General features: G+C 43.2%; 5 protein-coding genes across 5 annotated transcripts; 1 reads left to right on the top strand and 4 right to left on the bottom strand.

Moving 5' to 3' along the window:
* Nucleotides 1-50,296: 50,296 nt before the first annotated feature.
* Nucleotides 50,297-86,909, bottom strand: LOC311187990 (uncharacterized protein; the record flags this gene model as incomplete). Its single annotated transcript, XM_084259320.1, has 11 exons — nucleotides 50,297-50,343; nucleotides 50,848-50,958; nucleotides 51,432-51,713; nucleotides 56,053-56,322; nucleotides 57,403-57,517; nucleotides 75,689-76,054; nucleotides 82,370-82,401; nucleotides 82,832-82,960; nucleotides 83,445-83,726; nucleotides 84,150-84,419; nucleotides 86,819-86,909. The coding sequence occupies 11 exons, from the start codon at nucleotides 86,907-86,909 to the stop codon at nucleotides 50,297-50,299; spliced, it is 1,995 nt and encodes a 664-aa protein (XP_084115446.1).
* A 6,805-nt stretch (nucleotides 86,910-93,714) lies between these two features.
* TAP2 (transporter 2, ATP binding cassette subfamily B member) lies at nucleotides 93,715-104,309 on the bottom strand (the record flags this gene model as incomplete). Its single annotated transcript, XM_084259319.1, has 11 exons — nucleotides 103,447-104,309; nucleotides 103,249-103,363; nucleotides 100,603-100,733; nucleotides 100,126-100,331; nucleotides 98,055-98,252; nucleotides 97,783-97,911; nucleotides 95,425-95,613; nucleotides 95,053-95,226; nucleotides 94,776-94,935; nucleotides 94,274-94,410; nucleotides 93,715-93,903 (listed from the first exon to the last, which is right to left on the bottom strand). The coding sequence occupies exons 1-11, from the start codon at nucleotides 103,937-103,939 to the stop codon at nucleotides 93,715-93,717; spliced, it is 2,121 nt and encodes a 706-aa protein (XP_084115445.1). The 5' UTR covers nucleotides 103,940-104,309.
* Nucleotides 104,310-106,735: 2,426 nt separating this feature from the next.
* Nucleotides 106,736-109,432, bottom strand: PSMB8 (proteasome 20S subunit beta 8). Its single transcript, XM_084228006.1, has 6 exons — nucleotides 109,271-109,432; nucleotides 108,394-108,541; nucleotides 108,153-108,264; nucleotides 107,621-107,750; nucleotides 107,041-107,245; nucleotides 106,736-106,885 (listed from the first exon to the last, which is right to left on the bottom strand). Exons 1-6 carry the CDS (start codon nucleotides 109,415-109,417, stop codon nucleotides 106,800-106,802), a joined length of 828 nt encoding a protein of 275 aa, XP_084084132.1. The 5' UTR covers nucleotides 109,418-109,432; the 3' UTR covers nucleotides 106,736-106,799.
* Nucleotides 109,433-111,026: 1,594 nt separating this feature from the next.
* Nucleotides 111,027-118,414, bottom strand: TAP1 (transporter 1, ATP binding cassette subfamily B member; the record flags this gene model as incomplete). The annotated part of the gene is made up of 11 exons (XM_084228448.1): nucleotides 111,027-111,263; nucleotides 112,035-112,171; nucleotides 112,464-112,626; nucleotides 113,363-113,536; nucleotides 114,082-114,270; nucleotides 114,429-114,557; nucleotides 115,323-115,520; nucleotides 115,940-116,145; nucleotides 116,933-117,063; nucleotides 117,222-117,336; nucleotides 117,823-118,414. The coding sequence occupies 11 exons, from the start codon at nucleotides 118,412-118,414 to the stop codon at nucleotides 111,051-111,053; spliced, it is 2,247 nt and encodes a 748-aa protein (XP_084084574.1). The 3' UTR covers nucleotides 111,027-111,050.
* Nucleotides 118,415-118,948: 534 nt separating this feature from the next.
* On the top strand, nucleotides 118,949-124,138 carry PSMB9 (proteasome 20S subunit beta 9; the record flags this gene model as incomplete). Its single annotated transcript, XM_084228159.1, has 6 exons — nucleotides 118,949-119,008; nucleotides 120,843-120,910; nucleotides 121,597-121,728; nucleotides 122,290-122,419; nucleotides 123,279-123,420; nucleotides 123,943-124,138. The coding sequence occupies 6 exons, from the start codon at nucleotides 118,949-118,951 to the stop codon at nucleotides 124,068-124,070; spliced, it is 660 nt and encodes a 219-aa protein (XP_084084285.1). The 3' UTR covers nucleotides 124,071-124,138.
* Nucleotides 124,139-144,179: the final 20,041 nt, after the last annotated feature.

Here is a 144,179-nt window from a genome sequence, read left to right as displayed (position 1 = left end):
GATACAGATATCCAGAGATGGCCTTAGAGACACAGACTAGCTTGACTGGCAACCTGACCCTTTTGAAATGCAACTTTGTTTAGATAGGAGAGTGGAGTGCTCTCCCCTTTGCCCCCTCACCCCCCATGAATCTTTAAAGGGAAAAAGTTGTGAGTAAGCAAACTTGTTAATTATGCCTCCATTGTAGTGTTCATCGTACCTGGGCTGGAAGGTCTCCTGGGATCTTTATTATATCCTTTTGCTAAATAATACATTTTTTCATCAGTAATAAACAGAGTCAAAGCAATCCCAATAAAGATATCAATGGTATATTTCAAAAAAACTAGGACAAATAATACAAAAAGTCATACAAAATCACAAAAGGCCCTGAAGAGAAAAAGTAATCTTGACAAAGAAGAAAAAGAATGGAGGGATCACACTTCTAGACCTCAATCTATATTATAAAGCCACAATGATCAAAACAACCTGGTATTGGAACAAAAACAGACATACAGAAATATGGAATAGAGTTGAAAGCCCAAATAAAACTCACATTTATATGGACAGTTAATCTATGTCAAAGAAGCCAAAAACATACACTGTAACAAAGATAGTCTCTTCAGTAAATGGTTTTGAGAGAACTGCAAAAGAATGAAACTAAACCATGATCTCATACCATACACCTAAATCAAATCAAAATGGATCAAAGACTTAGATGTAAAGACCTGAAACCATAAAGTACATAGAAGAAAACATAGACAAAGCATTTCATGACATAAGGTTTAGTGATGGCTTTAGGAATTTGTCCCCAACAGCAAGGAAAACAGAACATGAACAGCTGGGACTACACCAAACTAAAAAGCTTCTCTATTTTGAAAGAAACCATAACTAAAACAAAAAGACACCTTACTGAATGGGAGAAAATATTTGCATACCATACATCTGACAAAGGACTAATATCAAATATATACAAAGTACTCTGACACCTAGACTGCGTGGAGCTGAGAAAGGGCTGTCCCCACAACCAGAGGTGAGCTGAAAAAACCCACAAGCCAGGCCCCATCTGGCAGCTCAAGCCCAGAGGGGGATCCAGTCAGTGCCAGGGCAGACCGCGGGTGCATGGAAGTGCCCTCCCAACTTGCCATTTCAGATCAGGGACCTTTTGCATGTTCTAGACTGCGTTGAGCTGGGAGAGGGCTGCCCCCACAGCCAGAAGTGAGCTGAAAAGCCCCCACAAGCCAGGCCCCATCCAGCCATCGGAGCCCAGAGGGGGATCCAGTCACTGCCAGGGCAGACCGGGTGCATGGAAGTGTTCTCCTGACTCGCCATTTTAGATCAGGGACATTTTGCATTTCTGCAACGCACTTAGACTGTGTGGAGCTGGGAAAGAGCTGCCCCCACAGCCAGAGGTGAACTGAAAAGCCCCCACAAGCCAGTGAGCTGAAAACCCACCACAAGCCTGGCCCTGTCTGGCCACCATTCTGAGCCCAGAGGAGGATTCAGCAATTTGGAGGCCAGCAGGTAATCCTGCCACCACAGGGTAGACTGTGGGACCATAAGACCCTCCTTGGAATTAAATAAATACAGAAGGAGGAGATTCTATGTGACAGTGACCGCTAACATATTCATAGTACTACTGCCCTACCGGAATTCAGACATAACAGTTTTTGACTCGATTGGACTACTAGTTTCTGACATCCCAGAAAGAGCAGACCAAAAAGATGCCAGCCAACACTAGCAACACAGTGTCCCAATGCATAGGACAAATTAGAAAACAAGCAGCAGCGAGAATAAAAACTGCAAACAACCAAGAAGTCCTCAGGGAGAAGACACACAACAAAAAGAAAATCACCCACCATAATGCAACAACAGTGACTTGGAAGAAGTTATGAGCCTTCCAGAAAGAGAATTTAAAATTGCCATGATTAAAAAACTGACATAATAATAACTGAAAATAATATGGGAAAGATAATCAACTATCAGAAGAATGAAATTGAGTCCCTGGAGAGGGAAATGAAAGAAATGCAGGAGATCAAAGGAGTAATGGAGGAGCTAAAGAACTCAGGGAAAAGCAGTGAAAACAGAATAGATGAAATGGAAGAACGAATAAGTACTTTTGAAGGCACAGAAATTTAAAAAACCAAAACAGAAAAGGAAAGAGAAGTACAAATGAAAAAGACTGAGGAAAGACTTTGGGAACTATCTAACTCCATGAGGAAAGGAAATATAAGAGTTATAGGAATCTCAGAGAGAGAGGAGAGAGACCTAGGAACAGAGAAAATATTCAAGGAAATAATTGAAGAGAACTTCCCAAACATGAAGAAGGAGCTGAAAATAGACATACAAGAAGCAAGAAGAACACCAAACTTCCATGATGAAAGGAAAAATACAGCAAAACTCATAATAGTGAAGCTTCCAAGAATCCAAGACAAGGAAAAAATAATGAAGCTGACAAGAGGGAAGAAACAGATAACATTCAAAGGAAAACCAATCAGACTGACATCAGATTTCTCCGAAGAAACACTATGGGCAAGGAGAGAATGGAGGGACATAGTCAACAGACTCCAAGACAACAAATGCCAACCAACAATACTCTATCCTGCAAAGCTCTCCTTCCTCTATGAAGAAAGAATAAGGATCTTTGCAGACAAACAGAAACTCTGGAATTTCAACATGACTAAACCTCCACTCCAAAAAAATACTACAAGGAGTCCTAAAGCCAGAACAAACAGAGGGATGAATAACAACAAAACAAAGCCAAAAATAAAAAGAAAAAAAAGTTATTAAAATAATAAATAAATAAAATCAGAGGAAAGACAATCAAAATGGCAAATATAGGCGCTAACATATCAATATTAACTCTAAATGTAAATGGACTAAACTCTTCAATAAAAAGACACAGAGTTGCAGGTTGGATTAAGACAAAACCCAACCTTTTGCTGTCTCCAGGAAACACATTTAACTACAAAAGATGAAATAGACTGAAAGTAAAAGGATGGAAAACAAATGGACCAAAAAAGAAGGCAGGAACAGCTATACTTATATCAGATAAAACAGATTTCAAACTCAAAAAGGTAAAAAGAGACCCCGACAGTCACTACCTTATGATCAAGGGGACAATACTTCAAGAAGAAATAACACTCATTAACATATATTCACCAAATGAAGGAGCACCAAAATATATCAGACAACTATTATCATCTTTGAAAACAGACGTCAAAGAAAACACATATGTAGTAGTATTACGGAGCAACCCTGATATAAAATGTGTTGCCTGGCTGTGGGTCCTCACCCGCATGCTTAAAAGGGACTTATTAATACTCCACTATAGGCACACACAAAAGGGTTAATAAAAGGTTTATTTACAAGGGAAAGGGAAATGAGGAAATGTACAACTCAGGGAGAAAATAGGGAAATAAAGTCTTTAATGTGTCCTGCCGGATCTGTTGACCTGGAAACCCCAAAGGCAATCCAAGAGCTGCCCGAGCTGCAAGCTGGCGGAGAGCCAAAAAGGGAATCCCCTGCAAAGCCCACGTGTCTGGTTTTATACCAAACCTGGCTGCTTAACCCCATCCTCAGGTTCCAGCAACCTTCCTTTTGGTGGTGATGGGATTTGTAGTTCCCAGTGTCTTGATGGCTTTGGTCTGGAGTGGGGATGGAGTCCACAAAGCCTGTATGGAATTAGCTTCAGGACATCCTTTTTCCCCTAACAGTAGGAGATTTCAACAAACCACTATCAACAATGGATAGATCAATGAGACAAAAAATAAGTAAGGACACTAAAAGCTCTCAATAAGGAGCTAGAGCTCATGGGCTTAACAGACATCTATAGAACAATAAATCCAAAAACATTTGAGTACACATTCTTCTCAAGCACACATGGATCATTCTCCAGGATCAATCACATACTGGGACACCAGACAAATATCAACAAATATACCAAGATTGAAATCATACCAACCATATTCTCTGACCATGAGAGCATCAAACCAGAAATAAACCATAAAAAGAAGGCAAGGAACTCTCCTACCTCATGGAGATTGAAACCCACACAACTGGAAGACCACTGGACGAATGAGTAGATAAAAGAAGAAATTTAATAATACTTTGAGTTGAATGACAAGGAGGACACCAATTTCCTAAATGTATGGGTTGCAGCAAAAGCAGTAATAAGAGGAAAATATATAGCAACAGAGGTTCACATCAAGAAACAAGAAAGAACTCAAAGAAACAACCTAATCTCAAAGCTCAAAGAATTAGAAAAATAACAACAAAAAAACCCAAAACCAGTAGAAGAAAAGAAATAATTAAAATCAAAGCAGAAATAAAGGAAATCAAAACTAAAAAACAATCCAAAAGATCAATGAAACCAAAAGTTATTTCTTCGAAAAAATAAATAAAATAGACAAACCCCTAGGCAGGCTCACAAAGGAATAATGGAAGACAGCACAAATAAATAGGATCACAAATGAAAGAGGAGAAATCACAACAGACACAGCAGAAATTAAAAAAATATTCAGAAACTACTATGAACAGTTATATGCAAACAAGTTCCACAATCTAGAAGAGATGGACAAATTCCTACAATTCTACAATCACCCAAAGCTAGATAAAGTAGATATAGAACACCTAAACAGACCAATTACAAGCAGCGAAATTGAAATGGTAATCAAAAACCTCACCAAAAACAAAAGCCCAGGACCAGATGGATTTACAAATGAATTCTACCAAACATTCAGAAACGAATTAGTGCCTATCCTTCACAAACTCTTTCAAAAAATTGAGAAGGAAGGGATAATACCAAACAAGTTCTACACAAGTTCTAAACAAGTTCTATGAAGCCATCATTATACTAATACCAAAACTGAACAAGGACAACACAATCTGGTCCAGCTCAAAATGAATTAAAGAACTAGACATAAGACCTGAAACCATAAAATATATAGAAGGAAATATAGGTGAAACACTACATGACATGAACTTCAAAGACATCTTTACAGACACATCACCCAAAGCAGTCATAGTGAAGGCAAAGATAAACAGCTGGGACTACATCAAATTAAAGAGTTTCTGCACTGCAAAAGAGACAATAACAAAGAAAAACAAAGAGAAACCCCACTGCCTGGGAGAAAATTTTTGCACACAACACTAATGATAAAGGACTGATCACAAAAATCTGCAAAGAGCTGATGAGACTCAACAACAACAAAGAAAATAATCCAGTCAAAAAATGGGCAGAAGAACTAAAAAGAAACTTCTCCAAAGAGGAAATACAAATGGCCAACAGGCATATGAGAAAGTGTTCAACATCACTTTAAATCAGGGAAATGCAAATCAAAACTACAATGAAATGCCATCTTACACCCGTGAGAATGGCACATATTAAAAAATTAGCAACAACAAATGTTGGTGAGGTTCTGGAGAAAAAGGAACTCTCCTGCACTGTTGGTGGGAGTACAAACTGGTCCAACCACTATGGAAAGCTATGTGGAGATTTCTTAACCTACTAAAGATAGAGCGTCTATATGATGCAGCAACTCCACTCCTAGATATTTACCCAAAGGACACAGAAACATTAATTCAAAAGGGCACCTGCACCCCTATGTTTATAGCAGCACTATTTACAATAGCTAAGATTTGGAAACAACGCAAATGCCCAAAAATAGATGACTGGATCAAGAAGATGTGGTATATACACACAATGGAATATTACTCAGCAATTAAAAAAGATAAACTCATGCAATTTGCAGCAACATGGATGGCACTGGATGGGATCATGCTCAGCGAAGTAAGTCAGAAAGAAAAAGAAAAATACCGAACGGTCTCACTCATAGCAGGAATTTAGAAAACCTAAATAAGGGACCAGGAAAAGGACTAATTGTAATAAGGTAAAAATCAAAATCAACCAACAACTGTAGACCAGAGACACACTACATTGTGGGGCGGGGTAGGAGAAAAGGGAATAGGGTCAGAATAAGTGGGGTGGGAATTGTAAGGGGAATATAACTAAAATGAAATTGCATACATTATGCAAAAATGAAAAATGATGCAAGAATTATATAAAATAAAATAATTTATATAAAAATTTTAAAAAAATAAAAAAGTGCTCATAAAGTTCTACAAAACAAAACAAATAATCCAATCAAAAAATGGCAAAAGATAAGATAACATCTCACACCTGGGAGAATGGCACAAATAAAAAAAATAAAAACACCAAGTGCTGGCAAGGCTGTGAAAAATAGGGGAATCCTCCTTTTCTGGTAGGAATGCAATCTGGTCCAGCCCTATGGAAAGCAGAATGGAAGTGTCTCAAAGCATTAAACATGGATCTGCCACTTGACACAATAATTCCACTCATAGGCATCTATACAAAAATTCAAAAACACTAATTCAAAAGGAAATTTGCACTCTCATATTTATTGCAGCAGTATTTACTCTAAACTATAGGAACAACCTAAATTTAACCAAGGAGATGAAATAACTGTACAGTTAAATCTATAGTACATCAATGAAATAAACTGAAGAAAGACAAAAGTAAATAGAAAGGAAATTTGCACTCTCATATTTATTGCAGCAGTATTTACTCTAAACTATAGGAACAACCTATAGTTCATGAATTGGAACAATTAGGATTGCATGTTCATGGATTGGAACAATTAGGATTGCTGAAATAGCCATACTACCCCAAGCAATCTGTAGATTCCTTGCAAGCCTATTAAATCTTATTGGTATTTTTCACAAGTATGAAACAAACATTTGCTTTGGAACCACAAAAGTCCCAATGTAGTCACAGCAAACTTGAGGAAGAAGAAAAATAGAGACTAAAAAGTTCATGATTTCAAAGTATTTCTTCAAAGCTCTAATAATCAAAAGTGTAATGATACTGGCATAAAAGTAGGTACACAGATCAGTGGAACAAAATTGAGAGCCCAGAAATCAACCCATGCATTTATGAGCAATCAATTCATGACAAGCAAGCCAAGAATATACAAAGTATAAAGGACAGTCTCTTCAATAAATCATTGAGAACACTAGGCAGTTACATAGGAAACTGCATCACATTTTTACACCTTACACAAAAATTAATTCAAACTAGGTTAAAGACTTGAATGTAACACCTGAAACCATAAAAATTCCTAAAACAAAACAGAAGCTGTAAGTCGCAGAACATAGGTTTTGTGATTAAATTTCTTGGATCCAGCTCCAATAGCCAAGGAAACAAAAACAAAAACAAACAAACGTGACATCAAAGTAAGTCTCTGTACAGAAAAGGGAATTACTCACAAAAGAAAAAGGTAATCTGTTGAATGGAAGATTGCAATCTATTGAATGGAAGTATATTTCTCTGATGAGGGGTTAATATACAAAATATATAAAAAATATATAAACTCATACAATAGAAAAAAACCTTATTTAAAAATGGGCAGAGGGCCTGAATAACTAATTTTCCACAAAAGACATACACAAGACCTATAGGCACATATAAAGATACTCAAAATCAATAACCATCAGGGGAATGCAAATTAAACTACAATGGGATGTCGGCTCACTTCTATTAAAAAAGATATCATCAAAAAGACCAAAAAATAGCAAGTGTTAGTGAAGATGTTGGAGAAAAATAAAATCATTGTGACTTTTAGTGGGAATGTAAATTCATACAGCAGCTATGATAAAGAGTGTTGAGCTTCCTCAAAAAATTAAAAATAGAACTGCCATCTGATCCAGCAATTCCATTTGTAGGTATTTATCCAAAGGCAATGAAAACACCAAAAGCAAAAGAAACAGGCACCCACCTGTTCATTGATAATTATTTATAATAGCCATGACATGGAAGCAATCTAAGAGTCTGCTGATGAATGAATATATAAAGAAAAAGTATGTGTATGTGTATAAATCATGGTATATTATTCAGCCAAAAAAAGGAAATCTAGTCCTTTGCAAGAATATTAATGGGCCTTAAGTACATTATACAAAGTCAAATGAGTCAGACAGAAAAAGATAAACCATATAGTCTCATTTATGTGGAAACAACAACAAAAAACCCTCAGAAATACAAAGAATAACTTGGTGGTTTCCAGAAATGGGGCTTAGGCGTGTGCAACATGGAGAAATGTGAGCAAAGGCACAAATTTCCAGTGATAAATAAGTCCTGGAGATGTAATGCACACCATGTTGAATATAGTTAATATTATATTGCATATTTAAAATTTGTTGAGAGTAGATATTAAAAGATTTTATCATAAGGAAAAATAATAATGGTGAGTGATAAATGTTAACTAGATTAATTGTGGTGATGATTTCACAGTATATACAAATATAGAATTATGTGTTGGGAAGGGCAATCAAAAGAATGAGACTGCCCACTGACAGGGAGCAGGACCCAAGTTATTAAGGTTATTCTCCACCACCAGCACCCTGGGAATGTGCATTTCACTTGCTTTACTCACTGTCCATGGACACATCCCTCAGGTAAAATGTATTGCTAAGACCATCTGCATGGTGCATGTGATAAAACCCAGTTAAATTCTCTCTGTAATTTTTAAGATATGGGGGAGGAGGTGCAGAAAACTTGCCTTGCAACTTCCCAACACAAATCTTCTCATTTCCTTGGTCATTAAAACTTCTACCCACCAATATGGAATTTTCTGCCCCTTTTCATCAGTCTTTACTTGCCCTATGTATGGGTGCCAGTTTCAGATCACACCTGGGTTTTGTCCCAACAATTATTGAATCATCAAGACACCAATTAATTGTATTTTGGGAAAGGCCTTTGTGGAAGGATCACCTCACTTCCATTAATCTGCTGTGAGGATGGGTGGCCCATCAAGCCTCATAAGTAAGTTCCCTAGCTTTGGGGATGAGGCATCCAAAAGGGAGGAAATCCCAAGTCAGCTATTGACTTCTATTGATATATGGGGAAGGAATGCTATTTTGTCAGAGGCTGATAAATGTGGTGAATCCCTGAAAATGCTGTCTGCTTTGTGTGCCTGAGTATTTTTGCATAGTGCTGTGGCAAAAGAGAGAAGGGAATATTCACTACAGTGTGATGGCCTCTGCTGTAGGTGGTTCATTTGACAGCTGATGTCTTTTTCAAAGCTGAAGCTGGAGTTAAAAAGATGGAAGTAGAGTGTCTCAGATTTATAGTTGCTTGTTGATTTTAATTTTTACTTTATTATAACACACTAGTGTGGGGGCAAGTAGGGTCAAAGCAAGGGGGGGCTCGGAATTGTATGAGGACTATAACCAAGATGAAAATGCATACATTGAGCAGACCGAGCCCAGAAGGGAGCAGGCACCCACCACCGGGGCAGACTGGGCACGCAGGGGAGTGCGTCCCCGCATCCCCATTTTAGAACAGGGACCTTTCTTCAGTAAAGACTGCTTGAAACCGGCAGAAGGCTCCTGGAGGAGCCAGAGGTGAGCTGGGAAGTTCGCCCATGCCAGGCCCCTTCTGGCCAGCAGTCCGAGCCCAGAGGAGAGCAGGCACCCACCACCGGGGCAGACCTGGCACGCAGGAGAGTGCATCTCCACATAGCCACTTTAGAACAGGGACTTTTCTTCAATAAAGACTGCTTGAAACTGGCAGAAGGTTCCCTGTGGAACCAGAGGGTAAAGGTTCCCTGTGCAGTCAGAGGTGAGCTGAAGGCCTCCACAAGCCTGGTCCCGCCTGGCAGGAAGTTGGAAACTAGAGAGGGATCCAGTGATTTGGAACCCAGAGTGCAATCCAGCTGCCCCATCTCCAGGGAACTTTGTGGGATTTCAAAACACCCTTTTGTAATTAAACACAGGAGGAGGAAATATTCTGGGACAGAGACAATTAACTTACTCAAAGTACCACTGCCTCATTAGACTTCTGGCATAATAGTATTTGACTCTATTAGACCACCAGTTCCTGACCCCCACAAAGAGCACACCAAAAAGATGCCGGCCCTTACCAGCAACACACAGTCTCAAGGCATACGGCAAATTAGAAAACAGGCAGTAGGGAGTAGAAAAACTACATGAAACCCAGCAACTCTTCAGGAAAAAGGCACACCACAAAAAGAAAACCACCCACAAGATTGCAATGACAGTAACTTGGAAGAACTTCTGAGCCTTCCAGAAAGAGAATTTAAAATTGCCGTGATTAAAAAACTGACAGAAGTCATAAAGGAAAACAATGATAAGGGAAAAATAATCAATGTTCAGAAGAATGAAATTGAGTCCCTAAAGAGGGAAGTAAAAGAAATGCAGGAGATCAAAGAATTAATGGAGGAGCTAAAGAACTCTGGGAAAAGGAATGAAATCAGAATAGATGAAATGAAAGAACAAATAAGTACTCTTGAAGACACAGAAATAAAAAGAACCAAAACAGAAAAGGAAAGAGAAGTATGAAGGAAAAAGACTGAAGAAAGACTTCGGGAACTATCTGACTCCATGAGGAAAGGAAATATAACAGTTATAGGAATCCCATAAGGAGAGGAGAGATACCTAGGAGCAGAGAATATATTCAAGGAAATAATTAAAGAGAACTTCCCAAATGTGAAGAAGGAGCTGAAAATTGATATACAAGAAGCAAGAACACCATACTTCCACGACAAAAGTAAAAATACAACAAGACACATAATAGTAAAGCTCCCAGGAATCCAGGACAAGGAAAAAATAATGAAGCTGACAAGAAGGAAGAAACAGATAACATTCAAAGGAAAGCCAATCAGACTGACATCAGATTTCTCCGAAGAAACACTGCAAGTAAGGAGAGAGTGGAGGGACATAGTCAACAGACTCCAAGAAAACAAATGCCAACCAAGAATACTCTATCCTGCAAAGCTCTCCTACCCCTATGAAGAAAGAATAAGGACCTTCCCAGACAAACAGAAACTCTGGAATGTCATTACGACTAAACCCCCACTCCAAAAAATACTACAAGGAGTCCTAAAGCCAGAACCTCAGAGATATGAATAACAATGAAAGAAGGCCAAAAAAAAGTTTTTAAAAGAATATATAAATAAAATCAAAGGAAAAACAAACACAATGGCAAATACAGATGCTAACATATCAATATTAACCCTAAATGTAAATGGACTAAACTCTTCAATAAAAAGACACAGAGTCGCAGGCTGGATCAAGAAACAAAACCCAACCTTTTGCTGTCTCCAGGAAACACATTTAGCTACAAAAGATAAAAACAGACTCAAAGTTAAAGGATGGAAAACAATCCTACAAGCAAATGGACCAAAAAGAAAGCAGGAACAGCTATACTTACATCAGATAAAACAGATTTCAAACACAAAAAGGTGAAAAGAGACCCCAATGGTCACTATATTATGATCAAGGGGACAATACTTCAGAAGAAATAACACTCATCAACATCTATGCACCAAATGAAGGAGCACCAAAATATATCAGACAACTATTGTCATCTTTGAAAACAGACATCAGAGAAAACACATACGTAGTGGGAGACTTCAGCACACCACTATCAACAATGGATAACTATCAACAAGACAAAAAATAAGTAAAGACACTAAGGCTTTAAATAAGGACCTAGAGTGCTTGGGCTTAACAGACATCTATAAAACACTAAACCCAAAAAAATCTGAGTACACAATTTTCTCAAGTGCACACGGATCATTCTCCAGGATCGATCACATACTGGGGCACAAGACAAACATCAACAGATACACCAAGATTGAAATCATACCAACCATCTTATCTGACCATGAAGGCATCAAACTAGAAATAAACCATAAAAAGAAGGCAAGAAACTCTCCTACCTCATGGAGATTGAAAACCATACAACTGGAAGACCACTGGACTAACGAGGAGATCAAAGAAGAAATTAAAAAATTCTTTGAATTGAATGACAAGGAGGACACCAATTTCCTAAATGTATGGGATACAGCAAAAGCAGTAATAAGAGGAAAATATATAGTAATAGAGGCTCACATCAAGAAACAAGAAAGAACTCAAAGAATCAACCCAATTTTGAAGCTCAAAGATCTAGAAAAAGAACGACAAAAAAACCCCAAAACCAGTAGAAGAAAAGAAAAAATAAAAACCAAAACAGAAATAAATGAAATCGAAACTAAAAAAACAATCCAAAAGATCAATGAAACCAAGAGCTGGTTCTTCTAAAAAATAAATAAAATAGACAAACCCCTAGCCAGGCTCACAAAGGAAAAAAGGGAGAAAGCACAAATAACAGGATCATAAATGAAAGAGGAGAAATCACAATGGACACAGCAGAAATCAAAAGAATAATCAGTAACTACTATGAACAGTTATATGGAAACAAGTTCAACAATTTAGAGGAGATGGACAAATTCCTACAACTCTACAATCACCCAAAGCTAGAGAAAGAAGAAATAGAACACCTAAACAGACCAATTACAAGCAGCAAAATTGAAATGGTAATCAAAAACCTCCCCAAAAACAAAAGCCCAGGACCTGATGGATTTACAAATGAATTCTACCAAACATTCAGAGACGAATTAGTGCCTATCCTTCACAAACTCTTCCCAAAAATTGAGAAGGAAGGGATAATACTAAACACGTTCTATGAAGCCAACATTACACTAATGCCAAAACCGAACAAGGACAACACAAAAAAAGAAACCTACAGACCAGTCTCCCTAATGAACACTGATGCAAAAATCCTCAATAAAATTTTAGCTATCAGAATCCAACAATGTATCCATAAGATAATTCACCATGACCAAGTAGGATTCATTCCAGGCACACAAGGATGGTTCAACATCCGAAAATCAATCAACGTTATCCAACACATCAACAAAAAGAAATATAAAAACCATATGATAATATCAATAGATGCTGAGAAAACTTTCGACAAAGTGCAACACCCATTCATGATAAAAGCCCTTGATTCTTGGGATACAAGGAACATACCTCAACATCATAAAGGCCATATATGACAAGCCAACAGCCAGTATCATTCTCAATGGCGAAAAGCTGAAAGTATTCCCATTAAGATCTGGAACAAGACAAGGATGTCCACTCTCACCACTGCTTTTCAATATAATACTGGAAGTCCTAGCCAGAGCAATAAGACAAGAGAAAGACATACGAGGAACCCAAATAGGAAAAGAAGAAGTCAAACTATCACTATTTGCAGATAATATGATAATATACATAGAGAACCCCAAAAACTCCACAGAAAAACTAATTCAACTAATCAATCAGTTCAGTAAAGTGGCAGCATACAAAATCAACACGCAAAAGTCAGTAGACTTCCTATACACAAACAACAAATCTAAAGAAGAAGAAATTTTAAAAACCATCCCTTTTATTATCAAAACAAAAAAATCAAATACTTCGGAATAAATCTAACAAAAGAGATAAAGGACCTATACAAAGAAAACCATAAAACACTGTTAAAAGAAATAGAAGAAGACACAAAGAAATGGAAAGACATCCCCTGCTCATGGATTGGAAGAATAAACATTATTAAAATGGCCATCCTACCAAAAGCAATATACAGATTCAATGCTATTCCAATCAAAATTTCAATGTCATTCTTCAAAGAAATAGAACAATTATTGATGAAATTTGTACGGAATCACCAAAAACCCCAAATAGCCAAAGCTCTCCTGAAAAAAAAGAGAAGCGAATGGAGGCATCACATGCCCAGACTTCAAACTATACTACAAAGCCATAATCATCAAAACTGCATGGTATTGGAACAAGAACAGACACACAGACCAATGGAATTGAATAGAAAACCCAGAAATAAACCCACAGATTTATGGTCAACTAATCTTTGACAAAGGAGCAAAGAATATGCATTGGAGCGAAGAAAGTCTGTTCAATAAATGGTGCTGGGAAAACTGGGTTGCTACATGCAAAAGAATGAAGCTTGACTACTACCTAACACCATGCACAAAAACCAACTCAAAATGGATTAAAGAACTAGACATAAGACCTGAAACCATAAAATACATAGAAGGAAATATAGGCGAAACACTACTTGATATGCACATCAAAGACATCTTTAGAGACACATCATCCAAAGCAGTGATAGTGAAGGCAAAGATAAACAGCTGGGACTACATCAAATTAAAGAGCTTCTGCACAGCAAAAGAGACAATAACAAAATCAAAGAGAAACCCCACCAACTGGGAGAACATTTTTGCACACAACACTAATGATAAAGGACTGATCACAAAAATCTACAAAGAGCTGATAAGACTCAACAAAAACAAAGAAAATAATCCTGTCAAAAAATGGGCAGAAGAGCTAAAAAGAAAATCTCCTAAGAGGAAATGAAAATGGCCAACAGGCATATGAAAAAATGGTCAACATCACTTGTAATCAGGGAAATGCAAATCAAAACTACCATGAGATACCATCTTACACCAGTGAGAATGGCACATAAAAAAACTAGCAACAACAAATGTTGGCGAGGTTGTGGAGAAAAAGGAACTCTCCTGCTTTGCTGGTGGGAGTGCAAACTGGTCCAACCACTATGGAGAGCTGTGTGGAGATTTCTGGACCTACTAAACATTGAGCTTCCATATGATCCAGCAATTCCACTACTAGGTATTTACCCATAGGACACAGAAACATCAATTCCAAAGAGCACCTGCACCCCTATGTTTATAGCAGCACTGTTTACAATAGCTAAGCTTTGGAAACAACCCAAATGCCCAAAAATAGATGACTGGATCAAGAAGATGTGGTACATATACACAGTGGAATATTACTCAGCATTCAAAAAAGATAAACACATGCAATTTGCAGCAACATGGATGGCACTGGAAGGGATCATGCTCCTCGAAATAAGCCAGAAAGAAAAAGAAAAATACCCAATGGTCTCACTCATAGCAGGAATCTAGAAAACTTAAATAAGGGACCAGGAAAAGGAATAACTATAAGAAAGAAAATATCAAAATTGACAAACAACTATGAACCACAGACACTTTATGGTGGGGGGGGCGGCGGGGAAAGGAGGGCTTTGTGTCAAAATAGGGGGGTTGTAATTGTATGGGGAATATAAAAAATAAAATTTAAATTAAAAAAAGAAAATGCATACATTGTGCAAAAATGAAAAATGATGTAACAAATATATAAAATTTTTTAAAAATAAACAAAAAAGAAAAAAAAAGAAAGCTGGAAGTAGAGCTACAGTTAGAAATCTTAGGTGTCAATTGTTTCATAAACCCTTGTAATATTTATTTTAGTTTAGTAGTAGCAAATTCCCCACGGTTTTTTTGTGTTAGAAGGTTCTTATTTCTCCTTCATATAGGAAGGGGAATTTTGCAGGTTAAAGTAGTCATGGCTGCCATTTTTTGTCTTGGAGTTTTTTTAATGTCACTCCATTCTTTTCTTGTCTATAGTGTTGCTTCAGAGAAGTCTGATGTTAGCCTAATTGTTGTTCCTTTATAGATTATCTGTTTCTCCTCATCAGCTTCATTTTTTTTTTTTAAGATTTATTTATTTATTATTTATACAAGCACTGGGTACAGTCAGAAGTGCGGGAGGGCGAGAGAATTCACCAGAGCCAGCGCGGGGAGCAGAGCAGGCAGAAGGACCGAAATACACTGCTGAGGGGAGCAGCGGGGCGGCATCACAGGTCTGTGGCGCCATGTGGGACGCTCGCCTGTGGCCGGGGAACAAACAGGCGCTGCAGAGGCTGTGGGCAGCTTCACAACCCAGCGCTCAACCGCTGCGCCACCAGGGGAGGCCCAGCTTCTTTCTTTTTTTTTTTCCTTTGGCTTGGACTCAGGAAAGTTTTGCTACTTTGTATCTTATTGTAGATTTCCCTTTATTTAGGTAATCTGACATCCTTTTAGCCTGTTTTCTGTCTGTTTCTATTCTTCTTCAAGTTTGAGATACTTTCTTTGATTATTTCCTTAAATAGATTTTCAACCCCCTTCTCTCTCTCTTCTTCTGGGATTCCTGTGATTCTTATTATTTCCTTTCCTCATGGTGTCAGATAATTCTCAAAGTGTGTCTTCATTCTTTTTCCTTGTATCTCTCTTTTTCTATCTTGGTTCTTATTGTATCTACATCTTTAAGATTACTGATTCGCTTTTCCATTGTGTTTATTCTATTTCCATAGCTTTTCCGAGAATTTTTTACCTCCTCCATTCATCTTTTTACATCCTGCATTTCCTTTATGTTTAATTTAAAGTTTCCAACTCCATATTCTGTTCAGTGATTATGTTTCTCATAGCATTCCTTACCTTTTCTGTGTCTTCTCACATGCCTCTGGTCTGTTTTTTGAGTTTTGTTTGTGTTGTTCTAGTTCTCTGACTTTCAGTAATTGTGAAAATTTTGAATTCTTCACATCAAGAAAAATATTTCCCTGTCAATATTGTTGGGTTCTGGAGATTGGTTATCTTTCCACAGTGTATTGTTCCCCTCAGGACTTGCTTGACCATTTCTATTTTTCTTTTTCCCCATTGTTTGCTTTTTGTGTTTTCTCTGCTATAGATGGGACTTTTGTTGGGTGTGGGTCTCACTCTTCCACTACTCTGGGTGTTTACTTGGTGGTGGGTACTGTATCTAGAGGCTTCCCCAGAATGGTCAGCCTACAGGCAGGCAGTCAAGGCTGAGGATGACTGGGACCAATGAGCAGGACTTCTGGTGGTTCTCCCTCATCGTGAGTCATTTAAGCAAGTGGCAGGTTGGTGGTTGACTTGAGGGCAGGGGCTGAGCCATGTGAGCAAGCAGCTAGAGGGTCTCACAGGAGGCTGTAAGGTCTCCTGTCACTCTCCCTCATTCCCTGATGCAGTTCTAAAGTCTCGCCAGTCAATGGGGGTAATGATAGTGATACTGTGGGAGGTCACAAGGCCTCCATAGGTCTGGGTCAGCACTAGTGGGGTCCTGCAGAAGGTCATGAGGCCTCCCCCAGTCTTAGCAAGTGTTGACTGGGTCCCACAGAAGGTCCCAAGACCTCTGACAATGTGGGTAGGGGCTGGAGAGTTTCCACGAGGATCTTTGGCTACTCTGCCACACCCCCTAAGATGTGGGTCTGGGGTCTCTATATGTGATTCTTGTTTCCTGAGATAGAACTGTATCCCTAAGACATCCCTCTTAATACTTCTTTTCTGCATCTGATACATTGTGATAAGTTTTTGACTTCACTTTTATTCACCTCCAGTAAATACTTTAAATTTCACCTTTGATTTCCTCATTGACCAAATAGTTATTCAGGAGCATATAACTTATTGCCTACAAATCTATGGTTTGTCCTTCTTTTAGTTGATATCTTGTTTTAGAGCATTATGGTCTGAAGAGATGCTTAATATGATTTAAAACTTCATAAATTTATTGAGACTTGTTTTCTATACCAACAGATTGTTTTTCATGGAAAATGTCCCATGAACACTTTAAAAGATCACATATCTGTTGTTTTGAGGTAGAATGCTCTGTAAATATCTATTAATTTCTTCTCATCTAATTTGTCATTTAAGGCTATTGCTTCCCTGGTTTTCTGTTTGTTTTTCATTTTTGTTGGGTTTTATTGTTGTTGTTTTTTTTGTCTAAATGACCTATCCATTGTGGTGTGTTAAAATCCTCTATTTTGTGTTGTTGTTAATATTTGCTTTATATATTTTGATGCTGCTATGTTTTATGCATATATGTTAGTAATTGTTGTATTTTTGTTGTATTGACCCTTTTACCTTTATAATGTCAATCTTTGTGCTTTGCTGACTATTTTAGCTGGAAGTCTATTTTATGTGATATAAGTATATTAATCCTGTCTTTTTAAATTTTCTATTGGTTTAGAGTACCAGTTTCATCCCTTCACTTTATTTCTATATACATTTTTATAGCTTAAGTGCTTTTCTAGTAAGCAGCATGTAGTTGGGTTTTGTTTTTTAATCCATCCCACTACTCTGTGCCTTTTGATTGCTGAGTTCAGTAAATCCACATTAAGGGTCATTATTGGTATATGAGCATTTGCTATTGTCATTTTTTTGGTTCTACTTTCTTACTCAAATTTTGTGAAATTTTTTTTTCAATTTAGATAAGAAGTCCCTTTCAACATTTCTTATAAGAAAGATCTAGTTTGTAGCATGCCTTCAACTTTTGCTTTTCTAAGAAGGCCTTTATTTCTCCCTCAGATCTGAAAGAGTCTTGTAGCACATAATATTCTTAGCTGGTAGCTTTTATCTTTATGTATTTTGAATATGTCATTCCATTCTTTCCTATAATCTCTTGAAAGCCTATGAGAGTACTTTCATAACATGAACGTTTTTTCCCCCAGCCTCCCTAAATATTTTTCCTTATCATAAACTCTTGATAGTTTTACTAGTATTGATGTAGGTTGATGTATTGTAAAGTATTATGTACTTTATGTGCTTGTATATTTACTTCCTTCCCATGTCTGGTAAGTTTTCAAATATTATTTCTTTGAATAAGTGTCTCATTATGACACATGGTGGTGGGATGAAAATGGATTACTGAGAGTCTATGTCCACAACAATGAGAAGCCTAGAGGGACCACACCAAGAAAGTGCAGTCCGGCTCCAAGGGCAGTCTCATTTTTATTTAGAATCAGACAGAAAGTAAAGAGCTCAAAGAAGCAAGCAGGCAAACAGAGAATGCACAAGTGTGAGGGGGATGTGTAAGCATCTGCACCAGCCAAGCTTGAGAAACAAGGAGAAAGTCAAGGAAAGTCTCAGTGTTTATGCTGCTCTAACCATAACACCTATTGCTGTTTCTGCACATGCTGTTTCATTGTGTATAGACCCTCACGCCAGGACTTTTGCCCTGAGAGGTTCCCTATCTTAAACTTTCCCTGTTTCTGTACATGCTGTTTTCAGCATGTATGGATCCTTATACCAGGACTTTTGCCCTGGGAGGTTCCTTATCTATTTCCCTGTTTCTGCACACTGAGAGGCACAGAACAGTCAAAGAATAATCCAGGCAAAGACAGAAAAGTTGAGGCACGTGATAATACAAGCTCCCACAAATAAGTCTTCTGTTCCCTCTGTCTTTCTTCCCCTTCTCAGATACCCATTATTATGCTGCTTTTCCTAATGGAATTAAATAATTCTCCTAATGTTTCTTCAGTTTTTATGTCTTATCTATCTTCTACCATTTGTGTCATTTGTAGGTTGTTGTCTTTCTGGTGTCTGGTTTATTCCTTCATTTGGTTTATTCTGTCTCCATAACTTCCTATAGCATTCTTGATCTAATTTACTGAGTTATTCACATCCTGAATCTGTTATTCTCTTGTGTAAAACTTCAATTACTACTTTCTGTTAATTTTATTTCTGAGCTAATTTCTTTGGTTTTCTGAGTTTTATTGTATCTCTTTGATAGCCTTTTCTGAAGCCTCCTGTGTCACTTTGACTTAACTTTCTCAGTTTTCTTCTCCTTCTTTAATTTATTTCATAGTCATTTTGAACTCCTTATGTTATAGAGCGATATAATCTTCCATGCCTTGAGGTTGGATTCTGGAAAGTTGTTCTCTTTGTGATAATTCCCTTGAGGTCTCAAATTGCCATGTGTTGTTCCGGTATTTTATTTTTGTTTCTGTTTTTCTTTCTGTCTGCCCATTCTGCTAATTTAAATTCCCTTGGGACTTTTTTAACTCTGGATCAGCAATTGAAAAATTTGAACTATTTAACCTTTTACTTTTCCAGGAGGCAGCATGATTCGTGACTCAATTTTATTTGATTTTTGTTTTGTTCCTGCTGGCTCCTCTAGGTATTTAGACCCATATTAGCAGGGTTGGGAAGAAAGGAAGGAGCATGCAGGGCCAACTGCTGTTAAATATGTGCTGGGAAAGATCTAGTTTGTGTTTGTATCACTACTGATATCCCTCCTCTCTAAAGTCCAACATTTGAGACATGGTAGTCTGTCCGACACAATCTGTAAATTTCATGATGTATGTGAAGGTCTGGAGTGGTGGGATAGGAGTGTATTCCAGAGTACTTTCTCTGCTGTCCTTCTTGCCTGGATCACAGCATGTGTGGAGCTCCCCAGCTGCTCTACTATGGGCATTACCTGCCTGGGCCAAGGTCATGGGCCTACACACAATTTCCATTCTCCCTACTCCAGGGTTACTGACTGGGTCAACAGCACTGCTATCTGTTTCCCTCTCCTTGGACTACCTGCCACATGTTTCTCTCCACCCAACTATGTCTGATGACTCATGCATCTCCTTGTGTTGGTCTCTGAGTACATGGAATGTTTCAGTCTCATCCTGTGCTATGGAATTCTCTTAATAATATGTATTTCTGGAAATGGAAAGACATCCCATGCTCATGGATTAGAAGAATTAACATTATTAAAATGGCCATCTTACCAAAAGCAATTTACAGATTCAATGCTATTCCAATAAAAAGCTCAATGACATTCTTCAAAGAAATAGAACAAATACTGATGAAATTTATATGGAACCACAAAAAAATTCAAATAGCCAAACACTACTGACAACAACAAAGGAGAATGGAGGTATAACATGTCCAAACTTAAAACTATACTACAAAGCCATAATAATTAAAACAGTTTGGTATTGGAACAAAAACACACAGACCAATAGAATCAAATAGAGAGCTCAGAAATAAAACCACACCTACGTGGACAACTAATCTTTGACAAAGGAGTAAAGAATATGCAATGAAACATGGATAGCTTGTCCAATAAATGGTGCTGGGAAAATTGGACCACCACATGCAAAAAAATGAAACTAGACCACTACCTCTCACCGTGCACAAAATCAACTCAAAATGGATAAAGCAACTGGACATAAGACCTGAAACCATAAAATATATAGAAGAAAATATAGGTAAAACACTATAAGACATACATCTCAGTAACATCTTTAAAGGCTCATCACCCAAAGCAAAGAAAGTCAAGGAAAAGATAAATACCTGAGATTACATAAAACTGAAAATCTCTGTACAGCAAAAGAGACAAAACAAAGACACACCCCACTGATTGGGAATCAATTTTTGCATTCCATACAAGTGATAAGAGACTGATCACAAAGATCTACAAAGAACTCACATGACTCAACAAAAACAAAGTAAACAATCCAATCAAGAAATGGTCAGAAGACCTTAAAAGACATTTCTCCAAAGACAAAATGCAAACGGCCAACAGGCATATGAAAAAATGTTCAACATCCCTTATAATCAGGGAAATGCAAATCAAAACCACATTGAGATGCCACCTTAAACAGTAAAAATGACACATATCAAAAAATCTAGCAACAACAAATGTCGGAGAGGATGTGGTGTAAAAGGAGCTCTCCTACATTGCTGGTGAGAATGAAAACTGGTCCAACCATTATGGAAAGCTGTCTGGAGTTTTTCAGTCTACTAAAAATGGAGCTACCATATGACCCAGAAATTCCACTCCTAAGGATCTACTCAAAGGAAACAAAATCATTGATTCAAAATAACACCTGTACCCCTATTGTTACAGGGCAACCCCAATATGAAATGGGTTGCATGACTGTGGGTCCTCATCCATATGCTTAAAAGGGCTTATTAATGCTCAACTGCAGGAACACACAAAAGTTTAATAAAAGGTTTATTTACAAAAGAAGGGGAAATGAAGAAATTAATAACACAGGGAGAAAAAGAGGGAGGTAAATTCCTGAATGTGTCCTACCCATTCTGCTGACCTGGAATCCCAATGACCTGCTGAGAGCTGACGTAAAGCCAAGTGCTGTGAGGCCAAGAGAGTGACCCCAGCCCACATGGCTGGTCTTATACCAAACCTGGCTACTTAACTCCACCCTCAGGCCCCAGCAACCCTCCCTTTGGTGATCATGGGATTTATAGTTCCCAGTATCTTGATGGCTTTGGTCTGGAGTGGGAGAGGACTCCATAAAACCTGTATAGAGTTTGCTCAGGACATCCTTTCTCCCTAACAATTCCCCCCTTTCATTTTTTTGCCACCATTTCTATGGAGATGAAGACCAAATGTATGGGTGCTGGGGTGTAGCCTCAAATAAAAATTTTTCAGGGTTCCAGCTTAAAAGAAAACCAGTCTCTCCAGGTATTGTCCATTGTGGAAAACAAAAGTCCTCCATTCCCAGAAAATAATTCATCAGTTCAATCTAAAAGAAAAAATAAATCTGGAGGAATTTGCCAAAACAAGACAAGTATATCAAAATCACAGGAAGAAAAAAAAATCTTAAAATTGGTTCAACTTTTCTAAAAACAAGTTCTCTCCACCTTGATTCCAATTTTTTCAACAGCATAGCAAAAATTTGCAAACTAAATCTACTTTTAAACCATTTTACCTATTTTTGCATAAAATCACAGAGCAGAATAACTAAACTGCAATTTTAGCTGGCTTTGTTGAAATGCTCCATATAGGTTGAGAGTGAACTTTTGACATGTGGTCCAGGTAGGCTTCAGGAAACAAAGTTGGTCTCGCCAGATTCCACCTGGGCTTTCCTCTTCTCAAAGGTACCAGGACTTTTCTTTTTCTGCATTGCCTAGTCCTGCCAATGGAGGCAAGCTTCCTCCCCTTCTTTGGAGGTCTCTGGATCCCTATAAATAAAGTAGCAGGTCCTCCTCTTCTTGGTTCAGCTCTATTTCAACTTTTTGGAAGAATGCCACTCAAAGCCACACAATGAAACACATCTCCAATTTACAGTTTGAGCAAACGAAATTCCCTATCGAAGTTATACAAAAATAGACTCTGACATGAGTAGTAAAAAATTACTACCACGATTTTCATGCTGTGTTGGTATCAAAGGGAGAGAAGATGCAAATACAAGTTGGCTCTGGTGGAAAAAAATGCAACATTGCTGCAGGTCCTGGTCAATTAAAACAAGAAAACTTTCCTTGAATCAAAACAAAATGCAAAAAAACATACCAGTATTATGTCAAACAAAATTTAGTAAAAATCAGGAGTACCTCCAGGTCTATTCAGTCCTTTGTAGGAAATTTTACCATCAAAAGTTCCATCAATAAGAATCTGTTGAGGCCTTTCCCCCTATTTTTTCAAAAAACAATTTCTGTAGATATCAAACCATTGAAGTATACAATATTACAGGACAACAATCACCACTGACAATTTACATACATATCAGATACTGAAAGGTTTTATACATGTTTCAGAAAACCAATGTTAACATTTCTGTACATGCCAAAGTTTTACTATTTCCCAAGTGGCAATGCTTTCCTTCTAGTTTTATTTTACTAGGCAAGCCAAATAGGACAAATTCATCTAACGCCTTTCCAAGGCGGAAAGGGAGAAATTTTGTAGAGTGTCTCAGGAGCTCTACTGAGGTTCCACAAAATTTCCTTTGATCAGCCAAATGACAGGATACCAAATTTTTACTTGAATTTAGATTTCTGGCAAGCTCTGCCATAAATATTAGAAAACATCAACAATAACAACAATATTCAATCTCTATAAAAGTACCGGCTCAGGCCTCCCTGGTGGCGCAGCGGTTGAGTGCTGGGTTGCGAAGCTGCCCGCGGCCTCGGAGGCGCCGGTTCGATCCCCAGCTGCTCCCCGGCCACCGGAGGAGGTTCCCACATGGCGCGCAGACCTCTCCTGCCGCCCGCTGCTCCCCTCAGCAGTGTACTTCGGTCCTTCTGCCTGCTCTGCTCCCCGCTCTGGCTCTGGTGAATTCAATCACCCTCCCGTGCTTTCGACTGTACCCAGTGCTTGTATGTATAAATAAATACATACATACATACATACATACATACATACATACATACATACTAAAAAAAAAAAAGTACCGGCTCAATTCAGTAGTACAATGTCGACAATCAAACTATAAACTTTAGTTTTTTTCTTCATAACTGGAGACTTTTTTTCCAATGTCTATAGGCACCATGTATAACAATTTTTCAACCTCTAGAGGTCAACCCAAGGACACCAAGAAAGGACACACAGACATAAAACATAGAGACAGAGAGCACTTTAGTTATTTATCATGCATGGGATATCTTATACAACTGCAATTTCACTCGGCCAAAATATCAAAAACAAGCAGAAAAAAAAAAAAACCCTCAAAGTTAAAAAAAACAAAAGTTAAAAGGAAATACCGAAATCAAGATTGAAACCTTTCTGTGTAATAAAAATTTAAATTATTTTTTAAAATACTGCCAGAATATGTATGATGCTATATGTTAGTTCACGTGTCCTAAACTTTGAAAGGAAAGAGATTGATTAGAGCATGTTAGTCATCTCAGGGTTTCTTCAGAAAAGCGAATCCTTGGGTATCCTGCAACAATAGCTGAAAAAGAAGTCAGTAAAATGTAGGATTTTGTCTTTTTCTTAAATAAATATCTCAGGTCCTCGATGGAGTTTCAAGACCAATGGGATTTCGTCTCTGGGTCAGTTCCTTCTGGGGCTTTCTTAACTCTGGAATGATGTACCCAGGGTTTTATGCCTGCAAGTTTTTTGTTTTGTTTTTTTGTTTGTTTGTTTGTTTTTGTCTTTATGACTGTTTTATGTAGTACAGAAACATACAGAGCAATGTACAGATTATTAAAATCCCTATGGGATATAAAGCAATTAAAGTGAACATTTAAATTTTTTTATATCCCCATACAATTGCACCCCCCTTATTTTGACCCCAATCCCGCCTTTCCCCACCCGCGCATAGTGTGTCTCTGGTTCATAGTTGTTTGTTGATTTTGATTTTTTTTTCTTATACTTATTCTTTTTCCTGGTCCCTTATTTAGGTTTTCTAGATTCCTGCTATGAGTGAGACCATCCGGTATTTTTCTTTTTCTTTCTGGCTTATTTCAAGGAGCAGTATCCCTTCCAGCGCCATCCATGTTGCTGCAAATTGCATGTGTTTATCTTTTTTGATTATTGAGTAATATTCCATTGTGTATATGTACCACATCTTCTTGATCCAGTCATCTATTTTTGGGCAATTGGGTTGTTTCCAAAGCTTAGCTATTGTAAACTGTGCTGCTATAAATATAAGGGTGCGGTTGTTCTTTGGAATTAATGTTTCTGTGTCCTTTGGGTAAATATCCAGGAGTGGAATTGTTGGATCATATGGAAGCTCTATGTTTAGTAGGTTGAGCAATCTCCACACAGCTTTCCATAGTGGTTGGACCAGTTTGCACTCCCACCAGCAAAGCAGGAGAGTTCCTTTTTCTCCATATCCTCGCCAACATTTGTTGTTGCTAGTTTTTTTTTATTATGTGCCATTCTCACTGTTGTAAGATGGTATCTCATTGTAGTTTTAATTTGCATTTCCCTGATTACAAGTGATGTTGAACATTTTTTCATATGCCTATTGGCAATTTGCATTTCCTCTTCAGAGAAGTTTCTTTTTTGCTCTTCTGCCCATTTTTTGACTGGATTATTTTTTTTTTATTTTGTTGAGTCTCATCAGCTCTTTGTAGATTTTTGTGATCAGTCCTTTATCATTAATGTTGTGTGCAAAAATTTTCTCCCAGTCAGTGGGGTTTCTCTTTGTTTTTGTTATTGTCTCTTTTGCTGTGCAGAAGCTCTTTAATTTGATGTAGTCCCAGCTCTTTATCTTTGCCTTCACTATCACTGTTTTGGGTGATGTGTCTGTGAAGATGTCTTTGATGTGCATGTCATGTAGTGTTTTGCCTATATTTCCTTCTGTATTTCCTTTTATAGTTTCAGGTCTTATGTCTAGTTCTTTAATCCATTTTGGGTTGGCTTTTGTGCATGATGTGAGGTAGTAGTCACGCTTCATTCTTTTGCATGTAGCAACCCAGTTTTCCCAGCACCATTTATTGAACAAACTTTCTTTGCTCCAGTGCATATTCTTTGCTCCTTTGTCAAAGATTAGTTGACCATAAATCTGTGGGTTTATTTCTGGGTTTTCTATTTGGTCCCATAGGTCTGTGTGTCTGTTCTTGTCCCATTACTATGCAGTTTTTATTATTATGGCTTTGTAGTATAGTAGATTTCCTTTGAAATCTGAGAGAGTGATGCCACCATTCCCTTCTTCTTTTTTCAGGAGGGTTTTGGCTATTCGGGGTTTTTGGTGGCTCCATATGAATTTCATCAATATTTTTTCTATTTCTTTGAAGAATGACATTGAAATCTTAATTGGAATAGCATTGAATCTGTCAATTGCTTTTGGTAGGATGGCCATTTTGATAATGTTTATTCTTCCAATCCATGAGCAGGGGATGTCTTTCCATTTTTTTGTATCTACTTCTATTTTTTTAATAGTGTTTTATAGTTTCTTTGTATAGGTCCTTTACTTCATTTGTTAGGTTTATTCCCAAGTATTTGAATTTTTTGTTTCAATAATAAAAGGAATGGTTTTCCTAATTTCTTCTTCTTCAGATTTATTGTTTGTGTATAGGAAGGCTACTGATTTTTGTGTGTTGATTTTGTATCCTGCCACTTTACTAAACTGATTGATTAGTTTAATTAGTTTTTCTGTGGAGTTTTTGGGGTTCTCTATGTATATTATCATATCGTCTGCAAATAGTGATAGTTTGACTTCTTCCTTGCCTATTTGGATTCCTTGCATGTCTTTCTCTTGTCTTATTGCTCTGGCTAGGAGTTCCTGCTGGAAGCCTGCTCCAGCAAAATGTCATGTCAGTGGTCCCAGAAAGGAGAGGACAGCTTTGGCAAAATCTTGGGGGGGGGTGCTGAGGGGAAGTGGAGTGAGGCAGACACAGACACTCTTATATTGGTGCAAGTATCTCTACTGAGGGTCTCAGCGGGTCTTTATTTATACCGTAGGGCAAGCAGTGAGATTACATCAACATAAGCATCTAAGCAGAACAAAGACAATCAATACATGTTTTCTCATGAACATATAGAGGTTCCCTTGATCTCATAGCAAAAGGGCATTTCTTTGGTTACCTTAATAAGAACATCAGGGACAATTAATTTTCTTGGTGCAACTCGTTTTCCAGCATGATCAATTATTTAAGACAGCACAATATTCAGTAAAAATTAATCATTCTATTAAACTTTCCTAGTTTTGGAGTGGGCGTGAAAATCCTACTCTATATTCTGTTACTAAAATCAACCTATTTCCCTAGCACACAAATAATCTAGCTAATTTATCAATTACTTCAAAGTTGCCTAAAGTAACTCATTAAATCTATGTTAGTTCTACTGAAGTCTAACTCTTAACTAGAAATACCTAACCTCCACACAGCCTGCGAACTATTGACCTTTTGCATACACCAGGAAATGTGCTGTTGCTGCAAACGCATACCCCTGTTTTAGGCTATGGTTTCTAAGCAAAGCTGGTTCAGGGCAGCTTGTTCTCTGTGATTCTCAGGGCCAAAGCATTTCTTTCCTGTCTATACCTTTAGCATTTTTTACTTTCCTGGATAATGATTCAAGCGTAAAAACAATAAATCAATTAGCATCTAGGTCCGAATTAGGTTTTCACAAGCCAATTAATAACTAACTTATTTCTGCATTAACCAAGAACAGGAGAGCATTAGCAGGTGTTGCCATGGAGACTCCCTAGTTCAGATCTTCTGGGAAGTGCAAGAACTCCCCTCTTCTGGGAAGTACAGGAACTCCCCTCTTCTCAGGAGTCTCCCCCAATGCCTGCACCTCATCAAGAGACAGCATGGGTAGCACAGCCTGCTGCAACTTCCAGTATTATGTTGAAAAGCAGTGGTGAAAGTGGACATCCTTGTCTTTTTCCAGATCTTAATGGAATTGCGTTCAGCTTTTCATCATTGAGAATGATAGTGGCTGTGGGCTTGTCATAGATGGCCTTTATGATGTTGAGGTATGTTCCTTGTATCCCAAGAATTTCAAGGGCTTTTATCATGAATACGTGTTGCACTTTGTCAAATGCTTTCTCAGCATCTATGGATATTATCATATGGTTTTTATATTTCTTTTTGTTGATGTGTTGGATTACATTGATTGATTTTCAGATGCTGAACCATCCTGTGTCCCTGGAATAAATTCTACTTGGTCGTGGTGAATTATCTTATGGATGCATTGCTGGATTCTTTTGGCAAGCTTTTTGTTGAGGATTTTTGCATCAGTGTTCATTAGGGAGATTGGCCTGTAATTTTCTTTTTTTGTGCTGTCTTTGTTGGGTTTTGATATAAGTGTAATGTTGGCTTCATAGAATGTATTTGGTATAGTCCTTCTTTTTCAATTTTTTGAAAGAGTTTGTGTAGGATAGGCACTAATTCACTGCTGAACGTTTGGTAGAATTCATTTGTGAAGCCATCTGGGCCTGGGCTTTTGTTTTTGGGAAGTGCTTTGATAACTGCTTCAATTTCACTGCTTATAATTGGTCTGTTTAGTTGTTCTATTTTTTTCTTTGTCCAGCATTAGATGATTATATCGTTCTAGGAATTTGTCCATCTCTTCTAGGTTGTTGAATTTGTTCGTGTATAAGTGTTCATAGTAATCTCTGATTATTCTTTTGATTTCTACTGAATCTGTTGTAATTTCTCCTCTTTCATTTATAATACTATTTATATGTGTTTTCTCCCGTTTTTTTCTTTGTGAGCCTTGCTAGAGGTTTATCTATGTTGTTTATTTTTTCTAAAGAACCAACTTTTGTTTTCATTGATCTTTTGGATTATTTTATTAATTTCCAATTTGTTTATTTCTGCTTTGATTTTTATTATTTCCTTTCCTCTACTGGCTTTAGGGGTTTTTTGTTGTTCTTTTTCTAGTTCCTTGAGATACAAGATTAGGTTGTTTCTTTGAGTTCTTTCTTTTTTGTTGTTGTGAGCCTGTATTGCTATATATTTTCCTCTTATTACTGCTTTTGCTGCAACCCATACATTCTGGAAAGTGGTGTCCTCCTTGTCATTCAACTCAAAGTATTTTTAAATTTCTTCTTTGATCTCCTTATTAGTCCAGTGGTCTTCCAGTAGTGTGGATTTCAAACTCCATGAAGTGGGAGGATTCCTTGTTTTCTTTTTATGATTTATTTCTTGCTTGATGCCTTTGTGATCAGAGAAGAGAGTTGGAATAATTTTGATTTTCATGCATCTGTTGATGTTTGTGGCCCAGTATGTGATCAATTCTGGAGAATGATCCATGCGCACTTGAGAAAAATGTGTACTCGGATTTTTTTGGGTACAGTGTTCTATAGATGTCTGTTAAGTCCATGAGTTCTATGTCTTTATTTAGGACTCTAGTGTCTTTGTTTATTTTTTGTCTCATTGATCTGTCCATTGGTGACAGTGAGGTGTTAAAGTCTCCCACTATATATGTATTTTCTTTAATATCTGTTTTCAGAGCTGATAACAATTGTCTAATATATTTTGGTGCCCCTTCATTTGGTGAGTATATGTTGATGAGTGTTATATCTTCCTGATGTATTGTCACCTTGATCTTAATGTAGTGACCATCTATGTCTCTTTTTACCTTTTTTAATTTGAAGTCTATTTCATCTGATATAAGTATGGCTGTTCCTGCCTTCTTTTTTTGGTCCATTTGCGTGTAGGATTGTTTTCCAACCTTTTACTTTCAGTCTGTGTTTATCTTTTGTGGTTAAATGTGTTTCTGGGAGACAGCAGAAGGTTGGGTTTTGTTTTTTAATCCAGCCTGCTGCTCTGTGTCTTTTTATTGATGAGTTTAATACATTTACATTTAGAGTTAATATTGATATGTTGGCATCTGAGTTTGCCATTGTGTTTGCCTTTTTTGTGACTTTATTCCTAGATTTATTCTGTTCTTCTTGTTCATTCCTCTGTTGGTTTTGGCTTTAGGACTTCTTGTAGAATTTTTTGGAGTGGGGGTTTAGTTGTAATGAATTTCTGGAGTTTCTGTTTGTCTGAGAAGGTCCATATTTTTTCTTCGTACAGGAAGAAGAGCTTTGCAGGGTAAAGTATTCTTGGTTGGCATTTGCTGTCTTGAAGTTTGCTGAATATGTTACTACATTCTTTTCTTGCCCGTATTGTTTCTTCGGAGAAGTCTGAAGTTAATCTGATTGGTTTTCCCTTATAAGTTATCTGTTTCTTCCCCCTTGCCAGTTTCATTATTTTTTCCTTGACTTGGACTCTTGCAAGCTTCACTATTAGGTGTCTTGCTGTAGTTTTCTTTTCATTATGGTAATTGGGAGTTCTTCTTGCTTCTTGTATGTCTATATTCACCTCCTTTTTCATGCTTGGGAAGTTTTCTTCAATTATCTCCTTGAATAATTTCTCAGTTCCTTTGTCTCTCTCCTCACCTTCTGGAATGCCTATAACTCTTACCTTCCCTCTCTTCATGGAGTCTGGTAATTGTCTAAGAGTCTCCTCATACTGCTTCATTTGCACTTCTCTCTCTTTTTCTCTTTTGGCTCTTTTCATTTCTGTATCTTCGATAGTAGTGATCCATTCTTCCATTTCATCGATTCTGTTTTCATTGCTTTTTCCAGAGTTCTTTATGTCCTCTAGTAATCTTTTTTTTTTTTTTTATAGAGGCATGTTTTTATTTATTTATTTATTTTGTTTTGTTTGTTATACATGCACTGGGTACAGTCAGAAGCGCGGGAGGGTGAGAGAATTCACCAGAGCCAGAGCGGGGAGCAGAGCAGACAGAAGGACCAAAGTACACTGCTGAGGGGAGCAGCGGGCGGCAGGAGAGGTCTGCGCGCCATGTGGGACCCTCCTCCGGTGGCCGGGGAGCAGCCAGGGATTGAACCGGCGCCGCAGAGACCGCGGGCAGCTTTGCAACCCAGCGCTCAACCGCTGCGCCACCGGAGAGGCCCTCTAGTAATCTTTTTATCGCCTGCATTTCTTTTCTTTCCTTTCTTAAGGTCTCAATTTCATTGTTCAGTTCAGTGATTATTTGTGTCAAATCAGTTTTTTCCTTTTCATTTTCTTTCAGCTTTTTAATCAGGATAATTATTAATTCTCTATCTGATAGGCTGAGAAGTTATTCCATGTCATTGTTGAGCTCTGGTGACTGTATTTCTTTTTGTGGTGTGTCCTCCTGTGGGCTTGCTTGATTATATTTTTTCTTCTCCCTGTTGTTTGCTCTCTAATTAGTTCTATGCTTTGGGACGTGTGCCACTGGTGTTGGCGGGTATCTCTTTGGAGTGCTACTTTAGGGATGTCTGAAACTGTTTACCCGACTGAGACCAGCACTGGTAGGCCAAAACTCCACCAGGGTGTTGAAGCTGTGTTGCTGGGCACTATCCCTTACAGTTCCCTCCCTCTGTATTTATTCAGTTTCAACAGGGAATCAGCTAATTGGTGATTTTGTTCTGGTCACGAGGTGGCGCCAGAGACCCGTACTTGCCGACCTGTACTTTTTCCCAGTGGTTCTCTGATTAATGGAGGGGAGCACCTCAACACAGGGGTTCTTATTCAAGCTGGGTGCTGTGTCTGCCCTATGTTCACCCAGTGCTGTGCCCACAGCTGTATGGATCCTGCGCCCTGCATTCTACACTCTAGGTCTCAGGTCCAGGGATATCAGATCCAAAACGCTGGCTGTCACCCTGTGCAGTGCCCGCTGCTATGGCATGTCCCACGCCCTGGATCCTGTGCCTGGCTCTCAATTCCAGGAGGCAGTCTTGCTCCACACCTTATTTCCCTCCTTACTCCCATTTGCCCCCCATTTGCGTGGCCCACCTTCTCTCTGAGCCTGATGGTGTTTTGGGGATCCCTGGTTTCCAACTATAGGTGTTGGTGATTTTTGTCTGGTAACTAGGTGGCACCAGAGCTCTTTCCTAGTGTCCTTCCAGAACTGTTTTTTTCCCAGTGGGTGGGGGAAAGAGTGGGAGTGGAATGGAGCACCTCAACGGAGTGGGGGTGCTGTGTCTGCCCTGTGCCACACCGTTGTGGGGACCCCACGCCCTGAATTTTGTGCCCCGTGTCTCAGTTCCAAAGCCCTCAGGTCCAGGATGTGGGCTGTAGGCCAGTTCAGTGTCCACAGAAATGGCACCTTTTGCACCCCGCTCCCATGTCCTGGCACCTGGTTTACAATTACTCAGCGAGGGACATTCACCTCAATGAGGGCTCCTGCATGTCTCCCCACAAGCCTAGGTCGCAGGCACGGGGACCTGGGCAGCCATGATCCACATATGCTTTTTAAGCACGCTGCTTTTCCACACAAGCTTACCTGCTGGTCTTGGGCTATTTGTAGGTCTCCTCGGAGTCTTTGTTTTTCTCTAATAACTCCTGGAGCCATTAGCTCACCTCCACAGTGATTCCTGCACAGTTCTTCACAGTTCCAGTTCACAGCGTGCAGTGCCTGAAATAGTTACTTTCCACTCACAGTCCCGCTTGATGCGTAGTTTGTTCTTGTTGGTTGTTTTAGTTTTGTTCTGTTTTGTTTTTTCCTTCTATTTGTTGGAGAGTGTCGACTTTGTGGGTGTGGGAGGGTAGCAGGGTTCTGAGCTTTCCTCCCTTCTAGCCCTCTTTTATGGCAACTTTCTTCTTTGGGCAGTTTGCCAGAGTCACCCATTTATCTTCCATGTCCCAGTTTTCACAAGGACCTGCCACTTTCCTCCCTATTAACTTTTTTTTTTTTTTAATGGGAGGTCTTACAGCATTTCCTCGCCACCATGTTGATCTGCCTCTTATGCCTGCAAGTTTTAAAGAAGTATGTGTGCTTAGTAAAATGTCCATTTTTACAGACAAGTCCATTTTTCTGACAGCTGGTTTTGGGCATCCCCACTCTGCCAAGTCTTGAGTAAGACCTGATCTCCAGGTCTGAAGTGACATAATGGTTCATCGGGAGGCATAGAGATACTCAAGATTGCAAAGTGGTAGATTACTGCCAGAACCTCCTGGATATGTTTCACATATTGTGTGATCTGACAATCTTTTTCTATTTCCGGAGTGGCTTTCAGAACTGAGGCCCGGAAGGGTCTGCCAAACACAAGTTCATAGGGGCTTAATTGTAGCCCACTTCTAGGTGCCACTCTTATCCAGAGGAGGGCAAGGAATAGTACCTGGTCCCAGCGCAGTTGTGTTTCTTGGCACAGTTTTGCCAAGGTTTTCTTTAAGGTGTGGTTCATTTTTTCAGTTTGTCCTGAAGACTGTGATCTCCATGCAGCATGCAATTTCCAGATGATCTGTAATGCACTGCTTATGTTACAGGGCAGGGCAAGGGACAGCCCAAATCCCGCAAACCTGCCTGCTCTAAATAGGGTCTGCCATCCACCGCATCAACACAAAACATATGACACTTTAATGGGAAGGAACTTTAATACAACTAGGAAACAATACAGGAAAGGCAAAGAATCTAGTTTCTAAATCAAGCACCCAAAGTTACCCGTCCCCTCATGGGTAAAAGTCCATCCAAATGGGATTGGCCCAGAGCAAGGCCCCAAAACCTGCCACAAGTCTAAGACATCTTCCAGTGGGGACCCACAGAAAAGGGTCAGAAACAACCAGACAAGCCCAGAAGGAAAAAAGCAAAATTAAAATCAAGATAAAAGCTGCCATTATCACCTCCCCACGGGTCTCTCACCCACATCTGTGTCACCCAGTCCACAACCAAAAGGCAAGTGCACATTCTTCACGTGTCTCTCAGCCCCATGTGCCTCCTCCAGGTCTCCTTCTGGATCTCCATCCTGCTTCCTTCCTTTCTCAGTCTCCTCTTCAGCTTCTTCTCTCCCTGCTCAGCTCCACCCTCCATTTGGGTGGGGCAGGGAACCTGGAACCTCCCCCTTTCCTGGGGACCACCCTGTTACAATCCCCCCTTTTAATTTTTATTCCACCATATCTATGGTGGCTCAATCTCAGGGTGTAGTCTTAGGAGACAGTATTTTTTCAGGGTTACAATGTATGTAAGAGAAGCAACAATTAGTCAGCACCATTGTCCATTGTCCAAAATCACAGGGAAAAAAAATCTTAAAATGGTTCAACTTACGTAAAACACAAATTTTCTCAACCTTGATCCCAAACTTTTTAACAGCATAGCAAAAGTTTGCAAACTAAATCTACTTTTTAACCATTTTACCTATTTTTGTATAAAATCACAGGGCAGAATAACTAAACAGCAATTTTTAGCTGGCTTTGTTAGAATACTCCACATAGGATCAGAGCAAACCATTGGCATCCAGTTCATGTAGGCTTCAGGAACAAAGTTGGTCTCATCAGACTCCACCTGGGCTTTCCTCTTCTCGAGGGTACCCGGGCTTTGTTGGCCGGGTTGTCCAGTCCTGCCAATGGAGGCAAGTTTCTTCATCTTCTTTGGAGGTATTTAGAACCCTACAAACAAAGCAAACAGGTTCTCCTCTTCTTGGTTCAGCTCTGTTTCAACTTTCTGGAAGAACTCCACGCAAAGCCACACAATGAAACTCATGTCCAATTTTTTTTAGTTTAAGCAGACACGAAATCCCTATGAAAGTTATGCAAAAACAGACTCTGAGATAAGTAGCAAAAAATTACTACCACTATGTGTATGCTGTGTTGATATCAAGGGGAGAGAAAATGTGAACACAAGTTAGCTTTGCTGGGAAAAAAAACCGCAACCTTGCCGCAGGTCCTGGTCACTCAAAACAACAACAACACACAAAAAAAAACTATGTGGATTCAAAACAAAATGCAAAATAATTACCAGTATTATATCAAAGAAAACTTAGTAAATATCAGGTGTATTCAGTACTGTGTAGGAAATTTGTACTCTCAACAGTTCCATCAACAGGAATCTGTTGAGGTCTTTTTTCCCTATTTTTCCAGAAACAATTTCTGTCAATAAACAATCTAAGTATACAATATTACAAGGCGACAATCACCATTGACAATTTACATACATATCAGGTAGTGAGAGGTTTTATACACATTTTAGAAAACCAGTGTTAACATTTCTGTACATGCCAGTTTCACCATTTTCCCAAGTGACAATGCTTCCCTTCCAGTTTTACTTCACTAGGTAAGCCAAATAGAACAAATTCATCTAACACCTTTTCCAGAAGGAAAGGAAGAAACTTTGTGAAGTGTCTCAGGAGCTCTACTGAGGTTCCACAAAATTTCCTTGCATCAGCCAAATGACAGGCTACCAAATTTGTACTTGAATTTAGATTTCTGGGAAGCTTTGTTATAAATATCAGAAAAACAACAGAAATGTTAGGGGGAAAAGGATGTCCTAAAGCTAATTCCATACAGGCTTTGTGGACTCCACCCCCACTCCAGACCAAAGCCAAAGGACACGGGGAACTCCAAATCCCATCACCATCAAAGGGAAGGTTGCTGGGATCTGAGGGTGGGGTTAAGCAGCCAGGTGTGGTATAAAGCCAGACCCGTGGGCTTTGGGGAGGCGGGGGGGGGGGGTCCCCCATTTTGGCTCTCTGACAGCTCGCAACATCAGGCCAGCTCTGAGAGTGCCTTTTGGTTTCCAGGTCGGTGGATCAGGTAGGACTCATTAAAGACTTTATTTCCCTATTTTCTCCCTGAGTTGTACATTTCCTTAATTCCCTTTCCCTTGTAAATAAACCTTTTATTAACCTTTTGTGTGTGCCTGTAGTGGAGTATTAATAAGTCCCTTTTAAGTGTGTGGGTGAGGACCCACAGCCAGGCAACTCATTTTATATCCGGGTTGCTCCGTAACAGAAACAACAATATTCAATCTCTATGAAGGCACCAGCTTAGTTCAGTAGTACAGTGTTAACAATCAAACCATAACCTTTAGTTTTTCTCATAACTGGAGACTCTTTTTTTTTTTCCAACATCTATGGGCACCATGTATACCAATTTGTCAACCTCTAGAGGCCAAGACAGTTAGACACAAGGACATACAGACATACAACATATAGACAAAGACAGTTTTTTTTAGTTATGCCACGTGGAATATATTATGTAACTGCAGTTTTATTCCATAGGCTCAGAAAAAAACTCATAGTCCAAAAAAAAAAAAGTGGAGTGTTGATGGCAGAAATCAGTTTCCAGTTGTCATCCTATAACAGGGTGGTCCCCAGGAAAGGGGGAGGTTCCAGGTTCCCTGCCCCACCTAAGGGAGGGTGGAGCTGAGCAGAGAGAAGAGGCTGCAGAGGAGACTGAGAAAGGAAGAAAGCAGGATGGAGCCAGAAGGAGACCTGGAGGAGGCACATGGAGCCTAGAGACATGTGAAGAAACTGCGCTTCCCTTTTGGTCGTGGACTGGGTGACACAGATGTGGGTGAGACCCGTGGGGAGGTGACAATGGCAGCTTTTATCTTGATTTTAATTTTGCTCTTTTCCTGCTGGGCTTGTCTGGTTGTTTCTGACCCTTTTCTGTGGGTCCCCACTGGAAGATGCTTTAGACTTGTGGCAGGCTTTGGGGCCTTGTTCTGGGCCAATCCCATTTGGATGGAGTTTTACCCACGAGGGGATGGGTAACTTTGGGTGCTTCATTTAGAAACTAGATTCTTTGCCTTTCCTGTATTGTTTCCTAATTGTATTAAAGTTCCTTCCCATTAAAGTCTCATGTGTTTTGTATTGATGCAGCGGATGCAAAACCCATTTAGAGCAGGCAGGTTTGGCTGGGGTGGGAGGGGGGTTTGGGCTGCCCCTCTCCCTGTCCTATAACAATGCTACAAACCTAAGACTTTGTAAATAGGAAAAAGGAAGAAACGAAGAAACAGTTTTATTAATTACAAGAGTTACATGACCTTGTTTATCACTTTAGGATTATCAGTGTTTAAGTCTTTTTATTGGAAGCCAATTCTGGGGCATCCTGTATAGCAGCTGAAAAGAGTAAAATCAACAGTTAACTTTTAAGCAAAAGGAGTCATCTCTTGTTAGCCACCAAGCAGGCACTCCTTGGGTTTCCTGGAATAGAACCTGAAAAAGCAAAATCAAAATATCAGTAATTAACTTTCAATTAAAAGGAGTCATCTCCTTACTTCTGTTAGCCACTCTGGGACAGAAGCTAAAAGAGCAGATTCAACATCAAAGCACAGATTACACCTCCCCACACTAGGGAGGGACAGCAACAACACAGTACAATTACATGATGCACCACAAAGAGTGCTTTCCACAATACACCTTCCTGAGTAGGAAGCAGAAACTTAGAATCTTGTCTTGCACCAGCAATTAAATCCAGAATTCAAATGGCAAACATGCCCAAAACAAATTGTGTAGACAAAATTCACAGCAGCAAATCCTTTCAGACTCAGAGAAAATATTTTTAATTTTTCTGATCCAGACTTTGCAAAACTTCAAGTTATCTCCAAGAATCCATCAAGGCTACCAGCAATTACCAGTCACTGCTTAAGGCTACTCTTTCCTTAACACCCAGGTATACATTTGCTAATTTAAACACCACTGCTCCACAGTTGACTTGCAAAACCCCTCAGGCAGAGGTCAGGAAGTAGTCAAAGACAAAGCAACATATCACTGAAGAATCATGGTTGCCTTTAGAAATGCTAATGAGACAGCAGAGATCACAAAAAGAAAGGGAAAAAAAGGTCCAAAGTCCTAGCAACAAGAATCTCTGAATTTTACAAGGCCTGCAAAGTGGCCTCAGATGCCATCTTTCATCTGGTCACATGGTCCAACATACTACCTGAAAGGTCCATTCAGGAGGCTGGAATGCAAAAACCCACCAGGTAGCCCACCTGGGAACAGGAATGCAGAAACCTGGCTGGAGGATTCAGACAATGAGCCTCCCCCATCCCCCTACGGGTCTCTTCTCAGACAAAGAAACTTCCCCCGCCCAACAAACTTTTTCCCCCCCCCGCCCTACGAGCCCAGTTTCCCACCTGACCTCTCCTCACCCTATAAAACCCTGCTTCCCCCTGACAACGTGTGAGGCTTCACTGACCCCACCTTGGGTGCGTGAGGTCTGCCCAGGGCGCAATAAACTTTCCCTTCCTTTGAGAAATTTAGCCTGGCTCTCCTTTTCTTTACCACTCCGAACATTTCACTACCTAATCTTTTGAGTAAAACAATTTCCACAAAATCAAACGTCTTAGCAAGTTACTACAAACAAATTACAAACAGACACACAGAATCTTCACAAAGCCCAAGCCAGTTTTTCAACAGCAAACCGACATATGAAACAAACACACTAGAGAAACCAAAAATCACATTTGCGCTTCTGGTAGCCAGTGTCATAGTGTTAAGGGGAAAGGATGTCCTGAGCTAATTCCATGCAGGCTTTGTGGACTCCACCCCCACCCCAGACCAAAGCCATCAGGACTTTGGGAAAGACAAATCCCGTCACCACCAAAGGGAAGGTGGCTGGGACCTGAGGGTGGAGTTAAGCAGCCAGTGTTGGTATAAAAACCAAACACGTGGGCCTTGGGGGGCTCACTCTCTCACTCGCCTCCTGGCTTCACAGCTCCTGGCTTGCGGCCAGCTCTCAGAGTGCCATTTGGGATTCCAGATCATCGGATCTGGTAGGACGCATTTAAACCTTTGTCTCCCACTGCAACAGGGTTGCCCCTCTCCCTGTCCTGTAACACCACTTTTCTCCCTGAGTTGTTCATTTCCTCATTTGCCCTTCCCTTGTAAATAAACCTTTTATTAACCTTTCATGTGTGCCTGCAGTGGAGTATTGGTAAGTCCTTTTAAGCGCGCGGGTGAGGACCCACAGTCAGGCAACCCGTTTTGTATCGGGGCTGCCCTATAACAATAGGGAAGCCCAATTTCCCCATGGGGCTGACTAACTATGGATGGCTCTGCCCTAAATCACGCTGCTGATAAATCTGTTACAGGGAAGGGAGACGGGCAGCCCAGACCCCACAAACCTGCCTGCTCTGAAAAGGGTCTGCTATCCACCACATCAACACAAAACATATGACACTTTAATGGGAAGGAACTTTAATACAACTAGGAAACAATACAGGAAAGGCAAAGAATCTAGTTTCTAAATCAAGCACCCAAAGTTACCCGTCCCCTCATGGGTAAAAGTCCATCCAAATGGGATTGGCCCAGAGCAAGTCCCCAAAGCCTGCCACAAGTCCAAAGCATCTTCCAGTGGGGACCCACAGAAAAGGGTCAGAAATAACCAGACAAGCCCGGAAGGAAAAGAGCAAAATCAAGATAAAAGCTGCCATTGTCACCTCCCCACAGATCTCTCACCCACATCTGTGTCACCCAGTCCACGACCAAAAGGCAAGCACACTTTCTTCACATGTCTCTAGGCTCCATGCGCCTCCCCCAGGTCTCCTTCTGGATCTCCATCCTGCTTCCTTCCTTTCTCAGTCTCCTCTGCAGCTTCTTCTCCTCCCTGTTCAGCTCCACCCTCCCTTGGGTGGGGCAGGAAACCTGGAACCTCCCCCTTTCCTGAGGACCACCCTGTTACAATCACTGCATGAGTAATGTCAGAGACCAGTGCTGGCCCATTGTCACTCTGGATAGAGTCCGGCAACCCAAAGAAAGGGATTATCTCCTTTAGCAGCTGTTTTGCGACCTCGGAAGTTTTTTTCTGTCTTAGTCCTCTCCCCATCCTGTTACTGTTTCCCTGAAACACTGTCCTGTGTTCCCTTTGTACAAAAACAGTAGCAGGTTTCGATCTCCTGTCTTCTCTGTTGCTATAAACTCTAAATACCAAGTCCACTACCTGGGACAGACTCATCTCTGTGACGCCTCCACCTTTGTTAACTTTCTCCTTATGTCTGGGGCACTATGCATAATGAACGCCATAGTGATCAGACGAGTATTTTCTGGGGCATCTGGATTTATATCTGTGTGAGTGGTATATGTCTGGATAAATCTTTCAAGGAACTCCGATGGATCCTCATCAGCTCCCTGCTCAAGCTGTAAGATTTTATTGAAATATTTTGTTGTTGTTTGGGGATTCCCTGCTGCAGTCCTGCCAGTAACCATTTTTTATAGAGCTCTAACATCTCCAATCCCCCATTGTTGGGGTCCTAGTCGGGATCTACCACTGGGACAACCATCTCTGGCTTTGGGGATTCTCCATCCTGTTGGTGGAGATGGTCAACCTCCTCCCTGGCTTTCCTGAAAACCATTCTCTGCTCGTCCAGAGTCAGCAAAGTTTGAAGCATAGACTGTATGTCTGCCCAGTTAGGGCAGTGGGAGAGGAAAACAGAGGCAAAGAAGTTCGCCATCCTCTTAGGAGCCTGCCGGTATGAGGGGAAAGAGCTCCTCCAATTTAAGAGACACGCAGTGCTAAAGGGATGGTGTGACCAAAAGTACCCAGCAGGTCGCCCATGTTCATTCAAGCCACCCAACGGCATCTGTCAGAGAGGAAACTGTCCTGCTTCAGGGTGACCCTTCCTGCCAAAGTGGTGCCGCATCCAGTGTGGGGGGAGACGCCATTTTAGTTTCTTCCCTGGAGGGCAGCGGGGGTTGTGAAGCCTCAGGAGTCTGCACAGGAAGCACCTTGTTACTCTGAGGAGGATTCTGTCCTTATGCGTTTAAGGTGTTTAACAAATGATAATCCTCCTCTTCTAACTGCTCTCTTGCAGTCCTCATGGGAAGGGGGAGGTTTATTCCTTCTCTGTGCCATTACCCAAGCCTCTGCCACATCCAATTTATAGAGGGCAGCCTGTATCTGGTCCTGCACACTTTTAAAAACTTGATCTTGCATGCTTTTAAAAGTTTTATCCTGTATACTCTTAAAAGCTGACTCAAAAACGGTAGGGTTTTCGTCCCTAATGGCTAAATTAAGAGCGTGAATTTGTTGTTGCAAATTCTCAATAGGTGAAGTAGGACATTTACCTCTCATAAAAGAAAGAATGTAGCAAATGACACCTATACACATTACCAAAAAAACACGCAGAAGCACAGATTGTAAAGTAGGGATGGCTTGTAAACCACCCACTTATGTACACAGAACTAATATCATGTGCCATATACCAGGCTTTACCAAATTATTTACATTTATAAAACTGGTGGTAATATTTAATGTGTGCTTATGGTGACCAATGCAAGGAAAGTTACTTTGAGCTGGTCAGCCATGGTGTAACTTGGTCAACCACATTGAGCATCAAACTGTTACAGGGCAACCCCGATATAAAACAGGTTGTGTGACTGTGGGTCCTCATCCACATGCTTAAAAGGGACTTATTAATGCTCAACCGCAGGCACACACAAAAGGTTAATAAAAGGTTTATTTGCAAAAGAAGGGGAGATGAAGAAATGAATAACTCAGGGACAAAAAGAGGGAGATAAATTCGTGAATGCGTCCTACCACTTCCACTGACCTGGAATCCCAAAGGCTCGCTGAGAACTGGAGAAAAGCCAGGAGCCATGAGGCTAATGGAGTGATCCAAGCCCACATGGCTGGTTTTATACCAAACATGGCTGCTTAATTCCATCCTCAGTTCCCAGCAACCCTCCCTTTGGTGATCATGGGATTTGTAGTTCCCAGTGTCTTGATGGCTGGAGGTGGGGTAGAGTCCACAAAGCCTGTACGAAGTTTGCTCGGGACATCCTTTCACCCTAATAGTAGTAACTTAAAATGTGTCCCTGCTCTTCCACAGAGCAGTGAAATTGGCCCATTACATTAATGATACAATTTTAACACATGTAGATTTGTCTCTGCTGCAGGACACTCTGCTGGCCTTGCTGGAACATCTGTGAGAGAAGATGGGTGAGCTCACAGAACATTCAAGACCCAGGCATTGCTTCAAAGTTTTTGATAGTTTTTTAGTTTGGTAAGTCGTGCATTGTCCCAGAAGCTGTAAAATATAGACTCAAGTCTACCCTTTATAAGATGTAACCCCTAAGAATGTGAAAAGTATATAAGCTTTTGTAAGGATTTTGAGGTTCTGGAAGATTTCTATTCCCAACCTGGTACAGTGCCTCCCTTATATCACCTAGTAAGGCAAGGGAATGTATGAGATTGGATATTGGAGCACTAAACCAATGTTAAGACAAAGTACCAGTGAAGCAGACTAAAGCTCTGAGCCTCTACCATTTTAGTTAGATGTGCCCATGACTCAAAAATGCATGATTTGAGCTGTAGCAGAGACAACAGTGAAGTAGAGTAACTCCTAAGATCTTGGCCAATGCACTGGAATGAAGCATATACCCAATGTACCACCAAAGAACAATAGTTACTACCAGTATACACAGAGCCTCTAATACAGCAGCCAGTATGCTGAACTCTGAGAGGTTAGGCTGAAGATCATTCATGATGAACCCTAGCTGTTAACATTTTGCAGAGTTGGACTATTTTAAAGATATTAACCTTGTATCTTGAATAATGGAAAGATGAGGAGTGGATGATCACTAATAAGCCCTTGTGGGGGTAAAAAAAGTATGGAAGGACATTTGGGTCCACCTGCAAGAGTCTCAGGCAGTAGTCACTTCCACATCCGTATCCATAAGGCACTTACATCCCTTGGCAATTAAGAAGCAATGCCCTACCTCAGGTATAAACCCTAACAACTGACGCTTCAATAGATGAAGCAGATTGTGTGCACATAAACAGGGGCTGCTTTTGCACCCAGGCAGGGTGACACATTGCCAAGTATGCTGAATTGTTCTTGAAATATACTAACTTAATTTATGCAGAAATAGGATTTGCTGGGCCTCCCTGGTGGTGCAGCGAGTTGAGCTCAGCACTGTGAAGCTGTCCACAGCTTCTGCAGCGCAGGTTCGATTCCCAGACAGCCAGGGAGATTCCCACATGGCAAGGCAGACCTCTCCTGCCTCGCCCCCTGCTCCCCTCAGCAGTGTCTTCGGTCCATCTGCCTGTTCTGCTCCCCACTGTGTCTCTGGTGAATCCTCTCACCCTCCCACACCTCTGGCCTGTACCCCAGCTATTGTATAAATAAAAATAAATCTTTAAAAAAAAAGACATAGCATTTGCTGTTTTTTTCTACACAATCCCCAAATAGTCTGCAGCCATCCATCAGCATTCCCAACCAGTGAAGGGTTGGCAAAGTAATTATATTGGTCCCTTTCCTTTGACTGAGGGCTCTAAATATGCCCTGGTTTGTGTAGACACAGCATCTTTTCTAATCCAAACCTCTCCTTGTCACCGTGCAAACCAGACTGCCACCATTAGATGATTAAAGAGTTGAGGGCCATGTGCAGAAACTCTTGTTGATTAGACAGTAATCAGGAGTTATATTACATGATATGCAAAATTTAGCAAAATAACATGACATTGAATGTAGGTTCTATCTCCCCTAAAACCTGTAGGGTTGATAGAAGAAAAGATGGATTACTAAATCAGAAAACCACACTGGTGGGGTGAACAAAAGTACTGTTCCCAGTTTTAATATATTTAAATGCTCACCCAGTAAGGTTTATTGCCCCTCGTGCCAGACTGGGAAACCAGGCTGAAACATACTACAGAGTGAAGGTCTGGAAGTCATGGAAATTGCTACTGCCCCAACTCTCATTGTGGAATAACATAATATGCTGCTGACCCATTATGCTTGGCAAAGGTTTTATCAACTGGGATTTAAAATGAAGCACTATCAGATGCCCTGCCAACAACAATGCAAGCTCCCCAAAGGGACATGAGAGTTGTCCTACATGCACAGATGCCCCACTGATATCAGTGCAGTGTCAAAATCTCGCTAAAGGGGCATGAGGTATACCCACCCTAACAGACACTTTGCAGACAACAGCATGACCCTGGTGATTTCTGGGAAGAGGCCTGAATGTGGACTCAATATTAGACCTGCTACAGACATATGTGCATCCATGGTAGGCTCTTGGAAGTGGACTGAGTTTGGACCCAGCATATCAAACCCCCTTAGACGGGGCATTTCCACAGTAACAGAGATCCAACTATAGATTTGTTCCCTCTGATTTATGGCACCATCTATAGGAAAACTGAAAGTTCTTTTCTATTAATATTTAGAAAGCAAATAATGGAGAGATGGAAAAACACAACAAATGGCAATGAGTCCTCAGAGGAATACTGTACCATGGACAGAGAACAAATCTCCAGAAGCCAAGATCTGTTCTTCCTATCAGATACAGAGTTCAATATTGCTATGATAAAGAAACTCAAAGAAAAGGAAGAAAAAAAATTTTAAAAATTAAAAAAAGAAAAGGAAGAAAACCCAGGAAAACTGATCAAAGTTATATAAGAAAACTCAGAAAATAAATTAATATCCTGTGAAAAAGAAAGAACTAACAGAAGATCAAAATTGAAGTTTTAAACAAGAAAATAACAGAGCTGTATGCTGCACAAGATCAAAAGAAGAAATAAAAATTCTGGAGAAAGCTGTGGAAAGAGATTAGATCAAATGGAAGATCCAATAAGTGACCTTGAACATGATAATGCATAAAGAATCCATGTAGAAGAGAGTCAAAGAAAAAAATGAAGAAACACTTTAAGAATTATCCAACTCCATGAGGAAATGCAATATAAGAATAATGGGGGACCTCCCCTGTGGCGCAGCGGTTGAGCGCTGCGTTACGAAGCTGCCCACAGCCTCTGCAGCGCCGGTTCGATCCCCGGCTGCTCCCCGGCCACCAGAGGAGGGTCCCACATGGCGCGCAGACCTCTCCTGCCACCCACTGCTCCCCTTGCGGTGTACTTCGGTCCTTCCGCCTGCTCTGCTCCCCGCTCTGGCTCTGGTGAATTCTCTCACCCTCCTGCACTTCTGACTGTACCCAGTGCATGTATAAACAAAACAAACAAACAAACAAACAAATAAATAAATAAAACATGCCTCTATAACAAAAAAAAAAAAAGAAGAAGAATGGATATCCCAGAAGGATATCAACTGGTTTAATGAGGAAATCAAAGAATAAATTAAAAAATTGCTTCAAAATAAATGACAGTGAGGACACAACCTTCCAGGATTTAGGGAACCCAGCAAAAGTGGTACTAAGAGGGAAGTATATAACAATACAGGCCCATATCAAGAAACAAGAAAGATCTCTAATTAAGAATATCTCTCACCAAAGTGAATTAGAAGAGTAAAAAAAAACAAAAGCTAGTTTGACCAAACCTTCAAAAATAAGTGAATACCAATACTGCTCAAACCCTTTCAAAAAACTGACAGAGAGGGAACACATCCAAACACAATTAATGAGGCCAAAATTACCGTAGTAACAAAAATAGATCCAGACACCACAAAACAAACAACAATAAGAAAAAAAAACCCTATTGAACAATTTACCTAATGAACACAGATGCAAAAATCCTCAACAAAATTTTAGCAAACTGAATCCAACAACGCATAAAATAAATTCTACACCATAACCAAGCAGTATTTACATCAGGAATACAGGATAATTCAACATCTGAAAATAAAGCAACATAATTCACCATATGAATAGAAGATAAAAATCATATGATCGTATCAATGAATACCAAAAAAGCATTTGACAAGATTCAGCATCCATTTATGATGAAAACCCTCAAAACTAGAGATAAAGGGAAAATATCTCAATATAATAAAGTCATTATAATGACAAACCACAGCTACCATCATTCTCAGTGGGGAAAAATTGAAAATGTTTCCACTAAGATCTTGTACAAAGATGTATACTTTCACCAGTACTATTCAACAAAGATTGTATTATAATTCATAGCGAGAGCAATTAAGCAAGAGAAAGAAACAAAAGGAATCCATATTGGAAAAGAAGAAGTAAAGCTGTAATTAATTGCAGATGACATGATAATATACATAGAAAACACTAAAGATGCCTCTACAAAACTAATTGAAACAAACCATTTTAGCAAAGTGGCAGGTTATAAAACCAATACACAAAAATCAGTTGATTTTCTATATGGAAACAATGAGCTATAAGAAGATGAAATGAAGAAAACAATCCCAGTTACAATTACACCAAAAAAAAAATTAAATGCCTAGGAGTACACTTCACAAAAGAAATGAAGGACCGATGCAAAGAAAACTATAAGACATTAAAAAAAAAAAAATAGAAGACACAAAGAAATGGGAAGATATTCCCTGTTCATGGATTGGAGAAAATAACATTGTTAAAATGCCAGGCTACCTAAAGCAAGGTACAGAATCAGTGCAATCTCTATCAAGGCTGCAATGGCATTCTTCAAATAAATAGTAAAAAACAATACTGAAATTTACATGGAACCAGAAAAGACCCCAAATAGCCAATGCAATCCTTACAAAAAGAAGACAAATGGTAGTATCACACATCAAGACCCCAAAGCTACAATAATTTAAAATATATACATAGATACAAATGTGTGTGTATATGTGTGTGTGTGTGTGTGTGTGTGTGTATAGTGCTGAAACAAAAACAGATACACAGAAATAATGGAATAGACTGACAGTCCCACACATATATGGACTCTTCGTCCATGACAAAGGCACCAAGTATATGCACTGGAGTAAGGAAAGCCTCTTTAATGAGTGGTATTTGGAAAACTAGATATGCAAAAGAATGAAACTAGACCACTCTCTCATACCATACACAAAAATTAACTCAAAATGGATAAAAGATTTGATGTAAGACCTGAAAATCATATAATGCAGAGAAGAAAACATAGGCAAAACTTTCCATGACAAAAGTTTCAGAGATGTCTTTGTGGATTCCTCTCTAACAGCAAGTAAAACAAAAGAAAGTATAAACATTTGGAACTACAGCAAATTAAAAAACTTTTGCAAATTGAAAGAAATCATCACTGAAACAAAGAGAAAGAAAATAATTACATCACATCTGACAAGGAATTCATATCTAACATCTACAAAAAACTCTTATGATTCAACAAAAAGAAAATAAATAACCCAATGAAAAAAAAATGGGTAGAAGAGCTACGTAGACCTGTCTCCATAAAAGACATACAGATGCCCAACAAGCACATAAAAAAAAATTATCATCACTTAGGGTCAGGGAAATGCAAATCAAAACCACAATGACATTCCACTTCACACCTCTGAGAATATTCCATATCAAAAAAAAAAAAAAAAACAGGAACAACATGTGCTGCTGAAGATGTGACGAAAAAGAAACCCTCTTAGAATGCTGATGAGAATGCAGACTGCTCCAGATCCTATGGAAAACAACAAACCCTAGAAAGCTCACTGCAGAATGTGGTTACCAGATGGGGTGGGGGAGGGGATGGACAAGAACAAAGTGGGGAGAGAGCACAGTGGACTATGTATTGGTGGCAGGTGCAAGATGGCAACAACATCTAAACTGGGAGATCCTATATATTTTTTTTATTTATTTTTTTTTATTTTACACATTTTTTTAATAATAAATTTTATTTTTATATTCCCCATACAATTGCAGCCCCCCCATTCTGACCCCAATCCCTCCCCTCCCACCCCCGCCCCCTTAAAAGTGTCTCTGGTTCATAGTTTTTTGTTGATTTTGATTTTCACTTTCTTATAGTTATTCGTTTTCCTGGTCCCTTATTTAAGTTTTTTAGATTCCTGCTATGAGTGAGACCATCCGGGATCCTATATATTTTTTTAAAGATTTATTTATTTATTTATACAAGCACTGGGTACGGTCAGAAGCACGGGAGGGTGAGAGAATTCACCAGAGCCAGAGCGGGGAGCAGAGCAGGCAGAAGGACCGAAATACACTGCTGAGGGGAGCAGCAGGCGGCAGGAGAGGTCTGCATGCCATGTGGGACCCTCCTCCGGTGGCCGTGGAGCAGCCGGGGATTGAACCGGCGCTGCAGAGGCTGCAGGCAGCTTCACAACCCAGCGCTCAACCACTGTGCCACCGGGGAGGCCCCAGATCCTATACTTTTAAAACACAAACAACATTGTAAACAATGTTACCTCATTAAAATGTTAAATAAAATAAAATGAGATGTTTCGCTGGAGTGGGTAAGTTGCTTCATGCCCCTTAGGGAGGGGGAACCACTCAATGCCCACCGGTAACCCATTGCTCTGCTGCAAAATGGACCTGTTGGAATGCACTATATCTGGAATAAACATGCACCATTGAAAGAGGGGATAAAGTGGAGGTCCAGGTCTGTCAGATTCCACGCTAGTCCATCTCTTCATACCTGAGAGTACTGTCTTCCCCAGCCAACATATGTGGTATGTACAACCAGGTCAAATTCCCAAATCTGCCAACCTCCCTCTTTCCTCAAGGCCAGGTGGACATGTTCTATTTTCACTAGCATGGTCAGCTGACTGTCTGATTTTCCCCCTCTCCATTGGCCTGGAAGACAAAGTACATACAGAACCCCTTATTATATTCACTCAGGAAGTCTTAAATGATGTGCAACATGATGTGTTCTTATTAAACACTGAAATATCTCTAATAAGAAAAGCTGTCCTCCAAAATAGAATGACCTTACACATTACAACTACCTGGCAAGTAGGTGTCTATGCCATTGTCCAAACAGAATGTTTTATGTTTATACATGATGAATTTACTATAGATGTATGAAACACGTAAGAACACAAGTGTGACCCTGTGTGATCTGACTCCAGTCTACAGGACTTAATAAATCAAGGGTTTGGTCTTGTGGCTCTGAGTAGGAAAAGTCAAAGATTTTGGGAATCACTATTTTAACCTGTGTTTCCTACAGGTGCCTATATTGTTGCTGTGGCATCTGTCTCCAATACAGCCAGAAAGTTACCAAATTAGCTAATAAAACTCACTGCTGATAGTTCAAAGCACACTGCAGAAAAGGGATATGTGAAATTATAAGGGCCATGAGGAATGGAATGTTTGGAGGGTAATCAAAATAACGTGATTGCCTGTTGGCCTGGAAGTTGGATGCAGGAAATTAGGTGTCTCCACACCACAACCACCTACCTGAGAAAGTACATTCCACTTGCCTTCTTCCCTGCTGCCAGAAGCTGCCCAAAGACACATCCTGGAGATAAAATTTGTTGCTAAGACCATCTGGATAGGGCCTCCCCAGTGGCGCAGCGGTTGAACGCTGGGTTGCAAAGCTGCCCGCAGCCTCTGCAGCACCAGTTCGATCCCCGGCTGCTCCCCGGCCACTCCCTGGCCACCAGAGGAGGGTCCCACATGGCGCGCAGACCTCTCCTGCCACCCGCTGCTCCCCTCAGCAGTGTACTTCAGTCCTTCTGCCTGCTCTGCTCCCTGCTCTGGCTCTGGTGAATTCTCTCACCCTCCCGCACTTCTGACTGTACCCAGTGCTTGTATAAATAAATAAATAAAATAAAATAAAATAAATCTTTAAAAAAAAAAAAAAAGACCATCTGGATAGTGCATGTGATTAAACCCATGTATAGCCCTGGGCCTCCCTGGTGGGGCGAGGGGTTAAGCTTGCAGGTATGAAGCTATCCGCAACTACTGCAGCACAAGTTCGATCCCCGGTCAGGGAGGTGACCCACATGGTACAGCAGACCTCTCCTGTCTCGCCCACTGCTGCCCTCAGCAGTGTATTTCAGTAGATCTACCTGTTCTGCTCCCCACTCTGTCTGGTGAATCCTCTCACACCTCTGGCCTGTACCCCAGTTCTTGTATGCATAAATAATCTTTAAAAATACATATATAGCCTCATTAAAATTTTAATATTTGTGGGACAAGGGTAGAAAACTCTCTTGTGTTGCAGCATCCCAAGAAAAAGCCTCTGTGTAAGTTCTCTTAGTGATTAAAAATGCCACCTACCAATATGGAAATATCTCTTTTTCTTCAATCTCTCTTTACCTTCTGTGTATGGTCAGCCTCAGATTACATCTGGGTTGTATCCCAGCAACCTAAAAGGTATGTTAGTTATGCCTCAATTTTTTAAATCTATGATTAGCATAAACTTAATAAAAAAAATACTCAGCAGACAGATAACACATAACTATGTTTAATTATCTTAAAGCTCTATAGCCACATTAATGGATTGAATGTATTCCCTGTGGAGGGGAACTGGAAACAGAAAAACTTGCAACTGAGGAGATGCTGCTGGCAGCACACAGACAGGCTCCCGGGTCAGTGCTAAAAGCAACATCATAGCTGTATAACTTGGGGTAGGAGTTATAGGAGGTGACATGGTGACTGAGTCAGAGTCCTGTAGGACTCTAATCTCAGAGGGACAGACTAAAAGGAGTCTGAGAATTCTGGGTAAGGACAGGCAGGCATTACAGAAGAGCAAAAATCAATCCCCATCAAAGTATCCTCAGGAGTCAGTGCAAGAGCCCTGTAGGAGAGAGACAGAGATCAGCTCAGGGGACCCAGCAGGACATACATCTCACCTTCCCTTGTGGCTACCACAGCATCAGAGAAAGCTGAGCTCAGGTCTATTGTCATCACAGCCACTAATATCTGTATAGAGGAAAAATCAGCCAAACAGGACAGAGCACTTCAGCCCTGTGTAGATGTGCGTGAGGTGGGGAAGCAGCTGTTAGCCCCTTCATGAGACAAAGGTTTCAAACATTCTAGTAAATGTAATAACTCACCTTCTTTCCATCACTAGTGGAAATTCACTATAAATTCACACAGCAAGTAGCCACCAACATAGGGCTCATGATAGTGGGCTTGACACCCAAGATGTGGCTCTGACTCCAAGTTTCACAGAAAGATGCTACCAACATCATTGCCTGGCTCTGAGGAGCAACCTTAGGAGCATCCTTCAGAAACTGGGCAAATTCTCCCCTAACTCTTGATGCTGTAGCAGGAATTAGGCTATAAGCCAAGAGCTTTGTGCTCAGTTACACTCACCTCACACCCTATCTTCTTTCACCCATTCCCAAACTCCCCCCACCCCAATTAAGTCAGAGCAGAAACAGTACCTGCTGGCGAAGGCCCATGAGGTCCTACAAAAGAAATTTATAGAGAGGAAAGTCTCATTACTCATTACACAGGCAGCCCCTCACTCACCCCAAAGGGAAATTAAATAAGCCACTTAAAAATGTATTTCCTCCCTACTCATCAACCACAAGGCTTTAACTGCCTGAAGGTAAATCACTCAAAAGAAATGAAAGTGGCATGTAAAAGAAAGGAAGCCAATGCCTAGACTCTCTTAAAGGAGGAAACTTTCAGAAAGGAACCAGTGAGACAAGGTTGAACAGTAAGAAAGCCCTAGAATATACTACCCCTGTTACATCTGTGGTCGGGCTACCCTTCAGCCACTAAAATCTTATTCCAAAGTCTCCCCCTAAGTTCCATCTCCTCCCATCACCAGCCCAGGCCCCTTTCTTTTCAGCATCAAGAAGAAAGAACTACAACTAAAGACAGAAGCCTCCCTGAGCAAAGGGTCAGGCCCAGCTCATCTTCCCAACTTCCTCAGAGTTACCTTTGAGGTAAGTTCCTCAACTTACCTTTCTGGTTCTTGTGATGGATAAAAAGGCCCAGCCCGAGGAAGATCAGCCCCAGCACGAAGCCCCCAACGCCACTCAGCATCTTGCTCTGGGCAGAGTCAGACTGTGCCCCTGGGGATCAGAACCTGAATGTTAGCTTTTGCCCCCATCCACGGTGTCCCAATAGGAAGTCTGAAGTCCAGGTACAGCAGGCAGGGATAACAGGGGAACATAGACCTCCTTTCTGACCAACCCTAGGGTGGGAAAGGACCTGCCAATAAATCCTTGGATATAGTGGGTAGATGAGCAAGGGGAGGGACACATCCATCACCTTAACCCTATCATCCCAGTCACCAGCCAAAATAGTCACTCAGGGCTGGTTTCTGGGGTTATGATATGTAGTGATCCCTAGATACTAGAGTGATCCCTCTAGTATCTGGAAAGAAAATGAGATTAGGATTCTTCTGACACCCCCACCAAAAGAGAAGTGATCTAGTCTCTAGATTTCTAGCTCAGTATTAACATCAGGAATAAGGGATTAGAAGGATGAACTAATCCTTTTGATTTGTGGGACCCAAGGAAAAAGTAAACAAAGCGCCCCTTACTCCAGTCCACAATGATGGGGCTCTGGAGGCTGGGGTGTTCCACATGGCAGGTGTAGACATCTCCACGCTGGGGGGTCATTTCCAGCATCACAAGCATCTGGAAGGTCCAGTCCCCATTCCTAATGAGGGGGGTGGACACGACACCAGCTGTCTCCTCCTGGTCATTCCGGAACCACCGAACTTTGACCTGGCCGGGGTAGAAATCTGTCACCGAGCAGACGAGCAGGTTGTGGTGGTTTAGAGCCTCTGTCCTGGACAGGGAGATGGTCACTGTAGGTTTCACTGAGGAGAGCAATAGAGAGAAGACATAGTAAGATGTCTTCCCAAGGGGAAGAGTCCTTCATTGGGTTCAAAGTTCTCGGATCCCTAGATTCCAAGTCCTAGATTAGGATCTGAGTTTGACCACTTTATTTGCTTAAATAAACACATTAATCAGTTTACTTGTCAGTCTTAAGAGATAACAATCATTCTACTGGAGTTACTCTATTGATACTAATTGATAGACATTTCAACACTCACTTAAGCTCTTTAAAATTATAAACAGCTATATTATGGAATTTTAAAATTTTTTAAATTTTATAATTTTTTTTAATAGAGGCATGTTTTATTTATTTGTTTGTTTGTTTGGTTTATACATGCACTGGGTACAGTCAGAAGCGCGGGAGGGTGAGAGAATTCACCAGAGCCAGAGCAGGGAGCAGAGCAGGCAGAAGGACCGAAGTACAGTGCTGAGGGGAGCAGCGGGCGGCAGAAGAGGTCTGCGTGCATGTGGGACCCTCCTCTGGTGGCCGGGGAGCAGCTGGGGATCGAACCAGCGCCGCAGAGGCCGTGGGCAGCTTCGTAACCCAGCGCTCAACCGCTGCGCCACCGGGGAGGCCCAAATTTTATAAAATTTTAAAAAATAAAAATAACAAACCTGAACTTCTTTCCCCCACACCTAAGGAAGGTGACCCTCAGGAGTGGCCCTAATTACTCACACTAGGACAGTGACGCTGCTTTCTGTTAGTCCTACTCTCCTTGGTAGAAGAAATCCAGCCTCTCTAACTCTCCTGCTGGCCACGCGATCATCAACACTCATCATGGCCTCAGGAATATATCAGACTGAGAATTAAGAATTACAGACATTCTATGTCCAACAAAGTAGGATGCACTGGCCATCTCATCCTTCCTACAAAGCAATGTTTCTCAAACACGCAATATTCTATAATCCTGAGCCTGTAATCTAAATAAAATTTGAGAGTAAGAGCATGTCTTAAAATAGGTATTTAACAAAACATCTATCTCACCTTTTAACCAAACCTAAGCTTAGATGTCCTTTTATGATGACCCTCCTCACAAAAATTTATATTAAATACATAAACTTCCACCTCCACATCAATGCCACCTATATTCAATTCATTTGTTGATTCATTTGTTCATCCAGACAACAAACATAAATTTCATAAGCATTGGAAATTTAGAAGTAACCAACAGACCAAGGTCCCTGCCTTTACAGAACTTGCAATCTAGTAACAGAGACAAAAAAAAAAAATGTTATTTCAAAATGTTTGAAGGAAAAGGGAATCTTGAAGAAAAATAAATGTCTGCCCATGCCTCTGTTCCTGTATCATCTCAGATTGCTGCTCATGGTCAAATACAACCCACCTTTCCTTACCTACTTTACATATCTGATCCTTTATTTCTATAGCCATATTACTGCACCTTCTATATTCCCTTCATGTGAAACTATATTAATAATTCACATCATTTTATTTATTTGATGGTACATTACCTTGTCTCATTTTTCTCTTTTTCCCCTAATATTATTTTAACATTCAAGTGAATTTAATTACTAGCTGCTTATCCTACTCCATCCCCTTGCTGTTAATGAAGAACTTCCTAGTTCTGAATTCAGACACTATTATCATGAACATTCTCCATAAAAAAATACTATGAGGTTCTTACAATCTGGATTAATAAAAATGTAATGTTAACATAAAAGTATAACTGGATCCTGCTGAGCTCAGCAGGCTATCTGGCTCTCAATTAAATTACACTTGTGAGTCATCATCAGGTTCTCCTTGCTGAGATCTCACTGGCATCATGGCCAAATATATGGACTTACAAAAATTTGTTCAACTTAAACAGATTAGGAGTAAAAATAAAGAGCTTGAGTTCTTGAGAAAAAAATGTTAGAATAATTTTTATTTAAAAAGAACAGGAATAGTAAAAACAGAAGTTTTCAGTGCTCTTAGAATGTGGATAAGAGACATCAAGAAAGTGTAAAGTCACCTAAAATTTATGTGACTATGTAGAAGTAACATTGGGTAATTAGAGATTGATTAATCGTGAAATTTCAATGCCCGAAAAGTACCATTTTGTACACCCACATTGAAAATAAGCAGTAATAGACTTAATTGTTGATTTTGATCATCACTAGCCATAAGGAGGCTTTGCTTCCATTTGCTTCCATTCCATTCCATTCTATATACATGTACTAAAGAACATGATGACTGTCGTGTACTTTGATGGAGGCTTTAGAACCTGGCGAATAACTGTGAGCTAGTTACTTAAAATGTTTATTATGTACCAATATCAGCACATATAGAGTGGTGATGCTAATCCCTAACACTCAAGGTAGTCGTGAAATTAAATGGCATAACTTCGAAGCTGCTTCATAAGTAATTGTCTGGAAATAGGTGTTCATTAACGACTAACATTAACTTTTGAAATGTCTGCCCCTGAAGTGGATGATGATGCCAGGAGAAAGAGAGACAGGGAGAGAGGAGGCAGGGTTTAGACCAAAGATAACCTGAAACAATTTTTACTCAATGATTTCACAGCATCAATTTATTTACTCCAAAATTTCAGCTCTTCTTAATGTGCCACTTGTTAAGCTTTAATAAGAAATAAAAACTCTGGGCCTCCCCAGTGGCGCAGCGGTTGAGCGATGGGTTGTGGAGCTGCCCGCAGCCTCTGCAGCGCCAGTTCGATCCCCCGGCTGCTCCCGGGCCACCAGAGGAGGGTCCCACATGGCACGACATAACTCTCCTGCCTCCCTCTGCTCCCCCTAGCAGTGTGCTTTGGTCCTTCTGCCTGCTCTGCTCTCCCCTCTGGCTCTGGTGAATTCTCTCACCCGCCCCGTGCTTCTGACTGTACCCAGTGCTTGTATAAATAAATAAATCTTTAAAAAAAAGAAAAAGAAAAAACTCTACAACTACTTTTTCCCATATTTTGCATTCACAAATTCTAAATTACTAAAAGCCCAGTCACTAAGAGTTTGCTTTAAAGCATTAAGCAAAAATCAAGACTACATGGTATATATATATATATATATATATATATATATATATATATATATACACACACAATGGAACACTACTCAGTGATTAAAGAAAAAAAAAAGATAAACTCACAGCATTTGCAGCAACATGGACAGAACTGCAAAGGATTATGCTAAGCAAAGTAAGACAGAAGGAAAAAGACAAATATTGAATAGTTTCACTTATACAGGTTGACTAGATCTGAGGCAGGCAGCAGGGGAGGATCACGGAGGGGGTCAAAACAAGGGAGGAAAGAGCACAGGGACTATGGTGATGGATCATGGGTGCTGAGGTGGTGAGAGAACTATTGGGACTACAGTCAAGGGGAGAAATCAAATACTGTCCAAAAATTAACAATGATATAAGAAAATTAATTTTTAAAAAAAGTAAATCTCAACACAGAGAGAAAAATATTTTTAAAATAAAGCATTAAGCAAAACAATGATATACAATGATAATGATAAAATTAACAATGATATAAGAAAATTAATTTTTTAAAAAAAGTAAATCTCAACACAGAGAGAAAAATATTTTTAAAATAAAGCATTAAGCAAAACAGTAAAGAATAATTTAATAAAGTCAGTTTTTATGGTTCTGTTTACCCTTCTGTTTTCTCTTGAGCTTATGTGGATGGGCAGTGAGTACCTGTAATCATTTAAATGCACAAAGGTTTGAGCTCATGCTAAGTGCCAGGCAGTGTGTCAGGTATTGGGCATACAAGCTCCTCTCCTCAAAGACGTCAAAGACTAGTGATAAACATTTAAGAAAACAGAAATGAAATGGATAATAATTTGAAAGCAAAAAGTCAAACTATAGGGTGTCGCTCATACATGACCACGTGAGCAAGGTGCCCCGTGCAGTCGGAGGCTGCCCTAACCGCAACCCTCCCCGGCCCCAACCTTCAAGGGTCTCAGAAGCTTGACCCCCAAAGGCGGATTACGCAGTGGGAGCTCCCCAGACAGGCTGGCAGGCAGGAGTTGGGAGGGGTGGGGAGAGGAAGACAGTGGGGGCACAGGGCACCGCTTAGTGAAAGGTGAGTACGTGGAGGACACAGGCCTGAGGCACCGGGAGGGTGTGCGGAGCTAGAGGAAAGAGCTGTAGAAGTGGGGCCTCACCCGCAAGCCTGTCCGCCCCCGCCACCAACTCTTTCGGTGGCGACGCCCCTCCCGCCGCCCCGCCCGGGCCCCGCCTCCCCGCCGGAGCCCCGGCCTCCAGCGCGCTGTGGGTGCCGGCAGGGACCCCGAGGCCGCGCTCCCCGCCCGCCCCGCGCCGAGCTCCTCCCCCGAGAGTGGGCCGCGAGGGCGAGCCCCGGCGCTCACCTGCTCGCTGCCAGGTGAAGGGGGCGGCCACCTCGTAGTTGTGTCTGCACACCGTGTCCACCGCGGCCCGCAGCTGCTCCAGGCTGTCCTTCTGTGTGTTCCAGTACTCGACGATCGGCCGCCCCCACGCGGCAACCGTGATGTGCTCCCCCACGTCGCTGTCGAAGCGCGCGAACTCCTCCCGGTTGTAGATGTAGCTGAACACAAACCGCACCCGCCGCGTCCCGTCGGTGTAGTAGCACAGGGCCTTGTCCTGGAACACGGAATTCTCTGCGGGAACCACACCCGCGGCTCAGCCCGACTCAGCCCCCAACCCCGCCGCCGCCGCCGCCGCCGCCCTTCCCAGGCCGCGCTGTTGGCAGAGACCCCTGAAAACCTGCTCCCCTCAGACTCTCCTCCCAACCCTGTGGGGGCCGCTGGCTCGGAACCTGCCGCGGGCTCTGAACCCGGGTCCGCAGGCGGCGCTCCCCCAACCCCGCCGCCCGCGCTGCTCGGGGCGCCCCCCTCTGAGGGGAAGATGGAGGACAGTGTCTCTGAGGCCAGGCCCGGGGGTGAGAGACCCGAGCCAGACAACTGAGTACAGGTGGCGGTCGGGTTCGTTTTACGTCGATCCCCGTATTTAGTGGAATCAGAAAATTCTCACATGAAATCTCATTTTCCGCAGAGCTCCAGGGACTCTCGGGACAAACAAGCGTCCAAGAAGCAGGAGACTTCAGGGGAAATGATGAGAAGGTCTAGAGTTAAGTGCTCGTCCTCACCCTCGCGAGCAGATTCTCAGTGTCTGGCCGGGCGCCCTCCTCCCCTGCCCGAGCCCGCTCACGTCACGATTTGACCGAAACCAGTGAAAATGCAAGCTGAGCCGCCCTGTCTGTGGCCACCCAGCCGGCTGCGCTCAGACACTGAACTTGCACAGACTCGGGAATGCAGAGTCCCCTTCCTCCAATACCCAGACGTCAGAGAGCCCTGCATTTCCCTACCCCAGAGCCCCACAGTATTTAGTCCAGACAGGTCTGGGGGTGGGGGAGCAAATAACAAATCCTGCTACGTCTTCTCTGGAGAAATTCTTATCTTCAAAAACCACTACCATTGATAAGCCATGCTCCTCGCCCTGCACAGGCAGGAGAGCAGCTTGTCTCCCTCATGGTGTGACAGCAGGCTTGAGCCCAAGGGCTGGGGAGTGTCCCCCACTCTCTCATTAAAAGGCAGAAATGAGAATTTACACAGCTCTTTCCCAAAGAGAGGAAATGCGTGATTTTAAAAAGAAAAAGTGTTCTGAAATCAGAGAACCCCCCACACTCAGCCCAAGGGTCCCTCAGAGTCTGTTCTGGGGGGCAGGCACCCTGCACTTACTTGGAGACTGTCTGCCCTCAGTCCCTGGGGCGCTCAGCGCCACCAGCATCACCACCACGCCTGCTGCCCACAGGCTGCCGGGGATCCTCAGAGCTGTCTTCCCTGACATGATTAGGAACCAAGGGGCAAGTATGGGTAGTCAGCACAGCTCGCAGCTGGTGGCTATGATGGACCCCTTCAGCGACTAAAACCCTGGGAACCTCCAGCACAGCAGGATTGGAGAGGCCACGGAGAAGGAACCAATCAGCACTGGCGCTGCAGCACATCATCTGTCTCTGGGCAGACTCTTTTTCTGAAGGTTCTCAATCTAATGCCTGGCACTGTGTCTTCATCAATTTGTACCTTTTGAGGTAAAATGTTGCTCTCAGTTATCCCAGATCTAAAAATTGAATGCCTTGGAGTTTAAAGAACCTAAAAGGAACGGTGATTGTAGAGTACACATCTTTGTGTTATTTATTTGAAACCTATTTTTTTTTTGGTAGGGAAAAAAAGAGGGGAATCGTACTTCAGGGTAAAGGAAAGTTATTGTTGGGAAAGTGTACACACTGAGGAACCTTCAGTTGTGGTGGGAAGAGAATCACTAATGTGCTTTATGTCAGCAAACGACAGAATCTCTTTTGCCTGACACTTCTCTTTGTAAAATGTGTTTTATATCTGGAGATTTGTATATAAACTTAGGAGCAGTATGATTTGTTTACTATTGCAAAATGTTCCTTAACTGTCATGTGTAACTGTTGGAATAACAGATTATTCCAAGAAAACAAGCAAAAAGAAAAAAGAAAAAAGACAGCTAGCCCTGCTGGTGAGTGACTCTTCACTATGTAAGAATCTATTTCATTCATGCTCTTTGTGTAAAAGTATTAGAAAAGGTAATGAATTTAGTGTTTCTCTTATAAGCTCTCCAACTGTTTAAATCCTCCCTGAACCGTGAAGGTTCTTCTATATCAGAGAAGGCACAATCCACAAACACTCCAGCATTCAAACAGTCACCTTTGATTTCAAGGACAGAGAGCAAAAGATGAGGAGAAGCATTTTCTAGGCCCTGAATATGGTTAATGAGGGAGCAGAGGCATAGGGTTACAGATTATACTGTACCTACAACATCAAGTATCAAAGAGAGGAAATATCCATTTTTTAAATAAAGTTGTTAACAAATACCTCTTCCCCAGGAGCAGTAGTAAATGGTTATAGAGCAATTAGAACAGTGATGGCAAACATAAATAAAAAGAACAATAAGTATCTTCCTCTTCCCCTCTTCTCTTCCCCTCTCTCTTCCCTGAATTTTAGGATCGCCTTTCAAAACAGAGAACAAAATATAAAAGCAGACCATAAGGAAGTTACCAGGTACAAAAAGAAATAGGATGTGGCAACAAGAAGCGCTCACTGGTGGCACGCAAAGGCACTGTGACTCCGACATTCTGGATTCGGGACACAGTCACAGAACACCTGACTGGAAAATTAGTCATGGGCTTCCACCAGCAGTGGTGTATCATGATCTGGGTAACCTAGAATGAGGTGGGTTTCCCTACATGAGATGGCAGTGTAAAGAGGGAACATCAAATAACCTGGGATAGAGTTTGGGGACAAGGAAAAATGGTCAGAGAGGGATATTGAAGGTGCCCTCCTTGCTTTAGCCCTACCTAACTCAGGGCTCTTCGGAATAGACAGAATTTTGGTCCCTCCCCTTCCTCCTTTGCTAGTGGGGAGACTCAGTAGCTCTGTTCCAAGACTGTGCGGTGGAGGCTGAGTCGAACACGGGGATTTCCCAGTCTCACAGGCCAGTTCACACAGACTTTTCAACTAGCAACAAAAGTGTGATCTTAGAATTCTTTTGCTGATTGGCTAACTCTCATGGAAAAGGCTCCAGTTTGGGCTTCTACCTTCTTGTTAACTTTTTACAGTAAGCATTCTGTCAAATGTCTAAAAACTCCATTTTGGTCACATACCTGAGTGTTCTATGCTCCTCACCCTTGTGATCAGGGGACCCCACCTGTGAGTTATGACACATCTGTGTGGTTTTGTTTCTGATAGTTTTGTCCCCCTTCCCAAAAACTCAACAGATCCCAGAGGTACTGTCATGTAACAATATTTTTCATACACCTGCAGAGTTAAGATCCTGGATTTCAAAGATGAAAATACATGGTTCTGTCCTCTAAGAATCAACAAGTACTTCAAATTAACAAATAGCATGTGTGTTAATTGTAGGTGTTCATATTTGTTGTATCTGTACTCAATAAAGTAAAATTGAACATGAAAAAATTTATTAATGAAAACATTGAATATTGACTTAACTATTAAATTAATGTTAACTATTAAAGCACTTTATACTCTGCCTGCATTCCCATTTCTTTTTTTTTTTTAAGATTTATTTTTTTACTTATACCAGAGCTGGGGGTATAGGCCAGAGTCTCAGGAGGGTGAGAGGATTCAGCAGAGACAGAGATGGAAGCAGAACAGGCAGACTGACAGAAAGCACTGCTGAGGGGAGCAGCAGGCGAGGCAGGAAAGATCTGCCTTGCCATGTGGGTAGCTCCCTGGCCGGCTTAGAATCGAGCCAGCACTGCAGAGGCTGCAGACAGCTTCACAGCGCTGCACTCAACCTGCTGTGCCACCGGGGAGGCCCTGCATTCCCATTTCTGACTTGATCCAGCTTCCCAGTATCTCAGGGAGAGGACAGGTATTCTCATCTGATGCCCCAAATTTTTCAGCTACCACCCAAGGGTGGCCACGAGTTCAGGGGATAGTAGTAAAGAAACAAACAGTTCTTAATTGGCTGTCACTCCATGGTTCAACACTGAGAAAAAGACAGAAACACCCATTTACCTGTCTTCCTCTGAAAGAGGTGTATTTGTATATTTTAAAAATCTGCTGCCTGAGATTCTGAATTCCAATCATCATAAATCTAGGCTCTGATTGAAATCTTCCCCTTTGTGAGATTGACAGTTCTTGACACACCCTCAAATGCCAGAAGCCACACAAATATTCTGATTGGACCAGCAAAAGGACAACAACACAGGGAGCAAAAGAAAATGAAGAAACAGAAGATATGTTCCAAATGAAAGAACAAGATTATAACTCAGAGAAAGATCTATGAGGCAGGGCCTCCCAGGTGGAGCAGTAGGTTGAGCTCAGCTCTGTGAAGTTATCTGCAGCCTTTGCAGCGTGGGTTCGATTCCAAGCCGGCCAGGGAGATACCCACAGGGCACAGCAGACCTCTCCTGTCTCGCCTGCTGCTCCCCTCAGTGCTTTCAGTCTTTCTGCCTGTTCTGCTCCCAGCTCTGTCTCTGGTGAATCCTCTCACACTCCCACGACTCTGGCCTATACCCCAGTTCTTGGATAAATAAAAATCTTAAAAAAAAAAAATCTATGAGAAAGGCAGGTTATTATTTTTTATTTGCAATTAATAATTTTATTTTTTTAATTTTTTACATCATTTTTCACTTTTTTTTTTTTTTTTTTTTTTTTTTTTTTTTAAATAAATTTTATTGTTATATTCCCCATACAATTGCAGCCCCCCCATTCTGACCCCAATCCCTCCCCTCCCGCCCCCCTAAAAGTGTCTCTGGTTCATAGTTTTTTGTTGATTTTGATTTTCACTATCTTATAGTTATTCATTTTCCTGGTCCCTTATTTAAGTTTTCTAGATTCCTGCTATGAGTGAGACCATCCGGTATTTTTCTTTTTCTTTTTGGCTTATTTCGCTGAGCATGATCCCTTCCAGCGCCATCCATGTTGCTGCAAATTGCATGTGTTTATCTTTTTTGAATGCTGAGTAATATTCCATGGTATATATGTACCACATCTTCTTGATCCAGTCATCTATTTTTGGGCATTTGGGCTGTTTCCAAAGCTTAGCTATTGTAAACAGTGCTGCTATAAACATAGGGGTGCAGGTGTTCTTTGGAATTGATGTTTCTGTGTCCTTTGGGTAAATACCTAGGAGTGGAATTGCTGGATCATATGGAAGCTCTATGTTTAGTAGGTCCAGAAATCTCCACACAGCTTTCCACAGTGGTTGGACCAGTTTGCACTCCCACCAACAGTGCAGAAGAGTTCCTTTTTCTCCACACCCTCGCCAACATTTGTTGTTGCTAGTTTTTTTAATATGTGCCATTCTCACTGGTGTAAGATGGTATCTCATGGTAGTTTTGATTTGCATTTCCCTGATGACAAGTGATGTTGAACATTTTTTCATATGCCTGTTGGCCATTTGCATTTCCTCTTCAGAGAAGTTTCTTTTAAGCTCTTCTGCCCATTTTTTGACTGGATTATTTTCTTTGTTGTTGTTGAGTCTCATCAGCTCTTTGCAGATTTTTGTGATCAGTCCTTTATCATTAGTGTTGGGTGCAAAGATGTTCTCCCAGTTGGTGGGGTTTCTCTTTGTTTTTGTTATTGTCTCTTTTGCTGTGCAAAAGCTCTTTAATTTGATGTAGTCCCAGCTGTTTATCTTTGCCTTCACTATCACTGCTTTGGGTGATGTGTCTGTAAAGATGTCTCTGATGTGCAAATCACGTAGTGTTTCGCCTATATTTCCTTCTATATATTTTATGGTTTCAGGTCTTATGTCTAGTTCTTTAATCCATTTTGAGTTGATTTTTGTGTATGGTGTGAGGTGGTGGTCAAGCTTCATTCTTTTGCATGTAGCGACCCAGTTTTCCCAGCACCATTTATTGAACAAACTTTCTTTGCTCCAATGCATATTCTTTGCTCCTTTGTCAAAGATTAGTTGACCATAAATCTGTGGGTTTATTTCTGGATTTTCTATTCGATTCCATTGGTCTGTATGTCTGTTCTTGTTCCAATACCATGCAGTTTTGATGATTATGGCTTTGTAGTATAGTTTGAAGTCTGGGAGTCTGATGCCTCCATTCCCTTCTTTTTTTTTCAGGAGAGCTTTGGCTATTCGGGGTTTTTTGTGATTCCATATGAATTTCATCAATAATTGTTCTATTTCTTTGAAGAATGACATTGAAATTTTGATTGGAATAGCATTGAATCTGTATATTGCTTTTGGAAGGATGGCCATTTTAATAATGTTTATTCTTCCAATCCATGAGCAGGGGATGTCTCTCCATTTCTTTGTGTCTTCTTCTATTTCTTTTAACAGTGTTTTATAGTTTTCTTTGTATAGGTCCTTTACCTCTTTTGTTAGATTTATTCCCAAATATTTGATTTTTTTTGTTTCAATAACAAAAGGGATGGTCTTTTTGATTTCTTCTTCTTCAGATTTATTGTTTGTGTATAGGAAGGCTACTGACTTTTGCGTGTTGATTTTGTATCCTGCCACTTTACTGAACTGATTGATGAGTTGAATTAGCTTTTCTGTGGAGTTTTTGGGGTTCTCTATGTATAATATCATATCGTCTGCAAATAGTGATAGTTTGACTTCTTCTTTTCCTATTTGGATTCCTTGGATGTCTTTCTCTTGTCTTATTGCCCTGGCTAGGACTTCCAGTATTATATTGAAAAGCAATGGTGAGAGTGGACATCCTTGTCTTGTTCCAGATCTTAATGGAATTGCTTTCAGCTTTTCACCATTGAGAATGATACTGGCTGTTGGCTTGTCATAGATGGCCTTTATGATGTTGAGGTATGTTCCTTGTATCCCAAGAATTTCAAGGGCTTTTATCATGAATGGGTGTTGCACTTTGTCGAAAGCTTTCTCAGCATCTATTGATATTATCATATGGTTTTTATATTTCTTTTTGTTGATGTGTTGGATAACGTTGATTGATTTTCGGATGTTAAACCATCCTTGTGCCCCTGGAATGAATCCAACTTGGTCGTGGTGAATTATCTTATGGATACATTGTTGGATTCTGATAGCTAAAATTTTATTGAGGATTTTTGCATCAGTGTTCATTAGGGAGATTGGCCTGTAGTTTTCCTTTTTTGTGTTGTCCTTGTTCGGTTTTGGTATTAGTGTAATGTTGCCTTCATAGAACGTGTTTGGTATTGTCCCTTCCTTCTCAATTTTTTGGAAGAGTTTGTGAAGGATAGGCACTAATTCGTCTCTGAATGTTTGGTAGAATTCATTTGTAAATCCATCAGGTCCTGGGCTTTTGTTTTTGGGGAGGTTTTTGATTACCATTTCAATTTCGCTAATTGTAATTGGTCTGTTTAGGTGTTCTATTTCTTCTTTATCTAGCTTTGGGTGATTGTAGAGTTGTAGGAATTTGTCCATCTCCTCTAGATTGTTAAACTTGTTTCCATATAACTGTTCATAGTAGTTACTGATTATTCTTTTGATTTCTGCTGTGTCCGTTGTGATTTCTCCTCTTTCATTGATGATCCTGTTCATTTGTGCTTTCTCCCTTTTTTCCTTTGTGAGCCTGGCTAGGGGTTTGTCTATTTTATTGATTTTTTCAAAGAACCAGCTCTTGGTTTCATTGATCTTTTGGATTGTTTTTTTAGTTTCAATTTCATTTATTTCTGCTTTGGTTTTTATTATTTCTTTTCTTCTACTGGTTTTGGGGTTTTTTTGTTGTTCTTTTTCTAGATCTTTGAGCTTCGAGATTAGGTTGTTTCTTTGAGATCTTTCTTGTTTCTTGATGTGAGCTTCTATTGCTATATATTTTCCTCTTATTACTGCTTTTGCTGCATCCCATACATTTAGGATATTGGTGTCCTCCTTGTCGTTCAATTCAAAAAATTTTTTAATTTCTTCTTTGATCTCCTCATTAGTCCAATGGTCTTCCAGTAGTGTGGTTTTTAATCTCCATGAGGTAGGAAAGTTCCTTGCCTTCTTTTTATGGTTTATTTCTAGTTTGATGCCTTCATGGTCAGAAAAGATGGTTGATATGATTTCAATCTTGGTGTATCTGTTGATGTTTGTCTTGTGCCCCGTATGTGATCGATCCTGGAGAATGATCCGTGTGCGCTTGAGAAAAATGTGTACTCCGTTTTTTTGGGGTTTAGTGTTCTATAGATGTCTGTTAAGCCCAATTGCTCTAGGTCTTTATTTAGAGCTTTGGTTTCTTTACTTATTTAAACAATATTTGCTTCCCCCCACCCCCTCAAGTGAAGTCCCCATAGAGTTTCCTTTACCAATGCTCCTGTGCACCATCACCATAGGCCCCTGTGCTCCTCCCTCCCTCCCTCTGATCCCTCTCCCTCCTCCTCCCCTGCAGGATGTCTCTGATTTATAATTGTCTGTTTTTCCTTTGTTGTGTTTTGTACTGTTATTATTTTTTACACTAATGTCTTATTTGGTTCCCCTATATTCCTGCTATAAGTGAAACCATCCGATATTTTTCTTTTTCCTTCTGACTTATTTCACTGAGCATAATTCCTTCTAGCTTCATCCACGTTGCTATGAATGGCATGAGTTTATCTTTTTTGATCACTGAATAATAATCCATTGTGTATATATGCCACATCTTCTTGATGCAGTCATCTATTTTTAGGCATTTGGGTTGTTTCCAGTTTTTACCGATTGTGAAGAGTGCTGCAATAAATATAGGTGTACAGGTGTTCTTTTGAATCAATGTTTTTGTGTCCTTTGGGTAGATCCCTAGGAGTGGAATTGCTGGATTGTATGGTAGCTCCATTTTTAGTAGACTGAGGAACCTCCAGACAGCTTTCCATAGTGGTTGAACCATTTTGCACTCCCACCAGCAATGTAGGAGAGTTCCTTTTTCACCACATCCCCATCAACATTTGTTGTTTTTTTGATATGTGCCATTCTTACTGATGTAAGGTGGTATCTCAATGTGGTTTTGATTTGCATTTCCCTGATGATAAGGGATGCTGAACATTTTTTTTTTATGCCTGTTGTCTTTTTGCATTTCCTCTTTGGAGAAATGTCTTTTGAGTTCTTCTGCCCATTTCTTGACTGGATTGTTTATTTTGATTTTGTTGAGCCCTGTGAGTTCTTTGTATATCTTTGTGATCGGTCCCTTATCAGTTGACTGGAGTGCAAAGATTTTTTCCCAGTCAGTGGGGTGTCTCTCTGTTTTGATTGTCTCTTTTGCTGTGCAGAAGCTTTTCAGTTTGATATAATCCCAAGTGTTAATCTTTTCCTTTACTTTCTTTGCTTTGGGTGATGAGTCTTTAAAGATGTTATTGCAATGCATGACTTATAGTGTTTTCCCTATATTTTCTTCTATATATTTTATGGTTTCAGGTCTTATATCAAGTTCTTTTACACATTTTGAGTTGATTTTTGTGCATGGTGAAAGGTATGTCCTAGTTTCATTTTTTTGCATGTGGAGGTCCAGTTTTCCCAGCACCATTTATTGAACAAACTGTGTTCCATTGCATGTTCTTTGCTCCTTTGTGAAAGATCAGTTGTCCATATAAGTGTGGTTTTATTTCTGGGCTCTCTATTCGGATCCATTGGTCTGTGTGTCTGTTTTTGTTCCCAAACCAAACTGTTTTAATTATTATGGCTTTAGTATAGCTTGAAGTTTGGAAGTGTGATACCTCCTTTCTCCTTTGTTTTCTCAGTAGGGCTTTGGCTATTCATGTTTTTTTGTGGTTCCATATGAATTTCAACAGTATTTGTTCTATTTCTTTGAAGAAAGTCATTGAGATTTTTATTGGGATAGCATTGAATCTGTATATTGCTTTTGGTAGGATGGACATTTTAATAATGTTAATTCTTCCAATCCATGAACAGGCGATGTCTTTCCATTTCTTTGTGTCTTCTTCTATTTTTTAACAGTGTTTTATAATTTTCCTTATATAGGTCTTTCACCTCTTTTGTTAGGTTTATTCCCAAGTATTTGATTTTTTTTTTGTTTCAATTATAAAAGGGACGGTTTTCTTGATTTCTTCTTCTTCAGATTGTTTGTGTATAGGAAGGCTACTGATTTTCTTGTGTTGATTTTGTATCCTGCTACTTTACTGAACTGGTTGATTATTTTGAGTAGTTTTTCTGTGGAGTTTTTAGGGTTCTCTACTTATATTATCATACCATCTGAGGCAGGTTATTATTATTACAGTGCAAATCAACTTAAAACACTTAATGAATCAAAGTTTATGTGAGAAGTTTATAAGGAAGTGAGTACATGAAATTTGTAGCCCAGACACTCAGAACAAGGAATGCAATGACTAAGTGACTACAGAGTAGTTTTTTAATCACAAACCTGGCTCTTGGAGGAGGTTAAATTTAAAGATAACTTCAGTACTGTTTTTTTTAAGCACCATACCATATTTGGCATCAAATAGTTTCCTCTTCAGCCAATGAGAAGATGCGAGACAGCATCATTTGTCTCTGGCAGAATAAGACACAAAGTCTGTTTCTGTGTAAGAGCAATAAATATACAAAATAACAAATCATTAAATTCTACAGTCATGTATGCAATCTACAGTAAAGACAGAAAGAAATTTAATAAAGAGAGTTTCTTGAACTGGGCAAATTATGTCAATTTCCTAAACACCATACATAAGCTTGGTGTTGCTTTAATCCAAATATCAACATAGTAGTCAATAGTTTTTCTAAGTTTTATTATTATTCAAGAATAAATGTATAAAAACCATTATTAAGACAAATGGAAATTGCTCTAATAGGTGTTTACAAATGATTATAAAGCTAAACAGTTAAAAATATGTTTACACGGCTACAAAAAAAGAACAACTGCGGAATAAAATTGCACAGAAAAAAACAATTTAAGATAATGAGACTGAGAAAATTATTTACTATATTTCTTGGGATCTGCTAACCCTTTGAGAAAAATTTGGGATGTGAAACAAGATACATATCTCTAAGAAACTTTCACAGTATAGCCACTTTTTCATAGTACAGAGGCGCACTCCACTGTTCTGGAGTCAGCCTTGGTTTTAGAGGTAAAGGCCAGTAGTTGAAGCATATTGCAAGTCAGTGCAGTGTGAAGGGTTCAGAAGGCAAGTCTTCCGCTACTGTTCATAATAAATTTTTGAACTGATTATTTTATTTTTTATCATTTTTAATGGAATAAATTGGCTTAAAATACTGTATATGATTTAAAAACATGGACTCACATCTTCAGATATGTCGCCATATGACACCACTATCAAAAATAAGTCTTCTGCATCTTTAGAGATTTGCTTGATCATCCACCACAAGGTGGAATGGAATGAGATGGAAAGCAGTGTTGTGGTGAGGAAGTGCTAAGTGATGAAATTTTAGTATGAGAATTTAGGAGAAGATATTTTTAAAGAATTTTAAAGTTTTTTTGGTGTTAGAAATATAATCAAAATTTGATATTTCTCAAAGGACTGCAAAAAAGGCTTGAACTGTTTTTAATTATGTATTGAACAATTTACTGTTGCGTCTTTAAAAGAATACCATGCTGGACTACTTTGATGGACAGAATAAGTTATCCTACCTTCATGTTGAATAAATTGAGACGGTAGTGCAAACCCATGTTCATTGCATCATTATTTACAGTAGCCAAGAGTTGGAAACAACCTAAATGCCCACGGACAGGTGACTGGCCATAAGAAGTTGTGGCATATATACACAGTGAAATACTACTCAGCTATAAAAGCAAAAGATGAATTCCTGCTCCTTGCAACATGGATGAACCTAAAGGAGGCTGAGTAAAATAAGCCAGATGGAAAAAGACAAGTACCATGAGATTTCATTCATTTGTGATATATAGAGAAACCAAATAAGCAGGCTAAACAAGGTCAAAATAAACTTTTAGATTCTAAGAAGGGAAGGGAACAATGAATGGGTGGGTATATTGGGTGAAAGAGGTCAATTGTACAGTGAAGGTGAAAGAATTGGACTTTTAGTGGTAAATTTAATGTAGTATATATAGATATTTGAAATTTATATGTTATAATGCACACTTGAAATTTATAGGTTATAGTGCAATGTTAATTAAAAATAAAAATAAGTCATTAAAATGTGAATAAATTTAAGTATATAACAAAAGTAAATATTTAATTCAGTGAAGTGAGGGAAATACACTAAAAATTGTATTGGGTCAATTCTTTAATTACTTGGAAAGTAAAAAGAACCTATAGATGAACACATGAATTAAATGTTCACATGTAGAATAAGGAACTTGAAATATTTTTTTAATGAGTAATTTATTAAGGGATATTTGGGGGAGATGGAATCAGAGGTTCCTAGTTTCCCTTTCAGGAGGACACCCACCAGCAGTCCAGCCAGGCACTGGACTCAGGATCCTGTGACTTGCAGCAAAACTAGAGCACCTCCTGGATGTTGGAGCCCAATGCCCACCACACTTGACAGACAGATGCTGAGGAAATTCAAATCTATACAACAAAAGATGGATGGCAAGAGGCAGTGGTGGGGTGGGGAGCAGCAGGGGCAACTCAAAGGTGTGATCCCATAATCCAATGTTCTCAGGGAAGGGGAGTAGCTTAGTCTACACTAACTACGGGGTGACATGGGCACAAGTGGTGGGGTTTCCCAGGTGGATAAGCCCCCAGGGAAGATGACAATGAGAAGAAAGGTGCTGCTCTTTCCTGTAACTGCCTTGGGACTCAAGTTGATACTGTGAAGTTGGCACAGAAAGTCCCGTAAAGCTACACTGAAAGCGCCAGTCCACAGACTGCAGAGATGAGGGTCAAGAATTCCAGAGGGGTGGGCTAGCAGTAGTCACACAGGCTGCCCCACACCACTTTCACTACTGACCAGACCCCTCCAAGCCTTTCCCCACAGCCAACCAGGCAGCTACAGATTAGTTCTCCTGTCCTACGGAGCCATCTACTGGAAAACTGGAAATTCTACACCCTTAGAAAGCTAAAAATAAAAGATAGGAAAATACAATAGAGGGCACCTTGGGCTCTCAAGGGAATATTTCACCACTGAGAGAAAATAAATCTCCAGAAACCAACCACGAAGACATGGAAGAGCTTTTCTTCCTATCAGAGTCCAAAATTGTCATGATAAAGACATTCAAAAAAAATGTAAGAAAACACAGCAAACTGATCAAAGATACACAAGGAAACACAGATAAACAAATGGTATATCCCAAGAAATAAGATTAATGAACAGAAGCTAGAAATCAAAGCTTTAAATAAGAAAATGATGGAAATGTAGGTTATAATAATATCAGTAGAGATTATAAATTCTGGAGAAAGCTATGGAAGTAGAAAAGACAAATAGACCCAATGAAAGAATCAATGACTTTGAGGATGATAATGCAAAAAGAATACAGGTAGAAGAAAAAAATACAAAGAAAAAATTAAAAGACATTTCAAGCTTTTCTGATTCCATCAGGAAAGGCAACATAGGAATAATGTGGAAGAGAGTAAGAAGGGAACATATACAGAGAAACAGTCAAGGAGGACTTCCCAAACTTGGAGAAGGAACTAAATATACAGGTCCATAAAATGAAAAGAACACCTGGTTACCTAAATGTAATGCGACATTACCTAAATGCCTACAAGAAAACACATGGTAATAAAATTTGCAAGAACTCAAGAAAGGAAAGATTGAAGCTAACTAGAGGGAAAAAGCAGATAACCTATAAAGGTACCCCTATCAGGCTTACATCTGACTTCTCCAAGGAAACACTATGGGTAATGAGAGAATGGAATGATATGATCAAACTAATTAAAGATAAAGTTGCCATCCAAGAACACCCTATCCTACAAGGTTTTCCTTTAGACATGACGGAGAAACAAAGATTTAGTCAGACAAACATATGCTGAAAGAGTTTGCAAACACTAAACTTGCCTATAAGAAATTCTAAAAGGAATTCTCATATTTAAATTGAAAAGAAGGTGCCTCCCTGGTGGTGCAGAGTTAAAGACACAGCACTATCAAGCAATCACCAGCCACTGCAGCCTAAATTCGATCCCCGACTTGCCAGGGAGCTAAGCCACATGGTGCAGCAGACCTCTCCTGTCTCCCGCTGCTCCCCTCAGCAGTGTATTTCAGTGCATCTGCCTGTTCTGCTCCCCACTCTCTGGTGAATCCTCTCACCATCCCAGCACTTCTGGCATACATCCCAGTTCTTGTATGCATAAATCTTCAAAAAATAATAAAAATATATTGAAAAAAAGAACATCCACAATGGCCTGAACAATGAATTAGATAGAAACAGAAAAAGACAGATAGTATGGCAGTAGCAGACCTTCACATAGCAATAACCATCCTAATTTTAAATGCATTGAACTAAATGGATCAATCAAAAGTCATAGAGTGATCGCTTAGCTCAGAAAACAGAATCCAACTTTCTGCCTCTCCAGGGAACACAGCTAAGCTCCAAAATAAACACAGACTCTGAGTATAAAGGCTTTGAAAATAATCCTGCCAGCACTGGGACCCAAAGGAAGGCAAGGAAAGCCATACATATAACAGATAAAATAAATTTCCAGCTAAAAAAGGTAACAAGAGACAGGTATGGACATTATATAATGATTAGGGGAACAATACAGCAGGAAGACATACTCACTAGTATATATTCATCAAGTCCAGGAGAATAAAAATATATAAGGCAAATATTATTGAATCTGAAACAGACACTGGGAACAACACATTAGTGGCTGGGGACTTCAACACCCACCTCAGACCAATGAGCAGATCAACAAGACAGAAAATAAACAAGGATACAATAGACTTAAAAATTTAGACCACATGGGCTTCACGGATATTTATAAGGCACTGCACATTCTTCTCAAGTGCACATAGGACATTTTCCAGGACTGATCACATATTGGGTCACAAGACAAGTACCAATAAATTCATGAAGACTGAAATCATACCAAGTATCTTTTCTGATCACGGAGGTATCAAATAAGAAGTCAACCACAAAGAGAAAGAACATGGAGACTGACAACACACTACTGAGTAACTACTAGATTAGAAAGTCAAAAGAAATTTAAAAATCCCTCAAGACCAATGAAAATGAGACACAACCTACTGCACACGACAGGACACAGAAGAAGAGGTACTAAGAGGGAAGCATATAGCAATACGGGCCCACAGCAAGAAACAAAAGTGAGCTCAAAAAAAAGCAATATAATCTCCCACCTTAAGGAAGTACAAAAAGAACAAAAACACAAATGCCAGTAGAAGGAAGGGGAAAAAATTACATAATATATAAAATTGAAATTTAAAATACAGTCTCAAAATTAATGAATCCAAAAACTAGTTCTTTGCAATAATAAACAAAAAAGAAAACCTCCAGCTAGGCTCACCAAGAAAAGAAAGGAAAAAACTCAGAATCAGAAACCAAAGACAAGTTAGAGCAGACATCTCAGAAATTTAGAGGATAGATTACTATGAACAGTTGTATGCTTGCAAATTGAATAACCTAAAAGTGACAGACAAATTCTTAGAAATATACACCCAGGGCCTCCCTGGTGGTGCAAGGGGTTAAGCACCGCACTATGAAGCAATCCACAACCTCTGCAGCATGAGTTCGATCCCCGGCTGCCCAGGGAGAAACTCATATGGTAAAGCAGACCTCTCCTGTCTCTCCCGCTGCTCCCCTCAGCAGTGTATTTCAGTCAGTCTGCCTGTTCTGTTCCCCGCTCTTCTGTCTCTAGTGAATCCTCTCACCCGCCACATCTCTGGTCTGTACCCCAGCTCTTGTATGCATAAATAAATAAGTCTTTAAAAAAAAAATATATATACACACACACACACACACACACACACACACACACACACCCATCTGATAATCAGAAAGAAATAGGAAACCTATTGTTTTGCAACCACCCCAGGCCAAGTAGATTCATCATCAATTCTCATAGATTTGATAAGATAAGAAGATAATAGATAAGATAATTTTGGAGCCTTCAGTGGATATTTACAGGCCTTTAATGCTGGATCAGCGGACAGGCCAGCTTTCTCTCTCAGTGTTTCCCTGGCTGTCTCCTTCTCTGCAGTCCGCCTCATAGTGATGCTGCCCTTATCACCCCTCCCCACGGTGTCCCCATCTACATGCACATGCCCCCTGCTCTCTGGGTCCAGGAGTCCATAATTACAGGTGCACCCCTAAGACCGCAGGTGCCGGTCATAGATGCAGTTGGTGGGAGGGCATAAAAAGCCTGATAACTGCATTTACCCTACACTTATGTAGACGAATTAATTACAAAAAAATTGAAACAGTGATTAAAAAAAAAATCTTCAAAAAAAAAAAAAATAAGCCCGAGACTAAACCAATGAGTTCTACCAAATCCTCAGAGATGAACTGTAAGGAAAAATGAGTGGCTCAGGCTCTTTTTCACCTCCTCAACTACCACCCACTGCTTTGTTGTGCTCCCAGGTTTGAATACCCACACATAATATTATGTGTTATTGCAATAAGTGCCTGGGAGCCTGATCATGGGGCATGCACACCTATGATCACAGACACCCAGGCCGAGAAGCAAGAGACAGAGAGAGAAGAGAAGCAGAGAGAAAGCATGGAGATGGCAAGGGCTGGGAGGCTCAGTTGCTGCCTGACCCCTGTCTGCAGTCTGCCCGTGTAGCTGGTCCCCTGCTTCAGCATTACAGGCCTGTCAACTCTACTGAGGGCTCCAAGATTCTTTTCTGTTTGCCGGAATCAACAATGAACCTGCCCTGCCCGGGATGGCTACCCTGTTCTCAAACTCTTTCAAAAAATTCAGAAACAGGGAATACTTCCAAACACACTTTATGAGACAAACATCACCCTGAGACCAAAACTAGACAAAGACACAGCAAAAAAAAGTACAGATCAATTTCCCTCATGAGCATGAAAGTGAGTAGAGCATGAAAGCGAGGGAAGATACTATGTTTGTGGGTTCTCACCCATGCCCTCATAATCACAAAACACAGCTCAGTCTCAGGGTACAACAAAAGGGTTTATTTAGAAAGAGGTGATTGAGAAAAAGTAAAACCTTCCTAAGGCCACACATGGCCAACTGTCCGACCCCAGAGATAGTGGCTACAGTGTCCAGTATCCAAGCCAAAAGCTGTTAGTGCAAGATGGCCTTGTCCATCTTGAGAACCTAGAGCTGTTGGCACCCCAACTCCAGTGAATGGTGGATTAGGACCCACCTAATCTGGCCACTGGAGGTAGCCACAGGCAGCACCCCAGCAGAAATCCAAAGCTGGGCTGGTCAGGGCCATGCACCAAACCTGACAGTTCTTTAGAGAAGCTCGGCATGGCCAGAGGCATTCCCAATGAATGCAGCAGCAAAGGCTTCTGTGATGGTCCCTCCTGAAACCAGTCTCTTCCTGAAGCTTCTTGAAAGTTGAGTCAAGCCTCCCTCTCAAACTGATTCAAGTCTCACTGAAGTTTTGGCTTATATGTTCCTTGTGTACCCACCTTTCACGCCCGATTGGTCCATTTTCCAAACCATCTGCTTGGAATATTTAATTGGTGCCAGTGGAAGCTTAAACCTAATTGATGCCATGTGTACCCGAACCTTGTACATTTTCAAAACCAGCTCAGGGTTCAACACCGATATCCTGGTGGTGCATCCAACCTGCCCTGAACCGTCTCACACAAGAGCCAGGCAGGGAAGCTCTGCTGTATCTAAATGACAGTAGCCAGGTTTAAACCTGACCTGAGCATCTTCAAAACTGTCATGGTCTTTTTGTTTTAAAACCCAAACCTGGCTGTTCCAGGCTGATGTGGCATAGCCCAGACTGATGCAGCTCATCAGTGGGGGGCCCAGTGCCTTCAAAGAACCAGGAGACATAAGGGCTCCCGGAGGGGCCTCCTATTTTCTTCCTGCTATCCCTCCCTCGTTGCCATATGTAGTGCCAGCAAGGCACAGAGCAGGATTTCTATAATGGGGGTGGGGGGATGACAGGTAAAGGAGAGTCCTGGAGCCTTCAGTGACTTTTCAGGCTTTTGTTGAGCTTTTTACAAGGCAGGGGGGCGGGAGGGGGGGGGCCCTGGAAGCTGGCAGGCCTCCCAGTCCCTGGGGAGTCTTCACTCTTTCTGGGCTCTCAGGCCTTCCAGTGGTCTCTGCTTCTCCTTTTCTGCTCTGCTGGTTCTGACTTTTCTGGTTCCCCGTGGCACCGCCCTTGTAAGCCCAGTCTCAGCCCAGGTGTGCCCACCTATGCAGGCCCACACCCTGCTCCAGGTGCCGCAGTCAGGCATGCATGTGGGAACCGCAGGGATCCATCATTAACGCTAATAGCGGGAGGGCAAAAAAGCCTGGTAATTTTTCACTTACTCTACACCATAGGTGGGGCCTCAGCTATAAGCTTGCCTGGTTCTCCATGGCAGCAGACAAGAAAACAGCTGGCAAAGCCTATATGTGGGGCTAGGAACAAGTCTTTATTACAGCAACAGGAGATTTAAGGTGTAGGATAAGGTAAAAGTATCAGGCTTTTCTGCCCTCCCGCCATCAGGATAGATGACGGAACCCTGCGGTCCTGAATGCATGCTTGATGACGGGCACCTGGAGTAGGGTGTGGGCATAGGTAGATGGGATTCACCTGGGCTAAGACTGGGCTTATAAGGGCGGTGGCACAGGGACATCAGGGGAGAAGCAGAACACGAGAGAAGGCTGGAGAGCCCAGATAGAGTGAAGACTTGCTGGAGGCTGGGAGGCCTGCCAGCCTCCCGGCCCCCCAGCACCCCTGCCTGCCATGTACCTGGTAATCCCAATAAAAACCTGAAAAGCCACTGAGGGCTCCAGGACTCTCTCCTCCTTTACCCCCGTCTGCTCGGGTCATAGAGATCCTGTCCTGTGTCCTGTCCTGCGCCTTACACAAGTGTAGAGGCAGGACAGGACACAGTGCAGGTTTTCTGATCCCATGCAGACCAGGTAAAGGAGGAGTCAGAGTCCTCAGTAGTTTTGAAGGTTTTTTATTTGGGGTTCACCAGGCATATGGCAGGGAGGGGTGCTGGCAGGCCTCCCAGCCCCCAGCAAGTCTTCACTCTATCTGGGCTCTCTAGCGTTCCTTCTGCTGCTTTTTAGCTTCTCTTTCGGCTTTTGCTTCGGCTTCTACTGCTGCTACTGCTGCTGCTGCTGCTGCTGCTGCTGCTGCTGCTGCTGCTGCTGCTGCTGCTGCTGCTGCTGCTGCTGGCGTCCCCGTGACACCGCCCTTAAAAGCACAGTCTTAGCTCAGCTGAATCCCATCTACCTATGCCCACACCCTATTCCAGGTGCCCGCCATCAGGCATGCATTCAGGACAAGGATCCATCATCTATCCTGATGGCGGAAGGGCAGAAAAGCCTGATATTTTTTTTACCCTACAACAAGGTAGTAACAGCGGCAGCGTCCAGTGAGGGAGCCCCCCACCCCCTTCCCCCTCTTAATTACTCAGAATCCTGCGGGTTCCAGACCCACTGGAACTCCCCCTCCCTCCCTCTCTTCTAGTCAGTGGGAAGCTGTCATTAAAAGCCCTTTCCCAGGCCTCCCAGACCTTCTCTGGTCCCTGAAACAAACCGATAGACCCCCCTGGACTGTGGGGTGCAGGAGAGCAGCCGCGCTCCCCGGGGGAGGGTGCGAGTCCGCTTCCGTCCCTGCATAAGGAGCGGGGTTGCGGGAAGGAGACAAGCAGGGGCAGAACTTCCCAGGCTGCAGTGGAAAGCCTCGCGCCTCTTCTCCCTTCTCTGAATTTCCGTGCCTCCAGGAGCGTTTCAGGGCCCGCAGGTTGAGATAACGTAGGAAAGGAAGGAATCTGCCGGCTGCGTGGGGACAGACCCTCCGGAAACGTCGGGTTCCCCGCAGGCCCCGCAAAGCGAAGGAGAGAAAGTCAGTTTCCAGTCTGGCCTCGGCCGCCCTCTGGCGGTGGACGTGGCGCATCACATCCTCGGAGCATTGAAGCCAATTGTGCAGAAAACCGGACCAAAGGTCAGGACTGTTAAATTTTTGGACTTTTCCCAACCAGGAGGGCAATCAACAACCGTCAGTTAATTGGTAGAGCGGTGAGTCAGGGATTGCTGCTGGCAACGGAAGAGCAGCGTGCTTGGCGGTTGATCTAGCATCGTCATGGCCCCTGTTTTGATATCAAAAGCCTTCTTTCAGCTCCGCCCTGCTTTACTGAGGATGCTATAGATGAGATATTTCTGCCCCCCCCAAAAAAAAAAAACACCCACAAGAGACCTTGACTGTTTGCACCACCTCGACCTCCCCTTCCCGACCCCTCAGAGGCCACCGCGCACCCTGAGCCATGGTGACTAGAAAGGAGGCTTCCCGAGAGCAACAAGGCAGAAACATAGTTTCTGGGTGAGTTTTGCTTCCAGGAACACGAAAGCATCTTACTCTATTAGAAATCACATAAAATAACAGGCAAGAAAGGAAGTGTGAACGCCACGTGGGGAAAGTCCCTGAGAAGACGCGGGGTTTCCGCGGAGCGACCCTGCGGAGAGGGACGGGGAGAAAATCCATGGAAAGGCTGGTCTCGGTCGCCCTCTGGCGGCAGGAGCGACGCATCACACATGCCCCCGAAAAGCAGACCCCGCGGCGTCTGGACACCTGAGACCAAGAGACCCTCTCGGTGCACCCACCCGCCGGAAGCTGTGCCTCCACGCTGAGGGGGGGGTTCAAGAGCTCAAGAACAGCAGAGACAGGTGAGACCCGTGTCCACAGCTCTCCTCACCACCCAAGCCAGAACATACACCATGGATCCTCCGTGATAGGGTCACAAAAATTAAAACCTGCAATCAGAGCAGTAAGGAGGATAGAAGTAGGTCCGAAATGGTAAGACCTTGACCCAGAAAGAGGAGCTTCAGAAATTAATAATCTTTGCTGTTATCTTGAGGGCATGATGTGGCAACAGGGACAAGGACTGGATAGGTTTTTAGATTGTTTTTACTGGTGGAAAGTAGCAAACAAGGCAGGGACAGTGAAGTACAGTCATCCACTGTAGAGCACGTGTTTGACTGACAGTCATGTGAGCTATAAAGATAGTAAATAAATGGATAAGTAAATAAATAAGGTGAAAAGCCCCGTTTACCATCCAGGAGAGCAACAAAGGGCTCAGCAGGAATATGTTTGAGATACATGGAGTCACAGAGGGAATGAGGGAAAAAACTTCCTAATGGAAAGACATTAACCCAGAAGGATGTGGAGGGTGAGTTCCAAGTGCAGTGACACGCAGGCGTGGAGAGATGGAGAGGACTGGGGTTTTGAGGACTGGTGGTAAATCAAGCTGGGGACAGATGTCTCCTGAGGACTTTGGGCTTCATTTTGCAGTGAGTAGGAGCCATTATGCAGGTTGAGAATAAAGAAAGTAACATGAACAGTTTTGAGGGTTAGAAAGAATGTTCTGGTGGGAAGGATGTTCTGGTGGGAAGGACAAAAAACTAGAAACACAGATGACATGGGCCAGACCTTAAAGAGAGAGAGAAGCAGGAGAGCCAAAGGTGTAATTATGGAAGCAAAGTTGAGATGGAAGTGGTTGCTGGGAGGAGACCACACCAAAACTAAAGTACGATCAGGGGGATGCAGAGTTAGAGAAATGTGAGGAAGCAGGTGCAGTTGATGTTTTCCATCAGTTGCATGTGGGAGAGGGACAGGGCAAAGGTAGAAGATGCTGGGCCTCCTCTGGTGGCGCAGCTGTTGAGCGCTGGGTTGCAAAGCTGCCCGAAGCCTCTGCAGCACAGGTTCGATCCCCGGCCACTGGCGAGGGTCCCACATGGCGCAAAGACCTCTCCTGCCGCCCGCTGCTCCCCTCAACAGTGTATTTCGTCAGTCTGCCTGTTCTGCTCCCCGCTCTGGCTCTGGTGAATTCTCTCACCTCCTGCGCTTCTGACCTGTACCCAGTGCTTGCATAAATAAATTAATAAATCTTTAAAAAAAAAACTGTAAAACAGCTTCTTTACTGTCATTTTTCTGTGCTAGAAAATAGAGCTACTTTTCATAAGTGTGTTACTTATTGCTTCTTACTGTTGAATTTTGAAAGTTCTTCATAAAGATTCTGTTACTTGTTTGTCAGTTATGTGATTTGCAAATATTTTTCTCCCAATCTGTAACTTGTCTTTTCCTTCTCTTGAGAGGATCTTTTGCAGAAAACAAGTTTTTAATTTTGATGAAATCCAGTCTGAGAGTGTAATACCTCTCCTCTTTCTAGCTACATATTTTATTGAGGTCACATTTTCTTTAAGTATTTCAACCAGTACAGCATATTTTACAGATTGACTGTAGAAGAACATATGACTACATTATCTTTATTAAAGAGATTTTTCCTTTCAGCCTTCTGATGTCTATTGATATATGTGTCTGTGTCACTACAAATACCAGAGTTTTTAAATCAGTCTTAAAATCAGGCAGATGGATTTCTCCTATATCATTTTTCTTTTTCAAAATTCTTTTTACTGGTTCTATTTCCTTGCCTTTCCATATAAACCTAAATATAATCTTGTCTATAACTAAAAGAAATCTTGCTGGGATTTTTGGTAAGAATGGAGTTAAACCTGTTTATTAACTTAGGAGAACTGGCTTCTCTGCTAAACTGAGTCATCTAATCCATGAATACTGTGTAACTTCATTTATTTAGATATTCTTTGATTCCTTTTATCAGTGTTGTGCAGTTTTCAGCATAGGAATTTTGTACATTTCATCAGAATTACACATAAATATTTTATTTTTAAAATCCAACAATGTATTTATTGGTATGTTTTCCCACTTATCTTGATTTAGGGATTCTAGAGCTGCTTTTGTCTGGAGGAGCACCTTCTGTAAGACGTACTTCCTTCTGAGGGCTGGCAGAGCATAGGGGAGCAGTGACTACAGACCTACATCTGTGCCTGACCAACAACCTGTGTCCTGAGCATTTTGCATCAATGAAACAAGAACTGGGTCTCTGCAAGAGATACCTTTTGTGTTTCTTATCCTTTTCTGGAAAGGAATATCCTTTAGAAGAGACATGTTTTCATTGGGAGATCCAGAAAGGCTTGAGTGATTTTAAGTGACATTTTATTTTTCAATTTTGGTATTTGTGTGTTCATTTGCTAGTACATAGAAATATAACTGACTTTAGTATAATTATCTGGTATCCTGTAACCTTGTTGAACTCACCTTTTCGTTCTAGTTTAGAATTCCTACATGATTGTATAATTATGACATCTGACAGTTTTATTTCTTCGTTTGCAATCTGTGTGCTTTATTTTTGTTTCCTTTTCTTGCTTTCTGTACTGGCTAGAACTCCCAACACTGTGATGAGTGAGAGTGTGAGAGGGGACATCTTTGCCTTGTTTCTGATCTTAGAGGGAACACCCAGTAAACTAATGTTTATTGTAGATATACTTTATTAAATTGGGAAACTTCCCCTCTATTATTATTTTTTGAGCATTTTATCATGACAGGGTGCTGACTGTATATTCATTAACTCGAATTAGTCTCTTCTTGCAGCTGCCTTTACTACTGATTGTCAAACGATCTATATTCTTTCCACTTAATTCTACATGAAATCTTTGAACATGGAGTCTATGTCATAGACAGGGGGATTATGGGGCGATGAAGTATTTAATGGTAGTAGTATAAGTTTCTTTATCCTTAACCTGTTTATACACACACACACACATACACACACGTACATATACACACACATACATATATATACATATATATATATATATATATATAAAAATTTGGGTAAAGCAAGTGAGTAAGTAGGGATAGATATTCTAATTGTGGTTATCTCTGTGTCCTTGAAAACCAGAATTCTTGGAGGAAAGAAGATATAAATGTAATATAAAGGAAACTAAATTTTTAAAATGTGTACATATATAAATCTGGGTTCATACAAACGTAAAAATGTATGTAAGTATAACTATATTTCCACTGAAAAGCCCTTGTAATTCTACCAATTCCTAATTCTAGATTATGGTATTTAATGGCATTTCCCATTAAAGTAAGCCAGGGCTTTCTGGAAAAATGACTGAGTCCAGGTCTGGCAGGAAATGTACAGAATGAACCTGGAACGTTTTGTCAGAACAGCTAACAAAGGAGTTCTCAAAAGGTTGTGTCAAAAGAATACTGGAGTCACTTGAAGAAGAATCCATTCACCAAAAATGAAACATTTGAACTTAACATGGATAAGATCCATCAACTACATTTAACCCTTGAGTTTATAATAATACAAAAAGTAAAAAGTAAATCTAATTGCACACCTTTGGATAATAGTAGATAAAAAATTAATTTGAACACTAGTAAATAGAGGAAAAGAGAAAATATTCTTTCTCACCACAGTGCCACTGGCAACCCCCTAGTAAATGAAGGGAAATGTCTCTTTATAAAAGCAATATGGCATATAAATAAACATGGAATGATAAAATTAGAATATCCCCATTTTTCAATCCCCCAAAATTAAAGGACCTAGAAGACACAATACCAGCTACAAAGGGACCAAATCTAAGTCTGACCCAGCCTCTGAATCCAGAGGACAACTTGCAGGAAATGTAGAGGACATGGGGTCTTGTTAGACTGCACCAGATGTGTGTAATCTGCAAATTCCAGACCCTGGGAAACCCTGCAGCTCAAATTGTTCAGGTTTTTCAAATGAAAGAGTGAAGGAGAAACATGTAAAGTACAAGAGACATAAGAGACAACTAAGCAAGAGTGTCCAGAATTAATACTTGAGTGAAGAGACTAAAAATACCAAAAAAAGAAAGTGGTCACTGTAACAATCAATCTATCATTCCATTTGGGAGAAGGGAGAGGATTTGATTGCCCTGAGGCACATGGAGATTTCTGCGGTGGCTACAAAGGCCTAATTCTTGACCTGAGGGGTGATTACTGGAGTTTTGGCCTTAAGTAACTCATTCTGAAGCCATATGGTGCAGCAGACCTCTCCTGTCTCACCCACTGCTCCCCTCAGCAGTGTATTTCAGTAGATCCTCCTGTTCTTCTCCCCAACTCTGTCTCTGGTGAATCCTTTCAACCCACCTGCCCACCTGCATCTCTGGCCTACACCCCAGTTTTTGTGTGCATAAATAAATCTTTTTTAAAAAGAATAGGCTCCGCATTTCCAGTGATATTACCACAGCGCCACCCCCACCCCCCACAAAGCAGCTGTAGTCCACCACCATGTGCCATTGTGCTCCCAGCCTCCTGGGAGCACAGACAATAATGTAAACCAACATTAGCTCAATAAAAAAAATTTTTTTTCAAATTATGAAATTTTTTTAAAAATTTAAATTATGAAAAAACTTATGGAATATTTTTAAACGATCTAGTGATCAGCTGGAGGACAATGGATGCCTTGGTGGTTGGGAACATACACCTGAGCAGGTGTGAGCCACACCTATGAATCACATATGCTGCTGTAAGCCAATGCTACTTCAATAAAACAGTAACACACACACAAACAAAAAAAAAAAAAAAATCCAGAGAGGTGATACATTATGGATCTGGATTTACAGGTCCTGTTTTTTCCCAAGCAACCTAAGTTCTTTGAAACTGAGTTTCTTTATCTGGAAATGAAGGAAATAAATTAATGTTAATACAGTCTGAAAAAAAATTTGTCCAAAAAATGATGATAATTCATTCGAGTATCCATTTGGTGTGGTTATCTCTATCAGTTTTATTTTACAATTAGAAAGGTTTTGTTTTGTTTTGTTTTGTTTTAAGTAACTGAGCATTTGTCTTCGATCACTGAGAAGACGGCAGCTAGCAGAGAGAAAGACGGGGTAACGGCCTTCAGAATTAGGGCTGGAAAGGTAAACAGTTTGGAGCTGGAAGGAATTAAGTCTTAGGGGAATTTCTGGACTTTTTTCTTGGGAAGGGGGCCTGATGACCTTCTCAAGCAGGAGGGAGAAGCGAAGAGGGTGGGAAATGGATGACCTTAGGACACAGAATCATTCGGGACTGTTCCCCACCCTCACAGAAAGGAACCCCTGGAACATCGACCTCATCAATGTCCTCTGCCTAGTCCAGGGCCCAGGAGCTGCTTCAGTATCCAGGAGACAGTCTCCACTCAGGGCCCTCGCATGCCTGTGGCGGGAAAACATTTCTGCACACCTGCAGGGACAGTAACAAAGGTCTCTTGAGGGAACCCATTTCCCATGCCAGGGACTCTGCAGACAAAGCCACCCACCTCTACATCTTGTCCCCACACATCCCCTACCAGACAAAAGATTGGGAGATTAGCCTTCCACCCAAGGACAAGGAAGGAGGCATTACCTCATAACCAGACAGCTGAGCCTCCGTGTATCCTGGAATAAAAGAGGAAAGAAAGACAATGTCCCAATTAGGCCCCAAAGCTACAATTATCTTGAGGGGTTGGAGGGGGCCTGCAATATCAGAACTCAGTCTCTGCTTACCTCTTGGATGCTTTTGGCTTCCGAAAAACTATCCCTGGTAGAATTAAGGCTACAGGATGAGTAAGGGAGGGTGGAGAGCAAAGCAGGGAGGGGGCCTGAGGGACTCTGGTGGAGGACTATGGGTGTCGTGGTGGTGGGGTGAGGGGTGACATATCTGAAGTGGACTGATCCTGTACCTCTGAATCACAATAAACCAATGTTACCTCAATAAAATAAAGACTATCATTGTGACCCTTAGAAGCTCTATCAGCCTTCCCTGCCTCCTCCTTTTGATGTTGGGAAAAGTGGAAAGTAGGGGAAGCTACAGGACAGGTGGAGGGACCCCTCAGAGGCTCGTTACCTTTTCGAGCCCTGAGGTGGATGACAGTCCCCACCAGAAGGAGGACTAGCCCAAGCAGGAAGGCTGCACCTCCAGCCAGCATCTTTTGCCAAGAGTATTCAGACTGAGCTCCTATGGGAAACAAGTCTTTAAATTAGTAAAAAGTTCCAATATTTGCTGCACTTCACTGAAATCCAGAGCCTGTGCCAGACACTATTCCAATGCTGTCTAAAAAAACAAAAACAAAAACAAAAAACATATATATAGAAATGGTTACTTTCAGGCCAAGATTTGCACCCAATTTGCAAACAGTTTCTATTACTGCTTCTTAATAGCCCATAAGAATGTCCCCTATATACCAAGACAAAGTATTAGAGGATGCTAGTTCCCAACACTGGAAGTAAGTGATGAGCTGATGACCTCAATTTTTGGAAGATACAAGGATAAATACCAGACAAGTTTCCTCCCACCCAAACCCAAGAACTCTGAATTCTGACTCTCTCAGATCAGGGGAAGAAGAACAGCGTTGTGACTGAGAAGAACATGGAGGGAATGTGGGCCAAGTTGAGTCACTATGACCCCAAGTCAGGCCCTGAGTACAAAAAGCCATTCTCACTCCACTCCACAGACACAGGGCTCAGCAGGCTGGGATGCTCAACAAGGCAGGTGTAGACGTCCCCAAGCTCAGGAGTCATTTCCAGCGTCAATGTTGTCTGAAAGGTCCAGTCTCCATTCCTGATGAGGCCAGTGGGCGTGACCCCCTCGCTCTCCTCATGCCCGTTCCGGAACCACCTGACCTGGATGTGCCCTGGATAGAATCCCGTCACAGAGCAGAGCAGCAGGTTGTGGTGCTGCAGGGATGGGGTCCGCTCAGGGTACACTGTCACCTCTGGTTGCACTAGAAAAATGAGACATTGTGAAGGAAAACCACCAAGCCGAGATAGGAGTTGCTTCAGAGATGGTCGCTGCCCCTAATCTCCTTCCCAGATCACCCAAGTGGAAATTGGGAATGTGGGAAATCCCAGCTCCCAAGACTCTGAAACAGGGTATGTCAATGCCCCCAAGGAGTCAGCCTTACCAGACACTCCCACAATGACCCTTTCTAATAGAGGGCCCATGATCCCTTACAGTTCCTGTGGACCTTGGAGACTGGAACCAAGACCACTGTGACCGGACCTCTGAGGTTATTGGGTGAGTCATGTCGGGATAGAACACCTGCTCATAAACTTCCTGAAGCAGGAAACTGTCGGAAGGGGAAAAAGCCACGACCAGGTTGGCTTGGGGAGATTCCTGAACCCCCAGACCTCCCCTTCCGCCTCACCTCTTCTCCCCACAGTGAAGGGTGCCCCCAGCCGGTAGTTGCGTCTGCAGAGAGCATCCACGGAAGCCCTGCTCCTCTCCAGTATATCCGGCCGACTGTTCCACAGCTCAGCATCGGGCTTCCCCAGCTCCGTCAGTGCCACAAACATCCCCACGTCGCTGTCAAAGCGTGCATACTCTTCCAAATTGAAGATGAATCTGACCAAAAAATGCACCTTTTCCGTCCCATTGGTGAAGTAGCAGTCAGCCTTTGCCTGAATCACAAAATCTTCTGGAAAACCTAAAATGGATTGTGAATTAGTCCCACCATTAGTAAACCCATTCCTGGTAAATAATGCCAGACCACGTGGATTTGAGAGGCTTTTTGACCTCAGTGATAGGCCAAAGTGTCCTCTTCTACCTGGTCCCCACTCTGGTTCCTCTTAGCTAGGACACAGCCATAATGAAAAAGCCCGAAGCCCATGATCAGGCTCACAAAACGACAGACATGTCACCCGGAGAAGCAAGCCAGAGTCTCAAGATACAGCCAAGCTGTACTCACTCATTTAATCATCAAATATCTCTTGTCCATTTGTGTCTTGCCAGACACTGTGCTAGTTTCTCTAAGCTGAGCTTTCAGAAACCCAAGGTTTTGACTCCCTGTTTTATCAAGTCAAGAAGACCCGGCCCCATATGAAATAACTGCAGTGCTCTGCTCTTAGCAACTTAATTCTATGTATTTCTTCCAGAATGAGGCAAAGAGGCAGCAGAGATGGGACAGAGATGCAAAGTAGGTACATCTTATGTGTGAAACAATCTCCGTTCACCTTCCGCTCCTATGGGTTTTCTCCAGCAATTTTCCTTTTGCACTCAGACCCTGAGACCTCATCCCCTCTGCTGGCTCTAGAGAGGTAGTAACCTCTTTACCTTTGTTGGTAGTAACCTCTTTAATCCATGGCTTAAAGATTATTATAATTATCACTGGCAAAATGCCTACAATTTTAATAGTTGCAGTACATGGTGATGGGGAATATGATGTTAGCTTGAACCTTCTATGGGGGCTTTTATATTAAATATTGCACTGAACAGGAAATTTTAAAAATCCAATTCCATTATTCATTATGGTTTTCTATGTTCAAAGCATGTTGCTAATATTAGTGGCGATCATTTTGAGCTATGTTATTCTCATATGATGTACCTCATTCCTAATCTCATATTTTCCAAAGTAATTTAATTTTCCAATGTTATGTAACCAGTCCTCACAGGTAGGAAAGTGGTGATTCTTACTTATGGAGCACACAGCTCACTATGGTCTCAACTACATATATTGAAGTCCTAGCCCCCAAAGTTGATGATATTAGCAGGTGAGGTCTTAGGAGCTGCTTAGATCATGAGGGTGGAGCCTCTTGAGGGCATCAGCACTCATAAAAGAGTCTCAGGAGACCCCAAACCCCAGCACCGTGTGAGGCCAGGGAGAAGGGCCACGATGAACCAGGAAGAGAGCCTTCCCCACAAGACCACGGTGCTGACACCTTGAGCCTCAGCCCTGTGAGAAATAGCTTTCTTTTGTTTATAAGTCATTCAAATGGGTTAACGAAGCAGGTTGATCAGGAGAGATTTCCCTATAGAAATAGCTCTTAAATTGAGGGTAATTGTCACTGACCCTGAGTTGTCAATTTGCTTTCTTTTCAAAGTTCAGAGACTCCTGCAAGGGCTATTGAGGGGAGTAGAAAGATGGCTGCTCCCTTCCTGTTTCCAGCCTCCCTCTCCCACTCACAGCCAGCTGCAGATACGGCTCTAACCTCCAGTTCTCTATTTCTTCTAATAATTTCAATCAGAGAAAATTATTGAAATCATTTAAATTAATTATTTAAATTATTTAAATCTGTGTCAGATTTAAATCTGGGCTAGACTGTTTTCATTTGTGTTGCTTTATGGAATTTATAAGCTCAGAAAAGTTTCTCATCTCTAAGAACAGAGATCCTCTCCCACCCACCCTCCACCCAGGTTTGTTCCTCTTTTGCCCTTGATGAGACTTCAACATTCAAAGTGGTTTCTGTTTTTAGCACATTATATCCTGTTTTCTGCTGATAAGTATGCTTTCACAGTGTAATATTGCTTGGTGCTTGCATAGCCATTCTCTTCAGGTAGAAAAACAACATTAATAAATATAAGGAGACCCGGGAGCAGGGATAGTGCATTCAACTTCTCTTATTCCTCAAAATTGGTTAGTACAGTTCTGATCATATAATAGGGGGAGAATAATAATGTGAAAAGAAACAACCTTCATTTCTAATCTCTTTTGTCCATGTAGACCCCAACTGGGTAAATAGAGAATCAGTCACAATCATCAGAGCAAAGTCCTGGCTGAAGAAGGGCAGCTCTTCCCAGACTGTCTCTGCTATTTGTAGTTCTCGACTGATATTGATGCAATAAGGACCCCAAGTATAATAAAAAGTGTTCTTTCTGCCACCTTCTCCTTGAATCTGTGACTTGAGACAGGAAGTCCCTTCACCCAGTGGTTTACTGTGTGTGGTGAAAAGGGGAGAGTACTCTCTCCAAAGGCAAGAGTACTCTCTTAGAAGCCAGAAGTCACCTCCAGTCTTCTCAGTGGTCTACACCTACGGAAAAAGGCATCCTTCCCCCCTCCCCAGCTCTTGCATATATACCTGAGAAAAGTCCCTTTCTTACCTGGGTAGTCTGTGCCTTGAGTCATAGAGGGATCCAGCCTCATTAAATTCACCAGCAAAGCCACCACCCAGGGCACCCACACAGATTCCATTCTGCAGAAGAAGAAGAAGAAAAAAGAGGAAATGAACAATTTCTTTAGAATAAGGCTTGTCCTATTCAGGCAAAAATTATTCATGAAAAATATAGGTACCTTTCTAGCCTCCCCAGGATTGGAAACGCCTCACAGTGATAGCCAATCAAGATGGAAGAGTCACGCGTCATCAGGAGCTGGGTAGAATACTTTCATAAAGTTGTGCAATACCACTCAAGATCACTGCAGGATCACTGGCAGTAGATAAGGTATATGGAAAATGGGCTGGGAGAAAAAGGAAAAAAAAACACTCTACATGGTCTGTGGCCCTAGAAGAACTAGGCAGATGGTTTATTATGAACCCCTTTAAGCTCATTTAGCTCTGTCCCTGACCTGTCCTGACCACTCGGTCTCCCTCTAGGGTGGTTGATGATGTCGGTGTGGAGAGGTGTTGGGTTCAGAGAGTGGGGTCCTTGGGTTACCTCTAAGAATAGTTTCACCAGAGCTCCCCTTTCAGTGGCACACAGAGAATTTCCCTAAGAGGCAGAGACATCTTGTTATATCCAAAAGGGCAAGTTTATTATTAAAAAAAGGAAATGAAAGGATGCCTACATAGACACAAGGGGGCAGAAATTGCTGCCCCTGAACATAGGAGATTTAAGAAAGAGAAACCTGCATGGTCACAGGAGGACAGGAGAGCTGTATCTTACCCACACAGAAATTGCACTGATACCGTCTTCTCTTGGGAAGGGGTTCATTCCTTTGTGGAATTGTTAACTGGTGTTGGATAACTTACTTACCTATGAAGCTGTTCATAGCTACCGCAGCATGAGTTCAATCCCTAGTCAGGGAGGTACCCACATGGAGCAGCAGACCTCTCCTGACTCACCTGCTGCTTCCCTCAGCAGTGTATTTTGGTCATTCTGCCTGTTCTTTTCCCCACTCTGTCTCTGGTGAATCCTCTCACCCTTCCCACACACACACACATACCTCTGGCCTTTACCCCAGTGATTGTATGCATAAATAAAAAATTCTTTTTAAAAAAAAAGAAAAAGAAAAAAAGAAATGTACAACCTAGGTAGAGTGACAGGGAAATCTTCCCTGGATGGCAGGAAGAATGAAATGTATTTGGTAATGTTTGGGCACACAAAAAGTAAGTTTTAACAGTCTAAGAAGAGTTACTTCTTTTAGTTTGGGTGATAAATGTATTGTTATGACAAAAAGTTCTCATAAAAATAATATAAATGAACATACAAAGCATTATTTTTCTTTATCCACAATTAGTTGTTTTCATTTATTCAATGTTTTTATGTTATTTTTAATTGTGTTATGTGTTACTGAGATAGTATTGGTTGACAATACTGTATATGATTTAGAGATGCAAGTTCACGACTCTTCAGGAGTATTAAGTTACCACATCAGGCCCACCACAAAGCACCCTAATCCTCCACCATGGTCACCGGGCCCCTCCTTCCTTTGCTCCCCCTTCTCCCTCCCTCTCTGGTGGTCTCAGTTCTACAGTTGGATTTCTGGGGTTTGTCTTGGGTTAGTTTTGTAAGTTGCTTTGTTTTGTGTCTATATAGTTTATACATGGAAAAAAAATCCTGTATTTGCCTTTCTCCTTCTGACTATTTCTTTTTTTTAAGATTTATTTATTTATGCATATAAGAACTGGGGTACAGGCCAGAAATGGGGGGGGAGAGGATTCACCAAAGACAGAGCAGGGAGCAGAACAGGCAGACTGACTGAAATACACTGCTGAGGGGAGCAGCGGGCGAGTCAGGAGAGGTCTGCTCCATGAACTAGTGCTGCAGAGGCTGCGGAAAGCTTCCCAGCGCTGTGCCTTAACCCCTTGCGCCAAAAGGGAGGCTCCTTCTGACTATTTCACTTGCAAAATCCTTTCCAGTTCCATCCATATTGTCACAGATAGCAAGAACGCTTCTTTTTTTTTTTTTTTAAAGATTTATTTATTTATTTATACAAGCACTGGGTACAGTCAGAAGCGCGGGAGGGTGAGAGAATTCACCAGAGCCAGAGCGGGGAGCAGAGCAGGCAGAAGGACCGAAGTACACTGCTGAGGGGAGCAGCGGGCGGCAGGAGAGGTCTGCGCGCCATGCAGGACCCTCCTCCGGTGGCCTGGGAGCAGCCGGGGATCGAACCGGCGCTGCAGAGGTTGCGGGCAGCTTTGCAACCCAGCGCTCAACCGCTGCACCACTGGGGAGGCCCAGATGTGTATGTTTTTGGAGAAAAGTCTGGTTTAGATCTGCCCATTTTTCATTGGGTTATCTAGTTTCTTGTTGAATTGAGTTCTTTGTAGATCTTAGATATTAGCCTCTTGTCAGATATATGAAGATGTTCCAGCATATTTGACAAGGCGTAATTCAGGTATTCCTGGGTCTTCGGGCCAAATACCAGTGACAGTACCATGGGTACTGTCACTATCCAAGGACAGTATCCAATAGAGCACAGATCACTGTCTGAGTTCTTCACCTGCGCGCACAATTTGAAGACCACTCAGGTTTAGGGAACAACAATAATGGGGTTTATTTAACAAGCACAGGAAACAAAGAGTTACTAAGCCCTCAAATGGCCAGTTGTCTCACCCTAGGGTTCCACAGGGTGTCTACAGTGTTCAGAAGGCCGCCCTTCCAAGATGATGCCATCCTCCCAATAAGGGCCTGAAGCATGTGGCAACCAGAAGCAACAGGCCAGGATCCAACAGGCAGGCTCAGTGAGATGACACCACAGCATCCCTCAGTAACAGTCTGAAGATAAGGATGAACAGTATCAAATGCTCGAACAGACAACAGCAGCAACACCAGGAAGCCATGGCAGACGATCCAAACAGCTCTTGGTGAACCCTTGGCCCACTCCAATAGCAACTCAGCAGACACCAGGCCCGGGGCCCTTGGCAGTCTCTCCAGGCAACAAGAGCAATAAGACCAGAGATAGGCTCAGCCTCCTGGTCTCTGCAAAACTCCTTGGCTTCTCTCTCTTCAGAAGTGCCACGAGTCTAGTCTGGGCCTCAGCGTCTAGGGTCCTGGGGGAATGCTCCTGTACTCCCTTAAATTCACTTCTAGGGTCTTCCCCTCCACCCCCCCATGATCCCTCTTCACTGAAAAATTAACCTGGCTGGTGCCTGAGGGAGGAGCTGCCCACAGGCAGCAGCTTTTGGCGAAGACAGGTAAATCCACCACATTTTTCTAACAGTTCCAGCTATTTAAGAGACAATGAGAAAAACACCAGTTTTACCCTGCAGTTCACACTGCAGGGCCCAGTAATACCCTCATAATCCCACCTATATATGCTTCAGAGCTTGTGGTGTTTTAGGGATGTGAAGAATTAAAAATAATTCTATTGCATCCTCTTATTCAATCAAGTAGTGTGTGTGTATGAAGAGACATGTTCATATATTGCTGATAGAACTATACATTAATACCACCTCTGTGAAGGTAATTTTGTAGTTTCTTTCCGTATTAATAAAGTATATACACTTGGACTCAGAAACTCCTCCCTTAGGATTTTATCCTCCTGATGTTCTTGTTTATTGCAATGTCTATATAAGACACTAGTTATAATAACAAAAGGCTCCCAATAACCTAACTACCCATCAAAAGGCAAACTAAACGCCTGCCACACAGGATCACCAGAAGATAAAGTATGTCTGGCACTCAGCACAGCAACAGAACATAATAAACACTCAATGAATGATTACCACTCTCATTCAAATTATTATGATTCATAGCACCAAAAATTTCTAGTTTCAAGCCCAGTATGTCATAGGACCAGATGCCACCTACTCTCAACTGGGTGCTCACACCCACTGGCCACAAAAACAGAGAAGAGCTTTACTTTCCTTATTCCCAAATCCTTTTCCCAGAACTGAAAACCGCATTCCTCCTTTTGATTCACAACTTCCACGTGACTGCCAGTGGCTACCCCACCCAGCTGGGACAGACAGGACTTGAAATTCAAGACTGTTTTCACACTGGGCAAGGTAAAGGGGGTGGAGGTTGTGTTGGGTTCCAAAGAAATTGATGAACTCACATCTCAAGTTTCTCCCTGTCTATTACCTTCCTTCGGAAAGGGTAAACTGGGACTTAGTGGGAAAGATACTGATGGTAAGTGACTAGAAGGGAAAATCAAAGGGCAGGGAAATGAAATGATGTTGAGGGTTAGGAAGGGATAAATAAAAAGAACTAGAACTCTGAGACAAACCAGAATTACGAATATCTGTGGTAGCAGACAGACCACACTTGTCGGGATTTGTCTGTGTAGGCTGAATGGTCTTCCTGTCAGGGAACATTTACCTGTGTCCCTGGCATAAGGCTTACCCCGGAGTTTCCCCTGAGATAACAAATGTTGGTGACATTAAAGATCCTAATTTCTGCTGCATCTTCCTACACTAAATATCAGGATGCCTGAGTTTTCATCCCAGCATTATCTGTATGATTTCAGGCCAGTTTCCCTATCTGCAAAGTAAGATTTCACTGCTATATAACTTTAAAGATGCCGTCCAGGTTTAAAGCATTATCATTCCGTGGGTGTAATGATACTGAAGCTATCAGAGGATTTTTTTTTTTTTTTTTTTTTGTGGGACACTTGCTGGTGGCCGGGGATTGAATTGGCCCTGCAGAGGCTGCAGGCAGCCTCGCAACGCAGTGCTCAACTGCTGCGTCACCAGGGGAGGCCCCTATCAAGGATTTTAAGAGAGTCTAACAATTCACCTTCTTTCATGAGGGGCTGTGTTTCATAAGGTTGGGGGAATATAAGAATTATCATTCCCATTTTAGAAATAGAGGAAGGACATCTGGTAGGGAGGAGGAGGGTCAGACCCACCTCTCTCTCCCTAAATGCGAATTTCACCCTCAGTGACATTGGAGAGATAAATAGCTGTGGGGCTAAAAGGCAGCAGCACGGTGAGTCAAAGGTTTGTCTGCAAGAGAAACTCCCTACTCTGGCCCCACCCTACTCCCAACACCTGCCAAGCAAGAGAAATCCAAAACAGCAGAAGTTCTGGCTGGCTTCTTGCCAGTGCTGGAAAGTACCTGCTCTTCCTGGGAATGTGCAAGTTTCACTTTCCTAGAATAGGAACCTTCAAAGATAAGTTCCTCCAGACAGCAGTGATGTGCACCACTTTGAATTTTCAATATTGAATGCACAGGGAAGGTGGAGAATAAGGACAGTGGAGGAAGGAGGTTTTTTATTTATCCAACAAGCATTTATTTATTGTCTACTATGAACTTAGCCCTATGCCAGGCAGACGAAGGTATAAAGCTTAATGAGATACTTCGCCTTTCCAGGAGCTCAAGAAAGGGCACTTTCTCTGACTGAGGCGATAAGGGAAAGCTTCCTGGAAGACCTGAAGCCTGAGTTAAGACTTGAAGAACTTGGGGTACATCAGGGAGGTGGTGCAGGGACTGGCAAGGACACACCACATGCAAAGGAAGTTTGTGAGGCTAACTGCAACAGGAAAGGGGGAGACAATCAGGTTGGAAAACCTGGAGTGCCCTCAGGGAGCCCTGGGCAGAAAGGGAGGATGAGCAATGGAAGGATTTTACAGAAGTGACAGTAACCTCTGTGCCTTCTAGAAAGAGAAGAGACTTCACAAAGAGTGGCTAGAAATGGTGATCAACTCTGGTGATGAGAAAACCAAAAACTGAGTGAAAGTTAAAACAATGGCACAAGAGAAAACATAATGGACGCAGAGGTACTCAACACTAGAAATGAAAGAATTTTATTTGATCTCATTATGAATTAGAGATTAGGGACACAAGACACAATGTAATTTATTGGTTGAGGTCATGAACTCTGGGGTCAGGCCTGGATTCAAATTCGAAATCCACTACTGTGTGACCTGGAGAGTTATTTAATCTTTTTCAAATTTGGTTTCTTCTCTATAAAATGGTTTTTCGTTTTCAGGATAAGGATTAAATAAGATAATACAAACCTCCTAGATTTGAGGATAACAATGAAGTAAGATAATAGATGAAAAACACATAGTGCCTACTCATTAAGCACTGTAAGTAGTCATTGTTATCAGTGTTTTAACACTGTAAATTAGAGAACCACGAGCTTCCCTTCTACTCAAGTTTCCCAAAAAATATCCGACACCAGTGGGAATGGGGGAGGATACAAAAAAGACAACCTCATGAATATTTATGTCATTTTAGCTATTATGTATCTCAAACAATAGGCTACCCAGGAAAACAGTAACCATGGTTATTAAGATAAAAAAAAATCACTTTCACTTTTCTTTTTTTTTTTTTATATATTTATACAAGAACTGGGGCATTGTCAGAGGCGCAGGAGGGTGAGGGAATTCACCAGAGACAGAGCGGGGAGCAGAGCAGGCAGACAGACCAAAGACACTGCTGAGGCGAGCAGCAGGCTAGACAAGAGAGGTCTGCCGTGCCATGTGGGAATCTCCCTGGCCGGCCAGGAATTGAACCACGCTGCAGAGGCTGCGGACAGCTTCACAGGGCAGCGATCAACCTGCTGCGCCACCGGGGAGGCCCACATTTTCACTTTTCTACATGAATGTGTGCTATTTATACATTGTGGAAAAAATATTTTAAAATATATGTACCATACACTACGCAGGGCCAAGAAAAGCATTGTGGGCCCAGGAAACCAAGTATTTGGACACCGGCAGCATTGAGGCCCACCAGGAGGAAATGCACATGGTCCAGACAGCCAACCCAGCTCCAGGAACAACGACCAGGCACAGCCCAGGGAAATTCAAGGCAGGAGCTACCCGGGGTCATGAAGATGCCCCCGTGATGGGCCCAGAGTCCTGGGGCTCCTCCTCCTGTTGCTGCTACTGCTACTGCTGTTGCTGCTGCTGCTGCTGCTGCACCAGTCGGGAATACAGGTCCTGCCCCTCCATGAGCTGAGCTTGCTCCTGCAGCTGCCCCTGTCTCAGCACCAGGATCTGGTCTGCGCTTTGAAGTGTCTGCATCCGGTGGGCAATCACCAGCACCGTTAGGTCCCCACGGGCTTTCCAATCCTGCACCTGGTGGGGGGTGGGGTCACCGTGCTTAGGAAGAGAGGAACAGGCTGGACACCACAGTCCACTGGGCACCCTCTCTATGGCTTATGGTAAAGACCCCTTTACACATGAGAAGGCAGGGAAGAGCAGAGGAAGCTCCACACTGCCCTCAGTGCTGTGCAGCCAGATGACGGGCAGGGCAGCCCTGGAGGGAACGCCACCCGGGAAAGCCCACCAAGCACCTACTCTCCATCCCATCCCCCACCCTAAGAAGGCACTGATACTCTTTCCACTGGTGGCTATTCATCCTCCCACTGCCCAGCTCCGCACAGGCTCTTCCTTCCAATGTGACCCCTCAGGCGCCTGTCCCCGGCCCTGGCACCCCCGTACTCACGGCCTGCTCACACTGCACGTCCAGGGCACTGGTGGCTTCGTCCAGGATGAGGATGCGTGGCTCCCGCACAAGGGCCCGGGCAATGGCCAGTCGTTGTTTCTGCCCCGCGGCCAACAATTTTCCTCTCTCCCCTACATCTGAGGAGACCAGGGAAATAGCCCTCCTCAGAAACAAGGAACCACCACAAAGTCCTGCCCAAGGGCAGGCCGACTCCGAGCTGGTGTCCCCCACACCAGTGAGGAGGTCTGAGGACCTGGGGTAGGGAGGCCAGGCGGCACCGCCAAGGGGGCTGTGCTGGGGGGGCTGTGCTGTGTCCTGTGTGCCAGAACACAGACATGGGTGCACCGGAGGCCCAGGAGGCCCAGGTGGCCCAGGAGGCCGCGTGGTGGGGAAGGCCGGCCAGCGGCAGCTGGGGAAGGACAAGGGAACCGCCAGCATTGAGTGAAGGGAACTCAACCTCACCCCAAGGGTAAGCTCCAGTTTCTTTTTAGACGGGAGGTACCTGTATTTAGGCCGTGCTCCATTTCGTCTATGAACTCATCCGCTCGGGCCGCCCGGGTGGCAGCCAGCACCTTCTCCTCGCTGCAGCGCTTCAGCCCGTAGGCGATGTTGTCGCGCACGGACCCCGAGAACAGCACCGGCTCCTGCCCCACCACGGTCACCTGCACAGGGGCGCAGAGACAGTGTGTATACCCCCACCTCACGCCCTCCTCGCCTCTTCCCCCAGACCTCCACCATCCCCGCGCTCTCTCGCAGTTTCTTCTCCATCTCCGACCCACCTGTCGGTGCAGGTAGCCGTGTTCGTACAGGGAGAGGGGCTCCCCATCCAGCAGCACCTGCCCCCCTGTGGGCTGGTACAGATTCTGCAGCAGGGCGGCCACGGTGCTCTTCCCAGACCCGTTGGGCCCCACCAGGGCCGTCACCTCACCAGGTCGCAGGGTGAACGTCAGCCCCTAGAGAAGCCGGGAAAGAGTCAGGAGGCTCCTTCTTCTCCCCTCTCTTTCTAGCAGCGGGAAGATCAGCTTCTCGGAGGCAAACGCTCCGCTGACCATGGTGCCTGAGCAGCAGGAGTGAGGACCCAGCCTTCACCTCCCAGCGCCCCCCCCCAGCCCCACCCCCCAGCCCCACCCCCCAGCCCCACCCCCAGGCACCTTGAGCACAGGCCGGTCAGGACTATTGGGGTACGCGAAGGTCACTCCCCGGAACTCCACCAGCCCCCGCAGAGTGGGAGGGGCCAGTGTCCCCGAAGGAGGCAGATTGGGCTTTCGGTCCAGGTACCGGAAAACCTTCTCCGCGGCCCCCACGTTGCTCAGCATGTCCCCACATATGTACACCAGGGTCTGGAGAACAAGAGCAGAACCAGGGTCCATCAGCGCCACCGGAACCAGATCCCCACGCCCCACACACAGCCTGGCACACCTCACCCCGCCCACCGCCCCTCCTCCTAGAAAGATCCTCTGCTTTCCAATGTGCGGTTTGGCTGGAATTTAAAAGCGACACGAATACCCCAGTGTTCCAATTTATAATGTAAGGGGTGAAGACAACCACGCTCCCCCCACGCTGCGCTGCCCTGACTTCCAGTCACTGTTTTGTGAACTTATGCGGGGTTCTGCCTCCCCTGTAAGACAGGGAGCCCCTTCAAAGCAGGCACTCTGCGTACCTCATCTTTGTAGCCACCAGAGAGCCTAGCACAGCCCTCCACATATAAAAGATGTTTTAAAAATATCTAAGAAAAGTCCTCCCTGGTGGCGCAGGCAGTTGAGTGCAGCATTGTGAAGCTGTCCGCAGCCTCTGCAGTGCGGGTTCGATTCCCGCAGGCCAGGGAGCAACCCACATGGCACAGCAGACCTCTCCTGTCTTGCCCGCTGCTCCCCTCAGCAGTGTATTTCAGTCAATCCTCCTATTCTATTCCCTACTCTGTCTCTGGTGAATCCTCTCACCCTCCTGTGCATCTGGTCTGTACCCCAGTTCTTGTATAAATAAATTTTAAAAATCTTTAAAAAAATAAAAAAAATTAAAATAGCTAAGAAAATGAATCAGGAGAACAATAAAAATGGTGTCGCTCACATGAAGAAACAAAACAAAGGAACTGATTAAACCAAAACGACCCTAGAAAAATGACTGCAAGATTGAGGCTACTGGGGGGGGGGGGGAGTGCAACAGTCTATGGTAAAGGACCATGGGTGCTTGGATGGTGGGGGTGCTGTGGTGACATACATCTGAGGAGGTGTGAGTCTATTCCCCTAAATCATACACAGCATTGTAAACCAATGTTGCCTCAATTGACTTCTAAATGAAATATTTCACTATAAAGCTGCTTAAAATGAAGGTCTTCCACAAGCCATCTGCACAATTTTCCACTTAACCAGGAAATACTTCCCTCTAAATGTACAAAATCATGTTGGTGTATTCTGTAGAGGTTTACACTGATTAATAAATATCTCTGAAACTTGGGGGGGATCAAAATAAATAAATATGTATCTAAGAAAGTCACAAAATAAATCCAGGATGAAGCAACTACTTAATTTTGAAAACTGGTAAATACAAGGAAGGAAATAAATGTTCATTCTATCTTTCCTAATCAAATTGTACTACCAGGTAACCAAACAGCAGATGAGGGGTACATTCCAGCTGATCAAGGAAGTAAAGGGGGGAAGGGGGTAACACTTTTGCCCACCCTGATGATCTAATGGGCCTTGGCACCAAGTCTCAGTGCTGATGCTTCTCCTGCAACTGTAGGCAGATACAGGTACACACATACACAGGTACGGGAGAGAGAAGTATAGTACTGTATACTTGCATTACATGTGTGAGTAAGACAAGGGGAAATTTCACCACTGATTGTATTTGATTCATTTTAGAAATTATTGTTATGTTTTGGGCTTTATGTTGTTGTTTGTTAAGATTTATTTTTATTTATTTATCCACACAAGAACTGGGGTGTAGGCCAGAGGTGCGGGGAATGAGAGCATTCACCAGAGACAGAGTAGGCAGCAGAACAGATGGATCTGCTGAAATGCACTGCTGAGGGGAATAGCAGGAGAGACAGGAGAGGTCTGCTGTGTGGGTTAGCTCCCTGGCAGGGGATAGAAGTGATGCTGCAGTGGCTGGCGATTGCTTGATAACACTGAGACTTTAACCCCTGCACTGCCAGGGAGGACACTTTATGGGATTTTTTAATGTTTATATTTTAGAGATCCATACTGAAATATTTACATATAACACTATGGCTCGAATCTGCTTCTAAAAAATATGTGTGAGGGAAGTAAGTGGAAATACAGATGAAACAAGGTTGGCCAAGAGCAACTAATTGTCAAAGCAGGTGATATAGGTTTGTTAGGGCATGTATTTGAAATTCTTCATAACAAAATGAGTTGGGTTTTTTGCTGTTCTGTGTTCTTAAGGAGAACAAAAAAAAGCCCAAGTTTCAGAAGATCAGAAAGAAAGGTGGGGGGTGGGGGGGCGGGGAGAGTCAGGGAGAGAGGAGCAGGCATTGCCCGCTGACTCACCTGCACATACTGGCCCACGTTCTCTTGGTAGAGCAGAAAGGAGAGCAGCCCGCCCCGGGAGAGGGACCCACCCAGGATCTGCTGCAGCCCACAGTTCAGCATAAGCACCTGCACACCCAGTTGCAGCATCTGGAAGGGAGAAGACGGGTGAGTATGGGAAAAGGGTCTCTCCCTTTCTTCCCCTTCCTGCCCCTATGACACTGAGCAACAGGAATAGTGTCAGGCTTTCTGCCCCCTCCCTGAGCCTACCCACAAGCCACTCAGGCCCTCACCCTCCTAAAGAGCAGGTAGATGGCCCGTTCCAGGTCTCTGCACCACCTCAGCTGCCGGCATCGTTCAAGGGCCTCCTTATAGCGGCACACCTCCTGCTCCTCAGCCCCAAAGCTGCGCACAGTCGGCAGCCCTCCAACGGCCTCACGCACCACCTGCCCTGCCTTGGCCACTGCATCCTGGATCTCCAGAAGCACCGCCTAGAAAAGCACAGCAGAGATGGAAGAGTTTGACTGGTCAGAGGCAGCAGAACCCCATGTCACATTCCAGTCGTTGTGGTGCTCCCGCAATTTCCCTAAACAATACCAAACTGTCCTCTTTCCCTCTTCCTTACATTGCTTTCCAGAAGGACTAATGAGTGTAAAGGAGGCTGGGAACAACATATGGCACAGCTCTCCGTGCATTTGCTTAAACCTTCATTTGAGGGAATTCACACCACTCCTGCTATCTGAATGAAAAAATAAGTGTTTTCCAGAAGACACAGCTAGTTACAGAAGATGGAGATAGTCTTCAACATGAATCAAAGATGTAAACAAGAAAGCTAAAACCTTCAAACCCCCAGAAGAAAACACACAAAGATGTTTCTGACGCTAATTTGGTAATGATTTCTGAGCTCTCTGACACTCATTTTGGTAATGACTTCTTAGATATAACACCAAAAGGAAAAGCTACCAAAAATGAAATTGGACTTGCCAAAATTAAAAAATTTTGTGTATCAAAGGTGTATCAACAGAGTGAAAAACGAAATCCACAAAATGGGAGAAAATATTTGCAAACAATACATCTGATGAAGTATTAATATCAAAAATTCAAGAATATATAAAGAACTCCTACAACCCAACAATTAAAAAGCAATGTAATTTAAAATTGAGCCAGGACTTGAATGTGTTTCTCCCAAAAAAAAAAAAAAAAAAAAATGAAAAAAGGCCAATAAGCACACGAAAAGAAGCCCAGTATCACACAGCATCAGGGAAATGTAAATCAAAACCATGATGATATAGTACCTCACAACCATTATGTCTGTAATGTAAAACACACAGAAAAAATGACAAGTTTTGAAGAAGGGTATGGAGAAAGTGAAGTGAGTGTGTATTGCTGGTGGGAATGTAAAATGGTGTCACCACTGTGGAAAACAATATGGGGACTCAAAAAACTTTAAATTACCATATGAATTCTACTTCTGGCTATAGACCCAAAACTATGAAAGAAAAAAAATCAAGCAGATATCCGTGTACTCATGTTCATAGCAACATTAGTCACAACAATCAAGTGTTCACCTACAGATGAATGGTTAAATGAGGTCTATGTATCAATGGAATAGTATTCAGCCCTAAAAAAGAAACATCTGACCCATAGATGAATCTTGAAGACGGTATGCTAAGTGAAACAAGCCAGTCACAAAAAGGCAGACACTATAAGAGGAACCTGGAAGAGGTGAATTCATAGAGACAGAAAGTATGGGGAGACTGCAGGCCTGAGGGAGGAGGAAATGGAGACTCAGTATTTAACTAGCCGGGGGCTCAGTTTGGAAAGTTCTGAAGTGAACTGTGGTGGTGGCAGCACAACACCATGAACATTCTTACCACCAGTGAACGGCACTTAAACATGGTTAAAAAGGTAAGCTTTATATAAATATAATTATATAAATATAAATTAATTTTTTAAAATTAATTTTTTAAAAATTAAAAGAAGGTGGAGCTGACATTCTGACTCAGGATTCCTGTCAGTTTACCTCCTCTCCTACACACCATTCATACTCCTTCCGTTGATGATAAAGGGGATCAGTCTTTACCTAAAATCCTCTAAGATGACTTTCCTAATCATTTGTGGAGAAAGTATGTGTGGAATCTTTACAGAAAAATCTGCTTGCATTCCATTCTCTCTCTCTCTCTCTCTCTCTCTCTCACACACACACACACACACACACACACACACACACACACACACAGAGGCATGGGGGGTGGGGATCTTGGACCTCCGCAGCCTGTCAGAACTGCTGCTCCATAAGAACTGAAAAGAGAAGACCCCTAGGGGAGCTTGATTCTTCCAGGACTCCCCGCCATCCACACATACCTGGTGGCGGAGGTTGTACACCTTTTCGGCCGCAATGGTGAGAGGCACGTCCAGCAGAGACAGAAGGGTGAGACGGGGGGACAAGCTGAGCATGAAGCTGTACAGCCCCACCACTTTGACCAGGCTCCGCAAGAACACGTTGGCATTCAGGGGAAGCCAGCGGCTCATCAGGGTGGTGTCCGAGTTCATCCTGGAATTCAGCTCCCCTGGGGAGGACAGAACAGGTGAGGAAGCCCTGCAATGCCAAAGCCCCAGAAACTCTTCCCTGACCTTCCCCTCTGACACAGCCTCCTCCTCCAGGTGCCTCCCTCCTCCAAGTGCCAGCCTCACCTGCGGAGAGAGCCAGGGGGTGCCTCACTGCCCTGCCCCTCCGAGAGAAAGGCCAAGCAAGCAGGCACCAGGGGGGCAGAGATTGTGTGCAGGTGAGGGGAACAGAAAAGAATGTCCAGGGACCCCCAGATTTGGACTCCACCCCACCTGTCTTCGTCTCCTGGAAGAACCCGAGGTCCTGGCGTAGAAGGGAGGAGAAAAGCTGCTCCCGGATCCGCAGGTTGATGTTGGACATGGTGTAGAGGAAGGAGCCTCCACGGCACCCAGCACACAGCGAGCTGCAGGGCGGGGGATACAAGATACAACAGGTGAGTGGAGGAGAAACATGCAGTGAAGGAAGGAACGAGTAAGCTCAGAGGAGAGAAGACATGGGATGAAATAAATGCACAGTTGGAGAACTATGGGGGGAGGTGCGGAAAGAACAAATAAGATGGAGAGAGACAAGCAGGGCAGGACTAAACCAAGGACTTGGTGAGCTAGTGTGTCTTGGGGACAAGATCACAACATGCAAATCCAGGGGTGTTGATGGGGTTCACTCTGTGGGAGGTCCAGGAGAAGACAAACAGAAGTGAGAAGGTGTGGCTTCCGACCTGACCTGACCTGCTTTCCCACTAGGTCCCCCCTCTGCCTCAGTGTCTTTCCTCCCTGTCCCCAAAGTGCCTCTTCCCGGTCCCAGATACTGTGTGGCAGGGACCGCAGTCATGAACCCCCTGCCCTCACATTCTCCGGAGCCCCAGTTTCGCTGCCCTCCCTTCTCTCTCCTCTCTAGAGTTCAAAAATTCTTCTTACACCAACCAAACTTATTATAAGACAAGGAAACATAAAGCGGGAAAGCAGATATTTTACAAAATATGGATTCCTAATACAGATTTAATTCCTGTGGTGAGGAGGCTGTTGGGACAGCTGGACATGAAATGATGAGGGTTTGGACGTGAGCACAGTGAGGATGGAGACAAAGGAGCTGCAGCTGAAACACTCTGAAAGTAGATATGACAGGGCAAGAACATGACAGAGGCACCAGGGATGCTGCCGCCTGGAGCCTGGGATAACATGGTTCATGAGTGCGAACAAGAAGAGAAGACATGGGCCTCTCCCATTGAGCACAGCGCTGTGAAGCTGTCCGCAGCCCCTGCAGCACGGTTCAATTCCCAGCCGGCCAGGGAGATTCCCACATGGCACAGCAGACCTCTCCTGTCTCGCCCGCTGCTCCCCTCAGCAGTGTATTTCATCAGTCTGCCTGTTCTGTTCCCTACTCTGTCTCTGGTGAATCCTCTAACCTCCCCTCACCTCTGGCCTGTATCCCAGCTCTTGTATAAACAAATAAATAATTTTAAAAAGAAGAAGAAGACAGGGAGGAGCATGTGGTTTTGCAATCCTGGGCATGTGGAGTGTGAGATGAGAGAGGCTGTCGATGGGCAAGGGAGGAGGCAAAAGGTTACAAGACTGCTGCTGGCACAGGGTTCATCTACAGAGAGGGGCGAGTTAGCACAGGGTGGGGATGTTCTTAAAGTCTCAAGAACTGATTTGTGAGGAAAGTTATTATTTAAGGGTCCAGAGTATGTAGAGAGGATTGACAAGAAGAGAGACTAAAAGCTCACTCCAGGAAGAGATCAATAATGGTTTATTCAAATGACAAATACTGCAGAAAAGTAAAGAGAACTGAGAACTGATTTTTTGAAAGCCATGGACTCATCAATAAATGTTCCTTTGGGTGACTGATGGCAGCCAAGAACTGCAAGTATAGAATGAAGGTGTAAGGAAGAAGTGGTTTGGGGCATTCTAAATGAAGTCTGTATTAATAAAGGTGTATTATGGGGAGGGGGTATCACTGGAAGGAGAGTGTGGTATGGGTATAAGCTTGGGAGTGAGCACCTCCTTAAATTTTGCACCCAACGTGCACCCCATTCCAGTCCTGGCAAATAAGAGAAAAAGAATGAATATGCTTGAAAAAAAATATGATAAGCTTCGGAGTAAGATCTTCATCCACTGACAAGATGAGTTAGTAAGAAGGGTCAGGAGGGAGAAACAGGCCCAACCTGACTTGGGAAACCAAGCTGGGTGGGAGGTATGAGACAGGAAAGAGAAATTTGGTTTCAAGAAGAGGGCATGTCCAGTGTAGGGTAAATGGTTTTCAGGCTTTTCTGCCCTCCCACCATTAGGATGGCCCAGCCTGATGGGGAACCCGCAGTTGTTACATTGTTGTAAGCTGTCTTACTGACTTCTGTGGGCCATGGGAGGAGTATTGAGATAGTCACCAAGAGAAGCAGAAGCAGGAAGAGGCAGGAGAGAGAAGGGGAGACAGAAGTCCAGAGTGACGACTTGCTGGGGGCCTGGAGGCCTTCCGGCCTCCTGGTCCCCTGGCACCCCTGTATGCTGTGTACCTGGTTGCTGCAATGCATGTAAAGCTCAATAAAAGCCTGAGAAAGCCACCGAGAGCTCCAGGACTCCTCCTTTACCTGGTCTGCACAGATCATAGAAACCTGCTCAATGGCCATCCTGGCACTACATTGAGAGATAGCAAAGAGACTTTCCCCGTGACACCCAAACCCCCTCTCTTACATCTGCTCATGCTTCCATCTACAGTAATAGAATGTAAATTTTGCAGATGTTGGATAAATATGGTGAAATGAGGAATGAATGAAATACTGTGAAAATAGAATGAGTAACTAAATCCATGCATATTTAAGTCTAAGTATTGGGTGCTTTGTGCACAAAAGGGTCTGAAAATGGAGGTAGGAAAGTGCGGGTCCTTGGAAAGGGGGCTAGCAAGGGACCCAATGGCCCATCACCTACCTCCCAAAGGAGAAGACACACATGAAAAAGATGGCACTGGCAAAAGCATGAGGGTCAAAGTCACCTCCCAGGATGTCAATCACTCGACCAGAATAGTGTGGGATTAATGTCTCACCTGAAAGAGGCGGGAGAATACAGTTGAAGGCACCGCAAGGGGTCTTTGCCCACCTTCCAGTCTCAATGCCTCTCTTGACTCACCCAGCACCGCAAGAACAAGGAAGATGAAGGCGGCGATGAGGAAAGGCAGGTCTGGCCTGGAGAGCTTCAGCAACCTCCACATCAAGGCTTTGTTGTTCTCCTGGCCCTGGTCTCCCGTCTGGGCTGCGGGACGGCTCAGCACAGCCCACACGGCCCAGCCTAGCCCCGCAGCCCCGTACCCCAGCAGCAGCCAGCTCCAAGAGGCGGAGGCCACTCTGGCGGGGGGCGCACTCAAGGCCCCAGGGACCAGCGCCCTCAGGGAGAGAAACAGAGGCGTCGCCAGGCACAGGGGGGGCAGCAGAGCCCCCAGGCATCCCAGCAGCCCTCCCAGCGTCAGCAGCCACCACAGCCCTCCGAGTCGCAGCGCCCCCTCCAGCCACAGGCCTGGAAGGCCCCGGGGCAGCAGAGACCCCAGAGACCCCTGGAGCAGCCAGAGTAAGGCCAGATCGGCCAGCAGCAGGGAGGCCCAGGGTGTCAGGTCCGGGAGCCGCATGGCGTTACCTGGGGGTGGAAAGTGAGGTATTGGCGAGGCGGAGCCCCAGGCCCTGTCCCCAACTTCGCCACCCTAATTCCACCCATCCATTCCGCGGGTTCTCGTTGTATCCCATCCTGCCCAGAAAGATACCCTGGGGGCCCGTGCGCCTCAGCACCTCCCTCCTACAGCGGAAGGCATGCTGCGGCAGGGGCGCCGGGGAGTCCGGCCGCGGGTCCCCCGTCCTTTTTTTTTTTTTTTTTTAATTTTTTTTTAAAGATTTATTTATTTATACAAGCACTGGGTGTAGTCAGAAGCGCGGGAGGGTGAGAGAATTCACCAGAGCCAGAGCGGGGAGCAGAGCAGGCAGAAGGACCGAAGTACACTGCTGAGGGGAGCAGCGGGCGGCAGGAGAGGTCTGCGCACCATGTGGGACCCTCGCCGGTGGCCGGGGAGCAGCCGGGGATCGAACCGGCGCCGCAGAGGCTGCGGGCAGCTTCGCAACCCAGCGCTCACCTGCTGCGCCACCGGAGAGGCCCTCCCCCGTCCTTTTTAACCCTTGTTCCCGCTGCCGGCGAGCTCCCAGGGGCCCGGCGCCGCCTGCCCGGCTCCCTGGCCCCCCACGGCCCCTCGTGACCCGACGCGGGGGCACGGCGTGGGCAGGGGAGAGCCGCAGCCCCCTGAAAGGTGAGCAAAGACCCCCGGCCCGGCGGCTCCAGCTGCGTCCTCCCGCCTCGCCCAGGTGCGACGTGAGCCACTCACCGGCCGTGGCTCCGGGTCCTCCGGCTAAAGGCTGAGGGCGGAGCGCTGGAAGCGCCCGCGCCGCCTCGGCTCCACTTCCCCTGCCCAGGCTTTCGCTTTCGCTTCCCGGCAACGCCTGATTCCAGGCGCGGCCAGAAGGGGGAGCGCGACACCCGCAGACGCAGAAACCGATCCCAGCTCCTGGGGCCCGAGCCAGGCCCCCTGTGAGTCACTACCAGCCTTTGGCAACACTTACTCTGTAATAGGAAACGACTGCGATTTAGAAAAATGCTAAAGTTCTTTCATAAGCTGGGATGCGTTGTAATCGAAGAAACAGTGAAGTTTCTTTTTTTAAAAAAAAGATTGATTTATTTATTTATGCAAGAACTGGAGTACAGGCCACAGGCGCGGAAGGGTGAGAGGATTCACCAGAGACAGAGCGGGGAACAGAACAGGCAGACTGACGAAATACACTGCTGAGGGGAGCAGCGGGCTAGACAGGAGAGGTCTGCCACGCCATGTGGGTATCTCCCTGGCCGCCGGGAATCGAACTCGTGCTACAGAGGCAGCAGACTACTTCACAGCGCAGCACCACCAGGGAGGCCTAGAAGTGAATTTTCTTATCTCGGACTCTGAACCTGTTTTTAGAAAACTGTCTGCCCTCTTCCCCCATTTGCAGGGTCTTGGGGTAAAAACAGCCCCATTCTGAGCAAAAAACACAAAGCACCTCTCCTAAATAGAAATCTCTAGCATCTCTCACCTAAGTAGGTTTCTACATAGAGTTTTGTGCCTGAGAAGGCCCTGACCCTTTATCTTCCTGGTCCTTCTCCACACCACACTCTGGGCAGAGCTCACCTTCAGATGCCTCAAAAGTTATGCTCCAATATATGTTGGGAGGCCTTCAACATCAGAGGGAAGTGGACTTTGTTTCTTGGTCTATTTTATCATTAATGAGAACAGTATATAAGTTTCTATAGGTCCCACCCTACCGACAGCCTATCCCTGAAACTTGAACATTTGTTTATTCCAAAAATATTTCTGCAGGCTGAAACTATCCCCCATACTCAAAACATCCCCGAAGGAAGGACCACTTGAGTTCCAAACCATTCCTGAATGCTATTGGTGTGATTACCAATAAGTTATTTCAACTTTAAATATAGTTGAGGGTGGGATGTGGAGTTTGAAGTAGGGGATTCCTAAAGTTTCCCCAACCCTGTCCATCCTGGGATTTTAAAGATCTCTTCCTACTTTCAAACTTAACCTCTCCTTAACTGAACTTAACTCTCCTCTGAGAGGTGATCACCCATGCTCTTTCCTGTCCCAACACCCTTCAGAAAATCTCATTATGTCCATCTCACTTTCTAAGATGGTTACTTTTTCCGCCCTCACCTCCCTTACGAGAGTTTTCCTTATCACCTATCTCTTCGGTCATGACCCTGTCATCTTCTGTTGAGCATGCCACAGGGTAAAACTGAACCTCTAATATCTATCTTACACTCAATATCCAATCTGTCCTGAATGTTATTCAAGGTAAATGGTCCTGTGTTTATAATTACCACACACATATGTGTTGGAAGCTTTTTTATCCAACTGTACAAACTGAAAAGCTATTGTTCTAAAGCAGGTGCCCTACTTTCCAACACCCAAACCATTACCAATGAACCACGGAGCAGTCTCCAGCTCATATCCCCACAGGAAGGACCCCAATATTAAACTGCAATAATAAACAAGCAACCACGGTCAGTCTTCCTGAGATCCTGGAGAGATGAGTGTGGAAAGGAAACCCAGAGAAATAGTCAGTAAGGCCCTGTTTCTTAGTGAGGATTTTGAGTCTTCTCAAGAAAACCTTCTCTATTTCCTGCCCCCTCCCCAACAACCACATTCCAAGTCCACTAAGCCACAACAGAGACATTTATAACCATTTTTCCTTTATTATGCTTTGTGGCGCCCCAGAAAGTGCAGGGAGGTCTTTCTGGAAATAGAGAACACACAAAAGTATAAACTCCTCCCAGCATCTCTGGCAGCTGGTCCTCCATTTCTGGGCTCAGGCGAGGCCCCTCCTCTCCTGGGGCATAAGCTGGCCCAGGTCCCTGAGTAGACCAGCTTTCCCCGCGTAGGCTACTGGCAGCCACCACCACTACTAAAGGGCTTCCCGGTACTGGTCCATAAGGTCGTTGACATCTGTGCTTTCCACCTTCACCCAGCCATCTTCCTTCATGTGGTACACTACAGGCAAAGGAGAAAGGACATGGAGTAGCCATTGTCTTCACACTCTGAATGCCCCTCTTCTGATTCTGAAACATCCCTCACACACACACTCTGCCTCCCTGAGTCTCCCAACCACAAAACCATTGCCTACCCCCGGAAGTGTTCGTTCTTACTATTGACAACGCCTCCAGAATAGCTGTCTCGGTGGGTGGCATGAACAATAGCCCTGCGGCCCAAGTCATAGGCCTCTTTGGGGCTGAGATCCTGCCGATAGCCACTGTCCATGACCCCGTAGGCAAACTGCCGGCCACTGCCCGTGGAGAACATACTTCCTGAGAGCCGGGTCCCATTTTCATCTACATAGTAGAGTCCAGGGCCCTGTGGAGGAGAGAAGGTTCCAGGTTGGAACAGAGAGGGCATCGTTAGTAACACACAGGCTTAAGTGTGAGGCATGAAAAGTGGACAAAAAAATAAGAATTACCACAGGAACATCTGGACTAGGACAACACTGTAGTAGCACTATAGAACTTTAGGAATAAAAAGGAAAAACAAACTTGGAATCAGCCTTTTTAAAAGAGACAAGCTTGTGTAACACATATAGTGCTCCACCTCTGAACCAAGAGCCAGCCTGTGGGTCTGCAGAACATTCTACAGCCCAGCATTCTCTATGCCATGATCTTGTAAGGGAGGAGGTAAGAGTATACAATGGGGAAACAGATCTCATACAGGGTTGGGGACATGGAGCGCACCCACCTTCTTGTCCCAGCCACAGATCATACTGCCCATGCAGAGGCCCATGCCCCGGTACTGACACATCATGTTGGAAAGCAGTTTGGAGGCTGCTGACACTGAGATCCGCTCCCCATTTCGCAGGTAGTACAGCCTGGTGAGGATAGGGTTAGGGGAGAAAGAGCTCAGTGGTGGCAGGAAAAGGTTAGGTCTCTGACAGACCCACTTGATGGAAGGAAATGATTGACGAGCACACTGAAAAGGAATGGTTTTATCGGATCTAATCATCAGGAAGGGATTTGGGATTTAAATATCTAAACCACATAAAGAAATCTTAGTAAATGATACTCTCCCACCAAGACTGATGGTGTCAGTGCTAAATAATTGACAGGTGCACAGAAAGATTTGAAAGAATGCTTTTTTCATCACCAAAACATTGGCACTAAGGTGCCGCATTAGCATGGGATGTGGCGAGTGTGTGTGTGATTTGAAAGACCCAGGATGGAAGATGGGATGGACCAGCAGATTTAGAAGGGAGATGAGAGTCCTGGCCTACCTGCACTCCTTGGCCAACAGCCGCTCCCAGTACTGACAGTCTGCCGCAGAGCCAGACATGGTGCCAAGCAGGTAAGGGTTAATCTCAATCACCTTGTTCACCCTTGTGTCAGCTGGAAGAAGATGGAGTTTTGAGAGAGAAGGAATGACCACACAGCCCTCCCTGGGTGTCCTAAATCAATGTCCATGTGCACTTTGCTGCACCAGGTTCTACTATGGGACACACACACATACACACTCACCAATGTAATTCCCAGCCGTGGCCCGGGAATCCACGGCCACAATCACTCCATGCTGGAACTTGAAGGCCAGCGTGGTGGTACCATGAACCATCTCATTCCGCGCGTCCCATTCTCCATTCCTGGCCAGGGTCTGGAAGAATTCGGTGGGCTAATGAGAGAGAAGAGGCAAAAGAAGGGACCATGAAACCTTCTGCAGGAGGCTCCAGAACAGGGACTTAGAGAGTGTGGAGTGAGGAGCTCACAGAAATTCTCCAATCATCAACAATGGAACAGTTTATAACCAACCTCTATGAGGAAGTGACATGAGAGAAAGAAAAGAAGAGGTAATCTGCAGGAACCTTTTCCATTTTCCAAGGAATAGAAAAGAGAGGAAATAATTGCCTTAGCTAACATTTTAAGGATTCATTCCCATTCGTAGAATGGAATTAACCCTCAGAAAGCATGTTTATTAGTAGTATCCCCATTTTGCAGAACAGAGGTTGAGACCTGCATGGAGCCACTTGTCCCAGGACACACAGTAGTGAGTGGCTGCCGCCAGGCTTACAGCCAACGCTCATAGGTTTTCCAGAACACTCCACTGTCCCCGTCTTATGAGGGCCTCGTGAGAAACGCTTGGTGAAATGTATGTGATGAAAAAATGCAGCGAAGGTTCTTATTTCCCCATGGGAACCCTCGCCTCTCCTCTACCTTTTGGCCCTACTCTCATTTGCTCAGGTCGGGCAGTCAGCCCGGATCCCCACGTGGCCGCATCCCGGGTTGAGGCCACTTGCTCTCCAGCTACAGCAAAGTCCCTCCTGCGGTCCAGGGCTTCGGGAAGCTCCGGGTGGCCACTCCGTTCCCCAGCGCCCTCTTCCGCACCTTCCCTTTCATCCCTGACCTGCATTCCTCGGGGGAGGGCGAGCTCTGGAGATCGCATGGAGAAAGTGTAGTGTCCAGGGTCCGAGCGAAGCCCGCTTCCCGCGTCGGGGAATGCCCAGTCGTCCCCTCGCCCTCGGGGGGCTCCGCACACCTCCAGCAGCGCCATGATCCGCAAGCACCCGAGGATCTGTCTGTCTCCGAGGAGGAAGTGAAAGCGAAAGCCTGCAGCCTTAAGGGGAGGGAACCAGAATTTTTTTTCCACATCCCCCTGCCCTTTACAGGACGGATCTGGGGCCGGCAATATCAAATTGGGGACCGGCTTCTCTGCTCCGCCTTTATGAAGATTGGGGAAACAGCGGGGATAAATGGTCAGAAGAAAGGAAGAAAGAGAGAGAATGGGCTTCGAGAGCCTCTTGGCTGTGAGGTTGCAACGGGAGACACCAGCTTGCCGGGGCATCCTCTGCGCGCGAGCAGATACCGAGGGTGGGGTGGCCGCAACCAGAAAGCTGGAAGTCTGCAAGAAGTGGGGTTCAGTTTCGTGTAGGGGGATGGCATGAGATTGGCATCGTTTCATAAAAGCCGGGGAGGAATAGGAGTTCGTGGGGTCATTGAGTCTAGAGCACCTGTCTTGGGGCAACTGGCCACAGGCCCGCGCGCGGCAGGTAGGGGAAAGGGACTCCGAGGGGAGGGCTCGGCGTCCGCACAGTGAGGAGGTGCCCCTCACAGGCCCCGCCCTTCCACCCGTAGCCGCCCGCTGGAACCGTCCGGTCGGCCCCGCACCTCCCCGAGTAATGCTGGCTTCACCCGGCGTCAGGGTCGGCTAAACCCAGCCGGTCCTCGCAACCTGCGCTGGGCTAATCTGCCCAGCAACTGTGAGCGTCACAGGATGGGCGCCCAACCAGCGCCCAGCCCCCCCGCCCCGCCCCGCCCCGCCCCGCCCCGCCCGCTCCCCCCAACCCCGCCGGGAAGCTCTCGCGGGCGCCCCTGCCGAGGGGCTGAGCCTGCGGGAGAGGACGCGGGTGATGGGTGGTGAGTGTGAGCTCCTCGGCGGGGCGCTCGCACTTCCCCTGGCGACCTGCGCCCTCCAACTCCCACCTCAGATTAGGCCAAGGCTCAGAGCGGCAGCCGCTGGTGCCCGAGGGCCCTGCAGCCCCTTCCAACCCATCTTTGGCGGGGAGTGGGGAAGCGAGGGGACAAGTACGGGAAATAGAAAAATTAAGGAAGAAGATAGTGCGCTGAAGGCTCTGAAAACACCGAAGATGCTGAAAGGCGCCCAGGCCCGCTCCTGAAAGGGTGCAGGGAGGTTGTGAGTCATTTGGGGGGGGGAGGGGAAAAACACGACAAGGCACAGTACAAACACCACTTTTATTAGGAATACCAAAAGCCCAAGAGCCCACGGGGTATCTGGGGGTCAGCATATTCCTTGGTCATATTGGAAAGTAGAGATCCCACTACTTTCCAAATATTTAAATGTTTAAATATTTAGTGGTCTAAATATCTCTCATTTCAAGGGTGTTAGCCACACCAGCCGTGGGTCTTCGCCCAGTTACAGTAAGGAGTCATAATCCCCCTTTTCTTTCAAGAAACCTGCATTATGAGGAGGAGTTTGGGGAGGGGAAGCATTCCTGGCAGAATTTCGGCCATAACGCAGGCCCCACACTTCAAAGTTTCAGGCATAACTCAGGCCACATACCACAGAATTTCAGGCATAATTCCCCAACAAGCAGCTGCCTACTCTGCAAGGCTGCTAAGATCTTTGTTCCCAAACTCTCCACTCTAGAGAGGGTCTGAGAAGGCTTTCATTCTAGGTCACCTGTCGCCCCAGGAGCCTGCACCATATTGTAGTAGGGTCCCTGATTCTCCATGAGCTGCTGGTGGGTTCCAGCCTCCCGAATGGTGCCTTCTTCCAGAAAGAGGATGTGGTCAGCCTGCTCCACGGAGCTGAGACGCTGAGTGATCAGAAGCACAGATCGGGAGCACCGCTTGTGGCTTTTGTACAGGAGCTGCTCCACCTAGAAGAGACACAGACCTGCTCAGAGCTGGGGACAGAGCCCAGCTCAGGAGACATCTGTGTTACCAGAGCTGGGATAGACCTCGCCAGGACCACTGCTGCCTCTGCCAGCCACTCCAAGGAGATGGAAGATTTAGTTCTGAGTGCTTCTCTGTCAAATCTTTGATTTGTTAAGGGCCATTTACATGAAGTGGCAATGGTGGACAAAAGTCAGAGTCCTATAGTGTCACCCACAAGAAAAGAGTGGATATTGAATAGTCTTGCCCCTCTACCTGTGGGCTGGGCATTTTAATGTTCTCTTTAAAGGGAGTATAACTTAGTGATAAAGAGCATGAACATTCACATCAGGCAGACTTGAATTGGGGTCCAAGATCTGCTACTCAACAGCTGAAAGACACTGAGCAGGTTATTCAACCTTTCTTGGCCTCCATTTTATCATCTATAAAAGGAGGATCATAACATCCAGCTCCTGAGCAACCATGATGGATAACTCAGAGAGCCAGTATATGCAAATGGCCTGGCAGCCTTTCTGACACATAGTAAAAGCTCAATACTGATAGTATTCGGATGGTCTTTTCTTTATATTTAGCTGCAGAAATTCAGAATCTATGGACAGTCTCTTTTGACTGGTTCTAAGCATCTTGGTGAGAAGCTACTGGGAATGGAGAATTGCAAGGGCTGGTTTGGAAAATTATAATGTCAGTTTCACAGATAGAGGGTGAGTGGAGGAAGACTGGGTGGGATGTAGGCATTAAGAAGATGCTTCTCTCACTCGTGACTGGCTGTCTGCATCCAGGGCACTGGTCGCATCATCCAGGATGAGCACGCGTGGTTTCCGGATCAATGCTCGAGCCAAGGCCACTGCCTGCCGCTGACCCCCTGAGAGCTGACTCCCAGCCTCGCCTACCTCTGCAGAGACAAGAGCCAAGGTGAGAGCTGTAAGCGTGCTCACTTGCACACACATGCATGCACACACACACACACACACACACACACACACACACGGTCTGGTGGATGCAACTGGACCTGAGAGAGAAAGGAGAGGGAGCTCTGAAGACGTGAGGATGAAGGAGTCATGGGAACCACATCGCACCACTGCAAACTGATGCCATGGGGCAAGACGAAGTGATGAATGAAAGTATGGCTAGTGGGGTTTCGTAAAGGTAAAGATGTCTAGGTGTCATGTGAGTGGAGAGAGCACCTGTGCTGTAGCCCTGAGGGAGTTTAGAGATGAAACCGTGGGCCCCCGACTCCTTTGCGGCAGCTGAGATTTCCTCCATCGTTGGCTTCTGGGTCAGGCCATAAGCAATATTTTCTTGAAAACTTCTTCCAAATAGTTGTGGCTCTTGTCCCACTGCAGCCACCTAGGACAAAATATGATGAAGAGTTAGAGAACAGAGAACAGAGAGACATAGGATCTAAAGACTGAAGACTCAAAATCTTCATTGAGGCTATATCACAAAATCACACACCCTGTCTCCTGACCACACCCTGATCGCCACCCAAGGTCGCCTATCATTCCCTAGCCCTCCTTTCAGAGTGCTCAGTGAGGATGCTCAGTGAGGGTGCCCCTTTTTTTAAATTAAATGTATTTATTTTCTTACATCATTGTTCATTTTTGTATAATATTTGATTTTTCCCCGCAGGTGTAGTCCCCATAGTTCTCTCACCCACACAGCACCTAGAATTCATCACCACAGTCCCTTCTGCCCTTCTTTCTCCCGGTTGGATCCCTCTCCCTCCTCCTCCCCTGCTGAATGCCTCAGATCTGCAGTCAGCTTGCAAGTTTCCTCTATTTCCTCATCCTTTGTTTGGTTTCTTTATATTCCATCTATAGGTGAAACCATCTGATATTTATCTTTTTCCTTCTGATGTATTTCACTCAGCACAATCCCTTTCAGCTCCATTCATGTTGGATGGCATGGATCTTTTTTGATCACTGAGTAGAACGCCACTGTATATATATACCGCATCTTCTTGATCCACTCATCTGTTTGGGGACATTTGGGTTGTTTCCATATCTTAGCTATTGTAAATAGTGCAGAAAATGCCCTTCTTACTTGATGTGTCCACCCTCCCCCAAGCCACCTTTTTACTCACCTGTGTGTGCAGATAATGGTGCTCATATAGGGGAAGGGGCTTCCCATCCAGCAGCAACTTCCCCCCGGTGGGCTGGTACAGATTCTGCAGCAGGGCGGCCACTGTGCTCTTCCCAGACCCATTGGGCCCCACCAGGGCCGTCACCTCACCAGGACGCAGGGTGAACGTCAGCCCCTGGAATTCAGAGAATCACACAGTAAGAGGCCTTGTCTTGACCTTGACACCATCATTGTCTTGTTACATACCATATTGTCTTACTCCAGAGAAGAAAGGAGAAATTGGGAAAATAGAACCTCTACCCTCCACATGCACATCCGTGGGAATGATTACTCCCCAAATGAGTAGAGGTGGATGATGAGACACAGAAAGAGCAAAACTAAGCACCATTATGCCACACACCAAATACCAGATACTATAAGAGAAATGAAAAAAAAACTGGAAAGGGGAAGGAAAGACGGAAGACGGGAGGCACAGATTTTGCTTCTGCGATTCTTTAGGATGTGAGATGCTTCTTCTCCCTAGAACCTCTTCTCTCCTTCTCCTTGCAAGTCCAAACTGGTTCTCAAGTTTAGAGCAGTCTTATGGAATAGATGATGCTCACTTTTGCCTTTGAAGGGTTGGGAAGGATCTGTACATGGTCTTAAACAGGCAGAGTCCAGGAGGAAATTTAGGATGGTAGAGTGGAGGGTGAGGCTGGTGGAGGGCCTGGTGGAGTGTACCTGCAGCACTGGGACATCTGGGCGATTTGGGTAAGCAAAGGAGACATCCTGGAATTGGACAAGGCCCTTCAAGCTTGAAGTAGTCAATGTGCCACTGGGTGGGCAGCGAGGGATCCGGTCCAGATATTCAAATATTTTCTCTGAGGAACCCACAGCCTTCTGTACACTAGGGTAAGTGGAGAGCAGCACCTGCAAGGGGAGGAGGTATGACAAGTGAGAGGGAGTGGAGAGACCGATCTGCTTGCCAAGGCTATGGGGTATGAAAAGGGCAAATAGAAGGAAAGTGACAATGATGGTGCTGGGGTGGGGGCAGGAAAGCACTGGGAAGTGAAGCGGAGGGAGCTCACCTCAACAGCTGTAGTGAACTGGATCTGGTAGAGAACAAATGTAACAAGGTCCCCACTGCTTACAGCCCCACTGGTCACCAGCTTCCCACCGAGGTATAGGATTCCCACCTTCAGCAGCATCCCTGAGATCTGTGCAGAGACCACAGGGAAATGAGATTGTGGTTGAAGACACTAGAGGTGGTGATTTGGAATCATTAGTTTTAAGGGGATATAAAGTCTCTTTCCCCTAAGTAACAGCAACAGGCTCAGTGGGTAGAAAGGGAGACTAAACCTTAGTGAGCCCATGGGGGCCTACCCAGCTCCTCACGGTAGGGATCAAGTCATCACTGTCAGCAACACCATCATCACATGCTTGGGGAGCACTTTGCTCTGCACCAAAGACTTTCATGAATGTAATGTCATCTACTATTGATGTCAAAAGCCCTATGAACAAATTGATATCACTCTCATTTTCTCAAATGAGGAAACCATCTGAAGAAGGCAAGTCACTTGCCCATGGTCCCAGAGCTAGTGAACAGCAGCATCAGCCAGGAACTGCTGGTCTAGTTCTCTTTCAGTGACATCACATATGCCCCTCATCCTTGGCTCCTTCTATTCCTGTGGCTGTCACACCCACACAGTCCTAACATGAAGCAGGCCCAGGCGCAGGAATCCATGGCTCCCCACGCCCACCATGAGAGCGAAAGGAAGGCCCTAGACTGAAAGACATAGCCTCTTCCCAGTTTGTATACTCTGGGAAAAGAAGCAGACCACCGTGTGTAAAAGAGGGAGCAGGTGAGGCACACTGAGTGGGCTAACTGGGCCTCAGGTTGATAAGATGAAGACACCAAACCAACCACCACCCAGAGGTGGAGTAGGGAAAGGGAATGGACCCAGGCGTCCCCAGGTGCTCACACTGGTGGTGCAGGTGTCGAATGCATAGGCCAGGGCCTCCTTCTGACTGAGTGTCTTCAATTCCTGCAGTTTTTGTCTAAACTTCTGGGCCTCTCCTTCCTCATTGGCAAAACTCCGGACTGTAGGCATAGCAGACAGCGCCTCGATGGCCACCTGGCTGGCCTGTGCCAGAGATTCCTGCTTCTTTGTGGCCTGTGACTGTGGAGACATAGACAAGAGATGTCACAGAGGGTTGGAAAACCATAAGGGACACTAGTGTCTGAGTTACCTGGTTGGAGATTAAAGATGAAAAGGGAGAGAGGGACAGGAAAAAAAAAGAAAGGGGCACAGGCACACCCCAAGACTAAAGAGATACTAAGGTATCTCTTTGGAAAATGACTCATAGGGGCTGTCAGGGGTCACATCCTTGAAATTGATCATCGTATCCTTAAAGACAGATGTGGTCTGAAGTTAAAAGACACAGAGACTGTAAAGGTCAGCTGTGAGCAATCTGAGACCCAGCAAGATGCACAATCAGGGAGTGTGCCAAGAAAGTTAGGAAGAAATCTTAGAGGAACCGAGCCCTCTGAGTCCGGGAGATGGGGACCAGTGTACCTGGGCCAATGGCCTGAACATACCTGGTACCATTTTCCCAGCTTCTTCGGCAGAACGAAAAGCAGAGGCAGGGTAACCAGGGTGACCATGGTGAGGGACAGTGACCCCCAGAGCATGAGCACCAAGAGACACAGCCCCCGCACCAGGTACCACAGCAGTAGGCTCAGCCTTTCGCTCAGAGACTCACTCACGGTGGACGTGTCCTCTGTTACCCGAGATGTGATGGCACCTGCCAGGAGTTGGGGAGAAGAGAGGGGAGTGAATGAGAGGTTCAGAGTGGATGGGAGACTAGCAGTGGCAAGAACATCAGGGAGAGGTGTCAACAAGGCGTTCTAAGGAGGCTGGGAAAATGGTGAGGTATAGAGGGAGGTTTGGGGAATCTCAGTGCAGGAAGGATGAGTGCTAGAGCAGAAAAGCCTGGCCAAGGCCCCTCATTTTAACTATAAGGAAATCAATACCCATGTAAATTTCCGTTTTTCTGACAGATTTCTGTGTCTTGCCTATCCAATGCTGTACACACAGGTGGGAAGAGCTTAATAAACTGGTCATTTAATAGAGTTGGTGGGCACATCGGGAATGCAGTTTAGGAAACTGTGCCATGCACCGGATTGGGAGTCAGAACACCGGGGTCTCCCTCCACTTCCTTCTGTCACTTATGACAGGAAGTTTCAGCATTAGGGTTCAGGCCTCAGTTTCTTTCACTATAAAATAAGGCAGTTAGACTCTGTGATCTCAAAATTTCCATATTTGAAATTCTGTGGTTTCTATCTAACTACACATATAGGAATAAATTTATGCGGAAAAGCTTGGCTGGAAAAATTAAGTCTTTCTGAAGGTATTTTGCTCTTGATGTGTAGCAAGAATAAGCAATAGCAGTGTGTGCATGTGTGTGTATGTGTGCGTGCTTATGTGAAAGAGAGAGAGAGAAAGAGAACAGACACAGCAAGGCTATGTGTAAAAGAGGTTGTATGGGTATATAAAGGGTATAGCCATGTAGAGTGAGTTTCATGTGAAACCTGTTTGGTTCTGTTGGAAAAACTCTGTTTCCTGGCGCAGGACAGCTTGGAACACCTCTCCCTGCAACTGGCTGTGCACGTGGCCCATGGTGCTGTTGTAGATCCCGTCACCCATGAATTCCAGCACTGCACTAAGGAGAGTTGGAGCAAAGGAAGGTTAGGGCATGTTCAGGAGACAGAGTATGTCCCAGGTATCCCTGCAGAAGTGCACTTTGGACAGCAGCCCCAACTCCCAACTCCCTCTTTCTCAGGGCCCCACATTCCCAGTTTCCATCTTCAGCCCCCAGACCTGGCTATGGTGAGAATGGACATGAGAATTATGTTTTTGGTGAAGGCCGTGGCTGCCCCATCTTGTAGAATACAGTCAGTGAGTCTGCCAGTGAAGAAGGGGATGGCCATCTCCCCTGGGGAGGGATAGGAGAGATGGTTCAGTCACAAACATCAACTGTAAGCAGCTCAGCTCCACCCAGGCTGTCCCAGCCACCCCTCCTCCACCACTCGCTATTGTCCTGGGAGGCTGCAGAGAAGGACAACCCTGAGGTCACATCCCTGCACCGAACAGGCCAGGCCACCCTGAAACACAATGTTGTGTTTGCACCAGATGTTTAGGGGTTTCATTAGAAGGCTAGAGACCATGGAGTGAGCTCCTCTGGCATCATCTCTGAAAGTGAGATACTCTCCATCTAAGCTGGAGCCTTAGGCCGCAAAGGCAAGGGCTTGCCAGAGGGACTCAGTGAAGCAGCTTCACAGGATCACACAGGCGTCCAGCACTCTCTCCTCCACACAGGAGGGTCTCCTCAAGATCCGGGCTGGGTTCCCAGACCCACACCAGCCTGCCCTGCTGACCTTGATCTTGATTGCCCCCAGCCCCTTCCCCGCAGCCCCCTTACCGACACAGGAGAGGACCAGCATGACCAAAACGAGTGGGAGGCGGCGGATCTCAGAGCCCAGGCAGCCCAGAAGTCTACGAACCGTGTCTCCAGAACCCCCGGGATCCCCAGGCGCCCGAAGGCCCCCGAGCTTATGCCACAAGGCGACCGCGGGCAGTGCAGCCGCGTAGCTGAGGGCGAAGGCGTCGAGGCGACTTCCCCAGTGCAGGAGCTCGGCGCTGTCGGAGACCCTGGGGGCCCCCCAAGACTTCAGCTCTCGGAACACGGCAAGTCCAGGCAGGGCCAACCCCAGCGCCGCCGCCAGCGGCTTCCCAGCAGCCGTCCATCCCGGCACCCCTGCGCCCTCGGAGCCGGGCGCCGCGCAGAGGACGCCTCGCGCCCCCAGCCACAGCGCGGCCCAGCGGCTCAGGCCCACCAGGCAGAGCCGGGACAGCGGCGGCGCGGTGGGCACCAGCAGGGAGAGGACCCCGGGCAGCGCCGGCCGCAGCAGCAGCAGGTCGGCGAGCAGCAGCAGCGCGGGGCCCAGGCACGCGAGGGGCGCCCGGGACGGGCAGAGGCACCCGCCGGGCGCGGGCCTCCCCGAGCTGGCCATCCGCGCGCGGGCCCGGGGCGTCGCACCCCGGAGCAGGGGTCTGGGCGCCGCGGTGTCCGGGTTCCCGCGGGCGGCCGGGGCGGGGCCCTGGGGAAGTCCCGGGAACCCGCGCAGCCCGCGCCGCCCCGAAGGGAGCCGTTTACGGGAAAGGAAAGCGAAAGCGGCCGCCGGCCACGAGGTCCGCCCACTGGGGATCGCGCGCGCCGGGACCGCTGCGGGAGAGGGCGCTGAGGTCACACCTGACTTCAGATCATCCTCGGCGCCACCACGGGCACCAGCCCCCCGTTTCCTCTAAGTGGCCCCCTCGCTGCACCCGCCACTGACTTTCTAACTCCAGCCTCGGGCGGGGCTCTCGCGTCACCTGTCTCCGGGCAGGTTGGCCCCACACAGGTTAGCGCGGCGCGGCGCGGCTCCCTCGGGGCCCCCGGCGCCCCCTGGCGGCAGGGCGTGGTGAGGGGCGGGCCGGAGGCGGCGCGCGGCGCGCGGTCCCGGGTCGCGAACCGGTGCCCGAGCAGCAAGAAGCGCGGCGCAGAGATGCTGAGGGCGGGAGCACCAACCGGGGACGTGCCCCGGGCCGGAGAAGTCCACACTGGGGTAATTAAATCTGGGTTTGAGGGTTAGCAGCGGGGAAGGGAAGGTGGAATGGCAGGGGGACCCTGCAAGCACCGAGGAATGGATGTGGAGTCTAAAAGTGTGAGGCTGTGGCTTGTAGCGCCAGTGCTGGCGCCTCACAATGAATTTAAGGCATCTCTACTCTGAAGGGGATCTTCTGGGGGCCCGCGAAGGGACCACGCATATGAGGGGGTGGCGAAGGGGGTGCTTTTTGCTGGAGAAGGGGGTGGTTTGGCTCTCGGCTGCCGGCGTCAAGGAGAAGCTGTTTTAATGCGCTTTCGCTTTCATTCTGAACTGGAGAGAGGGGCTTGTTAATTCAAGTTGGAGAAGGTGAAAAACGGAGGATCTGGTGCCCTGGATGAAGGAGGACAGCATTTGGGAGACGGGAATGTGGATACTGATTGAAGAGACAGCTCATCTCACAGACCTTTGATAAACTGTCCCTCTGGGGCGGGGAACTCATGGCCCCAGCACTGACAGGAGGGTCCGTGTGAGCTGGTGGGGCCTTCCCGAGCTTGGGGCCAGAGGACTCCTGCTTGGCCCAGGTGCCGCCCCGCTTCCTTTCCTTCCTCTTCCCATTCTCAGACCCTGCTGCGGACTTTGCCCAGCTTGCGCCTGGGGCCAGTGGCAGCCCAAGGCAGACCGGCTTCTACACCCAGCTTGCTGCCACCGCTCCTGCCTGGAGGGCAGCTTTCTCTTAAGAGAGCAGCCACTGTGTGGGGTTGCCCTTGTTCTCTGGCCAGATTCTGTTCGTGGTAAATCCGTGTGTCAGAAAGCACACTCAGGCAGTCATCCCTGGGGCCAGAGTAATTTATGGTGCCGGGTAAAGATAGCAGTAAAGCCATGTATAAGTCAGAAAATCCTCCCTTGCTGCCAGACGAAGTCAAAACAAGCAGTGGCAATGAGACCTGACTTTTAGTCCCAGACCTGCTACTAGTCTTTGTGAATTTCGCAAAGCACTTGCCCTCTCTATGACTCAGATTCTTCACCTGAACCATGGAGCCATCTTTGAGGCCCCTTCCAACACAACGGTGGGAAAATATGTAACTTTATTCTTCCTTAATTCCTTTCCTTAATTTCTTTTCTTGACCTGGAAAAGTCAACTCAAACTCCCAATCAAAACCTTGGTATAGATCTCTTCTCCTGGCTACCAAGACACCTACCTACTTGATCAGAAATCCTTAAGTGAAACTTTTATTTTAAACTGTCTCATGTTCTTGCTGCTTCCCTCCTCCCTTAACTCATGGCCCTGCTAACCAGTGACCCCCCTCAATGCTTTTTGTTGTTCAATAAACTAAAAGAGCTCACTTCTGATTAAATGGAAATGGGGGCCACAGATTCTGGCCTCAAAGAGACCTGAGCTTTCTTCCCAAGGTCACAGTTGCTCTGTGTCGTCTATACAATATCTGTGCACACAATGAGCACGTGGAGTGGTGGTCATTTAATTTTGGGGCTGCTTCACCAGTGATTGGAAGTTCGTCTCCCTGAGCCCTCCCCTGAAAGGGAACACTTGTGCCTCTAGGACCCTCATCCCACCTCTATAAGTGGAAAGGGTTCCACTCAAGAAGGCCAGGTCTTAGGGATGCAATCTTTCCAGTGTTGTCTCAAACCTGGACTCTGGCATTCCCTTGCAGTGGCAAGAGAGAGTAGAGAAAATGGGAAGATGGAGAGAACCTGTACTGGAGTCAGCTCTGGCCCACATTACTGTATGACCTTGGGCAGGTGACCTTCCCTCTCTGGGAATCTTTCCTCATCTGTAACATGAAGGGATCGAGGCTCTTTCTGTGCTGACAGTGCATTCTCTGTGTCTCTGCAGACAACCATCATGGCAGTAGAGTTTGACGGGGGTGTTGTGATAGGTTCCGATTCCCGGGTGTCTGCAGGGTAAGTACAAGTTACCATGTGTGCTTTTGGAAAGAATTTAATGGCCCCCGATGCACATTTTTCCTACCCATTCATAAATCGATTGGAGCTTGGGAAAAATGGAGTTAACCTTCCAGAACAGTCATTGCAAGATATTGGTTGCATGTTTTAGTCACTGAATTCATGGAGAAGTGTAAAATGCTTATATGGCTTGTCCCTGGGAGGAATAGGGTCTGAGAAGAGGATAGGGATAGAGGTCTGAAAGACCCTCTTTCATCTATGTTTAGAAATAGAAACAATGGTCCTATAAGCAAATATTCCATCATCAAAGTTGAACTGATTTTGTCTCTTTCTCCCTCCTGGTCAAGTGTTTCACATGCAGAATGAGTGTGTGGGATTAGATCTATATTAGTCTACTTCAAGATGGTTAATAGCAAAGAAAAATCAATAAAAAGAACATCATTCTCAACTTATATAATTTTTTCTTTTGTTATAAAAATCTAAGCCTGAAAATATGTCTAATTTTGGTTATTGCTTGCTGTGGTTCATTTATGTGAGGTGACTTTTTGCTTCCTGCTTTATTCCAAGCATTAACTTTCATATACTCTGTGGCTATTCTCTTGTCAATAAAGTTGAGAAACACTGGATGATCAACCTCAAAAATTCCTGCAGCTCTAACATTGGTACCTATTGACCCCTCCTGACAGCCAGGCAGTGGTGGACCGAGTGTTTGACAAGCTGTCCCCCCTGCACCAGCGCATCTACTGTGCCCTGTCAGGTTCAGCTGCTGATGCCCAGGCCGTGGCGGACATGGCCGCCTACCAGCTGGAACTCCATGGGTATGAAGCTCTGGGGACCTCACTCCACACCAGCAGGGCTCCCAGAGTGTTACATTGAACTAGCACTTGAACCTCTTAAAGCTGGTTTCTGCATCTTGTAAACTGAAGATAATAGTACCTACCAGACCTCATTATATGGGTATTTTGAGAATGAAATATGTGAGGGCAATTTGAAAACTATAAATCACTATCCTAATACAAATAATGAGGAAGAAAATGACAAAGTGGCCACCAGAATACCTGGGGGTTAACTGTGAAAAGTCAAGGTCATGGATGAGGAAGTAAATATACCTGCTTTTACCCACAGGGGAGGGCCCTTGCAGCAGAGTATGCATCATTGGGGTGAGGGGGGGTTAGGGGGTCAGGGTAACGGAAGGAACAATTGAAATCTTGCCAAGTGGTGCTGTGAGACTTGGTTCCCCCATACATGTGGGAGGGGAGCTGGAGTTTGAACTGTCGCAGCTATAGTTTCAGGCGTCACTTGGAAGGGATGGTGAAAATGGCACAGAAGGGTGGGGCTTGAGGCAGTTGTATTGACCCTGTGCCTATCCTTTCCTTCAGAATGGAAATGGAAGAACCTCCACTTGTTTTGGCTGCTGCAAACGTGGTGAAGAACATTACCTATAAATATCGGGAGGACCTGTCTGCACATCTCTTGGTAGCTGGCTGGGACCAACGGGAAGGGGGCCAGGTGAGTCTCTCCCACACATGCCCTCCCTCCTTTGGGTTCCCCACTCCCCTACAGAAGGGAGTGAGGGTCATATGTCGTTCTTGCAATGAGTTCCAAAGACTGCCTCTAAAAAGCATACCATACGGGGCATGGGGTACTGGGCATCACTGCAGAATATGGAGACCACCTGCTCGTCTCAGTGGGAAGGAAAGATTTTTTTTTTGTTGTTCTTCATTATTATAATCGATGACTATTAAGTGGAATTTTCAATATACAGTTTTATATTTGCTCAAGACTCAGTAGTGGTGCTCCACTGTCTTTAATAGTAAACCAAAGCTTTACCTTTCTTACCTTCTTGATGTACCAAATTTCTATAAACAATCTTTTTAACCCTATAGCCTCTTACTTTCAACATGCAACCTTTATTCTACTTAGGCAAAATATAATTATTTTCTCTTTAGTGTGACATAGTCACTCAATAACAGTGCCTAATTTATATTATTTCCTTTTACCTCTACGAATCACTTCCTCTGCCGCTTTCTAAATATTATTTGCCCTTAAAGCTCTGTCTGTCTCATGTCTAATGTAAATACAAATCAGTTTCTCTGAACTCTTCTCAGTGTCACTCTGTTTTTAGCACTTCATCATTTTCTACTTTTGTCACATGCTTTGTCTACTTGGCCTTCTGCAGGTCAAGGAACTTTTTTCTTTTTTCTTTTCCCCTCACCAAACCACCTGTGCCCATACCTCATCTGCTCCATCCCCAATCCTCCACCGGCTCGCCAATTCCCTCTGATAACAATTATCTTCTTCTTTTCCTGGGTTCAAGTGTTACTTCTATCGTCTGCTTCTCTAAAGTCTGACCTGTACACCTCCCCAGGTGTACGTAACCCTGGACGGAATGCTGACGCAACAGCCCTTTTCCATTGGTGGCTCTGGCAGCAGCTACATCTACGGTTATGTGGACGCAGCATATAAACCAGGCATGTCCCCTGAGGAGTGCAGACGCTTCACCACAAATGGTAACAAAGCAGGTGGAATGGTGCCTGGGGATGGTTTTTAATATGGGAAGGAAGCATGGAATACATGGGTGACCATTTCCTTTAGCGTCCAGACTGGGATGCTTTTGTGAGTGAAAGGGAACAGAACAATTGGATGGGACATCAAGACAAGAGGCATGAACCAGGACTGTTCTGAGTACACCAATTAGGGCCATGGTTACCCTAACAATCAGTGATGTGCTGGGGCTAGACTGGGCCAGCTCAAGAGTTGATTGATAAATATCCAAGAATTTGTGAGCTATTGTTAAGCTGTTCTAACTTAAATAGATCCTGGGGGTGGGGGTACTGAGGCCATGGACATTGGGAGATGCTACACATGAAGGCATTTTCTAAAAGCTGATTTTCCCACACACCACTAATTACCTCCAGGAGATGGGTTGTGGGGTCTGAGATGGAAGTAGGCGTATGGGCCAGAAGGGAAGGGAAAGATCATTGAAGCTAAGCCACTCTCTCTCCCACTCTCCAACCTGAAACCCTTTGCAGCTATCGCTCTGGCCATGAACCGGGATGGCTCGAGCGGGGGTGTCATCTACCTGGTCACCATTACAGCTGCCGGTGTGGATCATCAAGTAATCTTGGGCAACGACCTGCCAAAATTCTATGATGAATGAATCTCCTCAGACTTCCCTTTCTTATTTTGTAATAAAGAATCTGAGAACACAACCTGGTCTGGTCAATGGGAGACAAGTGCTCAGGGAGAGGAAGCCTGGGGAAGGGGCTTCTTGCCTCCCAGAGGTTAGCACAACCCTTTTTTTCCTTTACCCCCAGACCTAAAACACCTTTCTCGGAGGAGGGGGTGGACATACTAGAAAGAATCCTATACATACTGTGACAGGTATTGAGTGATTTTGAAATATCAGAAGTGATAAAGTTCTCATTCTGACCCCCCAAGGGTGAGGGTGCAAGGTGAGAAGTAAGGAGTCATTCCCTTAAAGCTAGACTGATAGGTGGGTAGACACATGAATGAGCTGAGGGCTCCAATAAATGCTCTTGTAAAAGAATTCCGTTCATCAAGCATTCATTCACACTGGAGATCAAAGCATGGCAAATGCTTAAATATTCTGGGATCACTTGTGAATTTCAAAGAATAATAAAAATAATCCCCAAAAAAGCCACATTTATTGAACCAGGCATTAACTAAATGCTTATAAACTTTGTCTCTTAGAACCCAGACTTTATCTGTTAGTACTTACATCAGTACTATTACTACTTCTATAAAGGAAAGAGTAAGTCACTAGACCAAATTTCAAGTTCAAAAACAGCTCTGGGGTTTAGTTTTACTATATGCTTTTTCTCTCCTGTTATATAAACTTTCTATGCTCTCAACTTCATGCATCATCTCCTTTTTGAAACCTGCAAAAGTTAGCTCAGCACATTAGTTGGCACTTAGAGGGTGGTTACTGCATGTCTTCAGTGTATTAAACAAGCCACTTCCCAGGCCATCTTTGCCATGTGCCTCCCGATCAGCAGGACAAATCACCCCCCTTCTGTGGGTCTCACTTCCTCCTCTATCAAGTGGAGGTGTTGAATGACTTCTGTGGTGGTTTGAAATTCTGGCATTCAGGGCCAGTTTGCTAAGTGAGCATACCTTTAATAAAATAATGGCAGGCCACGCAGGAAGCTTCTGTCTGCTTTTCTTTCTCCATCTCAGGCTAATACACAAATTCAGAATACTCCAAAACAACCCTAGGCCCTAAAGAGGATGTTTGGTTTTGTGTGTGTGTGGGGGGGGGGGGGGGGATCTAAAACTTCTAGATACTTGGGTTCTTTTAAACCATGATATTTAATTTATTTTGAAATTTAAAATTACAGTTTAAGAGCCTATCGCTCCTGTTGATCACAACCTGATACTGGCAGGTGATAAGGAGCAAGTACTGAGAACCCCAGAAAAGAAACCAGCAGGTGGATTGTGAAGAGTCAGAACTTGGGGACACAACTGTCCCAGACCTGGATTGCCATTTTTCCCCTCTCTCCTGTCGGGGCTTAGCCCCACCATCAGGCCCGGGGTGCAGAGCTGGACAGCCTCAGCAGCAAGTGCTTAATCTCTAAGAGAAGGATCAAGTTTCTGAGGAACCAAGAAAAGGGCCATATGGGTAGGAGGCAAGGAATCTCCCCAGAGCTTAGCTAGACAAGGGAATCCCCAGCTAGAGAAGGGAATCCCCCAACTCTAAATGTGAACCCCCATGAGTCCTGGTGGTGCCTGAGCTGCATAAGTGAGCAATGTGCCAAAAAAAGCAGAGCAAAGACTGAGGACTGAGGTAAGATTTCAACTTTTTGAAACCCAAAAACTGTCTTTTTCTTTCTTGCCAAAGAATTTTGTCCTTATGCTCCTCATTTCAAAAAGGGTTTATAACACCTTAAAGGGACAGGCGCACTTTAAAAAAAAAAAAAAAAAAAGGGCGTTGAAATTGGGGCAAAGAGAAAATAAAGAAAATAAATGAAGCCTTGAGGTAAACCTAATACACAGCTAACAATAAACAACATGAATATATATTTTTAATGTTGTGCTGGAACTGTCTTATGCTAACACTAAAACACTAGATTTTAAAATATTCAGGAATTTTGCAAGTCATTTGTTGACCATTTGTAGCTTAATATTGTCATGGAGCATTATTTATATTACAGAAACCAGCAATGCTATCAGTCAGGACTTTTTGTGGTTTTTTTTTTCCCCCAAAAGAGTCAGTTTAACAGGACATGTATTTATCAGCTGATTATTGTTAGGTAAAAAGCAATTGACTCTGAACTACAGGATAGTGAAAGCAAAGGAAATGAAATTAGGTACAAGATTTCAAAAGATTCATTGTAAAAAATAAGCCTGTGCATGTGTGTTTTCAAGTCACTCAGAACATTTACTGAAATATAATATGAATTATCCAGCAAAGAAAAAGCCAGATTAACTGTGGTAAAATTAGAAGTTGATAATGAAAGGATATTTTAAAATTCTCATGGTTTGCGAACTAACAAAATATTGGTAAATAATATGGATTAAAAGTCAGTCATAAACATGATTTTTTTTTTAAACAAAGAAATGACATAGATAAAGAAGAGTGGGAAGAGGAAACTATTGCAGATTACAAGTGATTGTTGACATATTAACTATGTCTGGGTGTTTTTAGAGGTTGAGGGGCAGGGGTATTGCTGATTTAAACAACAAACAAAAAAATATATATAAGATGATCATAAAATTTGAACAAAATATTGATGATTTGTTACATGCCTGTTAATGATACATACTGAGGAATAAACAGAGTAAGTGGTATTAGGTGTGAGATTTGCTTTAAAATAGTTTTATAAATATAAATGAGGTGGACATGATTGAGAAAGTTTAGCAAATTATGTTATTAAATTATTTTAGCTGAGTGGTGGGTACATAGGAGTTTGTTATACTGATTGCTTTGTATTTATATGTTTTTAAAAAAATTTTTTAAAGATTTATTTATTTACTTTATTTATTTATACAAGCACTGGGTACAGTCAGAAGCGCGGGAGGGTGAGAGAATTCACCAGAGCCAGAGCGGGGAGCAGAGCAGGCAGAAGGACCGAAGTACACTGCTGAGGGGAGCAGCGGGCGGCAGGAGAGGTCTGCGCGCCATGCGGGACCCTCCTCCGGTGGTCGGGGAGCAGCCGGGGATTGAACCGGCGCTGCAGAGGCTGCGGGCAGCTTCGCAACCCAGCGCTCAACCGCTGCGCCACCGGGGAGGCCCTGTTTTTAAAATTTTTCATAAAAAAAGTAAAAAATAAAAAATGGTGAGACAGGAAAAAAAAAAGTCAGTCATAAAGGAAATTAATTCATTTAGAACCAGGTGGTACAAATGTTACATATCAAATTTCATGGGACACAGCTAAAATATTACATAGAAAGAATTTTATGCCCTCAAATTTATTAGAACAAAGAAAGACTAAAATAAATGACCTAAAATTTCTTCTTAGGCATTTGGAAAAGGAGAGTAGTTGAGCAAACCTAAAGAAATAAGAAGGAAGGAAATTATAAAGATAAGAACAGAAAGCAATTTAAGAGAACAAAAACTATGGAGTGAAGACTTACAAAACCAAAAACTGCGTCTTGAAAAAGTTGTCAGCTATTCATACTTACAACAAAACTGACCACAAATAAAGGGGAGAAAAATGATTAACAAATACAGAATGAAAGGGGGGTAGAGTTATAGCTAGACAGAGATGTGAAACATAATAAACAGTATTGTGAAAAGTATATGCTAATAAACTTGAAAACCTTGATGAGACAGGTAAATGCCTACAAAAATTTACCAAAATTAACATAAGGAAAAACAAAATTTGACTATACCAATAAAGATTGAAAAAAATGGGAAAAGTTGTAAATGACTTCTGATAAAAATAATAAAATTTAAAAGCCCAGATGGTTTCACAAGTGAATTCCTGCAAACATTCAAGGAACTTATCTTAGGTACTTTTCATCAGAAAATAGAAAATTTAAAGCTGCTCAGCTAATTTTATGAGTCTAGCATAATTTCATTCCAATTTGAGGTATAGAGAACTCAGGGGGAAAAAAATAGACTCATTTTACCTGGACCATGCATGAAACTAACAAATAATTATGTATAAACTGAATTCAACAGTATTAAAATTAATATTAATATACCAAGGTCAAATGGGAAATCTTTAGAATGCAGCAATGTTTCAATATAATAAAATATATTACAATAATTCACAATATTTGTCAACTAAAAAAAAATCTGTTTTTCTCAACCAACTAATAAGAGGTATTTTTTATGAAGTTATATATTCAACTATAATTTTTGAAAAGCAGCTAAGGAACTAGGAATCAAATAAAACTTTCTTATCTTGGTACAGTTAAATTCAAAAATATGTATAACAAGCGGTATATATAATAGAAAAATCTTAGGTGCCCAAGATAGGAAGGCTTACTCTAATTACTAGGTAAACATAGCACTGGCATTCAGGCTAATGTACAAAGGAAGAAAAAGAAGTGAAAGGACTGGATGAAAATATTGTTTATTTGCAGATCATATCATAATCTACTTAGAAAAAAACAGCAGGGCCTCCCCTGGTGGTGCAGCGGTTGAGCGCTGGGCTGCGAAGCTGCCCACAGCCTCTGCAGCGCAGGTTCGATCCCTGGCCACCGGCACGAGGGTCCCACATGGTGCACAGACCTCTCCTGCTGTGCCCACTGCTCCCCTCAGCAGTGTATTTCGTCGGTCTGCCTGTTCTTTTCCCCGCTCTGGCGCTGGTGAATTCTCCCACCCTCCCACGCTTCTGACTGTACCCAGTGCTTGTATAAATAAATAAATGAATCTTTTTAAAAAAAAGCAAACTTTTACAATAAAAAATAATTGATCAATGTTTTCAACCTAAAGAACTATTAGAAAGATGAAGAGCATTTCCCTACACTACAATATTCAATAAGAAATCCAATAAAAATTAGATATTATTTATAGTAGCCAATAATTCATAATGTATCTAATGATTAAGTTAATTAAGAATTCATAAAAATGTAAAACTCTAAAAAGCAGTTATTGAATATGATTTCAGATAATGAAGAGTGTTCTTGGAGGGGATCATAATCTTATAAAGATATCAATTGCTCCCTAAATCTTTAAAATTGAGAGTAATCACAAATGAAACTTCACTTGACCTTTTTGAGGTATTTTATAAATTTATTCTAAAAGACGTGATATTATGAAGGTCCTCAAGTAGCTAAGCAAACCTTTAAGAGACCAATATAAAAGGGACATTTGTCTTAAGAAACACTTGGCAATGTATGGAACCATAATTATGAAAAAGACATACTATAAATCTAATAGTTACTGGAAAAAAAAGATAAATTGACATGGGAACAGAATTCCAAAGTGAGAAACTAATATACAACAAAGATGTCACCATAAATTAATAGGGGAAATATGGATTATTTAACAGGTGCTATTAGAAAAAAAAAGCTCACTATATTTTAAAAAATTGCATTGGCTCCTGACTTTATGCCACATACAGTAGCAGGTGAGTTAAAGACAAAAAAGACAAATGTGAAACTTCAAATTTAATAGAACAAAACATAAAAATTATCTTTGTGACCAGGATGGGAAAGAAATTCTTTCTATAAAACCACCAAACCCATATTGGGAAATGTTTTATATCCTGTTACATCAAAATTAAAGTTTTTTTTTTCAGGGCCTCCCCGGTGGCGCAGCGGTTGAGCGCTGGGTTGCAAAGCTGCCCGCGGCCTCTGCAGCGCTGGTTCGATCCCCGGCTGCTCCCCGGCCACTGGAGGAGGGTCCCACATGGCGCGCAGACCTCTCCTGCCGCCCGCTGCTCCCCTCAGCAGTGTACTTCGGTCCTTCTGCCTGCTCTGCTCCCCGCTCTGGCTCTGGTGAATTCTCTCACCCTCCCGCACTTCTGACTGTACCTGGTGCTTGTATAAACAAAACAAACAAACAAATAAATAAATAAAACATGCCTCTATTAAAAAAAAAAAAAAAGTTTTTTTTTTTTCAAATAAAGACCATGAATTCTGTTCATCTCCTCTTTGAACAACCAACCCAATGATCTATTGAATACATGGTGTTAGCTAGAACAGTAATAATAAAGATCATATATGATTTTGATGCCAGCAAATCATAAGCTTTTCCTACCCTTGAGTGCCTCTCTCTCTCTCTCCCTCTCCGTCTTCCCCTCCTTCTTCCTCTCTCACATACACACACACACACACCTTGTACCAATTTTTTTTATTTGCAATATATAAAATATCACAAACAGAAAATCAGCCCTCTTTTCATAGAAAAACAATTTCTGGGCCTCCCCAGTGGCACAGCGATTGAGCGCTGGGTTGCAAAGCTGCTCGCAACCTCTGCAGCACCAGTTCAATCCCCGGCCCCGGCGAGGGTCCCACATGGCGCGCAGACCTCTCCTGCCGCCTGCTGCTCCCCTCAGCAGTGTATTTCATCACTCTACCTGTTCTGCTCTCCCCTCTGGCTCTGGTGAATTCTCTCACCCTCCGCGCTTCTAACTGTACCCAGTGCTTGTATAAATAAATAAATAACTCTTTTAAAAAAAAAAAAGAAAAGAAAAACAATTTTCTGCAGTTCTTACATGCTACAAACCTAAACTGGTAAGATACATGCAAGCAACATGGCAATAAAATATTGTATTTCGAGAAAAAATAAAACAAAGAAATGAAAGCAATGGTCTTCATATCAGTTTTATAACAGAAAACAATTCAGTGTCTTGCATATACCACAGTATGACCATCTGGTTATTTTTTGTTACTCTGTTTACAATAGATAATAATTGTAGCTATTATTTAATTGTAGCTATTTGTAACAACTTGTCTTTAACAAAACTTCGAGCATGAAAAAAATTTTCCACCTACAAATACAAGCATGAATAATTATATTCAGAATGTTGGCACCTTGGGAGGAAAAAAGACAAATGGGGATCATGGACAATTTTTATAAACAAATAATAGAATAGGAGAGGATATTTGCATTGTCTACAACCACCAGGGGTAAGATCCAGTATGACGATGTACTGTGAACTGAAAACACAATTAATTCTACCATTTGCATCTAAGTTTTGTTAAGTCAATGACTCAAAGAAAATTGTAGCTTTGAGAGCAGTTTTTTTTGTATTTTCCATGACAAATATTAGACAATTTTCCATTTTTTCAGTCCAACTAAATAGGGAATATAGTTAGTGTTTGAATGAAGATCAAGATTTAGGAAGGAAGGGTAGAAATTAAGAAGAATACGTTGATCCCTCCCTATATTTGCAGCATCTCTCTTTATTTGAGATATTTTCAAATCCAATAAACATATTCTATTTTTTATTAATTTTTTTACATTGTTGTTCGTTTTTGTACAGTATTTGATTTCTGTCCTCAGGTGTAGACCCCGTAAATATCCCACCAACAGCACCTGTGAACCATCACCACGGTCCCTTGTGCTCTTCCCACCCCTGTTTTGATCCCTTTTCCTCCCCATCCTCTACTTTAAGCCTCAGCTCTATAGTGCCTACAAGTTTTGTCTTTTTTTTTTTCTGACCCTTTGGTTTTTTGTTTGTTTTAAGATTTATTCATTTATGCATACATGAACTGGGGTACAGACCAGAGGTGCAGGGGGGCGAGAGGATTCACCAGAGACAGAGCGGGAAACAGAACAGGCAGACTGACTGACATACACTGCTGAGGGGAGCAGCGGGCTCCTCAGGAGAGGTCTGCTGTGCCATGTGGATAGCTCCCTGGCAGGGGATCCAGCTCGTGCTGCAGTGGCTGCGCATAGCTTCATAGTGCTGTGTCTTAACCCCTTGCACCACCAGGGAGGCCATTTTTTCTTGACCCTTTGTTCAGTTTCCTATATTCCTCATATAAGTGATATCATCCAATATTTTTCTTTTTCCTTCTGACTTATTTCACTGAGCATAATCCATTCCAGCTCCATTCATGTTGCTGCAAAAGGCATGAGTTTATCTTTTTTGATTGCTGATTAGTACTCCATTGTGTATATATATATATCACATTTTTGATCCAATCATTTGTTTTGGGACATTTAGGTTGTTTCCATATCTTATCTATTGTAAATAGTGCTGCAATAAACATAGGAGTGCAAGTTTAGACATGTTGTATTTTTATATAACAAACCAGAAATAGATGGATTATCTTTGGTTCTCCTTACCAAATTCTTAACTCTGCTGGTTATGGACATACATTATAAGAAGAAAAATATTTTAACTTCATGGGACTTATTGAGAAGCTTTGGGAGTTGTTTCAACAATATTCAACTTTTCCAAACAACATTTATGACAGAGCTCTTTGTGTAGTATATGTAATAATAATCTCCAAAACCCAGAGATGAAGTATGGAGATTCAATTTTTATCTAAACTGTGTTGACATAGAAGAGAGCGGATTTCTTTAGAAAACAGCTTCTCTAGAAAATGTATTAATCAGGGTTCTCTAGAGAAACAGGATGTAGAGAGGTTTTTGATTTTTTTTTAAAGGAATTGGTTCGTGTGATTGTGGGGCTGTCAAGTCCAAAAGCTGCAGGGCAGGCTGGAGACCCAGGAAAGAACTGAATTGTAGCTGAGTTCAAGGGTAGCCTGAGTATCTCATGGCACTCAGTCATTTTCTCTTAAGGTCTTCAACTGATTTGCAAGCCCACCCACATAATCTGCTTTTACTCCAGTCTACTGAGTCACATATTAACCTCAACTAAAATAGTTCTTCAAGGATAATGCTCAGTGAAATAAGCCAGAAAGAAAAAGAAAAACATTGGATGGTTTCACTTGTAGGAGGAATGTAGAGGATCCAAATAAGGGATGGGGTGGGGGAGTAATTATAATAAAGTAAAAATCAAAATCAACAGGAAACAATAAACCACCTGCAGTGGGCGGGGGGGGGGGTGGGGGAAGAGAAGGGAGTAGGATCAAAACAGGGGTGGGAAGAGCACAGGGGACTATGGTGTTGGTAAACAGGTGAATTGGTGGTGGGAATTTCACAGGGACTACAATCGAGATGAAAATGCATACATTGTACAAAAATGAAGAATGATGCAAAAAATATATAAAATAAAATTTAAAAAAGATAAATAAAACATTCCTTCACAGAAGCATGTAGACAGGAATCTAATATCTGGGTACCATAGCCTAACAAGGTTGACACATAAAATTAACCATCAGATAGATGGCTCAAGTGAAATGTCCAAGATAAATGTGGCAGATGTGTTGAGGAAGGAAATGGACTCAGCACTAAGGAATTAGACAGTTGAATCGATGAAGCATCAGGCTGACCTTTCACCTAAGGTAACAGGCCACAGGTTTTACTTTAGGATAGTTACCAGACAAGTGCTGGTGATTCAGTTAAGGATTGTGCCACTTGGTCTGACTGCTTCAGACTATCCTAGAGTGCATACAAAAGATAAAAGAACAAATGAAAAACTTTTCATCCAAACACAAAACATGAATGCAAAATTTTTAAAAAGCCACCATAGCCCTTTTTAAAGGATAGCTTTTCTCCCCTAACCCAGCACAGATAGAGACAAGGGCCAAGCCTAAGTTATGACGATAAAGGTCGTGAGATTGTTGAGTTATTAATGATATGACCCTACAGGATCTCTTATGCTAAGGTAAGGCCACTGGCTGGAGTGGATTGGGACCCTGAGATATGAAATGGGGGCACATGAGCAGACACAGAGGAATCTGAGCTCCATGAGTCACCAAATCCCCCTGAACACCTGTACTGGAAGAAGCAGCACACTGCATGCGTGATCAGACCCGCTGCGTGTTTCACACCGTTTTTGTGTAACAAAAGACAATAAACAGCATCTTAATAATGAACATTTATTACTGGGCTTTGAAATTGGTGTCTTGAAACCAGTCTCCAATGATGAGGGGAGGCCCCCCACCACCACCACATACAGCAGGGAGTCCAAAATTCAACTCAGCTCAATTCTGACACAATCTGGAAATAGGGCCAGATTCCACAGGAAAAAAGGCAGTCTCCTAAAATCACCCTCCACTTCAGACACCAGTCAGGAGTTAAGGCTGTACTTGTTTCTGGCCAACAGACTAGGTTCCATAACCCTCTCCTTGGACTTCAGATGCCAGTTGCAAGCCTTCTGAGTATAAAGCAGATTCCCACAGCCCCCTTTTCTGGTTGAATTAATTTGCTGAAGCAGCTCACAGAACTCAGGAAACCTGTTTCCTCACTAGATCACCTGTTTATTACAAAGGAATGTAACTCAGGAATAGCTGGATGGAAGAAATGCATCAGGCATCCCAGCCAGGGAGCTGACCCACATGGTGCAGCAGACCTCTCCTGACTCTCAGTGTATTTCAGTCAATCTGCTTGCTCGTCTCCCTACTCTGTCTCTGGTGAACCCCCTCACATCTTCCCCACTTCACACCTCTGACCTACACCCCAGTTCTTATATGCATAAATAAATCTTTTTTTAAAAGATTTCATACAAGAACTGGGGTACAGGCCAGATGTGTGGGATGTGAGAGGATTTACCAGAGACGGAGTGGGGAACAGAGCAGGCAGATTGACGGAAGTACACTGCTAAGGGAAGCAGTGGGCGAGTCAGGAGAGGTCTGTTGCGCCATGTGGGTATCTCCTTGGCCAGGGATCGAACTTGCACTGCAGTGACTGCGGACAGCTTCATAGGTTGCGTCTTAACCCCTTGCGCCACCAGGGAGGACCAACATATAAATAAATCTTTTTTTTAAATACATAAAATATATTTGAATTGCAAATCACCCCTAAACTTAGTGACTTAAAATAAAAACAATCATCTCATTATCTCTTGTGAGTCTATGGATTAATGGGCTTTAAGAATCACTGCTCCCCTCAGCAGTGTATTTCACTCAATACACCTATTCTGAGCCCCACTATGTCTTTGGTGAATCCTCTCATCCCCCACACCTCTGGCCTACACCCCAGTTCTTGCATGCATAAATAAATAAAATAAATCTTTTTTAAAAATTAAAAAAAAAGAACCACTAATGTAGCCCATGAGCAAAAGCACTTACGGCAGTCACCCACACTGCACCCACCTTCCCTGGATGGACACTGGTATGTTTTCTAGCAGTCCATGGGATTTAGACATCTTTAGGATACCGTAAAATATGCCCTGCACTACAAGCCCTGCCTCACTGTGGTAAATTCAGAAACCTCACTTCCTGTCCTCCATCTTCAAGGCAGGGCAAAATATGAAGTGCCCCACCCCCACCCCAGACCCTGGCCAATCAAATTCAGCCACCTGCAACTTCAAATCAAAACTAGTTGGAGGAGGGGCTCCCTAGTGGCGCAGGCAGTTGAGCTCAGTGCAGCGAAGCTGTCTGCAGCCTCTGCAGCACGAGTTCAGTCCTCAGTGGCCAGGGAGATACCCACGTAGTGCAGCAGACCTTTCCTGCCTTACCCACTGCTCCCCTCAGCAGCGTATTTCATCAGTCTGCCTGTTCTGTTCCCCACTCTGTCTCTGATGAGTCCTCTCACCCTCCCGCACATCTGGCCTGTACCCCGATTCTTGTATAAATAAAGAAATCTTTAAAAAAAAAAAAAGTTGGAGGAAATGGTGATCCATGCTGCATCCATTTTGCCGGCACAGGTGGCAGTAGAAGCAACTGACTTTGGGCGAAGCAGTGCTGCAAAAGGGGGAAGTTACTGGGACAGAAGTGGTTTGGAGTCTTCAGCGGTGGTTTCAGTAAAGTCCCAGGCCTAACTGCAAAGCAAACAGGCACATCTAGAAGCCGTTGGGCAGCAGCGATGATGTGTTTTTTCAGACTTGTGGGACCAGGAAGACAAACTGTTTATAAGGAGTCTCCCAGCTGTTGTTCCAACTGGTCCACTGAGAGAAAGGTGTTAGACTTTCAAAGTTTTATCATATTCATTTATGAGGGAACCAGGGAGAATACAAAGACTAGCTTCAAAGAGTATTTGCCAAACACAGACGTATATAGTTAATCAGGAAAAACTGCTGTCTTAGAGAGTCAGAATGGTTAATGAACTACAGGGCAATAAAATTATAACCTTGGTGTTATCGTCTTTACCAGAGAAAAAGCAAAACCATCATACCTTATCAGTTGTCCACAGATTACCCCAATAGTGCAGGCCTGGCTTCGTACTCTTAGATTTTGATTTGGCAGGATTGTGTGAAAATATTCAAGTGTGATATTAAATGAGCAAACATAATTTTGCCTTATTTAGAATTTTTGAACATTTTTTCTTTACAATTCTTGCACCTAAAGTACACTGTTGACCAGATAGGATTTTTTTATTTCAGTGTCATTCATTTGATCATCTTTTTCATGGGACATGTTTTAGGATTAAGATGGAAAGACCTCCTTGTGTAGTTAACAAATGTCTTATGATATTAAGACTAGCTGGTTCACATCTCGCTGGAAGGTTTTAGTTCATAAAATCGTAGTTTTAATCACTTCTAATGTGTTCATACATATCTTTATTGCCATTCATCAGATCACTTATTGCAAGAACTCTCCCTCACCTCAGTCCCTCGGGGTTTTGCTTGTAGTGCCTGTGACCGGATGCAATACCATTTTCTCTGCGGGGCCCAAAGTTCATCAGCAATCCTAGCTTACCACCTGCCAGGCTGGGGCAATAGACTGTGAACCAGTATGGTGGGAGGACTTTGTAGGCCTGTTTCCACATCTGAACTGCAGTCCTTTCTTTTTAATGGATAATGGTCATACCAAGTTGAATGAAACGTTTCTTTAAATGTGACATTTGTGACATGATCATGGTTTCAGAGCTAGAGACAGAAGGGCAATTGAACCATTGCACATCACTACATTGACATAAAAACATGAACATAAAAGCTCTTTGCAGAGTATTTACAAAACAGAATTATATATAGAATGTTCTATAGAATCATCTATAGAGTGATGACATCTATAAAAATGATTATTGCCATTCATCAGATCACTTATTGCAAGAACCATCCCTCAACTCAGTCCCTCAGGGTTTTTCTTGCAGCGCCTATAACTGGACCACGCAATCCCATTTTCTCTGCGGTGCCCAAAGTTCATGTGATGTCATTATGAAAGCAAGATTTTGCTCAATTTCCTTTAAAAAGGATACTGATATTTCCCTAAATTTAAAAAATTATGAAAGTGTTGCTCAGAATTCCAGTTACATTAATTGGAGGGGTTTTTTTTGGGGGGGGGTTCTCACCAAAGACTACATTATAATGAAAAAAAAGAAATGAACCTACATTATCCAAGGGTCTGCTTTCACTACACATCATTTTGTTTGAAGTCACAGCTTCTAAGAATTTATCAATGATGTGAATGGGGACTCACTGTAAGAAGGTCACCATCTTCCTTAATGTCCCCTGTGAATTTATACTTTGTTACTTATGAATTAAGTAACAGCATATTAAGTAACTATGGTACAATTTCCCCTGATTCTGAGGTCCCATTAGAATAACACACCATTAAAAGAACACTTGGTTTCAGTTCCCACAAGCATAGGCCAAAGTTGAGGATTACAGGCAGATAAATTAAGAAGAAAATAAAATGGTTTTCGCATATGCTCATCAGAAAACAGAACATTTAAAACAATAATGTGAAACAAATCCTCATAATTAAATATCAGGTAATGGTTTCATTCAGTTTTATTTCTTAATCCATGGGTCTGGACCTAACAGACTCCTTTAATAAAATCATCTGCTTCTGTGCTCAAACAGTACAATAAATTCCAATTTTTAAGTCCCCTGAGACAGTCTGACAGGTATCGATATGTGGCAATGTCGGCTTAAATGTCTACATTTGAGCTGATGATTTTATTCTGTGGTGTCAAGAATCAAGAATAACTGATTCTTGATTCATTTCTACAGAAGCTCTAAGATTGTTCTTTGTTTCTGTCAGAAGATCCAGTTTTGGGGTAGATGATAGCCTATAGCAGTAGCCTTCAGCAGCATGAGAGAAAAGCAGGAAACATCTGTCTCTAACAAGACAGGCTAGCTCTGTTTAACTAATCACAGCCAACCCTCACTAGCCTGGTTTTTGGATCCTTGGATTCAACCAACCAAAGAGGGAAAATGCACACTATGTAGTAAGGTCCCCAGTGGTTGTGTCCATGCTGAATAGGTACAGACATTTTTATTTCATTATTCCTTTTTTTAAAAGTTCATTTATTTTTGTTAATTATAATAATTAAAAAATTAACAGGCAACTATAAAGCAGAGGCATTCTGCAGGGGAAGGGGAAGGAAAGGGATCAAAACAGGGAGGGAAGAGCACAAGGGACTATGGTGATGGTGCAGGGGCGAATTGGTAGTTGGAATTTTATGGGGACTACACCTGAGAGGAGTAAGCATGCATTGTACAAAAAGGAAAAGGATGTAAAATATATATATAATTTATTTTTAAAATTAATTTAATTTATTTTTGCATAGAAGAGCTGGGGTATAGGCCAGAGGAAGCGGGGGGGGGGGGGGGAGGGAAGAGTGAGAGAATTCACCAGAGACAGAGCGGGTAACAGAAAAGGTGAGCTGACTGAAATACACTGCTGAGGGGAGCAGCGAGTGAGACAGGGGAGATCTGCTGCACCATGTGGGTTAGCTCCCTGGCTGGGGATCGAACTCAGGCAGTAGTGGTGATATTGCTGAGTCTTTAACCCCTAGGCCACAAGGAGGTCCCTATTTCATTGCTCCATAAGCAATACAGAATAACAACTTTTACATAGAACTTACACTGTACACAGTATTAAAATAATCTAGATGTGATTTGAAGTACACAGGATGATGATGTAGGTTGTATGCAAATACTCTGCAGCTTAATATAAGGGACTTGAGCAACCTTGAATTTGGATATCTTCAGGATTTCTGGGACCTATCCCCTTCAGATATAGAGGGAAACTGTACAGTAAATATAAGTATCAGAATAAAGGAGTAGAATCTTCTAGAATCTGTATCACTACTTCACAAAAAGGCATTACTCTGAAGGTAAGAACACACCCTAGTCAGTGAGGGCACTGGCAAATTTTCCATGGTCTTCTAATCCATCCAGTAAAGCTTGTATTAGGCTTCCTACCAATTGAGAAGAGTACTTTAAATCCAGAAATAAAGTATTTTTAATGAATGTATTAATAGTCACTTTGGGGGCAGGGAAAGGAGGGATTGGGATCAAAATGGGGGGGGGGGGTTTGCAATTGTATGGGGAATATAAAAATAAAACTTAAAAAAAATTAAAAATAAAAAATAAAAATAAATTAAAAAAAAAATAGTCACTTTGCCAGCCTTGGAAAAAGAACAAGAGTATGCTATATACTTCTTGAAGTATATACAGTCATTAAAACATTTAAATAATATCAAGGGCAAAATCAACCAAGGAAAAGTTGAGCTCCTATTTTTCTATTTGTCAGCCTTTTCCACGTTGTAGTTTAAAATAGAAGGTAGCTCCTTTGATAGTATGCAATAGATGAAGCCCGCCAAATGCCCCTGCTTCTAGCCGCCTTCGTTTTACTAGGGGAACGATTAAGTCTTTGGTGCCACCTAGTGATCAGGAGAGTAATGGCTCCCTAGTGGGGGGGAAAAAAAAAAAACAACCTTTCTGTATAGAATAAAAGATAGCTAGTTTTAAATATTCTGAATTCAGAACCTAGATTTCAGGATGGCAACAACAAGTTAATTAAGTGAACAGGTACCAGGGAGTGAGCAATTGTTATAACTGTTGTTATCCCATTGAGTAACAATAAAATATTTTCAAGTAAACATCAAAAAGGTGAAATAATAATTATAAGAAGGCTTAGTTCTCTCAAAAGCAGGGGATTTTGTTATTGTTTTGAAAATTACTTAATAACATAATATCAGCACAAAGCATTAGAAGTTGTCAAAATATTGAGCAAGAGAATTGTAATAAGAAATCTTTGCAAGCTGAGGTGATTACACTAAAGAGAAAAAGGCTTTTCCTCCCTCATTTTAAGAGTGCATGAGTAGGCCTTCCCGGTGGCGCAGCGGTTGAGCGCTGGTTTGCGAAGCTGCCCGCAGCCTCTGCAGCGCAGGTTCGATCCCCGGCTGCTCCCCGGCCACCAGAGGAGGGTCCCACATGGCGCGCAGACCTCTCCCGCCACCCGCTGCTCCCCTCAGCAGTGTGCTTCGGTCCTTCTGCCTGCTCTGCTCCCCGCTCTGGCTCTGGTGAATTCTCTCACCCTGCCGCACTTCTGACTGTACCCAGTGCTTGTATAAACAAAACAAACAAATAAATAAATAAAACATGCCTCTATTAAAAAAAAAAAAAAAGAGTGCATGAGTATTCCAAGACCAATTTTTAAATGCAAGTCCCCTGTGTTTTTGCTTATTAGTTTTAATTCATCATTATATCTGTTTTGAACATATAGAAAAATGCATATAGCTGCATGAGAATGTTATTTAACATCCCCAGTTTTAAAATGTCACTTTATTTAAAAAAATAAAATGTGACTTTATTAATACTATATACTAATATATTTACAACATTGAATTTACTGCCTCAATTTGAGTTTTGCAAAAAAAGAAATATGGACATGAATTTATATTTAAAAGCTGTTTGGGGGCCTCCCCGGTGGCGCAGCAGTTGAGCGCTGGGTTGCGAGGCTGTTCGCGGCCTCTGCGGCGCCGGTTCGATCCCCGGCTGCTCCCCGGCCACCGGAGGAGGGTCCCGCATGGCGCGCAGACCTCTCCTGCCGCCCGCTGCTCCCCTCGGCAGTGTGCTTCGGTCCTTCTGCCTGTTCTGCAACCCGCTCTGGCTCTGGTGAATTCTCTCGCCCTCCCGCGCTTCTGACTGTACCCGGTGCATGTATAAAACAAAAAACAAACAAATAAATAAATAAATAAAACATGCCTCTATTAAAAAAAAAATAAAAAAAATAAATAAATAAATAAAAGCTGTTTGGGAGACCCAACACTTTTTTCTTTTTGTCTTGATGAATGTTTATATTTTTAAGAATTATGCAATCATTCAAAAGACACTTATTAATTAACCCTATTTAAATTAGTCTAAAGTCATAAAATCACTTAGCTTGAGTCTATGAAACAACATCATGGCTATTGATCTGATAAGTTTTTCAACAGGGTGCAACTTTAAAATTTTACAAAGAGCAAGTAGAGTAAGTCAAATGATTTGCAGCATTGACTAAAGTTCACAAAAGTCAATCAGTGAAAACATAAAATAAAAGCATCAGTTGTGATACTTTCATTAGATTAAATGCATATGCTTACACATAGGTTTGCTTCCCAGAAATTGAGACAACAAATGAATCTAGTGATAGGGAACAAATCCTTTCTGTAAGTCAGGTGGTTTCCAATTCTTTGCTTCCAACCAAATGGAAAGAGCACCTAATCAAACTGTCAATGATTACATCATTTTAGATTATTTTTGATGACAGTTCACTACGTGATTTACAAAATCTGACTCGAAAAAAATTTAAACAGTAAAGTAAAATTATGACAACAGAATTCCATATCTGTCACCACTTACTTATCTATGTGTATGAAATTTCCAAGTACTTCTTATAGAAGAGGAAAATTCAAAATATAACAGATGCTAAATGTTGTCTCTTTTTAGAAACAAGTATTATTTATATACAGTTAGATTATATTCACTGGGAAAAATCCATCTATCTCATTGAGAGATTCATTGCCAATATAATTTTGTCTTCCCTGGTTGAAAATTATTTGTAAAAATATATAAGTGTATGCTGATTATAGTGTACTATCCCTACTTATAATAACAAATCAAACAAAATAAACATTTTAACTTAGAATTTTACAATCAATCATGGAAATTTTTACATGGATTGTTTGATTTTGTTGTTGCAAAGAAATATAATGTGTTGATCAACCAAAAAAAATTTTTGCAGGTTTAAATTTGGGATAGGGCCTCCCCGGTGGCGCAGCAGTTGAGCGCTGGGTTGCGAAGCTGCCCGCAGCCTATGCAGCACCGGTTCGATCCCCAGCTGCTCCCCAGCCACTGGAGGAGGGTCCCACATGGCGCGCAGACCTCTCCTGCCGCCCACTGCTCCCCTCAGCAGTGTGCTTCGGTCCTTCTGCCTGCTCTGCTCCCCGCTCTGGCTCTGGTGAATTCTCTCACCCTCCCACGCTTCTGACTGTACCCAGTGCTTGTAAAAATAAATACAATAAATGAATAAATCTTTAAAAATAAATAAATAAATAAATAAATAAATAAATAAATAAATAAATAAATAAATTTGGGATAAAATTCTGGTAGGAAAGTTGAGTATGAAATTGGAAAAATAAGAAACAATGCAAAATGTCTGAATGTTTATAGATATAAAACAGATGACTGCATGTATAAAATCTAAAATTTTTTTAATGATGTAGCAGTTTCATTTTTAAAATGCTAACACTCACCATAAACTTACTTATATTGAAGGTCCTTATAAAATGTGGAGGCAAGGCCTCCCTGGTGGTGCAGCAGTTGAGCTCTGGGCTGCGAAGCTGTCCACAGTCTCTGCAGCACCAGTTCGATTCCTCGTCAGCCAGGGAGAAACACACATGGCGCAGCAGACCTCTCCTGCCTCGCCCACTGCTCCACTCAGCAGTGTCTTCGGTCTGTCTGCCTGTTCTGCTCCATGCTCTGTGATTAAAAAAAAAAATAAAATAAATAAAATAAAATGTGGGGCAGAGTAAGAGGCATTTTACCCTTGCCAGCCAGGAAGATATCAGTGGATGCCTAGTGAGGAATCAGAATTCCAGAATTCCCACCCAGCAATAATAATATGAATATTAAGTTGTCGACTTAAAAATGTATGGAGAGAGACAGAGTAGATGTGCTTTTTTTCTTATTCCTTTTGCTATAACATGAGAACAAGACTGAAGAAGGCAGGGTTGGCCAAGAACTTCAGGATTTGAGGAAACCACAGGATGGTGATTCCCTGGGCTTTCTCTTTGCCTTATGTATAGCCAACTAAAAGTTCTAGGACCCAGCAACAGGGAGACACTCAGAGCCACAAGATAGAAAACATTTAGACAACTGCTCTACTCCAGCCAAACACCCCAAAACTCTGACTCCACCCCACCCCAGGAAAGGTCAAGAGAGAAGCCTAGACTCCCACTCCACCAGGTAGTAAGTAAGGAGGTGCCCAACCCTCAACACACACACACACAGTGGTATTGGAGTGAGGAGGAAGCATGGACCGTTCATCCCTTCCCAGTGAAAATGGGTCCCCTTCTCTCAATTCCCTCAGTGTCAGTGTAGACCTAGACACCCCCCAAATACACACACACCAACCCCCATGCTTTATGCAGCCCCCATGCTTTGCGCAGTTGTCAGAATCTAATTGTCCAGGATTTTCATCACCACCCAGAGCTAATCAGGCAACAATCCCACTTCCACTGTCCCCGCCCCCCTCATGATCTCATCCCCATCTTGGAGTCAGAACTACTCCTTTGTGGGGAGTAGTCAGAAGTATTCCTACCCCAGCCAGCCAGGGAGGTATCAGGGGGTGCCTAGCGGGGAGTCAGAATTCTCACCCAGATGTAATGAAGACCTCTCTGAGGTGTCAAGAGGCTGAATGGAGAACCTGAATTTCCATCCTACCTGGCAGATGAAGTTCACCCACCTACCCATGTTGGAGTGGTGTCAGAAATAGTTAGAAAATTTAAATAAGGCTGAAAACCTGTAACATAACTCCCCACATGTCCAGGTTTCAATTAAAAATTATTTATCAAGAACTGATGCCAAAATTGAAATCAAAGAAATACTAGAGAGCAGCTCTCCTGCCCACCTGTCACCATGCCAGGTCTTCTCTTCACCCATCTTCTCCCTTTGCAAAGCCGCAGACGCAGCTCTCCCCCAGGGCGGCCAGCCTGTGACCACGCAAGCTTCTCTTTCAGCAAACCCGTCCCTTTCAGGGCAGCTCTTTCTGCCTGCTTGTGTCTGTGCAAGCGTCCTTTAGTCTTCTCTCCCTTTTATAATAAACTGGCCCTTTTGGATTAAAAAAGAGAGAGAAAGAAACACTACAATTATCTGACAGAGCAGAGGTCCCTCAGTCTATTAAAAATGGATCTATCACATGACCCAGCAATTCCACTCCTAGGGATCTACCCAAAGGAACAAAAACAGTGATTCAAAAGAGCTCCTGTACCCCTATGTTTATTGCAGCACTATTTACAATAGGTAAAACTGGGAAACAACCCAAATGCCCAAAAATAGATGACTGCATCAAGAAGATGTGGTCCATATACACAATGGAATATTATTCAGCAATCAAAAAA

Source organism: Talpa europaea (genome assembly GCF_964194135.1).
Source record: "Talpa europaea genome assembly, chromosome: 2".
Classification (NCBI taxonomy): Eukaryota; Metazoa; Chordata; class Mammalia; order Eulipotyphla; family Talpidae; genus Talpa; species Talpa europaea.
Note: the sequence above shows the minus strand (reverse complement) of the source record. Positions and strands in the feature narration are given on the sequence as shown.

Excerpts from the sequence above, each read along its gene's own strand:
- PSMB8 (XM_084228006.1), bottom strand. The coding sequence starts at position 109,417 with ATGGCGCTGCTGGAGGTGTGCGGAGCCCCCCGAGGGCGAGGGGACGAC. Across the intron at positions 107,751-108,152 it reads CTGTTGGCCAAGGAGTGCAG|GCTGTACTACCTGCGAAATG; the intron begins GTAGGCCAGGAC and ends TATCCTCACCAG. Across the intron at positions 107,246-107,620 it reads TCTGTGGCTGGGACAAGAAG|GGCCCTGGACTCTACTATGT; the intron begins GTGGGTGCGCTC and ends TCTCCTCCACAG.